This window comes from Castor canadensis, chromosome 6 (assembly GCF_047511655.1).
Source record: "Castor canadensis chromosome 6, mCasCan1.hap1v2, whole genome shotgun sequence".
Classification (NCBI taxonomy): Eukaryota; Metazoa; Chordata; class Mammalia; order Rodentia; family Castoridae; genus Castor; species Castor canadensis.
Genome location: NC_133391.1, coordinates 18,788,546 through 18,932,724, shown reverse-complemented (window position 1 = coordinate 18,932,724; position 144,179 = coordinate 18,788,546). Strand labels below are relative to the sequence as shown.

The window sequence follows — 144,179 nt, the reverse complement described above, 5'->3', positions numbered from 1 at the left end:
CAAAAGATGAGCCCGTTAATCATTTAGGCAAATCAGTTCACAATTGCCCATGGTGACTCCTTTCAAGGACTTTGAAACTGGAGAAAATTGGATTAAATTAAATTCTGATTCTACTATTAATTATGTGACTAGGTAAATTGCCTCCACTCCCCAAGTCTCATCAAAATGGACCTTACCTCAAAAGTTGTCATGAGAATAAAATATTAAATGTTAAGCTGGGAGCTTGGCTTTTTTTAAGTATTAAAAATGACACTATTGTTGTCCTGTTTTTGGTGGATTATTTTACAATGAAAAATGGTCTTTCTCATGGTAGAGATTTAACTGTTACTAATTTGTACCTATTAAATTAGGAAAAACTTCAAAGTCCAATTGACTCATTTGTAATGACTATTTCTGAGCATTTTTACTGGAAGTACATTTTTCCCTTCTGAAGAGCAATTTGGCAAAATATTCCCAAAGTCCTTCCTTACTGTAATTGTTAACACACAACAGTTGTACACATCATTATCTCTACAGATGCTTATTACATCATCCATCAACCGTGGCCATCCACCCTTCCACTCAATCCTCGTCTCTGTTCTTCCCCTTCCCTGCAGCACCTTTCCCAGTCCCCAAAAGTGGCTCTCGATGTCTTGCTCTCATCCCTCCTTTCCCCTTCTTCTAGTGACCATTGCTCTGTTCTGTACAAGGTTGACTTTTTGGTCAAATACTTGTGGTATTTGTCCTTCTGTGCCTGGCATGTTTCACTGAATATAATGTTCTCCAGTTGCATCCATTTTTCTGCAAATGACAGAATTTCACTCCTTTATGGCTGACTAGTATTCCACGGTATAAACACCCTGCATTTTCTTTTTCCACTCACTTGTAGAGGAGCATCTGGGTTGCTTCCATATTTTGGCTCTTGTGATTAGTACAGAAATAAACATGGAGGTTAAAAGTCTTAAATATGTTCTCATACTTAAGGTTAAGGTATTTCCTTTCCTAACAATCCATCTGAGGTCTCACTCACAAAGATGTTGACCAAAGAATTACTATGATAATACCAAAAATCACTTCTATGTTCACTAGCTGTGAACTATGATTCTGAAATAGGCACAGAAGAAATACAATGAAACCAGGCACTGGTGAGTCACACTTTTAATCCTTGCTACTTGGGAGGCAGAGATCAAGAGGATTACAGTTCAAAGCCAGCCTGGGCAAATATTTTGCGAGACCCTATCTTGAAAAAAACTTTACAAAAAAGGGCTGGTGTGTGGCTCAAAGTGTAAGCCCTGAGTTTAAGCCCCAGTACAACAAAAAAAAAAAAAAAAAGAAAGAAAGAAAGAAATACAATGAAAAACTCTAGACACTACCTACAAATAATAAGAAAACATTGGGATGTAGAGAAAAGGAGGTACAGTGGCCCTATGAAGAGACAGGGGAGTGAGGGTCCTGGGCTTGCTTTTTGGCAGAGAAGCAGTAATCTGCAAGTAGAACAGACCATAAAGAAAAAAAAAATACAAAAATCCCCAAGAAGAACCAGTTCCTGCTAACCAAAGAACTAAGACAAAGGAAGCCTAGCGAGACAGGAAATTTTTATACAATAATCATCCAACCAAACTCCACAGAAAATGTGCCCCACCAGTGCCAGCCCTGTCTGTAAGGCTGAGTGGGATGAGTAGGGATCACCCATCTTGTCCACTCCTCTCCACCAGGGGAGCCAGGATTTTCACCCCTGCCTCTTTCCTCAGTGCTGATGGAGATCACAGGGTGGTCTGGACTTGTATCACTTGGGGGCAGTGAGCCATCCCTTCACTCCCCAATGGACAGTGCCAGTGGAGGCCATGTGAACTCCCGCTGTATGTGGTGGTACAATGCAAGCCCTCTCCACGGTGGTGGTGTTGGTGGAGACCAAGTGGGGAGCAGGAACATCTGAGAAAAAGACCTTGCTTAAGGCCAGGGTGATGCTGGGTGGCCCAGTGGGGGCCAAACTCTATCCCTTCCCATCATCTCTGAGAGCCCATCCCCCATGGTGACAACAGAGCCTATGGGGGTCCAACATGGACCAACACGCGTCATTAAGGGAGCCACTTCCTACCCACCTGACCAGTTAGTTGGGCCTCAGATAAAGTCTCCTAAACCAGGACATTTAGATAAGATCCAGGTCTCATGGCGCAATGCTACAAATGTCTAGGATGCAGGCAGAAGTCAGTTGTCATGACAAGAAGCAGGAACTCTCAACTCAATGAGAACAAAGCCATTGGCAAATACCAAAAGAAATGAGAAAAAAATATACAAAAACCCAAATGAGGGGAAACATAATAGCCAAACAGAAGTTCTAGAACACAAAAATATGGTAATCACTAAAGAAGGGAAAAACTCAACAGGCTCAACAGAAGATTGAAGAAGCAGGGCAGGAATAGTATAATTGAAGATGGAGCAACAAAATAACCTGACCTAAGCAAGAGAGAGGACAGACTGGAAAAATGAACTGACCCTCAGGGACCCAGAGCACTACAACAAAACATCTACATTTGTCATGGACTCCCAGAAGGACAAGAAAAAGAGGTCACCATAAAAAGGCAGTTATAGCTGGGCACTGGTGGCTCATACCTATAATCCCAGCTACACAGGAGGCAGAGATCAGGAGGATCATGGTTCAAAGCCAGCCTGGGCAAATAGTTTGCAAGACCCTATCTCAAAAAAAAAAAAAAAATCACCAAAAAAAGTGCTAGTGAAGTGGCTCAAGGTATAACCCTGAGTTCAAACCTCAGTACCAAAAAAAAAAAAAGACAGTTGTAGAAAATGGCCAAAAAATTTCTCCAAATTTGACAAAATACATAATTCAAGAATTGGAGCAAACCCAAACAGAACTACACAACTCCATCCCAGGCATTTCAGTCAAACTTCTGAAAACTAAAGATGAAAAAAAAAAAAAATCTTAGCAGGGTGCCAGTGGCTCATGCCTGTAATCCTAGCTACTCAGGAGGCAGAGATCAGGAGGATCACAGAAAGAGTAAAAACACAAATAAATACAGCAGATATTTCTTCTTTATATTTCTAAATTGTGTTTGTTGAAGCAAAAGTAGTTATATTATTTGTAAAAATATATGCAAAATGTGTGTATATACATATATATAAGAATAAGCAAAACTCACTCTGTGAAGCCAGTGTTTCCCTTATATTAAAACTCTACCAAGATATTATAAATAAAAATAATTAGAACCATTATCTTTATGAATACAGAAATAAAAATTCAGCAAAAATGCTGTATATAACAAAGGATTATATTCCATGACCAGCCAGGAATGTAGAATTATTAGAACATATAACACAAAAAGGATGACCCCAAAAGGATGACTTATCATCTCAATAAACATACAAAAAGCTTTGGACAAAACCTAACACTTTCTCATGATAAAAACAGTCAAAAAATAGGAATCAAACAGAACTTCAAACTAATATAAGAAAAACACAACTAAAATCTTACTTGATGGTGAAACACAAAGTTCCCTTCTAAGATGAGGAAGAAGACGCACAAGTGCAGTCTCGCCACATCTACTCAGTATTGTGCTGGAAATTGCAGACAGCACACTTAGGATTTAGGAACAGGAATTAAAGGAGTCATATTGAAGAGGAAGAAGGAAAATATCTGTAGGTCTACAAACTCAATGCATTTCCACTAAGAGTGCAGCTGGATTTTTGTTTGCCTAGTTGGTTGTTGATCAGGTGGTCAGTTGCTTGATTTACTTTTTTTTTTTTTTTTTTTGAGGCAGATTCTCCCTATGTAGCCCAGGCTGGCCTGGAATTCACAATCCTCACACTTCAGCTTTCTGATGGCAGGATTATAGGCATGTGCCATCATACCTGGGCAGAATTATTTTTAAAGAAATTAAAACACTAACCCTAGAATTCATATAGAAATACAGGGAATCCAAAATTGCCAAATCAGTCCTGAAATGAAGCAAGACAGAGAATTCAGACCTCTGTTCCCGAAACTTACTATCAAGACTGTCGGCCACTGACATAAAGTGGACATCTAGATCAATGGAAAAGAAATGAGAGCCCAGAATAAATTGGAAGGCAATTACTTTTTGGCTAGGGAGCCGAGACAATTCAATGAGGGAAAAAAATGGCCTTTTCAGCCAATGAAACCAAACAATCAGAGGTCTACATGCAAAGGAGGGAAGCTGAAACTTTCCTGTACCACACACAGAGTTAACCAAACTGGATCACAGACTTGAATGTGAGGAGTAACACTAGAAAACTCAGAGTACGTTATATGCATACATGCAAATGTCACAACAAAACCCATTAGTACATGCAACTAACATACACTAACAAAAGTTTTAAACAAGAAAGTATAGGAGTAGCGATTCATAACCTTGTGTTAAGCTTTTTAGACAATACCATGAGGAAAGTTAAAACACAATCTTCAGACTTGGGGAGCATATTAGGCAATCATGCATCTGATAAGCCATTTGTATTCAGAAAACACACACCTTCCAACTTAATAATAAAAAGAGGAATAACCTATTAATAAAAAGATAAATAACCAATTAAAAATAGGCCAAGAATCCAAATAGACATTTCTTCAAAGAAGATACACAAATGACCAATAAGTATTCAGAAAGATGCTTGCCACTATAGCCATTAGAGATGGCAAATCCAAGCCACCATCCTAGGACATCTAAAACGAGATGCCATGTGATCGCCTCCTAATTGGATGCTGTTCATTGAATAGCAAATCAATTTCAAAAACCAGAAAATAGTAAGTGTTGGTGAGGATGAAGAGAGCCGGAACTTTCATACATTGTTGGGGCCAAATAAAAAATGTTGCCAGTCCCTCAAAACACAAGCTATACAGTTATAACAAGACCTAGAAATTCCACTCATAGGTATATACCCAAGAGAAATAAACACACATCCCCCCAAAATTCATATCCAAGTGCTCACTGCAGCAATAGGCATAACATCCATAAAACTGGGGCAATATAAGTGTCCATCAACTAAAGAACAGATAAATGCAGTGCACTGTATCCATACCATGGGATATTATTTGGCCATAAAAAGTATGACGTACTATACAAGCTACACACGGACGAGCACCTTTAAAACAAGGTGCTAAGTGAAAGAAGCCAGTCACAAAAGACCACGTCTGATATGATTTCATGTGTATGAAATGTCCCAAAGAAACAAATCAATAGAGACAGGAAAACAGATTAATGGTTGCACAGGGTGGCCAAGCTGTACAACTCTGTCAATATACTAAAAATAATTGCTGTGTGTATTTTAAGTGGGTCAATTGTATGGGATATGAACAGTTCACCAAAACTGTTGAAAGTGTTAATAAAAATAAGGACAAAAATTTTAAGCTGGGTGCTGGTGGCTCACGCCTATAATCCCACCTACTCAGGAGGCAGAGATCAGGAGGATCATGGTTCGAAGTCAGCCCGGGGACATAGTTTGCAAGACACTATATTGAAAAACCCAATCACAAAAAAGGGCTGGTGGAGTGGCTCAAGGTGAGTTCAAGCCTCAGTACTGCAAAATAAATAAATAAATTTAATAAGTAAATTATTTGTGATGTTAAGCAAAATTGTTTATCTGTACCTGTTTAACTGTATATAAATTTGTAGGTAAATTTGCCAAACTAATTGTAATGATTGCATCTTTTTACACTTGTGTGCTAAAATTTCCACAATGAGTATGAATATTTTAACCGAAAACTAAAAATTTAAAACAAAATAATAACAACACAGTACCTGTTTTGTTTCTTATGATTTTTAGTAGCAAATAGATTTATCTGTTAAGATACTCATTTGCATCTTCTCTGTGTGTTTATCCTCTACCTTCTGACCTTGGGAAGAGGAGGCCATAATGACACTCCATCTTCCATTTCATATTTCTCATACAGCTGAGGTCATCTGTATCTGGTGAATAGTAAAAATGTCCCTCACCCATTGGTCAGCTGACACCAACATACTGAGATTTTGGAGATAAGAATGTTGTTTTCACCTCCATGAACTAGAGTCGAGGAATAATCAGATCCAATGATAGACCACTTAGAAAACATACTTGTTCTGCTATACTGAGTTCAAAGTGTTTTCATTTGCACTATATATTAGATTGGAGGGAAAATTTATTTGGGCATATAGATGACACAGTTGCAGCTAGGTGTCAGAGTAATTTGGGGGAGGGAGAAGTTTCCCTGGAAACAATCATAATGGGAACAACAGTGTGATTTTTAGGCTTACTAAGTTTTGCTGACATCATTTAAATTCATTAAATTAATAAATATTAGAAAAAGCTTCAAACCCAGGTTTGTCTGATTCCACAAACTAAATGTACCACCCCAGAGCTCAATATCACCATTTTGTCAAGAACACAGTCTTTGAAAATTGTACTGTTCAATTGATTCTCTCCTTCTTGAGAAGCTGCTAAAGATTTAGAAAACTGGACAAGGTACAAAACTAGATGTAGCTTCCCTCCCTCTTTTGTGCATGAAAAATGAGATGTTTTGAAGAGACCACTCTTCAGGGAGGCTTTTGCTTGGTGATGACATCAGATGCCAGCACAGAGGAGAATTTGTCCTCTGCACCATGTGCTAATATTCCTGATAAATGAAACCCTATTTGCCCCCTATTCGGGGGTCTATGGACCCCAGCTTCACCAAACCTTTGTCCCTGTCCCAAGAAACACACTCAGCAGTGGAGAAGGCATCTGATAAATTACACGTGCCACACTGATGGTAGTTGGCAACATGTGCTTCCGTGTCACCTTCCAGAACATTCAGCTTCATTTGAGAGCAGTAAGTTTTAAAGGTACTTGAAAGAAGTTGTCCACTTGTGCAGAGGGAGGACAAGGAAGTCATGGAACAATAAGGAGCCTTGAAAACTCCAAACTTCATACTTAGCTGAGAAAAAGACTCCAGGGAAGATTCTTAAATGTCTCTGTTACCATCGTGGACTTCCTAGAGGGAATGAATAGTCGGCAGTTTCAAATCAGTAAAACCAAATGAAGACACCACAGGGAGAAATAGGAAGTGAGGAAATAAAATTTAAGATTTGTAGAGGAGGAGGAAGAAGAGAGGGAGGGAAGAAGGTAAGGAGGTGAGGCTTGGTGAGGAAGAAATGAATTTTTTGTGGAAATTCCATTAAATTCATCACTATTTACACCCAACTGTAAAGCTCTCCCTTTCCCTTTTTTGCTCAGTTATTTTCTTCCCTGTTCTTCAAATCTCACCTCTTTTTCATATGTGGCAGATTATGCTTTCCACCAACTTTACTGTAGAGGAGACTCATTTTAAGGAGGAATGGCAGAGGAAAAGCTACCAAGGGCTGGCTGGAATGTAAAGTGGATCAAGTCAGCAAAAGGAGCCAGATGGAACAGGAAGTAGGCCACACTGGAAGTAGGCCAGAGGGAACACAAAAGTAAAATCCAAGCTCCATAGAGCTGTTCACACCCAAGGGAAATTCAAACCATGATTGGCATGAAAAGGGAGACAAGCAGTCAAAGTAGCCCAGCCTAAAGTATAAAGTCTACCCTCTACCCTGCCTAGCTGCCCGCCATTCTCTATCCTTCTAATGGTGTCCTAATAAATCTTGGCTTTCTTCTCCTCTCCCACCTTGGTAAATCCTTTTATCAGCCTGTGGCTCGAAAATCCATGAAATTTAGAGCTTTTGATTCTTGTTTGCATTTCAGCAATTGCTAGAATTAGATTCCCCTAGGCCCCTGCTCACTCTCCCCCTCCGAGGTGTGCCCTTTTAAGTCTCCTCCTGTGGTAGCCCCACACCACACTGCCCCTGCTACAAACACAGGCCATCCACATCAGCCTAGCAGATAAGGTGTCCACAGGTGACATCCACCACGCATCCAAACAACCTTATTCTCCAGCTCTTCACTTCTTATTAATATCATATAGCACATAAAGCTTAGGTGGCGACATTAGATGCAGAGGCAGGTAAGACTGTCCACAGACCTTTGTCCAAAACCGATAGGGAAGTAGATCTTCCCACACCAGTTCACTCATTGATGACCCTCTTTGATTTTGGTCTGCCAAAGGCTGAACACACTCTGTTCTCAAAGGAGCAGACCTGTAGACAGGGATAGGAGATTCTGACCATGCTGAACTAATTTACTGCTGTTAGGAAGTCAGTCTACAACAGGCTTTCAAAATGATGAAGGGGAGTGAGTGGCCCATCCAGTCAGCATCTGCTGGAGCCAAGAGTGGACTCGCTGCCAAAGGCATTGTTAGCTCAGCTCCCTGACTAGCCAGTCAGGGAATTTACTTTAATGAACACAAATGGACGTTTTTCACAACCACCATTATTCACAGATGCAAATGCTGTGCGAAATATGTGCTTACACTCAGCTGTGATTAACACTACCTATTTCTATAATGAGTGTTCAAAAGGATGAATCAATGAGGCCCCCAGTAGAGCATGTAATCACTTTTAATGATAGAGGGGCTTCTTTAATTGTTTGAACCAAAATCAAAATTGAGGAGTAAAAATTACAGCTTCCTTCTCCACAGGGCTAACAGTACTCCACCAGTGACTGTACTCAGTTTTCATTAGTTTATATAAACAAGACTTCTAACTGATCTGAAAAGCAACAACTAAAGAAAGGAAGTGTGTGGACTTGTTTTCCTTCAAGTGTAGATGTGTGCTTGTAACACAAAGAAACTGATTATTGGTTTGGCTTCTTTCACACTAATAATAAAATCAGAAATGCTATGCCAGCATGGCTCATCCTACCTTATAAATATTCCATTCTCCCATTTTGGAGCTACTCAGGAGGCAGAAGAGATCAGGAGGATAGCAGTTCAAAGCCAGTCCCAGGCAAATATTTCTCAAGACCTTATCTCAAAAATACTCAACACAAAAAAATGGCTGGCAAAATGGCTCAAGGGATAGAGTGCCTGCCTAGCAAATGTGAGGCCCTGAGTTCAAACCCCAGTATCTGTATTTCAGATATAGATAGATAGATAGACAGATAGATAACTGAAAAAAACTCCAAACAGATAGATACAGATATATGTACAATGTTTCACAGTTTTAAATTATTTATTGTCATAGAATTTAAAAAATAGTTGCTTGAGCCTAAGTCATGCCTGCAGACACAATTGTCAACAGTCCATGAGTTCATGCCACCTTTTTTTGAAAGCAGACACTTTCTATTCTTGTAAGAGGAGTCCCTGCAACCCAGTCAGATGACAATAGTGTTAACTGACCGCCCTTCCACCCGAGATTCTTCTGGCAGACGCATGCCATGATCAGTTATATTTATGATCTCCCCTTCCTGGGTCACCATGACCTAAAAGCATGGCTTCATGCTTTTCCAGGAAGTTGCTAAGCTTAATTACTTACAAAGGTGGCAGAGAAAACACACCAATAACATCACTCTGATTTTAGTGGCCGTCTCTTGAGACAATAATCACATTCTGATGGTGTTACTATTATTTTGTTTGAACACAGCAAGTGCCTGGTTCATTTGTCTTCCCCAGAGCCTATCCGTTCATGTCGTAGGTGCTGCCAAAGTATTCATCAAGTGGCTGACCAAACAAATGAATCACTAATGCCTGTAGCCATACTTGGGCTGAGAAAAGCAAAACAAATCCAAGTGTATGTCTTCCCCTGAAAAAATGAAAAAGTAGAAACTAATGGGAATGGTTTAGATTTCACTATGACTCACCAAGGTCTTTCTCAATCAGCTTTTGTCTCACAAATCACACACTGAAAAGAGACAAGACATGAGTGTGCCTCAGAAACTTCTTAGAAGCCTTCCATTATTCTTATGAAGAATGAGTGACTTACAGTTTTCAGATCTGAAGGTTTGGGGAGAGATGTTTTAATAGTAAAGTACTTTCCCTGATCCTTCTTCACACACACACACACACATCAGATGCTATATCTGAAGATGCTTTGGAGGAACCACCTGAGTTAAGCCTACCCCTTAAATGTTGGTGCTCCCCTAGGATTTTGTCTTTGTCCCGCCCCTCTCTTGATTCCCCACCCTCTCATTCAGGGACTTCATTCACTCCATGGCTGTAACTTCCACTGATGTGCTTAGAGCTCTAAGTCATTATCTGGGACACCACCCTTGTTTTGGGCTCCAAAGGTACATATATAGCTGCCTACTGAAGGCTGTCTGGAAAGCCCCTTACTTTCCTAAATTCAAAACCTCCAAAACTCCCTCTTCATTCTCTCATACCAAAATGAAAAAACAACAAAAATACTGTCTGTGTCTCTTCCTCCAACTATTGCCATTCCCGTCTATCAAGTCATACAAGAAGGAAGCAGTACCACTGGGTTTGTTCTAGGCCTGGGGTCAGAAAAGTACAACCCTTGGGTCTGTTTTCATGAGTGAGGTTTGTCAGAGCACACAAACACCCAGTCATTTTCACATTTCAGTGCCAGACTTCAGCACAACAGAGACCTAACCTTCTTCCTGTCTGGCCCTTGACACTAAAAAGGCTTGCTGATCTCTGACTTAGATATACCCATCTCTCTTGGGTGGTGAAACTGCCCCATTGTCCTTCCTAGATATTTCAAGTCCATCCTTACCACCTCTTCAATCTACCCCCTGACCATCTCTCACCAGGACTAGCAACAGACTCTTAATCCCATCCCTCGCCTCCTGAGGAGGTAGGCCTAACGCACAAGGCAGTTACGCTGTTAGTCAATTCTTCAAGTGTCTCTCATTTCTGCCCATCTTGTCAGCAAATGTACCAACATGATGGCCTTTGTTCAGGTTTGTCTTTTCAAGAATATTTGTAGAGCAAACAGCCTTGGAAAATACAGTGTCTCCCTTTTGGACAAGGAGCAGATGTTGGCTGTCCAGTATAATACAGACAATATCTCCCTCCAGAGCAAAAGTTGTGCAGAGTAGTATGCATCTCTCTTATAAAATATTGATGAGACCTAGCTGGACCTGGTGACTCACATCTGTAATCCCAGCTACTCAGGAAGATCAACATTTGAGGCCAACCCAGGCAAAATGTTCACAAGACCCTATCTCCACCAACAAAAAGCTGGACATGGTGGCACCTGTCTCTCATCTCAGCTATGCAGGAAGTATAAATTGAAGGACTGCAGTCCAGAATGCCTGGTATAAATGTGAGACCCTAATGGAAAAATAACCAAAGCAACAATGAGATGGGAGTATGGCTCATGTGGTAGACACTACTGGTGAGTTCTAAACTCAGGGCTTCTTGATCATGATGTAGGCCCACTATGTGCACAGCACCATCCTGGACCTACCTTCCTGTTGCCCCCAAGGAACTCAGAGAGGAAGGTGAGCAAACATGAACTTGAAGCTCATGCTGCCTGCTGATGCAGGAGTCTTTCTGAGGCTTCTGTGTACCTTATCACTCGGCAGCAGGCTAGAACATCCAGCCCTTCATAATTCTCAACATTCACTCCCTTCTTACTTCCTTCCATCATTTTCAGGTTCAAGTACACATTCTTCAAGTACATGAGGTCCTCAGTACCGAATCACCTGCCCTTCTGGTCACATCCTATGTTCTTCATCCTCACAACGAACACTCATGGCTCATAGCTGTCCACAGCTCTCCAATGGGCACAGTGTACTCCGTGTCTCCCACCTTTGCTCACGTCTCACATGCCTTTCCATCTACCAACCACGCTTCATTTCCTCTTCCCCACCCATCTTCCTTGGCCTGCAGCTTCCTTTTCACACATTAAGCTCAGCTCAGGCATTGTCTCCTCCCCAGAGCTTCCCTCCCTGGTCAGCCTCAGTGCCTTTCCTCCTGGTTTGTACAGCGAGAACCTCATCACCATCACTGGTGTGATGTTGGAAGTGGGCATCTGTGTGCCTGTCTTCCATCAGACACCAGCTTCCTGAGTGGAGACAATGCCTTCCTCATCTTGGCAGCCCCAAGCACCTGAGGATGCTCAGGAAGTGTCGAGAGGTCTGAAGTAAAAAAAAACTAAGCTGATGCACTCATCCCTGTGCCTTTAATTCTCACTCTGGAGAATTCATTTTCACTTAGTTTTTAAACTGAGAATATTGCTTTCCTGCTTCCTTTCTAAACCTTTTTTTTTTCCTTTTAAAATGTGATTCACTAAGATCCACAACCTTCAGAGGAACGAAAAATTTAATAACATGTTCTAGAGAAGTTTGATATCTTTCCAAATCTAGTCATATTCTCAAACCATACCGGGTTTGTCAAATGATGGCTGTTGTCAGTAACTGAAAAAGAAAACAGTCCAATTCTTTAACACTAACACTTGAAAAATGTCCTCAAGAATGCTGGAGGATATGGGCCACATGGATAGACGTGGCCTAGCCTGAGGACTCTACTTCTGGGGACACCCCCATCAGGGCAACATCAACTCCATTCAGGACATGTCCTAGGCTTTTAGTGACTTGAGTGGGATCAGGTGTCAGACTCGCAGGCTGAGGAGAACCCTATCAAGGTTTTCCAGGATCTCCTTCTGTCTGGTGAGATGCATTTATGAAAAGCACAGAGAACTCTGCACTAGACCTGCTGTAGCAGCCCCAGCCCCATTGCTGGTAGCACCCAGGAAGTCAGGAAATAGGAGACTGTTTACATTCTCTTGATTGCTCTAGAATTATACCTTTAGAATAAATGAAGAAAGCAGGGCTAGGAGGAAAGGTAGGACAAAAAGAGACAATTGTTCAGTTTCCCAGGTTCTTAAAAGTTCACATAGTTCTCACAGAGTGAAGGAAGTATTTCCAGACAGTGCAGAGACTGCCTTCGCTATGCCGAGCCCTTGGACCATGCCTATGAGCTCAAAGGACCCGTCCACACTGCAGAAGCAGAAGGAGCACCATACCATTCATTCCAAGCAAGGAATGTAACGTCTGGAGAAACGTGGGGAAGCATACCCACACGGAGTGCTTCATTGGGTGCAATATTTATACACACCCTGTAAAAAACCCAGGCTTGTAGTTTTCCATTGACCTTGCCAGATAACAATCTCTGCTCGCTGCAGAGTTGGGATTGGATTAAGAAATTTAACTTGGTAACTCGACTAATCCTAGCACTGCTGTCATCAAAGATGTTAATGATTTTTTTTTCTTTTTCAAAGCATGTGGTGATAGCATTCAGCCTACTTCAGTCTACTTTACAAAACCAAGACTATTTCCCCTCTGTGGCTGAAGCACACAGCTGTAGACCAAACACAAGACAACACTGCACCAGGACAAGTTCACAAATCCATCTTATTCTGAATTTTTGCTTACTACCAGTAGAAAGGAAGTATCGTGCATCAAATTACATGAATGTACTCCATCAGTGTGTTATCAAATTAATGATTTTATAAGAATAATTATTTAAAACCTCATATGAATGACAGTGGTTCCAGATTCAGAAATCTTATTAAAACACTGTCTATAAAAAATACAATACATTATGAGAATATATTCCTCATAATCTCACCAGTGCTTTAGCATTGTATAGAACCTCTTCTGTTTCTTATCAGAATCTTACAGGGGACTGGTGGAGTGGCTCAAATGATAGAGCACCTGCTTCTCCAGCATGAGGCCCTGAGTTCAAACCCCAGTACTACCAAAAAAAAAAAAATCTTATGTTAGCATATCTTTTAAGACAATAGAGAAAATATTCAATAAATTTGTGGCAACAATAGAAGAGTTTAATATGAAGGTGATAATAATAATAGGACATGAATATATGTGGGGACTCGGGGGTCAGCAGGAAAGGAGGGGAAGGAATGAAGGAAGTGAACTTGTTCAAGGTGCACTGTACACATATATGAAATGATCACAATGAAATCTCTTCATATTTTTAATGTATGGTAAATCAAAAAGTAAAATAAAAAATTTAAGAAATAAAAATAAAAGAGGATATGGTCTGCTTCAAAGGGTATCGTTAGTGACACACATGCAACACAACTTCATCTATTGCCTAAGATGGACACTTCATGAAAGAAAGACATTTAAGATCTTAAAAGCTAATCAATGCTTTCATCATCAAAATTCAAAACACAGGTGCCTGGTGGGGAAATGCTCAAGACGGCCAGAAAGTAGCCTTCCAATAATGTTGACAATTCGAGATTTGCAACAAAGAAGACTTGCATATTTCATTCATTAGCTTTCATTTCTCCCCCAAGATCAAGGGGATTGAATTCATTTGCATCAAACTTCAGTGCTAATCCTGAAGGATTTATTAGCTTTTCCCAGCATTGTTTTAGGAGTACTTACTTTCTTTTTAGATGTTCTGAGATTTTAACTCTCAAGTGCCGCTGAGAAGTTCCAGCAAAATTTCAAGGGAAAGTCACCATTGCTCCTGCCTGGGTCTGGGAGACGATTGTAGATTTGTTGTGGGTTGTCCCAGGCACCGGCTGTGCTGGTAACTACAGGGGATATGTCCTCCCAGCCAGGCAGGCTTCCTTGTAGGCAATTTCTTGGGCAAGGCCAACTGCATGAAGTGTGAGTAAATAACAAGCAATGTATAACAGCCACCACCCTATCCAAACATGTATTGTATGAAACTTTGGCTATATGGGCTCAAGTGTGTTACCATAATAGACTCAGAAAAAAATCAGGCATATCTGGTTGCAAAGTTTGTTGGCAATTGAAAGTCTGTATTCTCTCTTTATTTTGCAGCTCACCATCCACCTCCCCAACTATCACTTTCTAGCAGTAAAGATAAAAGTTGTAAGATAAAAGTTCTGGCCCACAGGAGCCTCCTATGAAAGACCATGTGTTTTCATGGTTACCATTTCTACCACTTCAGAGACATAGCTTCCACACTGATTTGCTCACTCACCATAGTTTTTGTTTTTCTCTCTATAAGACTCCTACCATATTGCACATTCTGCTTTCAGTATGTTGCTGGTTTTCACAGTTTAATTTTACAGATTCATTTTACTTTTAAATTCAGTCTTCATTTGCATCCTCTGGCTGCTGGTTTGCATTGCGGTATGTTCCCCACTGCAGATGAAAAGCATTTAGGCTTTATGCTTTCCTCTGAAGTGGATCCCATTTACTCTAAAGAAGAGGTTTGAGTGAATGACAAGAATAATTCCAAAGCAAGGATTCAAGGAAATGCCCACAACCCATAAGAAACTAAAAAAAGAAAAAAAATCCCATTTAGAGCCAGTGCTCTAGAAATAAAAATTCTGTGTTCCTTTCTATATTTTATGACAAAGGAAACACACACACACATATTAGCCTTTTATTTCTTATAGGAAAAAATTATAGACAGGTGGCTGTCTATAATTAAAGACCACATGTTTTGGTGTGAGTCTTAAAAAATCTAAATCTATAATATGTAAGTAAATAAAATAGCAGCTGTGGTTAATTAATTCTTATTCAAAAACATCTTATAACTGGGATGATTTTTTTATTGGCTACTTTCTGTCAAATTTGCTGGAAATATTAAAAAGTTGCAATGATGTTTGCTTTTTTATGGAGGTACTGAGTTTTGAACTCAGAACCTTGGGTTTGCTAGGCAGGTGCTCTGCAATTTGAGCCATGCCCCCAGCCCACATTGGATTTCTTAAGGCAAGGGATCTAGTCTAGGTCTTGTCACCACATCTGTGAGTCTATTTATCCAAATTTATCTGTTCAAATTCTGTCTGTAAATATTTGAACATAAGTCACTGACAGTTTGTGTCTGCATGTTGGATGATTCTGCTGTACTGCTCAGAACTCGACTTCAATGAAACGAGGTAAGGTGATTCTAATCTTTCGTGGGCAAATATTATGTTGTACAATTCTCCGAGGAAACAGATGCCATTTTCTTTCTTAAATCTAATCTTAATTGTTGCTGTGCCTCCCTGTCATGTGTGTGGGAAATGGTGCTTGGTATTTGGATGGAAGACAGCGCAAGTTGTGATGGGTGTGAACAAATTGACAGAAATACTAGCAGTGTTCTGAGAAGCAGAAACTTTCTGCTTTTTGCTGTATTAAGCCAAAAGTGATGTGTACTGATGAAGCAGCAAGTGGAGGTGACATGATTGGAGGCTGAAGATTGAAAAATGAGGAAGATAAGAAATACTTCCAACTAGGCTGCAGAATGATGCAACATCCCCACTTCCAAAAGAAGGTAAACTTGCACCACGGTGCTCATGGGCCATTGTTTGGGAAAGAAGAAAAAGAGGAAGCTGCCAGTAGTCTAAGCAAAACCTAGGCTTCTTGCTGTCATGTACGCAGGAGATGCACTTGATCAAAAGGATGGGGGAGAAAGTCCAAGTTTTCATATATAGTATTAGCTTAAGAAATTTCTAAATGAGAACCACCATTCATATTTACATTCACTTTTTTATTATAAAAATAAATACAGCTAATATACATTCTCAGATGGTAATTTTCTGAGGAGTGACTTTTAGTGAATGGTAGAGGATTTTCACTTTTTAACTTGTATAATTCTGTATTGTTTATTTTTACATGCATGGATTACTTTTAATTATAGTATTTCCTTTGTAATTCAGGGACAGAAGCTGTGATATACCATATAGCTGAAACACACATTATTTCCTGGTCATTCATGCTAGGAATCAATTGATTATTAACTATGCTCTTGTGGCAAGTTTCAGCTATTTGATGGGGTTTTTCCTAGAACAAATTGTAAAGGGAAATTCCACTGTAACATGGACTCTAATAAAAATGCACTCCAGTCCCTGCTTTAATCCCTGCCTGCCAAGGGAAATGTGCTCACGGTATGGGGTTCACCAGTTTCCTCGAGCGCACAGTATGCAAGAGCCTTGGGATCTTCTTCAGCTTCCACGTTTCCCAGTGACACAAGTGACATAAAATACGTAAGTGAGTGCAGAGCCTAAAAGACATAATTTACGATATTCTAGGTACACATTCAGCCAGATAGTTAAGTGGCTGTAAGTAGCCACTTGGTCCTGTCTTGGCACCCCTTCCAAATTCTTTCACCCATCAAAAAAAAAATCTTACTACAGTTCCCATTTTTGTGCCAGGTATGTTGATAGTCTCTTGTACACACCTCATATATGTTGTGTTAAAGTCTAATTCACCGGACTCAGTCATCACCAAACTGTTACAAGCTGACTTCTCCAGAAAGAAGATCCCAGTGTAAGATTTATGCCCTATATGTTATGAGAACTGCTCTTAGATCACAGATTATGCTCCAGATGAGGGGGTTTCCTCAGATTCCCAGTTTCCATGCAAAATCCCAGGTCCTTGAAATCCACACATGAGAAGAATTTCAAAGTGAGAGTCTCATTGTTCTCAGAAGATCTTGGTCCTTGTGCTCCAAATGGAAGAATCCAACCAGAACACGTGGATGGGGTGAGATAGGATGAGGGGGAGTCATCTGGTCTGGCAGGTACGATAGGGAAGAAGAAGAAGGGATGGGGTCTCTTGGTAGGTCATTTTTATATCACTTTGAACTTGGAGGTGGGGAGATACTATGTCATCACCTGGCTCCGATCACCTATGGGCTAGGGGGGAGGAGCCTTTGTGCCAAGAGGGGGAGCAATCCCAGACTACTCCTAACCTAGCCTGCCCCAAACTCCCCCTGAGGAACAATATTCCAAAAATTCTTTTTGGGAGTTACTGAAAGGGGGTGGTTCATCTTCAGTAGCTGCTTTGAGCTGACAAGGGTCTGTAGACCCTACCCATTGGGAATATTGTCCCTTTCTTATTGCTGTCCCTGGGGACTTGAACAGTGATGTTCGTTGTCTGAATCTTTGTCCAGCCTGATCAAGATTGCTCAGGAACATCTCATCCACCTTTAGAAGTTCACAGCCCTGTTGTGTTATAGCTTGGGTTTTAAAGGCTTTTATCCTGGAAGAGAAAAATCTGGTTTAGATTGAACATCAATAATGATAGAAGCATCAGAAGAGGCCCACCAGGTGTGGAAGAAAGGATAAATAATTTTGAGAAATGACAGAGAGTCTTATGGTTACTCTGTTTGCAGGTGTTTATATCTGTAGCTATTTTAACTCTCAGATGGCCCTCTATTTTGGACTGTTATTTTAGTGGGCAATTACACTAGGGGCCAGATGTACCAGGAACAGGTGTTAGTTCAATTAGAGAGTAAACATCAGTGATTCAGTTCTGAACAGAAAGAAGACTGAGATTGTCCCTAAGCAGAAGTTAAACACCACTGAAAGTTACATTGCCTTTGCTCAAACAGAAAAACTTGGCTAAAGACATGACTTTGCCTTTTACCAGAAGCCTAGAAGGCTTAAATATTAGAGCACATGTTAAGAGCCCCTTTTAAAAATCTCCTGGCTTTGGTTACTGTTACAGGTCTGGCATAACTGACTCCATCTGGATCTGGAGAGTTCCCCTCATTTGTGCAGTCCTTTTGAAATGTTTTGGGTGGCTAAAACACCACTGGTTTTTTTAAGAAGTTGGGGGACACTGATCACTTGGGATCACATCCTCTTAAACTGTTTCTCTGAACAGTCATCTCTGAAGATTTTGCCAATTTGGCAGTTTTGTCCCTAGGTTTGGGAGTGGCTTTTCCTGGAAAGTCCAGAAAGTCAGATTTTGTTCCACAGTGGAGGGGGAGTAACACATCAAACAGATCAAAAATCAGAGCCAATGCTACCTTTTTGGCCAAATTAAGCAACAAAGAGACTTATTAAAAAATGGCTCTTAGGCTGGGCCTAATTAAATCTAATTGTTTGTCCCATAGGGGACCTTTTAAATCATAGCAAAGTGTTAGTGGGTAAAGTTATAAAGTTTTTACAAGGAAAATACAAAACAGCCCCAATACTTAAGAATATCTGTCCTGGTTGATAGATAAGCACTTGTCAGAGTCATTTTTCATGGTCTTGCCTGTAAATTGTTTTAAAGAATCAGAACTATGATGATAAAACTTAAAGTAATCATGGTTAATTGCAATTTAAACCTTGAATTTTGGTTAGGTAAATTAACGGTTGTCAATACCGTCAATACAGTACTGACAACAAAAATCCCTAACTTTTCCAATGGTTAGGGAAAAGGCAGTGTTAGTAATTTTAGATAGCCTGTCTTGATATTTAATTATATATCATATATATTATTTAGTCAATGTCAGATGTTTATCTGACATTGTTTATTGGACAATGTTTATCTGACAAACAAACGTCAGGCCTAAATGTTAGAACTTTTAGCATTTGTCATAAAGAGCAGAAATGTCAAAGACCTTATTAGAGAGAATGCACCTTAGATAAAAGAACCTTAGTTGCTTATATGTATACAGTTTTAACTCTGTAAATGATTTTGTAACATTTAGATATAAGGCACCAGCAGTATTAGAACTAGTTAAAAGAATTTTTACTTAGGTTAAACTTACTTTTTTTGTGTGTTATCAGAAAAATACCTCAGGGTTTTGGCAGGATATAAAGAGTAGCAAATAATTTTAAATGGGCTATATAGAGAGCTAGTCATATTATTTTTGGTGAGCAGCATCAAAGCATCTCCCAGCACAGGTGGATATGTTGGTCTCCCCGATGCTGGTTGATGAAAAGAGAGAGAGAGAAGAGAAGGGGGGAATCTCTTCACCCTCCACTCCTGCATGAGTGCTCCTGAATGGAATTCCCTATGCCGGCGGGGGGGGGGACCGTGAGAGAAAGGAAGAAAGTTGCCCTTTCAGAGAGAGAAAAACGAGAACTTCCTAGATCCACGAAGTGTCCTTATTGAGCCTTCTGAAAGCTTCAACACAGGTGCCTCCAACCTGTTTCCGTCACACATCTGCGGATCTAGCAAGTGACAGGGGACTCTGTCTCACAAGTCAACCGTTCTCCTAAGGGCCTGTCTGTTCCACCCCAGCACGAGGGTTCTCAGATGGGAGGTTGATCTGAAATGTTGACCCAACTATTAAAACAGCAGAACTATTATGCTCTGGGCAAAGAGGCTGATGCCAAAACATGTAAAATGAAAAGATAACAATGTGTAGGAAGACAGAGAGCTGGGAGGTGGTGAGAAAGTGAGTCATTCTCCCCGTTTTCTGAAATTCAGTCACATTGTTTTTACAACAAAAGGGATCCCCATCTGTGCTGGGCTCTGCTGGGAGGTCTTCAGAGCACACGATGCATGTGAGTCTGTACTGTGAGAGCCTGGGCATCCCGTCTGCCTAGTGACTTTCTCTGTGCCACTTTGAAAGCCATGTTCTCAGCCTGTGACAGCTCAGCCACCCAACCCATCCTGCTGCCTTTCTTCCTCACACAGCCTTTCACAATGCTTGCTCTGCAGCCCCGCCGGGAGCCCCAGTCCTTCATTTGTTTTGGTCCTAGAATATTTTTCTCCTGCCTTGGCCTCTCCAGATCTTTGACTCACCAATGCTATCCAGAATGACTGATGTGACTTTTTTTTCGTATTTCCCTTTCTAAATTGCAAATCATTGATTATTGTGCCATAGATGCATTATTTTGGGAACTAAGGTAAATTAAGACAGCTCCTCTTCCCCCCATCAAAAGAGGCAACTTTGACCACTACTTGTAGCAAAGATTGGGGCTTGCTTAGCCTTCCTCCTTACTAATTGGTTAAAACTTTTTTCAGTGCAACAATGTACACAGTTGAAGATTACATTTCTCCAACCCCCTTACAAATAGAGGTGACCAAAGAGATATATATGCAGTGGTTATGTGGGCAGGTTTCCCAGAATAGTCTTTAAAGGTAGTTGACTCATCTAGGCCCATTTTGCCCTTTTGCCTTCGTCCCCTCTGTAGCTGAGGTATGATGGCTGGAGCAGCAGCAGCAATTTTATTGCTATGTGGAAACCTTAACTAAGTCTCCAGATGCCAAGAATAGCAAAACAGAAACCTAAAAGGAGCCTGGGGACATTGACGATATTGCATTGCTACTACACAGCCCTGGAATTCCTGCTTGCCAACTTTTTTTTAACGTGGCAGAAAATAAATCTGTATCTTTTAAAAGTCACTGTTACCAGGCAATTGTTACTAACAATTTGTCAGTTCCTAATAAACACAACTTTCTTCACTCATCTGATAAAAAGATTTCGCTGGCTGCCTGTTCTGAGACAGCATATGTTCAGAGATTGAGCGAAAACAGAAGCAGCAGAAGAAGAATTGAGACAACAAGTAAGTCCCATTTTTTTTCTACCTAGGAAAAGATATATTTTTTTAAAAATCATGATGGACTTCACAGAAATCTAGATATTTCTCAGGTTCACTAAAAATTACAGGCAACATGTACTATGAGTTACCTTAGAGGTCAAACATGACAGGTAAGATTGAATGATTGAGGGGAAAAGACCAGGCGTGAGTTGAACCTGAAAGAAATCCTCAGCTCCAGCTCCAAGTTCCTCTCAGACTGGAGGAGGAAAACCAGGAGCATATCAGAGAGGAAAACAGAACCCTGAGGTGCAGGAGGTGCCCCGTCAAGCTGTCCATGTTGCGCTGTAAGACTGGCAGTCTCTCTGGTGTGAGAGCTCCTCTTTCAAAATCATCACATGTGTTTGTAGCTGGCCATGGGGTCATTGGCAGAACCCACACCACTATCAACAGTGCTGAGTTTTGTGTCTGACGTCAGCCCTCCTTGGTTAGGATGCTTCAAGCACAGGAACTTGATATGGGGTTAGTGTTCCCAGCCTCTGTCCCACATCCCAAGCCATCTTCTGGTGCCTACAGCTCACGCTGAATGAAATCACACTTCCCAATGTCCTGGTGGGAAGCTTTGGGCTTCGGCCCTCAGGGAAGGCACTTCACTGTGTTTTTGTCCTATTGTGCTGTGTTGGAAATGTGTTACATCATTACCAGAGGTTTTGTTGTAATATCTTATCAAACAATGCCATACATGGGAGACAGTCATCTTCCCACAGTCACAGTTCAGAAAGGTAGCTGTCACTGCTGTTCCCCACAGGCAGTATTCAATCACCAGTGTGTCACCATCCCTTCTTCCCCAGCACAGATCCTGACATGCCTCTAAGCCTCCCAGTGAGCTGCCCCTTCTCCATGGTGGCTTTTCTCATGACTCAGTTCCCTGCATCTTTGAGTCTTTAATAATATTAAATGGTTTTCTCAGGTTCCTTCTATAGCCATTTCTTATTTCAGCAGAAAGCTAATCTTTCAGTAACTCAATTCCTGGAGTAAAAGCCTTTGCCTGCACAAACACTTTCAGCCTGGTTTGATTTCAATGGCCTGACTAAACTTTCTGAAACCTAGTACTATTTAAGAATAAGACAAAACCCATACAAGATATGCTGGGCATGTCAGATACCAAGTTAGACAGCCTGTAGAAGAAAGGTCTTTGGAGAGACGGGACTGGACACATTTTATTCATTCCTTCTGCAGATAAGGTCACCCTGCCCTTGTACCTATTTGGTTTTGCCCTTCTGTAACTTAAAGGCAGAAAGCCAAACCTGGCCCCGTGAAACACAGTCTCTAGGTAATGGCACCAGTAAAAGAAAAGCACAGGAAATGAAGGAAAAGCAGACAGGATTGCATCAAATTAAAAGTCTGCATGGCAAAGACAGCAACCAAGAGAGCAACCTACAGATCAGAAAAAGGAGCAAAGTACAGCTCCGAAGAAAGGTTCCAATCAGAGCACGTAAAGAACCCCAAAACCTCAGTAACAAAAACCCAGCATGATTGAAAATGAGCAAGAGACCTCAGTAGACATTGCTCAGAAGAAGGTATACAAACGGCCAACACATGTAGGGAAAATCTGCCAGGGAAATGAGGTGTCGTCTCATCCTGGTAAGAATGGCTATTACAAAAATATGAAAGATATCAAGTATTGGGGAAGATGTGGAGAGGAGGGAGCCACTGCACACTGCTGGTGGAAGGTAAGTCAGGATAGTCATTAAAGAAACAGAAAAGTAAAAACAGAACTTCCATATGATCCAGGATTCCCACGCCTGGGTATACATCCTAAGGAAATAAATCAGTGTGTCCTAGGGACATCAGCAGGTCTGTGTTCAGTTACAAATAGCCAGAAAATAGAAACAACCTAAGTACCCATCGCCTGGATGAAGAAAATGTGGTGTGCATACTTTTTCTTCACCCATGCTGTCACTCACAACAGCACAGAAGAAATGGGAGAGCACTGAATAAAATAAGCCAAGCACAGAAAGATGAGTACCACACATGTGGAACCTAAAATAAAATTGATCTGCCGGGCTCACACCTGTAATCTCAGCTACTCAGGAGGCAGAGATCAGAAGGATAGCAGTTCAAAGCCAGCCCTGGCAAATAGTTTGAGAGGCCGTATCTCAAACTAAAAAGGGCTGGTGGAGTGGCTCAAGGTGTAGGCCTTGAGTTCAAGCTCCAGTACTGGAAAAAAATAAAATAAAATTGGACCTCATAGAAGCCAAGAGTGGAATGGAGATTACCAGTGGCTGGGAAGGAAGGGGAGGGGAGACAGGAAAATGTGGATGGATAGGTACCAAGTTACCATCGGATGGAAGCAAGAAGCTCTTGATGCATTGTGGTGGCTATGTAACAACAATTACTGTGCATCTCAAAAAAGGAGAAAGGATGTTGAAAGTTCTAGCATAAACAAACAATCAATGTCTGAGGAAAGCTTTATAATCTGACTTAAATATTATACAGTATATTCATGTATCAAACAATTACACAGTACCCCATTAATGTGTACAATTTTTATGTTTCCATGTGTCAGTAAAAAAAAAGGTATAAAATGAAAAACAAGAGCACAGAAGGGCCTTAAGTCTTTGCATAAGCCTATCAGCTTCCGTTTTAGGTGGGATGGGAAAATCCTGTAAGAAACATTTAAAGAAAAAAAAAAAAGAAACATTTAAAGACAAACTTGCTTGAGTTCACTATGACACCGTGCAGCTGCACACTGTACATTTTTATTCAAGATCCTGTGACAAATGAGAAGTTATCTGTTCTGTTGTAACTGAAGCCCCACCAGCTCTGAGAGTAAAATTCACCTCTCTCCACTGGGAAGATTAGAGGGTGTTTCTAGCAAGGCGAAAGCCTGTCATTAAAGTTTTCTACTTAAATAAAGACTTTTGTGTTACTGTGGATGTATAAGCAATTAGCCACTGACACCATACACAGGATACATAAAACCGATACAAAAGAGTGGGCAGACACATAAGTAAACTCCTATTTATCCACACTTAAACCTGTTTTCCTGTCTTTCAAGACTAACATCTGCCCCAAGGCACTCCAACTCCTTTAGAAAACCAAGCCTTGTATGCACATATGAATAATAAAAGAAAAATGAAAAAAAAGAAAACCTTTTGTGGAAAGTGATTGGATTTGGGATGTGAACAGACAGATCACGTGCTGATCTATCACCAGCTGGAGATCAGGGACAAGTCACCTAGACTCCTGAGCAACAAACTTCTCAGCTGTAAAACAAGATGAATAATACCTATGACATACGGTTGTCAAGACACTTAGCAATAATAGCTACGAAGTATGTGGCATAGAGGAAGCTTTCAAGATATGACTGATACTGCGATAAATGTAAGATCACTGTGTTTCTATACACACACACACACACACACACACACACACACGCCCATGAGGGGCTTAGGAGGAGAGACACACACACACAGAGAAAATGGTGCAATAATTCTGCTGTTGAGTAATCAATGTGGAAAAGTGACTCCATTCCAGGTATAGATCTCACCTGAGCTGTGTTTTTTATATCAGAGTCAGTGCCGGTGAGAGGGATTGAGCACTTTAATTTCCCAGGGAATGGGAGGGAGAGGGGATTGGCCATCAGTCCTGTTCCCCGAGAGGCTGACCAGTCTGAGACTACCTGGTTGAACCACTTACACAGTTATGACAGGGAAGAAGCAGGACATGAGAGGGGATGTACCCTTGCTCCTGCTCACACGTACCCCCAAAACATCATCAGCTTTTCAAGGCCTAGGAACATTGCTGAGAACCAAAGTAGAGTGTTTTAGCTGTTTAAAGTCCATGATTAGTCGACCATTCATTTGGTCTTTAGCAAGAGCAGAGAATGTGGGCACATCATGGCAGGAATGCAGGTATGGGCACCTGATACACATTGACCCACAGCAGAGAGATGATGGGCAGACTCACCCACAGTGACCAAGGACCTCCCTTATGGTCCCCACCCTCCCAGGTCTCCAGCACCTCCTAATACCACCACCCTGGGGACCAAGCCTTCACTATATGGACCCTCAGGGAACACAGTTGAACAAACCATACCCAAACCAGCACTGGGATTTGAACTCAGGGGTCTAGGCAGGTGCTCGGTACCGCTTGAGTCACTCCACCAGCCCCCCCCCGCCTCTTTTTTTGTGACAAGTTTTTTTGAGATAGGGTCTCATGAACTATTTGCCCAGGGCTGGCTTCCAACTGTGATCCTCCTGATCTCTGCCTCCTGAGGAGTTAGAATTGCACGCAAAGGGCCTGTATTTAAGAGCATCTGAGTCATCAGTGCACTTATCCAGTTGTACATTTTTATGTTCATTGTTTACGACAGTAAATTTCTTGGGAGCAAAAATAATAGATTTAGTGATTGCATCTAAGACTGTATTTCTGCAAGGTTGCCTTAGAGAAGCAGAGATTGTAATGACTCTGGATAGAGCAGTTGGGAAGGAAAAGCCCTTCCCCATGCAACTGGTCAGTGATCTACCATCTCCCCTCCAGCTCTGACCTTTGCCTATGTGGCACCTTCCGTCCAGCAACAGGAGAACACTGCTTTAGTCTTGCAGTGCAGTAACTCTAACATGCTACATTCATGAAAGACTTGAAACAGAGACATAGAACTGCTGGGTGCCACAACTGAAGTTCTTTATTATTAAATTTGCACAAAGCACCTGAAGTCAACAAGTTACAGCATGAACATGAGTTAGTTTCTAAAAAATGTTCATTCATTAGAAAATAATCTAATATCCCTATTAGACATAGCATCTCCAGTTGGTAATTTTTTAAGCATCTAGGGGGACAGTACAGTAACACCATAGAACCTGGTGGTGGAGAAGCCCTTAGAAGACATGTAGTTTAAACTCCCACCTTTTATAAATAAGGGAACTGAGACTTAGAAAGATTGAGTTGCTGGAGGTCGGACAGAATTTTTAAATGCTTTATGACGTTCTAAAGATCAAGCAAACACTGGATAAATAAGTTCTTGAATACTTGACTTTTTGTATGTATCTTAAGAGATGCAACTCACCATGGGACCACAAGTTCAAGGGGAAGCTGAGCTTACACTGGTCTGCAGAATGCAAAGAAACCCGGCTCCAGCTTACGACAGAATGAGTGGACACAGGCCAAGAGTTTTGCATTGTGTATTTCTAGACTGTGTGTGCATAAAAAGCAGAGGGGATAAAATACCAGTCATTGTCTACCTCAAACAATTCAGAATCCATCTGTAGGATAGTGAAAAACTGGCTTGTAAGATAACAGTGGCATAAGCCTTATTGTCCAGTACAAGGAACAATGGCAGTAATGAACATCATTAGGGTGTTTTACAGATTCCACTGTATTTTCAAACACAGCCCTTCCCCTCCTTAGGTGGAAAACCATCAGCTGAGCAGACATGTGGTTATTGCTACTACCATCTCAAATGGAGAGACTTAGCTTGGCTAAAGAACTCCTGCAGGTCACACACCTGAAACAGAAAACAGCTCTTCCTCCAACTTGGGGCACATTTCCTTGTGCAAAGATGCTCACTGTCACACTGCATCAGAGCTCTGTGCTGGACTCTTCTTCACAATCGGGTGTGGTGGTAGTAGACAGTGGAGTCAAAGAGATGAGCCCTTTCCTCACATGGATGGATTGTCCCTCACTCAGTAGCAAAGACTTTTCGTGGGTGTGTGTGAGTATGTGAAGGACCAGATCTGAGATTCTTTCTCTAAAGAGGATGTCACCACCTGATTTAAGCCAGTGGTCTGGATAGCATCTAGTGCTTATCTACAGAAATTTTGTGCTCTTATGCTTAACAAATTCAGCTCTTGCTTCCTGTAGGACAGAAATCTCTCTCAGCCTTTCCTTAAGAACTTTCCCGAACCAAGAGGCATGCAGACTTCAGTACGTGAAGGAAGAGGGCTTTGGAGTAGGGGGCAAATGATTAACGACCCCTTAGAATTCTGGGTAGGAAAACAGGAGGTTTCATCAGCTATAATCTCTTTTAAGACTCAATCTCCTTGTGCCCCCCCACCCACCAACTCTTTTCCTGCCTGTCTATAGAGGCAGCCATGGCAGCAATCCCCAGTCATGCTTTTCCACAACACTTAAATGTATCAGGCTGTTGAAAAAAAAAAAAAAAAGCTCAAAGACAATGCACAGCTAAATTGCGTCGAGGTAGAAGAGACTTAAACCAAAGGAAAATTATGGCTGCATATTCCTTGAAGGAAACACTGCTTAAATATTATTTGTTTAATATTCCGCATTGTTTTCGTGACCCTGTAGAGACATTTTCATTTTCCAAACTCTGCAGTACGAAGCCCCTCAAAGAAGATCAAACCTGAATTTGTCAATAGGATGTGCTCAGCTTAGATGTGCCGTATGCATGGATCTCACATTTGTCCCCTGTGATTTGTAGCAGGCTGTCCTCAAGTCTCTACTCACTGGCTTCTGTGATCTCTGGGGTGTCCATTTATGGTGTGCCAGAGGGTAATATTAGGAGCCAATTTTTCTTTGAAAAGTAGGAAATCTGCATGAAGTTTTTAAAGAGGACTGGAATGCAATTCAATCTGGAACACATAATTACTTCGGGCTGGCTGAAATCAAGAAGTCAGTATGTGACTACACTCGCAGATGTGCTTTGCAAATTACAGCCTGCGCCTCTGCACTGCCATCTATGTGAAGACGCTCTGCTGGGCTCTTAAAATGATGACTCCTTACATCTGTAATTTAACAGAACTACCCCCAAAATGTCACTATTGCATTCCCAGGCTATTCACGATGGCCAGTAGCATTAGTGTGTGACCCGATAGTCACACACATAGAGATTTCTTTCTCTTCTTTTTCTATTTACTTCATTTTTCTCTTAAAAACAAGTGGATAAGAATAGCCTCTGATAATTCCTGGATTCTGTCATACCATCTTATAAATATAGCTTGAAGTATTTTTACCTAAATGAATGACAACTGATGTTTGTCAGAAAGCAGTTCATCTGCCATTTGCCTGTCCTTTAACCCAGCCTCTGATTTCCCCCATGTACGTGGTGTCATTCACCTAGAAAACTGTTATGACATCATTTGTGAATTTGAGGAACCTTAAATGAATAGGTTCCGGTTGCTTGTACTTCTTTAGTACTTAGAAAATGCTTTTGCTTTCTTCCTTAGCTTTAGGTCTCTGAGCTAGTCCTTTATCCACAACTGAACCTGTTCTCCAATCCCCTGAAAACATTTTAAAGATCTTCCTATACCTCGTCTTCCTCTGTCAAATGAGTTTCTGTCCTCTGGAGGACCCCCAATGAGTCATGTTTCTTGGCACTCACTGTGTCCCTGACTAATCTTGGTTTCCAGGTACAGCACTTGCTGTGATCTCCCTGGCTCCTCCGTAAGCATTCCAGCGAATGGAGGCTAGAAATCCATCAAGAAGACTCCAGCTTAGCACAGACACTGGAAACCTTTTTCCTTTTCTCCATCATCCATATCCTTCAACAGCCAGATTAAATTTCATCTTCTCTGTGAACTTACTTATGTTTTATCCTGCTCCTATTTGACAATTAACTCATCCTGTTTGAATGAACAAAATCAAATATATTTGACAATTGGGAACACTCTTCTCAGCTTCAAGATGGGTAGAAACAGATGGACAGGCTTACAAGGCATTTTAAGGTGAATCAATAGAAAATTAGAGTGCTGTTGAACAGTCTTCGCCTCCTCAGCACACACTCAGAGTCAGACAAGCCTCGTGTGACCTCAGATGAATGCAGATTTAATCGCCATTAGGTACAGGGCAATTCCTGAGTTGTTTCTTCTTGAGAGAGCTTTGATGGTTTGTGTCTTCTCTGGAATCTGTTAATTTCATATGAGTTTTTCATAATATAACCTTATCACCCTGTAAATTTTGGTGCAAAGGAAAACCAAGAGTAAGGATTGATTCATTGAATAACTAAGAAACATAATCTACTTTCTTGGATCTGTAGTGATGTTTCCTTTTCATTTGTGGTATCGGTCATCAGTATTCCTCCTTGTCTCTCTGTGTCTCTATCTCTCTTACTTCTCGGTAATGTTTTGTCAATTTTATTGTTATTTTCAAAACCAGCTTTTAGTTTCATTGATTCTATCATTTTTGTCTATACTTACAGTGATTTCTACCCTTATTTCTGTTATCTCCCTCTGTTTATTTTGGGTCAAATTTCTTATTTTTCTAGATTTTTAAGATCATTGATGTGACCCTTTTATTCTTTTTGGCATAAATATTTAGTATTATAGGTTTCTCTTTCAACACATGTTTGGCCTCATCCCCCAAAACTGTTTCTACTTCTTGTGATTTCTTTTTTGGTGTGCAGGTGTCTTTATTGTAATCTACTTACATTACTTCAGATATATCCCTAGAAGTGGAATTGCTGGATCATATGGCAGATCTATTTTAAAAGTTTTTTGAGGCACCTCCATATTGTTTTCCATAGTGGTTGTACTAGCTTGCATTCCCACCAGCAGTGTATGAGGGTTCCTTTTTCCCCACATCCTCACTAACATCTGTTGATTTGTTGTTTGTATTCTGTGTGTGTGTGTGTGTGTGTGTGTGTGTGTGTTACTGGGGTTTAACTCATGGCCTACACCTTAAGCCACTCCATCAGCCCTATTTTGTGACAGGATTTTTTGAGATAGGGTCTCATGTACTATTTGCCCAGGCTGGCTTCGAACCTTGATTCTCCTGACCTCTGCCTCCTGAGTAGCTAGGATTACAGGTGTGAGCCACCAGCACCTGGCTTAATGTGGTTTTGATTTGCATTTCCTTTATCCCCAGGGATGGTGAACATTTCTTCATGTGTGGTGTTTTCCGTTTTGGGTTTCTTTCTTTTTCTGTGGCACCAGGGTTTGAACTCAGGGCTTGGTAGGAAGGCACTCTATCACTTGAGTCACACCCCACTAAAAGCAATTTTTTGTGGGTGGACAGAGCTAGGGTTTGAACTCAGGCTCGCTAGGCAGAGCCACACACCTGTTTTTTTGTTTTGTTTTGTTTTGCCTTAGTTATTTTTCAGATAGTCTCTTGCACATTTTCCTGAGCCAGCCTTGAACTGCAGTCCTCTCACCTATGCCTCCCACGTGGTTGGGATCCAGGCATATTCCATTATGTCCTGCTTATTTGTTGAGATGAGGTCTCACTAACTTTTTGCCTCAAATATCAGTTCTCTGATCTCTGCCTCCCAAGTAGCTGGGACTACAGGCACAAATCATCAGGTCTGGATGGACCCTACAATCTCACACTTCTAACATCACCTTCTCAAAGTTTTCCATTTTCTTCTCAGTGTGGGTAGCAAATAATTCATGTGAATTATACACTCTGTGACACCAGTGTCATGACAGAATATTATTGGGTTCAGCAAAGGTATAATGACATTCTTCATCAGTGATTGTAGTCATACCTGTCATTGTCAAATTCTGTAGCATCCATATAATACCTATTATTTAAAATTATACTCAATGCAATGGAACTTACCTCCCAACTTCTCAAAACTTAAATTCATGTTACTAAAGACTTAAGTGTGAGATTTGAAATAAGGAAAGATTTGAGAGTCCTCACCTTTGTAGAGAACGTGTTTTTTAATAAAAATCTACATTTAATTACCTCTTTATTAAAAGAGAATATGCTGACTTTTTTCAATTAATCACAAATGAAGAGCACATGACAGTACTTGTTGATGTCCACACATGTGGGAAAACAGCTCAGGCATGCAGGATCACTATGTCTTCTACCTGTACTCTTCAGACAAGTCATGCAATGATGCATGAAGAAATCAATTCACAGTATTCCTCACAGTTTGAGTAAGGTCATGAGTAATCTTCACAGAAGCCATGTCCCACACTATAAATCCTCTTTATTGGTGTCTAGAGCCCATCACCAATATGCACAGGAGATGCATAAGAAGGCACTTAAAACTCAAGGGTGCAGCTGAGCTGGGGCTGAGCTCAGCGGTAGATCACTTGCCAGGCATGCACAAGGCCCTGGTTCAAAACCCCAAAACAAATCAAACAAAACTCAATGAAGTCACCTAATATGACCACTGGCCATGCAGGGTCCTAAATTAGGTCAGCCCTGTCAGCATTCCTAGCAATAAATCCCTTCTTAAGAGAGCCTGAAATGAGGTGAAAGAGATGAGACCTGACTAATAAAACCAGAGTTGTATTTATGTGGATAAATCAAAAAGGGTAACCTTGAAGCTGAGGTCTCTCTCTCTAGCTCAGAGAGAACATGGTCTTTATGCATTGTGAAATTAATATCTACTTTTCTAATAACATGAATTTATTATTATAAAAGTAGCACTAACTATATGCATATGGTTAAAAGTATCATAGCTAATGTCTGCTGGTACAAAGGTACCAGCCACTTCCATCGATTCTTTTGTGGTAATAGATTTTCAAAATCGGTAAATAAACTTATAATATTGCAGAAAGTGACCGATCTATTTTCCTACCCTATAGATGATTTGTTCTTATGGAAGATTAAAATAATTTTAATGATTTAAAATGGAATGTGTTTTTTGGATTAATGATGCGAAGCTACTCGGTGTCACTAATTGAAAGAAAATTGATTATGTTGTGTTGAGTTTATGGACAGTTGATTAAAATGTTTTGTAATCACACAATATATTCTTGAGGCAAAATCAGATTTCATTTTATAATCAGCATGGCTTTGAAAACTTGGCTGAGCCAGAAAAAAGTAAAAGGGAAAAAGAAGACAAAACTGAAGGCTAGAGGCTGAGATTTAACTCTGAGAAGGAATAAAAGTCCTGTCATCAAAACCTGGGTTGCCTGTTACCAACATGGTGCAGAGAGTGAATTTTACAGAAGCTGTCCTTGCTGCCCATGGGCACCCAGTGCGATGTGAGGCTGCTCCAGGGAGGAAGAGACACATCCTTGCTAGTCCCAGGGATGTGGGATTTACCATGAGTGACATTTTCACAACTGCTTCTTAGCAACAATTCTGCAGTATGAGGACAAGAAGACAGACCCTAGATGTGCTGCAAGATAAGATTGCACAACCCGATCAGGAGCATTTTGGCTTTTTTTGTTGTTGTTTTGTCTTATGTTTGGTCCCTTCTACAACTAGCTGGAATTCCATTTCAGTCTTCATGGGAACTAGAGGATACTGACCCCTATAATGTCTCAGGTTTTAAAATAGAGCCTGAACTAACACTTAGCATGTTAGCAAGGGAAGAAAAGCACAGTGAAGTGCATTTGGCTGGACAGTGACCAACAGTGTCTATAAATACTTCTCGCACCTTGCCTCCTCTCCCTGGAGAATAACCCGTCATGGAAACAGATCAACCATTACCATAGATACTGAACGATTGGGCCCAATGACCTAAAATGTAGCTCATGGGGAAAGCTGTGTGGTACCTGTTGCTGTACCAACCAAGGGCTCCGGTTTCATCATTAGAGACAGCAGCTAGGGGAAGGGACCCACCCCTCCTCCCATCCCCATGTCTATTTCTTCTGCTCTCACCTTTACCTGCCCTGGCTCCCTGGGCTCTCAGGTGCTGCCCACTCACCCCAGAACCCAGTGACACCACCACTGGCTTGGGTTGGGTGTCTCCAGGATAATCGCTCTAACCTCAGGGAATTTATTTCTCTCTTTATCCTGACAGCAAATATGAAAAATCTCTTTGCCTTTCCTTACCTTAAGCAAAATGCTTACAGAAAATGAATGGCAAACAGTGAATTTAAAACCAAAACTTGATTCAAATTCTTATTCTAATTTTAACTCTCTGCGGGCCTCAGGTAAATTACCAACCAACATTTGCAAAGATCTTGCCTATCAAGGGTTCCCAGGCAACAGTGTACAAAGGCAAATGAGAAGCAATCCGGGTTCTCAAGGTGCTCAATGGGACAGAGAAGATGGATATGGACACCTGTGTTCACGGGGTGGGATGGCACTGATCCTAATGGCAGGAGATGAAGATACACATGGAGGATCACCCAGTCAGTGTGGGTTTCTAGCAGGAAGCAAGTCAGACAAGAGGCCTTAGGATGGGCGAGAGGTGAGCAGTGCATGGGGAAGGAAATGACAAGGAACTGGAAAGAAGAAAAGGCTACCCCAGCACCCTGCTTGACCCGACTGAAAATGGTCATGAAGATGTAAATAACACTAGACAGCCTTTACGGTGAAAGTGGAGATTAAAACATTGCTACAAGTTTAAGTACAGAGTACTTAATAACATTTAAATGTTAACAATATTTACCAAATCAAACAAAATAGAATTATTATACCTGCCCTAAGACTTAGTAATTTTGCTCCTGGGTGTTTATGTAGGCAAATGAAAGCACAAATCCATGCAGAACCTATAAAGTAGGTCTTCTTAATAACTTCATTCATAGTAACGCACACTGCAAACAACTCAAATGTCCTTTAACAGGGAAATGGGTGAACAAATTGTGCACACTAATACAGTGTAATATTTCTCAGTGAGAAAATCTTCATCAGATACTAAAACTAACGGGTAAAGTAACCACCACTAGGATGACCTACCTAAACTCCAAGTATTTCCTCATATATTAATCACAAAGGGAAATATTTCTTTGGTTTAGAAGTATAATGTTAAAAGTGTGCAATTAGAAAATTTATCAAAACAAACCCAGAACTAATTATACTACCTTCCAGCTGTGGCATCTTTCAGCATCACTGACAAGGCTCAACTGCACCCCATGCTCCCCGCAATTTAATGAGGGAAAATGAACCTAACCAAAGCTTATTTTGAAAATCACCATCAGTCATGTGAATAATTCTTACAAGCTCTTTATAAGACATACGAGGCAGAAAGCCTTGGCTTCCCAAGGAAATTGGCAGCAATTGGTGTAATTAAAGTATTATTTACAAAACCAATGAACAAACTTGGTCAGAAAGTGAGCAAGAAACACAAGGACAGGAGTCACGCTGTCAGTTTTCACAGTCACACGTCATATGCCATGTTTTCAAATGCTAGACTTTTAAGCAGTGCCAAATAATCTTTTGTAACTAAATAACATATATATTTTAAAAAGCTATAATGCCATTTCCTGCATACACATTTGACGTCAAAATAATTTAAATCAAGTAACAAAAATCAGTAACCAGATGATGTTTTATGCAAAACTTTAAGATTCAACCAAATACCACTCCCTATTCCTCAGTCTCTGGTATGTTTTAATTCTGGAAGCCACAGAATCTTTCAAAGGGAGTCAGTTGGCTTTAGAATGAAACAAGCTGCTTTTAACCTGGGTCCTCCACCTGTAAGGAGAGGACATTGATCAGAGGTTCACGGGGTTCCTTTATCTGTAGACCCCACTGTAACACTGCTGGCCCCTTTACTCCTGTACTACTCTGCCTCACGAAATTGCTCAATGCTAAATTTGGGAGAAGAAAATAGGACCCACTCCCTTTCCTTAAGAACCAGCTACAGCAAAACCATTTCCATGTCATCTGTTCACATCTGACAAGGGAACCCTCACAGCAGGAAGCAAGCGTCTATCTGGCCAGCACTGGTGGATAAGTCTGCCTGTTTGTGATGGGCACAGTCACTCCACTCTTAAGCTACATCATCCTTTTGCTCTTAAATCAGCAGTAGGCATGGTGTTGTAGTCTCCATCTGTCATGTTCCTTGTCTGCCTCTTAAGTAGCTTAGAATTGAGGACCACCGGTTAGCTCTGTTGACCTTGGAAAGGCATTTAACTATAGACATCACTTCTACCCCAGTTTGTCAAGTTTTCGAGCATCTCCTGGCTCCTCTTCTGAATGTTATCATTTTATCAACCCAGAAAGACTGTGAATATAAAATGTTTAGCACAAGGCTTGTCATTCAGTTAAAGTTTGCCTCCTCTTCCTATTATTTTGCCTCACTGTCTTCCCTCCTTCTTTCCTTTAAATCTCCCAGGTAGTTATATCTCCTTGCTGTGTTCAACACTGTTATTAAAACTTCTGCCTCTAAATATTGCTCTAAGTCAGTGGTCCTTCCAGTGCTCCCAGAAACAGCAGTATGGGCAGCTTTGGGAAACATGTTAGAAATGGAAGCTCAGGCCCCACTCTAGATCCACTGAGTCAGGCACTCTGGAGTGCAGCCCAGCAATGTGTGGTTTAACCAGCCCTCCCAGTGACTCTGATGTGCTACCCAAAGACCCAACTCATCCAGGCCAAGCTTGCCTCTGCCCGATACTCTGCCTACCTTCACCTCTAATGTGACTACCAACCAACCATCTTGTTAGGGAACATATTATCGATTGTGTAATGCCAAAGCCCTTCTGCTTCTGGTCTATCCAAAAGGAGTAAATATTTGGCTCTTGAAAGATTTAAAATTAGACTCTATGGGTCTCTTGCAGAGGTTTTTGTCACTTCGTAATTATGATATCTGATTTACTGAAAAATCTAGCAACTTATTTGTATTTAGTTTGCCAGGTACTCTATTTCACAGCCGTGGAATAATACAACCATGCACAAATCTCCAAGTCTTTGTTCTGGGTTTTGTTTTTAATGGGTAAACAGAAAATCTTCTATCACAGGGCACTACAGGTAGCTCTGAAAAAAACCTGATTTTCACAGTGTTTATTGCTGAACAACTTGAAAAGCATCAAGCAATTCAATTACCCCAAAATTGTCATCCAATTTGTTTCTCTGTGGGAACACTAGTATTTCTATGTCACAAAGACCAGGAAATTAGTTGCTTTCTGGAATAGGTGAATTTTTTCAGAGATTTTTGTTGAATCTCTGAAAAAATATTTAGGAGCAGCAGGGATAGGTGGGGGTCAGGGAAAGGAGCAGGGCAGGAGAGAAGGGGAAATTGGATCTGAGAAAGCAAGGATATTTTCATCCCAAACACTCCTAAATATCAGTATTTACTTTGCTCAATGTGCTTCCTCCTGTTTTTAAAACACTTTCAAATTATCCTTTAGTGTTAGCTGACACCTAGGTAGTACAAATAATTGAATAGTTCAGGTATTTATTAACTTCCCTCCCACGGGTCTCTAAATATTTATGCAAATTAAATTTCCATCAACAGAGCGTGTAGACATGCATGGCTGTACTGTGAGCTAATGCTAACATGGGATATTTGGGGGGATGTCATTCTTTCTCATGCCATTCATTACAAGGCACTTTGGGGGAGTGAGTTACTCTCTTGAACTGTAATGAAAAGCATTTAGTTTTTATTAGTGCATAGGTTTGTCCCCAAGGGAGTACTGCACAGCTATTATTCATTCAGTCTCAGTTTCCCTGGGAAGGAGGGAGGGAGGCAGGGAGGGCAAAGAGCCAAGCGAGCCAACATCAATGAGTTGAGTCATTGTTCATGGAACCCTCAGGTTCAATATAAGATTCCTTGTAAATGCTGTCTTTGTGATCTGTTCTGACCCAGCACAGCCCACATGTCAGTTGTCTGTTCTCTGATCACCTATGGGACCTTTGTGGCATCTGTGGGACCGGGAATCTTCCTGAGGAACGGGAGCCTGCCATGCCAAGCCAACCTTCCTAGAGCTGTGACCTCTGCTACTCCTCAGACCCCCTGGGTCCCCAGCAAAATGATCTTGTTCCTTGTGTCAGTATTTCCAATCTTGAAATTTGGCAAAGGATGGGGGTGACAGAAGTCCTCCTTCCTAATGGAATTTGCTTAGATTGCTAACTCTTCCATTTCCTGAAGAAATGGTACTTTGTTCTCACTTCACTTCAGTTTTTTCCTAGTCACTTTTTTTTTTTTTTTTTTTTTTTCATTTCCTTAGCTCCACCAAGTCTGGCTCCGGGAGAGGTTATTTCAATTCTGTCTTCTTAAACCTATATCCTTCCCCAACTCCTCTTTAATCTTCTCCATTAATTCCAGCCCCTGATTTTCTCAAATTCCCATCTCCACACAAAGCTACCAAATTTGGAGAGAGGTTATGAAACTATTTCAAATACTCTTCTTCAATGGACCTTTTAGGCACCATCCAGCCACACACAGGATGGTCACTGGAAGGCCCTCCCAACGTGTCCCATCCCACGCGCAGCTCCCTTATTCTATGCAGGTGACTTTGGCACTGCTTTCTCTGTATTTTCATCCTTTTTCTTCCTCCTTTTCACTTACCAGAGAGCAGTGGGGTTATTCAGCCACCCATCACCCTCTCCTCACCCCTTTCCCAGCATCTGCTCTACTGCTTCATCTTCCGTCTCCATCCCTGGAGGGTCTTTGTTAAGCCTTCACACATACTCAATACTCTTCTATGAAGAAAAACAGAAGAACAAGCAAACTCAGCGACTTCCTTTGCTTCTGCAACCCCTTTGGATAGGTCAAACCTGCTCACACTGGCCCCTTGAGAACTGGCTGATGTCCCATTGTGTCACAGAAACTTCTTTCTCAGTGGCCACAGTAGCCTCTGATCACCACAAAGAATCTCACTTTTTATTATTCCATCTACCTGATCTCTCTGAGATGTCAGCCTCTACTCTGAGCTCATCTTGAACCCACATTTTCTTGACTTTAGGGTCACACAGTTTTGTGCTGTGCCTCCCCTGCTCCTTCAAATGACTGTGGTCCTCTCCTGACTCCACAGAAGTCACTTTCTACCTGTTGCTTTCCCCAGATTTCTTTTCTCCCTCCTTTGACTTCATCAACTCCCACATTTCAAAACTATTACTTCTTTTTTTAAAAAAATCATCTTATCAGTTTGTAACCTACATGCTGACTAAAGTTAGTTAATATAATAGATACTGTATCATTTATCCCTCTAACGATACTGTGATTTCTCATGTATACTGAGTCATTTCTTCTTTTTTTAAAAAAATTATTAGCTTATATTAATTTTACAAAACACTGTGCTTCCTTATGGCATTGCATACATGTATATAATGTTCTTTGGTCATATTCATTCCATTATCTCTCTTGTCCCCCCTCCCACTGGTCCCCTTCCCTCTTCCCAAATAGCCCCCCCTTCTACTTGCCATGTCTTTTCTAAAAAATCTAGACTCGGCATAGATAGAAAACATGGTATTTGTCTTTTTGAGTCTGCCTTATTCCCCTTAATATAATGACTTACAATTCCATCTGGTTTTCTGCAAACGACATGCTTTCATTCTTCTTTATGACTAATACTCCATTCTGTATCTGCACCACATTTTCTCTATCCATTCATCAATTGATGGACACTTAGGCTGATTCCATAACTTGGTTATGATGAATTGTGCCACCACAAACATGAGCATGCAGTTTCTTTTGGGTATCGATCCAGGAGTGACACATCTGGATCATATGGCAGGTCTATTTTTAGTTTTTGGAGGAAACTCCATACTGATTTCCACCAGTGGAAATTAGTACAGTGGCTGTACTAATTTACATTCCCACCAACAGTGTGTGAGAACTCCCCTCCCCTCATTCTTTGCTGCTTTTGTTCTCTTTGTCAGCCATTCTGTGATAAGACGGAATCTCAATGCAGCTTAAACTACTTCTTCTTATGGATGTTAGACTGAAAGAGGCTCAAATGCCAGTACACAGTTTATTTGGAAAGAAGCTCTGTGGAAGGAAGGATGTAACCAAGACCAGAACCCCACAGCCACTTACAGACTTGGAGTAGATATAAGGGAGGGGTCTGGAGGGGAAGTTTTGCTGGGCAGGAAAGTTCTACGAGGGTTAACAGTTGCTAGGGGCAGCTAGAGGAGGTAAGTGGTAATTAGGTAGATTGGTTGCTCTGGACCCCAGGCCAGGCTTGTCATTCCCTTGTGGCTAGGTGTGGTCCCTCCTGTAATGGTGGGGTGTTTCCAGTAAGCTGTCTGCAAGGGTGGGGGTCTGATCCTAACATGGCTTCCCTTTGTTCACCCTAGCCGTGGATAACTCCAAAATCTAAATTCTAACTGCCCATTAAACATTTTTACCTTGGGTATTCTAGAGAAAGGGCTGGCAAACTTTTTCTGTGAAGGACAGACAGTAAATATTTTAGGTCCACAGGCCATATGGTCTCTGTCACAACTGCTAAACTTTGTTACAGTGTGAAAGAACCCACAGAAAATGTTTAAATGAATGCATGTGGCTGCATTCCCAAAAGACTCTATTTATGGACACCGATAATTTGAATTTCATGCAGTTTTCATGTATCACAAAATACTCTTCTTTAATTTTTTTCAAATTAAAAAATGTAGAAGTCATTCTTAGCTCTTGGAAAATACTGGCAGTGGCTGGCTTTGGCCTCAGGCCATTTGCCACCCAGGACATGTGTTCCTCAGCCATTAATTCCTCCCTCCCCACTGGGATTTTGTTTCTTCCTTAGGACTGTCTTTATTTTTATTTTAAAATGAGGAGTTGTGTTTTGTGTAAGGTCCTACAGTTACAGATTCTGTTTAGAGTGGGATTCTGTTTAGGTAGGGAAGTGAAGGCCCAGCTTGGGATGACAGGAGGTTAAACAGAGCTGAAGCCAGGATTCAACTGTTGGATTTTTCACAAAACAATACACTGCAGTCCATTGCCTGTAGTGTGGCTTATGCATAGGTGGCTCTGCCGGAATGGTACCTAGTCCAGACTCTACAAAGAAGCTTGGTCCCCTTGAGTCGGGATCCAGGCTTGGGACTGTGGCTCTGGCACTGGGGACGGAAGAGGGTGTCCTGAGAAGGACAGCAAGGCTCAGCTGGCTCTGTGCCAGCATGGTTCTTTCCACCCTCCTGAGCTGGGTCTCACACTACTCGCAGGCCTGGACAAGCAAAGCCCCATTACTGCTCTTGGCAACAAACCCCTGACTGCTGTGCATTTCCCAGACCCAGAGATCCAGGCACCCCATCTCCAGGATGAGAGAGGTAGAGAGGCCAGATCCCCAGGTCTGAGGCAGGGAAAGAAATAATAATAAAGTGTGGTTTTATGTCTTCTGACATGTTAGAAAAGGACTAGTTGGAGAACTTATGAAGGGTCTTTCCAGATCTAGGTTCTTATCATGTCATGTTTTATGGTATCTCACCCGCTGTCATCTGGTGCCTGGTTATGATGCTGCGTCTTAGCTGATTTGAGCAGCGAGGACAGCGGGGTCAGCAAAACATCGTTTCATAGGCCCAAAGCCCCACAGATGTCAGCTTTAAACTGAGGTAGAAATCTTCCCATGGACAATGAAAATCTAGATAACTATTGCAGTAACTTCGGTACAGGAAGAGAGAATTACAGTCCATTATTCATTAAAAACTGAGATGCGTTTGCTTTTCATGAGACAGGCTAAGGAAAAGTCCAGTACTCTTAGACCTTGTATGACTTCATACTGTATTTCAGGTTGAACATTCTTCTCTGTCCCTGAGCTGTCTTTTCCATTGCAAATATGGGTAGGTTAGTCACCCTTGCCTGGGGACAAAGGGACCACCTATGCCCCTCCCCACTCCTGGATAATTGGTGATTAGCATAGGTTTTAAAAGTACCAGTAAAGAGGAAGACCCTCTCTTTGCTTCTGGCTCCCACCTGTCCCACCATGGCCTCTTATAACTCCTTTCTTTATGTTTAATAAACTCCATCGCCTTTCTTACTGCACCCACGTGCCCTGCCTGGCTGCTTCCACATGGGATACAAGGAATTTGGGGATCTTCTGATCACATGCTGCACCAGCTGACAGCATTGGTTCCAGTATATCAAAAGAAAACGGGTTAATTTCCTCTAGCAAGCGCTCATTTTATCACTGAAATGTACTTCCTTAGGACACATTCAGAATTCAGGGTTCCATTAAGAAGACTGTAATACTCACTTAGTTTTTATGAGGTTGAGGCAGGCTAAAACTAGGAAAGTTTGGAACTCAGAAAAACGTTACAACTCAGATTAACCACGCTCTGGCTCAGGGACCGTCCTCATGCCTCCCCACTCGCTGATTATGGGATGCGAATCACCTGGTTCTGCCCTCACCTAGGTCAGCATAAGTTTTAAAAGCACTTAGAGAAGAGAAGCACACTCGATCTGCCTCCAGATTCCACCTGCACCCACCATGCTCCCTTTTGTATTTCCCTTCCCTAATTTTAATAAACTCCCTTTACACCCACGTGTCCTGCCATGGATTCTTCCTGGTGGGACACAAAGCATTCAGAGGTCTTCTGATCACAGACTCCACCACGACAGCAACAAGGCTATTAAAGTCATAGATTCTTTTGTAAACCCTTAAATTTTAGAACTGTGAGAAATAAATTCATCCTTATTCTTTTTGGAGCTTACATGTTTGTTTTAAGTCATGGACCTGTGGCACCATGTATTTTAACTTTCATAATTTTATTTAATATCTATTTTGGTTAAAGAACTTCACAAAAAACTAAACTGTAAATGTTACTTTGTATTGTGAGAAAAGCAAAGCAAGTCAACAAATGTTCAAATAAAGATACTCAGCTATTTGTAGGAAACACCGATGGGCAAGTCACTAATTGTGAAATTCAATGCATATCATGAACATGAGTGAGTCTACCCTCATTCCAAATTACACTTTGATTTTTGAACTCAATGATTTAATCTTGCTTTATGTTTCTTTTGTTATTGGATTAACAAATGACCCTTGAAGTTTTGTTTCTTTTTCTTTCTTTTCATTTCTTTTCTTTTCAGCAGTACTGGGCATTGAACACAGGGCCTCAAGCTCACTAGGCAGAAATTCTACACCTGAGCCATACCCTCTAACCTTTTTGGCTTTAGTTATTTTTATTTATTTAGTTATTATTTTGCAGTACTGGGGTTTGAACTCAGGGCCTACACCTTGAGCCACTCCACCAGTTCTTTTTTGTGATGGGTTTTGCAAACTGTTTGCCTGGGCTGACTTTGAACCTTGATTTTCCAGACCTCTGCCTCCCGAGTAGCTAGGATTACAGGCATGAGCCACTGGTGCCTGGCCTGCTTTAATTATTTTTGATGTAGGGTCTTCATTTATGCCCAGGCCAGCCTGAACCACAATCCACCTATTTGTGCTTCCCTGTGTAGCTGGGATGATAGGCACATGCCGCCATGCTCAGCCATTGGCTGAGATGGGGTGTCCCAAATGTTTTGCATGTGCTGGCCTCAAACTGCCATCCTCTGAATCTCTGCCTCCCAAATAGCTGGAATGACAGGCATGAGCCCCACACCTGGCAAGAGTTTTGATTCTCAAGGGTGCATGTCATCATAAGCAGAATTTGGTCCTAATTAAAATAGCATCATCATGGGGTAGTGTATCTGAGAAATGCACTTCTGAGGTGGGTGTTCTGTTACTTATTTTTCTTTAATAAGCATAATGGAGACTAGAACAAATTACCCCTTTCAAATAACGACTCTGAAAAATATGTCTGGTTTTGGTACATGGATTTTTATATTTGAATGCAAGATTAAATTAGCCTTCTATATTTCTGAATATTTACAGAAAATCACTAGCAGAACCAAACTAAAAACACTGAATATATCTAGAGTTTGACTTCCTGAGGAAAATTACTTTCTGCTCATATAGTTTGACTATTCAGTATATTGATATAAAATACAACAGGATACCTTGTAAAGTACTTTACAGTAAGCTAAGCTGCTGTAAAAACAAGAGTCCCAGCTGGGCACCAATGGCTCATGTCTATAATCCTAGCTACTTGGAAGGCTGAAATCAGGAGGGTCAAGGTTTGAGGCTAGCATGGGCAAAAAGTTAGTGCAACCTCATCTCAACCAATAGCTGGGTATGGTGCATGCCCATCACCCCATGCTATGCGAGAGGCTGAGATCGGGAGGACTGAGGTCCAGGCTGACTTGGGCAAAAAGCAAGACCCTATCTCCAAAGTAGCCAGAGCAGAAAGGGCTGGAATCATGGCTCAAGCAGTAGAGTGCCTGCCTCACCCTGAGTTCAGTATCACCAAAAAAGAGACAGAGAGCAAGAGCCCCAAAATTCAGAGACTCAAAGAACAACAAAGTTAGAGAAATACCATATGACCTCACTCATATGTGGGAACTAAAAATGCTGATCTCATAGAAGTAAACAATAAAACAGGGCTCACCAAAGGCTGGGAAGAACAGGGGAGGAGTTAGGGGAGAGGTTGGTTGACTGGCAGGTGGATGGTGGGAATAAGTTCCAGTGTTGCACAGCACAGTAAGCTGACTTCAGTCAATAGTCATTTATTTCATATTTCAAAGTATCTAGAATAGAAGAATATTCTCCCCACAAAAGAAAATGATGAATGCCAGAGATGATGGAGATCTAATTACCCCATGTGATCGTTACATGTTTTATAAGGTATCAAAATGTCACACTGTACCCTGTAAACGTGCACTTATTATATGTCCTTTGTAAAGGATGCAGGTTGCTTGTCTCCCAGGCAACTGTCCCACATCAGTGTCCCCTCTTGGCAGGTGGCTTTACTTCAGTTCTTGGAGATCCAGGTGGGTGAAGCCACCACTAATTGGCTTCAAGGGTTGTTCTGGTGGGCGCCATACCAGCTTGCTGAATAGGAAAGGGGAAGAGTCTCTGGCCAGGAATTACCCCTTACATAGACAAGGCTTAGGTTCCTCAGTTCCCTGTACTCACAGCCCATTGGCAAACAGCCAGTCACATGGCCACCCCAAGCCTCAGAAGATGGTCTCTCTGTGTGCCCAGGAGGAGGGAGCAGAAAGAGTGACAAGCTACAGACACCACATGCTCTTGGATGGTGAGAAACTATAAATAACCAGCAGCGTGCATCACAGTCTCCAAATGTTATATAAGAATGGTAAAATATAAGAAGTAAACAGTTTAATTTGTTTCTATCATGAAAATATTCATCAAGGTAAAAACTGAGGCAGTTCTCTCTGATTTTGTGCCATCAGATCAAAAAGATTTTTGTTATCAAACACACAGAGGAAACAGCCAACTTAAAATAAGTCATGTTCTGAAAGCTGGCATTTTCTCACAGAAACAATGTGGTTCTGAAAGTGGCCAAGTTCCAGAATTATTTCAAAAGGACTCATTTACCTCCTGTGGTGTATCTGCAATAAAAAATAGTAGACTAGTACCATACTAATATGGTAATAATACTGTAGCACATACTCAAAAATACTGTAACACTGTAGCATGTACTCAAAATAGAGAAGCCATTAGCTAGAAATAGTTTTAAAGTGTTAGCTTTTGTTTTGTTTGTTTGTTTTTGTGGTACTGGGGTTTGAACTCAGGGCTTCAGGCTTGCTAGGCAGGAGCTCTAGCACTTGAGCTATGTCTCTGGTAATTTTTGAGATAGGGTCTTGCTTTTTGCCCATGCTATCCTGGACTGTGATCCTCTTATTTTAAGCTTCCCATTGCTGGGATGATCCTCCTTATCTCAGCTTCCCTAGTAGCTAGGATTATAGGCACGAGTCACAGGTGGCCAGCTCTTAATAAAGTATATTTTCATCATCAAGTGAAGTTTTACAAAGAGAAGGACATGGTGGTGTGGGGGCAGGGAGTAAATGCTTTACTGTAGAGGTGAGTGGAGAGAACCCTTCATTCAAACACGCATTGAGGAATGCTTCTTCCTCCTTCAAGGTCAATCACCAGCCAGACTGAATCCTTCATGTACTGCAGGTGGATTTGAGGAACAAGATGGGAGGGAGAAAATGATGACCAGAAGTTCAGGAGGGGCAAAAAGGTGGAAAAAACCTCTCATGTACCAGTATCTATATCTTCATGTCCTTGTGAAGAAAGAGTTGGGGGAGGGGGGCATAGAGGTTGAGTGTCCCTGGCACATGCATGATCTCTTCACAATATGGAATTGAGCTTTTTCCTGGTCATGTCACCAGGAATGAAGGCCTCACACTGCGGGGGTGGGGGAGACAATGACCAAGTGCAAAGAAAGACTGGTCCCGAGCCTAGAGGAATGCAGAGAGACTGACCTGTTTCATTTTTCTTTTGTTGAAAAGTAGACAGTTCATAGTCAACAGTAAGAAAAGCAGGCTGGGCACCAGTGGCTCACACCTGTAATCCCAGCTACTCAGGAGGCAGAGATCTGGAGGATTGTGGTTTGAAGCCAGCCCTATCGCAATAAAACCCATCACTAAAATGGGGCTGGTGGAGTGGTGCAAGTTGTAGGCCCTGAAAGGGAAACATCTTAAAATGCACAGCAGAAGAATTTCCACTGCAGAGTTTCTTAAATTAGTCTAAGAGAAATGAAGATCTCTCCACACGGGCCCATGAGTGTGCCGTGAGTGCTCTTCTTCTCCCTGTTCTGCTTCAGTCCCACTTGGTGTTTTCCCTGCTGCGTACAGCATAACTTCTGAATTTGCTTGATCCTGGGTCAAGGCAATTGATCTGGGCTCAAGTCACAGCTTAAGTGCCATGGTGGCTGCTCTCTGCGAGCCTGTCTGGCTGCTCCGAGTTCACTGTGGAATTGCCAAGGGACACTGGCTCTCTCCCTTGACAACTGCAAGTTCTGTAACACAGAGAAGTGACAATTGGGCTCCACTAAAGTGGCCTCGAATTGCTTTCAAAACCACACTGGTGTAACAGCATTACAGGCCACCACCATGAGTCTAGAGAGCCCGGTCTCTGAAGCCTGAACATGGAACAAAGATTTCTTTAGCTTCTGGAAAAGAAAGCCCCTGGGAAAATAAACACAAGCTCTCATGTTGGCTGCAAACTATTTAATCAAATGCTTTTTGTGGTTTCAAAGAACATTAAGACAACCTAAAATATGTTTGCATAATGTCCCTCACCAATGTCTCTTATTCCAGCTTACTGTAACATCAATTATTTTGCAAAGAAATACAAGTTGGTGAGAAAAAGGGCAGGACTGGTGCAGAGTTTAATAAACATAAGCTGGTCGTTGTGTTATATAAGTCCATTATCTCACCTACACAGGAGGCACAGGTAAGAGAAGATAAGTTCAAGGCCAGCGAGGCCAGAAGCAAGACCTACTTACATGAAAAATAGCCAAAGCAGAAAGGACTGCAGGCTCCAGGGGTAGAGTGCCTGCCTACCAAGCATGAAGCCCTTCCTTCAAACCCCAATACCACAAAAATAAAATAACAGTCTTTACTGTTATTTTCCAGTTTTTTTCCAATCTCAATTTAATTCTGACCATAATTAGCTGTATTATCTTGAGCAAGTCACTACAAGTCATAGCTTTGATTGCTTGACCAGAAGAGGAAGGGACTGGGTGTCATGAGCTTGGACTCTAGTCATAAGCCTGCCTGGTGCGTGACCAGAACCTTGAGTGCAGCCTCTGGTCACTCAGGGTTGCTGCCTACAAACACTCTCCGGACAGGACAGGCATCTCCCAGAGGCTCTGGTGTTGCCAGATGAGGTGAGGCCCTGAAATTCTTTACCTCACTCTGAAGAGCTTTGGAAAAGCTGCCATGTGACTTTAAGATGGTTTTACTATTACAATCCAGCCACCCTAAGACAACTGGCAAATTGACAAACAGGCATGCCCAGTTGACACCAAGAAACCCTTCAAATACTCCTTGCTCAGAGCCTAACCGCCACACAAAACTCCCAAGAACAACAATGCCAAGTCTAGTCTAGGCTCAGATTCTGAATCATTCACTCTTTTTTTCTTTTTTCAAGTACAGGGTTTAAACTCAGGACCTTGCACACTCTACCTCTTGAGCCACACCCCAGCCCCTTTGGGTTTTTTTGGTGGCACTGGGTTTGAATTCAGGGCCTCATACTTGCTAGGCAGGTGCTCTTACAGGCTGAGCCACTCCACCAGCCCTTTTTTTGTAATGAGGTTTTTCAAGATAGGGTCTTGAGAACAATTTGCCCCAGGGCTGGCTTCAAACCCTCTTGAGTAGCTAGGATTACAGGTATAACCCAGCCCCTTTTTGATGTAATTTTTCAGATAGGATCTTACAGTTTTGCCCTGACTAGCCTAGACTGTGATCCTATGTGCCTCCACATAGCTGGGATGATGGGTGCAAGCCATCCAGCCCTTTTTGCTTTGGTTACTTTAGAGATAGGGTCTTCCTTTAAGATGGCTTGGACTGCAGTCCTCTTATTTATGCTTCCTGCATAGCTGGGATGCTAGACATGAACCACTGCACCCAGCCATTGCTTGAGATGGGGTCTCAGGAGCTTTTTGTTGGGGCCATGACTCCCGCCACCTCTGTCTCCTGAGTAGCTGGGATTACAGGCTTAAGCCACTACTCCCAGATTCTTTCTTCTTCTTTTTTTAAATGATACCAGAAGAGGGCTACTTTAGCAGTATTTTCACTTGTATTATAAACTGTAGACAGGAACACTTATCAGTACAATGAACAAAAACAAAAATAAAAACAAAACCAAGTTTGTACAGGAGTGAAACACCTTTATCTACTATTTGGCACCTAAGGACAGTCACCTCTGCCATGGGGTGCGGAGGGGCTCACCTCCCAATCATCAGTAGGGCATGGTGGCTTTTCTTTGCCTGGTCCTAACTGAGAGGCTATGTCCCTGCCCTCACATCCAACTCCTTGTTCCCACATAGCCACCACATAAGAGAAAGCATCTCACTAAAGATGGGGCCACCAACCTGGAGCACTTGACGCCAACGTGAAAAGGTGGACACCGTGTCAGACACAGGCCACCACACCCTTTGCACAGGCAGAAGCTGGACCCAAGCAGATTAAATTGCCTGGAGTCAGCACCAGCACCACCGCTCTGGACAGGCAGTGGCACCAGGGACGTGCACTGCCCAGCCCAGCTGGAGCTATACATGCTGCTCTTTTCTCTCACTTGCAAGGATGGGGCTAGCATGGCCAGAGGATAAAGGAGGATCACTAAGTGACCAAGGCGTGTTCTCATTTCAGCAGTCTTCATTCTCAAGTGTTCTGTCCTTTGGACAATGGTCTTGCTCAGGCTCAGACTCCTGAAGAGAGGTCAGCAGAGCATTAAGTTGCTGTTCGTTTGTTTAACACAAGGTTCGCTCTCATGCCTAGCACCTTGCTGGCTGTTGGAGAGCAGGTTTCCAAGATATTAGACATGCCCTGGGAGGATTCTAACCCAGCACCTACAATCTCTCAAACTTCTTCCAATCCCATTTTACTTCCTATACTGTCTTCTGCCTACAAAACCGACTGCTTATGTTAGCAAATTAGAGGATCACCTGTAGTCTATTTTCTCTCAAATCTAGGTTTATATTACTCATATTAATCATACACTACATCTAAAATATGTCCTAAAGCCAGGTGCTGATGACTCTCGCCTGTCATCCTAGCTATGTGGGAGGTTGAAATCAGGAGGATCGTAGTTCCAGACCAGAGCAGGCAAGAAAGTTCATGAGACCCCATCTCAACTGAGAAAAAGTTAGGCATGGTGGTGCATATACCTGTCCTCTCAGCAAGGGAGGGGAGAGAGCTTAAATAGGAGGACCAAGATCCAGGCTAACCTGGGCAAAACATGAGACCTAATCTCCAAAATAACCAAAGCAAAAAGGGCTGGAGGTGTGACTAAAGCCCAGCAAGTATGAGGTCTTGAATTCAAAAGTCCAGTACCACCAAAAAATTAATAATAATAAATTAAATATATCTTAGCCATGTACTTGAGGTCTTGGAGTAAAATACTGATGTACAAAGCAGTTCTTCTTACAGTCACCACTTTGTCTGTTTTCCAATGCCCATGGACCAGAAACACAATAACTAAACTGTCTGCCTTGACTAATGCTGACACTGGTCTCCACTGCTTTTCTTGTTCTGTACAGCATTAGGTTTGGATGCTGATTACCAACACTGAAGCCTGAAATTTTAGCTCCCATATTTCATTTTATCTGGATTTTTTTACTTAGAATTTTTCAAAAGATTTCTTTTTATCTCCTTTATTTGTCCTGCATAACATGGCCAGATATTAGACTCCTTACCACAAGGACTTCTTAGTCCAGTCATCATTGCTCTTATATTGCAAGAGAAGAAGGCAGACTGACAAGCTGCTCTTTCTTTGATGCATTTCTACTTTGTCTTTTTTGGCAGCACTGGGGTTTGAACACCAGGAGTTCACTCACACTTGCTAGGCAGGCACTCTACCACTTGAGCCATTCTACCAGCCCTATTTTGTGTTGGGTTTTTTGAAGATAAGTTCTGGTGATATTTGCCTCAGGGCTGGCTTCGAACCCCAGTCCTCCTGATCTCTGCATCCTGAGTAGTTAGGATTACAGAGCATGAGGCTCAGGTGCCTGATTCTTTGATGAATTTCTGACACTTGGATTCTAATAAATAGAGTTTTTGCTTTAACCAACACTTCCCTAAGGAATATCAAGTGATGAAAATCTAAAAAGCAAAAGCAAAACACATTCCTGCCTTGAGGAGAAGAAAAAGATTTCCTTTGCTTGCTCTCTGAGTCTACCTGGGTGACATTGCTTACTCCTTCCTTTCAGAATCACTAGTGTTGCATTTTTCTTAAGTTTCATACACTGTCATGACTCCTATTAATGTATGGACTTCCTAGTTTTGAGTATGACAAGGGCTTCAAGGAGCATGAGGCTATCTTGTCTTAGGGAGTCAACTTTGTTAGTCTATTACAAAGCTTTAGTGACTAACAGAACTCACAGAATAATCATATTTATGGAAAACAATGCTCAGAAATGACTATAAGTTGAGCACCCCAGTCCAAGAATCTTAAATCCAAAGGGTCCCCAATTCAAAATTACATGATATGAGTGATGTTTTCTGATGGTTCATTTACACAAATTTTGTTCCATGCACAGTTATTAAAAATATTGTATAAAATTACCTTCAGCCTGTGTGTATAGTGTACATGAAGTGTGACTGTATTTCATGTGTAGACATGGGTGTCTTCTTTAAGATATCTTATTACCTATGTGCGAGTATTCCCAAATCCAAAACATGTGAATCACTCTGATCCTAAACATTTCAGATAGGGGGAATTCATTTATATAAATGCAATGATAGGAGAGAAATCACAGAGTAAGTACAAAATGTATAATGGAATTGTATTTAGTGAGTATAATAACCTATCTTCTTTCTTTCTTCTCTGGATTCTTTTAATTTTTGTTTGAACTGTTATTCAGTCATTATTAGAAGCTTGGCTGTGTCTCTTCCAATGACACTCAACCAGGTAAACAGTCGGTGATGAAGAATGGATGCTGCCACACTTGTTCTGTCCTTACTTCCCACCCCTCACCTCAGTACATTCTGGGCACCAGGTGAAGGGAACCCACTCTGACCTTTGCATCTTTGATCCATACCAACATTTTACTCTGTCCTCTCTGCCATCTTGAATTCCTGCTCCAGTATTTATTACATTGGGAGAGTAGAGATTTTGAAGCTAGACTTGTGCATCCCAGCTCTGCCACTTTCTAATGGAATCTTGGACAAATTAACTAATCTTTATGCCTTTGCTTTCTAATCTATAGCATGAATTTAATTATAGGACCTACCTCATAGGGCTTTGTAAGGATTAAAAAAGTTAATATATAAGCATTTAGGACACTACCTGGCTCAGAGTGTACTGAGTAGAAAACTGTAATTATTTGCTTTGATAAAAGTATCTTCTCACCAAAGAGCCTGCAGATAATGATTTTATTATAAGAATACTAAGTACCAGGTACTGTGCTTTGCACATGTTATTCCAGCTAGTTTTCTCAGCTGGAATAATACTCCTAATATTATCCTTCCCTTCTCCCCTGCTTTTTTTTTTTTTTAACAGATAGGAGAATTAGGGTCAGAGAACAAAACTTGTTTCTGGTCATCCACACAGTAAAAACCATAGCCAGGATTTGAACCAAGATCTGTCATTGTGTCTCTCAAATCTTTTCCAGAAAGGGGCCTTAGAGTTGTTTAAAAGTTTGTTTTTCTTTAATTAGTTGACTTACCTCCCACACAGGCCAGGAAGGCTGAGCTCAGGAAAGGAAGGCTCTTGGAGTGCAGAGATACCACTGTCAGTATCTGCCTGGGTCGCCCCTGCCTTCCACTGGGCCACACTGGTGCCACATGTCACACTGCTATACTGAACTGTGAGGACACACCCAGACCCTGCTTAGCTGAGCACAGCATCAGGAGAGGTGGTTCTAATTCCAGACAGTGTGGCATCATTTATAAGTTCCATGTCAGCAGTTCCTGGAGGTTATTTCTACCCCAGCCTTAGGGGAAAGGGACTTTCTCTCCATTCCAGAGTAAAACAAAAATATAGATATAAATGCATGTTTAATAACTCCAGCCCATTCTTCCTAGTGTACATTGCAGTATCTTGCTGCACTTGCCCCTCACCCCACTTCGTACCTGCTCCTGGACACCCTGCCTTGTCCCTGCTCCTGGACAGGCATCTTTTCCCTGCTCCTAGACAGGCACCTTGTTCCTGGACCCATCTCTGGTGCTGTCTACCTGCCTCTTTCACTCTGGCATGGCATCCATGGCACCATCTCCCCCCACTCCCCCCCAAATGCAGGCCAATGGATCACATGACTGTTCTTCCCAAGGACCCAGCAGGACCACCCTTGCTAGGTGGTAGTCATCCTCTTCCTCTTCCTCCCTGTACTCACACCACACTTTGCTGTAAAACTATTAGGAAATGCCAGAGAAGCTGAAGGTGAGTGCTTGCAAGGTGGAGAGTAGTGGGAGAGCTGTTCTAAGACAGGGAAGTAGGACTGCAGAGGCAGCCAGGGGAGATGGAAATCTGGGAGGCAGAAGGGTGTTTGTTGGCAGAGGGAAAACAGACAGGTGAGTTCATTTCTAGGGTTAGTGGGTGACAAGCAGTGGGGAGAGACTGACATGTATGCCTGAAAGGTAAGCCTTTACCCAGGATCCACTAGTCCTACAGCAGACTCTCAATCTACCCTCAATTTTCCTAGCATCCCTAGTTCCTTTCCTGCTGGGCACTTTGCCTCAGTCCCAGAAGCCACCTCCAGCTGTCACTATGTGACACAAAAGATAGGTGAAGGGACATGGGGCTCCCAAACCTTCCACTAGAAGAGGGTCATGTTCCTTGGATCCCTAGTTGTACTCAAACCTATTTTCATTTACACTTTCTCTTTTTTATTAGTGTATAGTTGTACAAAGGTGTTTCATTGTGACATTTCCATACATGCATATAATGTACTTGATCAAATTCACTCCTCTATTATGCTCTTATCACTCTCCCTTTGTAAATAATTTTTTGGGGGTGGAACTGGAGTTTTGAACTCAACCTCATGCTAGCTTGGCAGATGTTCTACCACTTAAGATATGCCCCCTAACTCTCCTTTAAAAAAAAATTTTTTTTTCAGACTCAGGGTCTACAAGTTGAACCACTCCACCAGTCCTTTTGTGATTTTTTTTTTTTTCTGAGATAGGGTCTCTCAAACTATTTGCCCAAGCTGACTTCAAACCTTGTGCCTCCTGATCTCTGCCTCCTGAGTAACTAGGACCTGGCCAAAAAAAAAATTACTGGGCTTCATTGTTGTGTTTGCACAGATGTGTTTAAATGTTCTTTAAACATTTCATCAGCCCTTTATCACACTTTCTTTTAGAAAGAAGGTCATGCCAGTTGCTGGGCCTCTGTAGTACTTGAGGTTGATACTTCAGTTGTTACAAGATTACTCAGGGAATGTCTGGGGCTCTAATATGCAACAGTGTTTCCAGGTGAGGTGGATACAGTTGGTACTCTGGCCAAATTATTTTCCTGGGTTGGTGCACACATCATCAGCTGCTGTAAATCTTGGCTGCTCTTGGAGATTTATCCTTGCTCTTAGGGGAACTGCAACTCTTCACCTGGGGTATTACCACCAATTCAGTGCCTCCGAAGGGGACCAACTCCAAGTATGATTCCTGCTGTAGAGCTTCCCATAGGATTAGGCCACAGCTGGTCTCTAGCTGGTTTATCTTTATTCTTCTGCCATTTTCTTTCTCTGACTCCCTGCTCTGGGGAGTCAATGAGTCACTTGCACAGGAATCCCCGTCTGAGGCTCTGCTTCCAGGAATCTGATCAACATACATCTTTACTTCATAGTGTATTAGAGGACCCTTTTGTCACCAGAGCCATCAAATGGTGACTTGAGAGTGGCTTAACAGGACCCTCAATCCACACTGGAACATACAACCCAACTCAATTCATAATGTGCCTAGGCTATGCTGCATCTGTTGTCATACCAACAGTACAAACTACATTCTGCCAAGTCCCAAGTAAAAATTCAGTTAATCATACTGTAAGCTAATTTTTTTACTACCAAATAGGAAATATTATACTTATTAAAAGAATTAGCCTCATGCATTTACTATTAACCAATGCATTTGTTACAGTTCTTAAAATTGTAGCTGGGTGACTCAGAGTAAATGATTTCATAGTAATCTTTCTTTTTTTTTTTCTGCAGTACTGGGGTTTGAACTCAGGGGCTACACCTTGAGCCACTCCACCAGTCATTTTTTGTGTTGGGTTTTTTTCAAGATAAGGTCTCTCAAACAATTTGCCTGGGCTGGCTTGGAACTGCTACCCTCCTGATTTCTGCCTCCTGAGTAGCTAGGATTATAGGCATGAGCCATGGGCACCAGGATCATAGTAATTATTCTTGCCATGATAATATAAATGTCATAGTTTAGAAACAGTTGTTATGTGTTTTTTGCTTTTTGCCTTTTCCTCCATAGACTGTAAGTTTTGCTACTGAGGACGGGAAGGTCCATGGTATGGGGGCTCGGGTTAATTCTAACACAGGTGTGTTCTAAAACAGTGCTATAAAACACATCAGATTTTCTAGTTTGCAACTCATAAAATATAATTAAATACACGAAGGCAAAGCAAAACACAGTTTGATCTTTCTGCTATGATTCAGAAGTCACATCAAGGTCATTGCAGTAGCTCTCAATTATAATATTGTGGAAATGTAGGGAGATTATTGAGTGGCAGTCAGGTTGCGAGGATGCTAAGACAGACCAGATTTTACTGCATGTACTTACAACTTCATCACATCCCCCCATATTCTTAACCTAGAATAGGCTTCCGCAGGCCGGTGTCATGAGCAAATGGCGGATGAATATAACATAGTCTTTGGCTCTAAGAATGAGTAGGGCTGAGGCCGGGAGAGAATAGTCAGGGCTCTGCAAATAAACAACAAGCAACTTCAGAGAAATGATGTAGGAGACCTGAACCACTGTGCCAGAGGGCAGGAAGCTGTAAGTTTATTATGGGTGAAACGGAGGGTGGGGGAGGGGGGCCAGGAGGAAAGACAAGTGATGCCGGATAATAAAGAATCCTAAAAGTCCATCCCTGCCTTTACCACAGACCTATTAAACATGGCAAAAGTGCTTATCCCCTCCCCCACCCCAGGTTCCTCACAAAGGGATTTCCCAATACCTTCCCCTGATGGTGTCTGACCCTTCTTCCTGGTGTGAGGATCTTGCCTGGGCTGGAATATAGCACAGCTGAAGGGCTATCCTTCACCATTCTCTCTTTGAGATGGTGTTTCCTGATGGAAACCCAGTTTGAGAAATGGTGGTTGAGGTACTTATTTCCTAAACTTGGCAAAGTGACTCCACTGTACATGGAAATGTTGCCAGGGATTTCTAGAGAAAAGGTATTTTATCCCCAAGAACTGCATATGTAAAGTAGGTTTTCTAAGCATGTGAAGACACCCTAGCTTCAGTTTGATGGGCATGGGATGAACAGAGATTTAGTTGAGGTAATGAGTCACTGCTTCTGCAATCTTTCAGTCAACCAGTAACCCAACACTGATCTGGCAAGCAAAGGTGCCACTTGTAATCTCTGCCTATAAGAAACTCAATTCAGTCTCTAACATATCTGGCTAGAAGTCTATCTACATTGATTTCTAGACTCAGAAAGAGATGTCTCACTCACTATGAAGTACGAGGGGGAGAGAGAGAGAGAGAGAGAGAGAGAGAGAGAGAGAGAGAGAGAGAGAGAGGTGTTCTGCCACTGGCTTTGAAGACAAGGTATGGAGCCAAAGCCAAGGGAAAGCAGGTCCTCACATTTGTACCCTCACGGTATCCAAAAGGAAGAAAAAGCAAGGCCATGAATTCTCCCCTCCAACCACCAGGAGAACAAGTCCACACCTTGACTTTGGATTTCTGGTCTTTAGGACTGTAAGACAATACAATGTTGTTGTTTTGAGCCACTAAGTGTATGTTAGCTTGTGACAGTAGCAAGAGGAAGCCTGCACACTTGCTGATGTGTCTCCAGATGCACCAGCCCTGTCCCCTCCACTGATCTCCACATCCAGTCTCTCTTCCCTTAGATTCTCCTATCTGAATGCTTCCTCTCAAGTTGTTTTCTTAACACTCAAATCTGATTTATTTGCTAGGGTGTTGGATTATTCACTCTAGTTAGATGTCTTTCAAGGACTATAATTAGAAACTGGAAGTACAGGTTGTTTACCAGCCCATCAAGGACATTAGGTGTGATCTCTGAGAAGGTACATGATTACAGCTAAAAGGCTTAAAACAAATTGTACTATACGTAGAAGAAAAAAAATGTATTAACTAAATGGGACTAAGGTAGGGAAGGTTTTTTCTCTTTATCCAGCACTGATGATGGCAGGTTCACTGACTTTGGCAGCCACAGGTAGGAGGGCATGCTCTGGTTTGCAGATGAAGATATCTCACCAGGTACCAGGGACTTTGGAAGGGCTTCTCCTAGTTAGTGGATGTGGTCATTCAATCAAAGCAAGTTGAATCCTATTAAATGCTGGTCAAATGAGAGTTGGTTGTCATGACTCAGCTAACCTCTGGATGCATGATAAAACTGAGGGGGTGGCAACCTTCTGGTGACCAACAGAAACTAGATCAAGGTCTGACTACCAGGTAAGATCTTGACTCTAGGTCCAGCAATAGCCACAGTCCTGCCAGCTAGGACTCACCTGCTTTAAGACTTCCACAAAGACACATTAACTATAACAGCAAAGGCAGGAGGCAAAGTTCTGAGAAGGAAGGAGCCGTCTACAGGGGCAAGGCGCACATGATGGGTATTAAATTTTCCCATTAGATTTGGCAATGAGACCTGGGACTGATGTTGCTTGACGGGGTGGAAAGATGGCAAGGGAATGAGAAGTCAGGACACACTTACCTTAAGGCTACACAACTCCCTCGACAGGCTCCTGGTAGGGTTAAGCAAGGGTCCCCTCCCTATAGATTCACCTAAGAATCCTGTTTCCTTAGGTTCTGCATTTCCGTTACAGAAAAGTCTTCCCCCAAGCCTTCAAATGTCAACTTGCCAAATTTAAACCTTACGAGCTAAGCTCTGGTTCCTTAGTTCACCTGGGAGGCGTAGGAACTAATAGGGTGTAGAGTAACTAAGGGTCAAAAAACAGGAAGAAACAAAGGGTCAAAAACACAACTCAGGACAAACCAGGTCCCAAGTCAGATGACCGTGCTTCACAGTTAATACCCGTGTTTTGGCCACAAAAGAGTGGCTGGAGTAAAAGGAGGAGGGTCTCATGGTTAGAGAGCTTTCACCCTCGTCTGCACCCCTCTCCCTTCACACAGCTGAGTTATGGGATGTGTGGCCGCTGCCTGGACCCAAGACTGAGTCCTGTCCAGCGGCTGGAGCGACTGCACGACTTGAAAAACCAGGGAAGAGTGAAAACAACATTTCTGCGTGCGCGTCCAGATGAAAGCAGAGATCCCTCCTGGACTCCGTGCTATTTTTAAAAGTGGGGGAGGTGCGTTTTCTGAATCTGAGCCCAGCTCTTTCCAAACTTTTGTTACTCACATCTGATTCATTCGCTGCTTTTTTTTTTTTTTAATCTTTTTCGTCCAGTGCCTCTGTCGCTGCCTGCTGCCAAGGGGACGTGAACCACAGCCACTCCAAACTTAAAAAGCCATGCAAACGCGTCGGTGGGGGCGAGGGCCCAGGCGGCTGTTGCAGGCAGGCCGCGGGCGCTGCGGGACTTGCAGGGCGCGCTCCCGGCCCGGCGGCCCCACAATGCAGCGCGGCGCGATCCGTTACAATGTGTCTGCGGGCGCGGGGGCGGGGCGGCTGCAACCCGAGCCGCCGAGGGGGCGCGCGGCCCCGCTGCTCTCGCGCGCGCTCGGTCCGCGACCCGGCGAAGGGGCGGAGCCGCCGGCCGCCCGGCCCGGCCCGGCCCGGCCCGACCCCCAGCCCGGCCCCCAGCCAGAGGCCCGGGTCGCGGAGCGAGCGACCGCGACTTCGCCGCCGCGCCCGCCCTGCGCCCCGCGCTCGCCGGTCCCTGTGTCTGTCCGTCCTTCAGTCCGCAGCGCGACGGCTCCGCTCCCGCCCCGCCCCGCCCGGCGGCCGCCCTCCAGCGCCGGCCCGCGAGCTGCGTGCGACCAGGGCGCCCCGGAGCCCGGGCCTCGCCGCTGCGGGACGCGCCCGGGAGCGCAGGGGACGCGGCGGCCTGCGGGGCTCCGCGCAGCAACTGAGTAAGTCAACTTCGCCCGCGCTTCGCCCGCACCCGAGAGTCCCTTCCTGCGCCGCCACCTCTCCTGCGCCTGAGACCCAAGGGTCCCCTCCTGCGCCGCCACCTCTCCTGCACCCTACACCCCGGGTCCCCTCTGCGCCCCACCTCTTCCGCGCCCCGCCGGTGCTGGACTGCACCGCGGAGCAGTGCAGTGGTGCGGGGCTCTGCCTCCCCCCAGCGTCCTTGGCAGGGGACTTGGAGGCCACTTTCGTGGGGAAGGGAAATGTGTGTCTGGCTTCTTTAACACTTTTTCCTCCAGATGGAAATCGGATGCTCGCCTGCCGGTGGCGTTGAGTGAACGTTGTTTTCCTCCTCTGGAAAAAAGTGATTGCTTTATAGGTTTTAAAATTTTGTTAGCGTGGTGACTGTCTTGCGGGTCTGTCCTCCCATGTCGCCAACCCCACTGGGGAGAGCAGTCCGGAAGAGGGGACTTCCAAAGTAATTCAGTTCTGCAAACTAGAAACTTTGAGAGGACCAATCAGAGGAAGTCTGAGTAGATGACTTCCAGGGGCGTGAGCTTTGAATGCGGGTCCCGCACAGCCCGGGTTTTATCGGTGGTTGCCGGGTGGGTAGCGCGGCGTTGCGTGGCGGCTGGAGCTTGGAGGAGCCGCCTGGTGTGGCCCACCGTCTGCCTGCCCGCACCGAACGTAGCTGAGCATTGCCGGTGAGCTTGGGGTCTACTTGCAGGTCAGTGCTGCCCTGGTCCTTAGGGACTTAGAAGGGACGTCATGGGGGGACTTTTCCTAGCGGGCTTAAGCCTGTTCAGTTAGCCCAGCCAATACATCAAAGCGTTACATATTTTTTAAAAAAAATTCTTCCAACCGGTGACAGCAGAGACGGACATTTATAGATTTCGTGGTACATCGTGGCGCAGCAATCCTTCATTGGTTCTGTTTCGTCCCCAGGAAGCAGCTCTTTAAATATACTCCATCTCTGCTTTTCTGTCCACTCTTTCTAGTAGGGGGATCCATATAGTTTTTCTTTCTCTCTTTTTCAAGTCTTGTGGTTGCCAGGAGTTGCGGTGTCCTTAGGAAGGAAGAAACGGAAACCGCGACGCTTTTATGATGGTCTTTCGGCATCCTGCTCTTGTGCGGGTGGCAGGAGTGAGTGCCGGCCAGCCCTCTGCAGGAAGAGGAGCAGGTGGACACCAGGATCAGGACACAGGGCACATGCAGCAGTTTGGGAAGTGGCTTATGTTTTATCATTTAGTGAGTTTATAATGGTGCTTTTGATTTTACTTATTTCCACAGAGAACTGCTCAAACCATCAAAATTACACACAACTCTCCCCTAGTTTAGGAAGACTGAACATACTTTGATGATTATTCCATTGAAGGATCAGATACAACAAAATGCAATTTGTAATGTAGGTGATTAGACCTTTCAAAAAGCTACCCCCCCCCAAGCGTCTCCACATGGTACTTTCCATAATAGACACTATAGGCAGTAGTGCATTGAGTTCTTTAGGTTCATTGATCAAGTCTTCTTTCTGGGCTTCATCAGCCCAGGGGGCGTCAGAGAGCCCCGTGAGGGAGCAGATCCTGGGCTGTGCGCAGAGGAAAGGCATGTCAGTGTGCAGACATGTCAGAGCACTGGTGGGGGGATGGGGGGAGGAGAGACAGTTACCAAGAAGGGAGGATGTGTGAGTCATGTTAGGATGCTCGTTTCCTCCATTTGGCATTTGGTTGAGCTTCTTGGGAATTGCAGATTTTAAATCCTGCATGATTGTGGTTTCGTTTGTCTTTGCCTTCTTTAAAAAAAAATAAACCTTGGCACTTTCTCATCTGAAGCCTCAGTGCTTGTCAACTGCAGCCTTCTGAACTGGGTGGCTTGTGTCAGACTTTGACTTGAACCCCTTGCATTTTGAGAAATGTTCTCATTATTTGATCTGTTTTACTTTGATGTTAAGACTTGGGAATAAAACCATTGTTTGCTGCTGAAAGTTGTCACTGTTTCATTGTGGTTAGTTCCTGGCATAATGGCTTTGCTAATTTATTATAAAATGTTAAGGTCCTAGATATCTTACTAGTATTGCAAAACTCTTTGAAGGAGAGGATATAAGGAAAGGGTGTAGGAGGGCGAATGTGGTGGAAATACTATGTACTCATGTATGAAAATGGAAAACTGAGACTGTTGAAACTATTCCAGGAATGGGAGGAAGGGAATAAAGGAGAACGATGGAAGGGTGAATTCAAGTATGATTTATTGTAAATTTCACAGTGTACCTCTGGTATAACAACAATATGATAAAAACAATTTATAAACTCTGTAGGTAGCAGTAGAGTGGGGGTGGGATTTGGATAGGAAAACTGCATCACAAATGTGAGGATTGGGGTTTTTAAAATAACGTACCTTCTGTTTACTCTCCGTGGATGCTAGTTTGTTCAAATTGTAAATAGGCTTCAAAATTCAAAATGTAGGGGTAGTTTCCAAGTATTCTGTGTGGTGGAAAGAATGTTTATCCTATATGGCCAGTGGCCTGACTTGGGTGGCAGGTCTGACTGTCATTTCCAGGGTGAGTTCAGCCAGGCCATGCTACTCATCTCTGTGACACACAATTTGCTCTCTGTCAAATGAGGACACTACTCCTAAAGGGGTGCTGTGACAACCTGGGCACCTAATGTAGTGCCTGACACATCTGAGATGGCCAGTAACAGGGACATCTCAGACTCCTCCAGAATGGAACCCTGACCATGCAGACTTTCCCACACTCCTGTTTCTCAACCCCCTAGAGAAGTCACTCACCCTGCTCTCTTTCTGTTCTGTGAGCCACTCCAAAGCAGTTCATCACAAAGACCTGCACGTGTTTCCTGCAAAATCTCTCTCAAACCTGTCTGATTGTCAGCCTCTGCTCTGCTGCCATGCAGGTCATGGTACCTCCACCAGGTCCAGCGCCCACAGGCTGCACCCCTCCCATTATGTTTTTCCCTCCAGAAGCCTGCAAAAGAAAAAGTCACTGCTGTGTTTAAGAATTCCAGGCTCCCAGAAAACACATTTGTTGTTGGGTAAGATAGGAAGCCCTCAAGGCTTCTGAAGCCCTGCCTGGCCTAACCTGCCTTCACCTGCATCTCCAGCTCCTTCTCGGCCAGCTCTGCAGCAGAGTCACCTCAGGGCCTTGCACCTGCCATTGGGCCCTCTCTTAGGACCTTCTTGAGTAACTTCTTGTCTCTCAAGTGCCCTTTCTTATAAAGGTTGCCCCTAAGAAGGACGCTCTTATCAACGTGAAAGTTAGAGCCTCTTTATTTTTCCTCAAATACAAACGTCTTTTCCTTTTCGATAGTTATCATAGTTTGTGCCATTTTATCGTATTGTTTAATTTTCTCTCTTGCCTTTAAGGGCAGTGATAATGCATACTTTATCCACCAGTGCCGTGTATGTATGTTGATATTGATGCATATAGATACTGATATTGAGATATATATATATATATATAATATATATATATACACTGATATATATATACCGATATATATGTATATATATAAAAGTTGATGTAATGAGTAAAATAATAGTATCAGTTTTGTGTTTGTATCTTGACTACCTTTTTTAATCACTGTTAAATTAGCTGTTGCTATGCCAACCCTTTCCAGTGTTCTGCCTTCTCTGGTTATGTGAATAATACGAGGCAGCCTTTTCAGATATCAGGAAACATGATGCATTCGGGCTCTGTGGAAAGTTCATAGCTTACAATAAACCCAGTCACCTTCTAATGAGTGTTAGCCTTGTGGTTCTCTGTTGTAGATAATCCTTTTTCTAAGTACATCATTAAAATAATTATGCTTTTTTCATCAGCACAGGATTACTGAAAGGAAAAAAATCTTACTATGCCATACTATTTTACACAGTGTCACATGGTAGCATGCCAGTTGGCTGTGCCAGACCTCAAAGGAAGACTGGGGAAACTGCAGTGAAAAACAAAGAGTTAGCGGCGAGGGGTGCTCAGCGTTGTCCCGTTGCTGGCCTGACACACATCACCAAACTCCCTAAGAAAGAGGAGCCAACAGAAGTGGGGAGTTCTTTTTCCCTCTCCCTAAAGCATACCTTGTTCTAGCCAAAAAGTCTCATGACCTTCCAAGGCCAAGGAAGGCTTAAAGCTGCTTTTACAAATACTAGTTTGAGTGCTATAATGCAGTATTTATGTCTTTGTCACTGATGCTCAGAGCTCCATCTTACATGGTCACTTGCTTTGCCTCTTGTTTTCAAGGCCTGCGGGTTTTTCTTCAGTGTTTTCTCATCATACCTTTAGTGTCTATGTAATTTCAGTTCATTTCTAGCTGTGGACTTTGCCGGTCATTAAGTATATAGGGTCTGTCCAAGTTGATTCTGGGGTCTTCACCTCGACACCACTGAGTGGACGCCCAGCTTCACCCAGCCTGCATGCTCTTGGGTTGGAGAACAGGGAGGGTGACAGCAGCGTGTGGAGCCCTTGTGACAGGCCGAGCCCTGGCTGGCCACTGTCAGAGGAGTGCAAGTGCTACTCACCTGGTCACAGCCATAGAAGGAAGCCTACACTCTCATATGCTTGCCCCACTCAGGAAATTGTCCCCACCCCCTTCTCCTGCTTTTCAAGTTAGGACACAGACCCCCGTATCCCCTCTTGCTGCTCTTCAGACCCACCTTTACCTATATGAAAAGGTCACGACTGGCTGGAGAGGGCCACAGTCACCATGTGACTTGCTTTCTGGCCCCCAGGACATTTGCACCACTGTGGAGGGAGTTATGGTTGGGAGCCCTTGGTATTTTCTGTCCCTCATGTGTCTGTGCCTGCTGGTTACCAGGGTGACCTTGAACAAATTGCCTGGTGTTTCTTAGCACTAATAATATTTATTACCTACTTATTTCATAGTCTCACTACAGGATTAAGAAATCAGTTCTTTTTTTATTTTATTTTTAACACATTCAGCTGTATCACAAGCTCATTAATTTTAACTCCAGGGCTGTCCAAGTTTTATGCATTAAAATGTTTTCTTATAGCAGTGTATGTTTTGCTCTCATTTTGAAAATAAGTCAGATGTAAGTGTAGGTTGTACACTTATGATTTGCAATTATTTTCCATCAGGTTTTATTCACATTGTGAATATTTTGTCATTCTTGTTAGCTGTTATCGGCTTCTGTTTGCTAAATCATATTTATCCTTAGTTATAGAAGTTTTATTATTAAAAGCCAGGTAAAATTATCCTTCCAAATATAAGTATATATGTCAAAATACTGGAGTTCTTTTAATGGATAGACGTCCATCTATTCTTAGTTTTGTTTAAAATATTTGAACAGGTTTATAATCTGTGCAGCTCTGCTGTAGAACTTTCATTGGGAAACAGGTTGAGGATATTTCATCACACCAGGTAAGCTCTGGCATTTCTCTGAGAGCTTCTGTTGCCTTGAAAACCTTAAAGTACCTTATTTGTGCCTTACCTTTTCTTTCTAAAGTGGCTTCATTGCGACAAAATTGATACCCAATAGACCATGCACACTTACCTGTACAGTTTTACAAGCTTTGACATTTATATCTAAATATATCTGTGAAATCATCGCCACAATCAAAATAATGAACATAGTCACCCCCATTCCCTCCTTTAATTTCTCCCCTTCCCTTATCCCTTCTTCAAAACCAGTGCTCTGGGGCTGCACCTAGAGTGGCTTGAGAGTCTGTACCCGGAGGTCAATGGATTGTGCGATGTGCTGCTTTCACTCGAGTCCTTATGGGTGGTTCATTCATGTCGACAGATTGACAGTACTGTATCCCTCTTTGCTGTTAGGTGCTCCATTGTATAACTATGGAGCCACTTGTTTATCTATTCTGTTTATCTATTGATGGACACTCTTGTTGCTCCCCGCAGTCAGTGGCATGCTTAGCTTTGTAACAGAGTGGCAAATGTCTTTCAGAGGATTGTCCCATTTTCATTCCTAACCAGCAGTGTGAGCAGTATGTGTGTACCTTGTACTTACTTCCTCCCCTGGTGTAATCAAGTCTTTTAGTTTGCATTTCTCTGATGGCCACCGGTGCTGAGGCTTTTTTTTTTTGCTCCCTTTGTATCTTCTTTAGTGAAGTTTCTCTTCAAGTCTTTGCCTTGATTTTATTAGGTTGTTTTCTTATGATTGAATCTTGAGATGTTTTATATATTTAGGATGCAAGTCATTCTTGAAATGTGTTTTGCTAAGAGCTTTTCCACATTTGTAGCTTGTCTTTTCACTCTCTTCGTGGTGACTTGAAATCCAGCTTATAAATTTGTTCTTTTACATGGATTGTGCGTCTGAGGTAGTATTTATAAAATCTCTGCCCACCCAAGGTCACAAAGATTTTGTCCTATGTCTTTTAGAAGTTTTATTACAGTGTTAGGTTTCAGATTTAGAACTATGGCTATTTGTGTTCATTTCTAGGTGAATAATGTGAGTTATGGATCAGAGCTCATTTTCTGCATATAGAAATCCAATTGTTTCAACATTATTTGTTAAGAAGAGTATTTTTTTTCTCCACTTAGTTGCCTTTGCCTTTTCCCTACAATCGGTTGTCTGTCATGTTCCTTTTTGCTGTATTAATTGGCATTCTCAGCCAGATAACGCAGCCTAAATGAAAAGCCACTGATCCCAGCTCTTGATACTGTGCTTTTGTCACTTTCTATAAAATCTCTCATTTCCTTACTGTAGCATTATGGAAACCCTACTGGTTCTTTTTCTTTTTTTTTTTTATTATTTCCTGCTATTACAATAATAAAGTTACACTTCCCCTTTTTGAATTTCAAATACCTTTTGTTCCTTCTTGCTAATGACAGTTATTTGACTGGTTTCCCTTTTGGAAAATCTTCAGCCCTAGATCTGTCCTTCCTTGTACTTTTCCTAGCCCTGCCTGTCTGTCCCCTTTGCTGTTGTATTTGAGAGCAAGGGCACAAGATGTGTGTTGGAAAGATGCCTACTTAAGAACCTGATTGTTCCTGGTGGCCTTGGAGAAGTTAGGAGCTGTGGTGACCCTTCATGATCCCAGTCTTTAAGTCAGGCTGTGAGTTTCCCACTCAGTGTTGTTTTGAAACAGGGAGGTGTCGCTGTATGTTCATACATGGCAGTGATGCATGTCAGGGGCCTCCTCACTGGCTCCAGGGGCTCCTTGTACTTGTGCTGTCTGAACTGGAATCCTGCCAGGCCCCAGTGCTCTGGGGAAGCCAGTTGCTGACTCCTCCACAGCCTGGCCAGTCCAGGCAGGGACAGCAGGGAAGTGTTCTCCACTCCCATCATTCACTGCTGAATTTATCAGCCTTCTTAACTGCTGTCTGCACCTGGGACCCCTGCTCCACCCATCCTCCCTGTGTCCCTGAAGACCTCTTGGACACACCGATGTCACTGTGTCACTGACCTGCCTGCAGGGTTGAAATCAGGCAGGACCTCTGACCTCTGGCTGTGACCTGCTTGGGCCTGCCAGGTGGCTGTCCTGGCTGGTTACTTATCTGCCCTTCTACCCCTTGGCCACAATCACATTCCCTGCTCTAGCAGGAGTAAGTTAATAAATTGTCTTATGGGTGACGAAACGTCTGGATGTGCTGTTTGATCCCATGGTAAAAAAGGTCCCACCCCTCCAAATACTCAGTGCCCCAAGTTGCCCTCGAGGAGGAACACATGTACTTAGAGCTCATCTTGTCCTCTAGCGTGTGCACACCTACTTGTCTTTTTGCTTTCACCGGGACCCTACCTCACTGAGGGACTCCACGTAAGCTCATTTGTTTGCATGTTCAAAGTGCTGAGCGGCTTTAAGTGTGCCATCCCTGGTGGTGTTCCAGGAGTGAGTATAAGTTGGTTCTCTGAAGTTTTATAACCATAACCACTTGCCCCCTTGCTGCTGGATGGAGCCTTTTTTTTTTTTTTAATAGTGAAACAGCTTTGTCTATACTAAAGTTCTCTTGTGGCTAGTGGCTCCCTTCTTTCTTTGGGGTACTGGGGGCCCCAGCAGCCCTTGATGTCCAAATGCCCCTCACCTCTTATACTGCAGGAGTCTTGGTGGGCTGTCTGAGGCTGTGCTCATCCTCCATCCTCAGCCTTCTGAGGACCAAGTCAGGGCCAAGTTCGCACCCTTGCCCTGATCTTCCTGTTGCACATTGAAGTGAAAACTCCTGCCTGTGGCTCTGCTGTGTTCTCACTTATCATTGGCTTCTAATCATCCCTGGCTCTTCAGAGGTCATCTGTATCTTCATCCCTATGCGAAAAAAAAAATGGGGGGGAGGGGGAGAAAAATAAAAAAAGCACAAAGAAAAAAAAATTAGCTCGGCACCAGTGGCTCAAGACATAGGTCCTGAGTTCAAACTCCAATACTGGGGGAAAAAATTCACACTCTGCTGTTTTTATTAACTCTCTTGTTTGTGTTGTGATTGTGTATGTCTTTTTTTAAGCACTTGAGAAACTACACCATCAGATCTGATGGGGTTAATAATGTTTGTAAAACCTTTTAAAACATTTTAAACACAACAGACCCCCATATCACAGGCCAGCAGATGAGAAGGCAGACACCCAGGTCAGTTTTCAGTTTGTCCAGGACCTCGAGTCTGTGCATTTGCAATGTGGACACTCAGGAGAGAAGGCTCCAGATTTGTGTCATGTTTCCTCACTGCTGGACGGGGTCTTCCTGAGAGCAGCGCCCTGTTTAGCTCTCCACCCACTGTTAGCTCTGAGTCTCAGGACTCTTGGGCCTTGGTAATTGCTTGTTGAATGCATTTGCTGTGTTGTTCAGAATTTCCATCCCCAAGCAGGGCCCACTGAACTGCCTGCAATAGTTTAACTGTGCTGACAACATGGAGAGCGTGGGACATAGCTGAGGATAGCATTCGTGCCCAGCACTGGCAGGAGTGGGTTTCCCCTGGCTTCTGAAACTGCCTCAGTGTCAGACCTGATGGCTTCAGGGGAGTCACCAAGCTCCTGAGGGGTGTGAGGGGAGTGATGCCCTGTGCCAGGGAAGCGGTATTGAACAATGAGGAGTGGCCAGTGCATAAGTAATTACATAAGGCTACAATATATGATGTAAATGCAAAAGACAGAGTAAGGACGAGTGACCAGAAGACTTCAGGGTACTGCTATGGCAGTTTCTATGGCAAACATTGGAAACACTTAATGGTTGCTACCAGTGCACCATTAGGCAAATTGTGGTTAGGCACTGTTATAGTCACTAAAGTATTTCTGAAGAATTGACAGTAATTTGACTAAATGATGCTTTTTTGTTAGGTGACACTGGGCTTTGTGTTTGCTAGGCAGAGCCATGTCTGTAGCCCTTTTTGCTTTAGTTATTTTTCAGATAGGGTTTTTGCCCAGGGTCAGCCTTGGACCACAATCCTCCTAACTTTGCTTTCTGCATTGCTGGGATGACAGGTGCACATCACTATACCTGGCTGTTGATTGAGATGGGGTCTTGAGAACTTTTTGCTGAGGTGGACCTCAAACCACAATCGTCCCAGTTTCAGACTCCCAGATAGCTAGGATTACAGGTGTGAGCCACTGGCACCAGGTTATAATGTTGATGATGATGTTGGTGTTTTTTTCCTCCCCAAAGGAAAAAAAGCGCAAGAATGAAACACACCAAAATATTTACATTCCTTTGACTCCACCTTGTGTGTTGTATGTGTTTTATGTGTGTGCTCTGTAGAAATATGTGTGCGTAAACACATACATAAACAGTTAATTGAGTTTTACACACCGAGCATAACCAGGCAGCAAGTGCCAGATCAAGACATAGGTTGCCATCGGCACACCCACAGGTCCCCACACCAGCAACTTGTAGTGGCATCCTATCGTAGTGACTGCCTTTGTTCCGGGCATAGTGAGGTCTTACACATACCTGCCCTCGCACACTCAGGTTGGGGCAATTCACCTGTACTGTGTGGATGGAGTCCTAGGATCTTCATTCTGACTCATTATGGATGACTTTTAATCTCAGTCTTCTTGTTTTTATTTTTATGATCTCCAATTTGGAGCATGCATTTTGTAAACATAAAAAGATAACATCGTGTTTGTTTTGTGCGTAGTGCTAGCAATGAACTCAGGACCTCAGGAACTCTGGTTGTGTACTCCACCGCTGAGCTACACCCTCAGCCCAGTGTGTGGGTTTTCAAAGAGGCAACGGCAAGCTTATTTATGAAAGTGCCTGGGTGGGTTCAGTTGGTCAATTTGGTGACAACGTGGGACACATGAAGGGGAGTGAGAAAACAAGTCGGGGTTGTACTGATGACACAGGTGTGGAGCATGTGACATGCCTGGAGTCAAGAGACCCAGACTTTGTTGCTCTGTCAGTTGGTGTCAGAAAGGCTCTGGGGCTGCCCCGCCCCCCATCACTCTCTGTGCTCAGTGAGCGCAGAGACCCAGGGGAAGGAAGGAAAGAGGCTCCACAGCCTGCATGGGCTGAGGTTGGACACAAATGTAAGCATGGGGTGTGGTTTTCACCTCACAAGATTCATTTGTTATGCTTTATTATTAAGGTGTTCTTTCCTGATCATACAAGTGAGGGAGGTAGGAACAGAGAGAAAAGGGGAGGAGGTGGACAGCCCAGCTGAGAGGTGAGAAATGCCACTGCGGCTGTGCAGAAAACACCTTGGTTTCATGGGAGCCCTTGGAAGCCTACATTGGTTCGACATGTCTCCTTCCAAAGCCATTTACTCTAAAAGGAAAAGCTAAGGTTTAATCTAGCCCATGAAATGTACAAAGCAGGGAATGGCTACTATGTACTGTTTTAATGCTGTGTTTTCTAAACACAGTACAGTCCTGGAAGGCACTGAGCCCAGTTAATGGCGAAGCAACCCCAGATTTCGTAATGTAAAATCTGAGTAAGTTGAAATCTTGTCTTTCAGCCTGAGAAGGGCTGGATGGGCCAGGTTGGAATCCTGTCTGTGGATGGTGCTGTCTTTTGGGGTGGGGGGTGCTCAATGCTGTATACATTGCTGGGGTGCTTTCAGCCTGGCTGCATGATGGCAGGTGAGCTGTCTGTAGATGATTGATGTTCGTGGGGTGGGTGGGGCCTTTTCTCCCCCATTGACTCACTCAGGCAGTGTCTGTGGTGCTGGTGAGATGGATATGCAAAAAGAACCAACCTTATCTTCCAGATATTCTGCTAGAATGAGGGACCAGGCATTTAAACAAATAGTGTGATAGTGGGTAGAATGGAGTTGCCTTTTGGTGGATGGGGTGGAGGTGAATACTTCTGGAAAGTTTTTCCTAAATCTGCCTGAGGAAGTCAAAGGCATGGACATGCAAGTACCTTGGGGAGGCAGCCCAGTGTCTGGAGGCACTCAGTGTGAGAAGAGGGACTGGTCACATGGCTTTAGTCCAAGGCGTGATGCTTTTATGAACAAGCCTTCTTTCTGCTGGTCTTCCACTCCTGGACCAGGCTGCCTCTGTCTTCAGTTTCCCACCTGCTGAGTTCAGAATGAGCCAGGTATGTTACACCTAATCCTGATACATGTGACTGGGACTCTCCTGCTTCTGCACTGATTACTGACAAAGTTGTAATTTGGGCTTAGAATTTTAGGACATTTCCTCAGCAGACAAGTTCATTCCCTTGGTATTGACTCTCCTCACTCAGTTTTTCAGAGCATTAGTTTTTTTGTTTTTTGGTTTTTTTCTTGTTTTTGTTGTGGTACTCAGAGCCTATACCTTGAGCCACTCTGCTAGCCCTCTTTTTGTGATTTTTTTTTTTTTTTTTTTCCTGAGATAGGGGCTCGAGAACTATTTGCCTGGGGCTGGCTTCAAGCTGCTCTTCTCCTGATCTCTGCCTCCTGAGTAGCTAGGATTACAGGCATGAACCACTGGCACCCGGTCAGAGCATTAGTTTTTCAGCCCTTTTGTGCCTGTATCTTCTTTGATTCTTAGCAATAATTGGAAGTAGTCAGGTCCAGCCATTTATAGTTAGGGCAATCAGGTCAGAAAGTAGAAGTGGACACCCCAGGATCATTCAGCAGTAAGTGTTCCATCTAAGAGCAGAGGCATCCTCCTTATGAGCCTGTTCTGTCCGGGTCTATCCATCCATCCTTCCACAGCACCTTCCCTGAGTGACTCTGACTTAGTACCCAAAATGCATGCTGGCTGTGCCCTTCCATCAGCGAGATACTCGCACGGATTCATTCACGGGGCTGTGACTTAAGTGTTTTGAAATGGCTGAGATGATAGCTCCATTTGTAACTTTAGCACAGAGAGGAACCACCTGGTCATAGGGGTCTCTGCCTATGACCATCTGGTTATTTGTCTGCCCTCCATGTGACATCGCCCAGCTTCTTAGTGAGTCTCTTCCACTCAGCTGACCATTTGGTTTTATTTTCTGCAAAAATGAGCCAAATCATTGCAGTTTGTGTTCTTGATCTTATGATTAGCAGGATAACTATTTCCCATCTTTCAGTTATAAAACAAGCTGACAGTTAACTGTGTACTGTCTTAGTGAACTTGGGTGGTAATGTGACTTGCCAACTTAAGTCCACAAAAACATCAGACTCTTGCTTTGCAAGTATATGCTTTGCTTTTGCCCAAAGTAGCAAGTTAGCTTTTTAAAGTCCTCACTGAGAACAGCAAGGTTGTGAGGCAGCCATGGGGCAGAGGTGCAGTCTTCACAGAGAAGTGGCACTGACACCTGGTCAGCTCCCAGACATAGGTGGTATTGGCACCAGGGGACTCCGAGGCCACTGCACCATGTTCTTCTTTAGAACAGTCACTGAGGAGTAGAACTGGAAGCTGGAAATGGCTCGTGCCTGTCATCCAGCTACTTGGGAGGTGGAGGCAGGTGGATTTGGTGTTCAAGGCCAGCCTGGGTAAAGTTAAAAAGATCCTGTCTCAAAAACAAAAACAAACAAACAAAAAGGCTGGGGGCATGGTTCACGTGGTAGAGCTCTTGCCTAGCCTGCAGGAGACCCTGGGCTCAATCTCTAGTACAACAAGAAACCAGAATGGCACCAGAAGGTGATGTGGTTAGTGGTACAGCAGGGCAGCAGTGCTGATGCTCACCTGTTCAGCTCCTCAGCTGCCCCATGCTGCAGGGCTTGGCTTGGCCCTCTGCAATGTTCATGTCTGCTGGGCCTTTCGTGGGAGTGCAGACACTGCTCCGCTAACACTATCAAAAGTACAGTAGGATCTGTGAGTGGTTCTGCTCTTGTGATGGGAAGAGCCAGCATGGAGCTCTGTTCCATGCTAAGGTAAAATCATGTTGTGTTCCAGCTCCTAATAACCAGGACTTGGCCTGTGTGAATACCCTTTGTATTCTGTGGTCAGGTGGCCCACCTCCACCTGTCTAGGAAGTAGAGTGCCCTCATTCCTCTCTTTATTAATTCTCACTTAATGTTATGCATATGATTACAGTAATGCAGGCATTAATTACTGTAACTGTTATAATAGTAAGAATTGTCCAGCGTGTTTTAGGTTTTGGACTGAAGCATGTATTTGTGCATATATATGTGGGGAGGGATTTCAGAAACCACAGAATGGAGGCCTTAGAAAGACATCAGAAGGCCAGCACCCTTTCATCTCTCACCATGAGTCACAGGGCTGTAATAGTAATGCAGGTGGCTGGGGGGGCTCATGGCTCAAGGTCAGTTTCCCACCCATTCCGTGCCTTGATTGGCACAGCAGCCTGTAAGAATGGGAGGCCATGCATTGAGCCTCCCATTCTCCATGCAGAGTTAAGTCACAGAAGAATGACACACCGTGTCATACAACAGGGAGCCAGGCAGTCTCCCCACAGTGCAGTTAGCGCCAGCTCCTCCGTGTCTTTTCTTGATTGGGAGGTGGATAATGGTCTCCACCCAGGAGACCTACATGTTAACTATCTCTCCACAGCCTCTTTAACAGGTAGCTGTATTTCTGGCTCAAGCTCCTTGGACTTCTATCTTTATTTCTAGTGACTACCTGCACACAGATGTAACTTTCAGATAAGCATCACTAGCAAGTGGTACGAAACCATTGGCCCACCTGGCAAGGATATGCAATGCTGGCTCTGGTCTCTCTTTTTAGGTGTTCAGAGTCATCTTTCAGATGTGGCAGCATGGTGGCAGGATGGATTCTTGCACTTCTCATTACTGTCAGGGTGCTGGTCACTGGGGTAGTGGAAGTCAGTGTGCTGATCACTGTGTGGCTTTATTTTTGATGCCCTTAATTTTTCTGCTTCCAGTCTGGGTCACCAGAAAATAGGAGGTCCAGAATGAAAAAAGCACAGAAAACTCAATGGAAGGGTTTCGTTGGTGATGGGGCGGATGCTTCTGCCAGCTCTTGATGGGGTTTGAGAGCTAACAGGACACTGGGTCTAGGGGAGGAAGAAGTCAGTTACACCTGTTCTGTTAACCACTGCATGTTTGAGAGTGGAAAAGGGACAGTATATGTTCTGGTCTAGGTGGAGTTATCTTGAATGCCACTAGAAATAAAGATAGAAGCCCAAGGAGCCTGAGCCAGAAATACAGCACAGGCCATCATTCTCTCACCATGATTGCTTGACAGATGACACGGGCAGTGGTCTGATGAGCAATAAGTGGATAAATGTGTCCTGCAGAGGGAAGGGTCAAGTGGTAGAGCACTTGCTTAGCATTCAAGAGGCCCTGGGTTTAGTCTCCAGTACCATGAAAGGTCTTTTTACTTTTTTCTTTTCTTTTCTCTTCTCTTCTCTTCTCGTCTTTCTTTTTTGATGCCCCATTTTGCCTCTGCAGAAGTAGGCACAGAATACTGACAGGCGTAGGTGGGATGGAGGCAGGACTCTGCACAAGAGCAGTTCCCTACTGCAGTATCACTGGCACTCCATGCCCAGCATGTCGCCATTCTCTGTTTTCCAGGAGAATGGACCCATGGCTGCGGGTGTCTCTGTACACTGTGGAAAGGGAGGTGACACTTAAACCCAGGTTCATAGGGCAAAGGTTGGCAGTGGGTAAAAGTTTGGATCTGAGCAACTGGATTTCATCCTCAGGTCACTTCTTTCTGCTGTCATCATGTTTCAAAACCAATTGAAGCAAACATGATGTGTAGTCAGCTGTCTTCAGGAGATTTATTCTAGCAAGATCCTCAGCCCACAAACAAGACCTTCTCTGCTGTTTGGCTCAGTGGGTATTTTGCCGTAACACTCATGATTACACATTTTCCTCCCCAAAGGAAGCCAGAGCACCTCACATAGTCTATTTTGGGAAAAAAGTACACGCATACACACAGCAGAATGCTCATTATCTTCAGTGTAAAGAACATCTAACTTCAAAAGTAAATGCCTTCTGCTGGGGGGTGGAGATCCTGCTCTGTGTCACTCCTGTGCATTCCGCGAGCCTGGGGCTGAGGCAGGGGGCCTCTCCCTCCCCTGCCTTGGTCGTTTGGCATAGCTGAGTTACATGAGGACAATTATGTAAAGAAGAATTTTTATATGATATTGTCCTGTTCTTAAACAAACCAGTCATAACTTTTACAATTCAATATAAATTCCATAAACAAAGCCATGTGTGTCATGCTGGCTCACTTGTTTTCGTTTGCAGGTTTGTTGACTTAAATCACAGTAAGAATGTAGAACTGAGTGACTAGTAGAGGTGTGGGTCTGTGCTAAATCCCATGCCCGAATTTCTGTTTAATTTTCACAACTCAGCCTAGTACACTTACTTATTTTACAAGTAACAGGCTTGGAGAGATTTTTTAAAACTACAAAAACCTGCCTAGCAAGTACAAGGCCCTGAGTTCAAAACCCAATACCGCAGCCCCCACAGGCTGCAGAAGTGAGGTTTGAGGGTTCTCATTACCTTGGCTTGTGGCAGGTGGCTCTCCAGATCTCTGCACCCTGCAGCATAGCCTGGGCTCAGTCTTGAAGTGGAGAGATTATTACTCCCATCTTAGTTTCCCACTGCCCCATGTTGGGTTCTCCCACCCAGAAGACAGGCCTGCACTTGATTCACCTTCCTCAGACCCTCCTCCTGCAGGCCCCACATCTCCCAGGGCTACAGTACACACCAGGTGCATTTGCCCCTGAGGCCTTGCTCTGCAGATGTGCAGTGACACTCAGGGGTTCGTGTTCCCTGATCTGTGTCACACAGAATGAGCAGAGGTTTGGGCCAGTTTTCTCTGTGGAACCTTGATTCTGTGCATTGTGATGACCTCACGTTTCTTGGGTCTGCTGGCCATCAGGCCACGGGCTCCTTGTGCCCTTTGGGCCTGTTAAGTGCAGACTGCTGCAGCTCCCAAGCCACTCTGGCCTATCTGTGGCCACTGCACTCGCCCAGGTCCTCTGGATGCAGCACTGGACGTCCGTACTCTTCCTCTGCTCCCACCTGGTGTTGCTGTGCCATTGGCTTCTCCTCACCCCAACACAGTTCCTGCTTCGCCCCCTCTTTTGCCACCTCTCCTGTTTACTTTAGTCATTTTTCTTCCTTCACCCCTTCCCTCCCCTCCTGCATTTATTCTTATATGTGGGCCCTGTGTGCTTCTACCATCTTCCTATGTCTGAAACAGGATGGGACTCAAGTTTTCAGTGTGAGGTGTTGATCATTTGTGACTGGTTTGACCAGTTGAACTCCACAGTCTTCTGCTTTTGAATAGCCTGGAGCCAACCTGAACCTGTTAACGCAGTATTGCAGTCAGCAACATGTGCTTCCAACAATGAGAGAAGACTGCGGGATGCTACAATTCCAGAAATGACCTAAGACTTCCATTCATTCGGGCATGTGGGAAGGAAATGATAAGGTTTCAGAAACAGCCAACTCCCCTACTTAAAGGGTATTCAAACCTAAAAGTTCTCATTCCTTCAGCTTAGCGTAAAGGCATAAGCTTTATCACTTATGCTTTTACGCTTCTCTTTGAACCAAAATGAGACATTTATTTATTTATTTATTTATTTATTTATTTATTGTGCAGCCTTTCGATTTAGGAAATTAGGTAGTTGTTTGAAACATACTTGAACATTCCAACGTAATTTTCTGTTCACCAGTGGAATGCCCTTCACCTTCTGTGTATTTAGGTTTATCTTTTTAAGTGTATGTTAACATTTTCTATCAACCATTTTTTCAGGAAGAATGAAAGTCATCTGATACTTGAAGTTAATCACTATTTAAAAAAATGTAACCCTTCTGCCCAGTGCCTGTGGCTCATGTCTGTAATCCTTGCTACTAAGGAGGCAGAGATCAGGAGCATCACGGTTTAAAGCTAGCCCAGGCAAATAGTTTTCAAGACCCTATCTTGAAAAAACCCATCACAAAACAAACAAACAAACAAAAAGGCTGGTAGAGTGGTTCAAGATATAGGCCCTGACTTCAAACCCCGGAACTACCAAAAAAAAAAAAAAAAGTATCCCATCTTAACATTTAATCTAACTCTTTGTAGATTTTAAAATTAGTTTTCTGAGACTATTAGAAAAGAAATTAAATGGAAAACATTTAAAACCTCCATGCGGACTTTAAGTAGAAGCTGCCAGGACTTTGTCAGCAATAGTGGGTTTTTTCTTTGTGTCTGGGCGCACTCTTACTGACCAGATGGTCAGTTCACACAGTGAAGCTGGATCATCAGTTCCAATGAGCTGAGAAGGGTTAACCAGAGCAATCTGGGGGTGTTTACAAGTTTTCCAGGATGACTGGGGAGTGGCTACAGCAGTCCATAATTGGGTCTTCATTTGTGTACATAAAGCTACAAGCGTGTTTGTTTGCATTAAAATGTTTTCCTTCATTCATAAAATACTGACCCATCCTACTAACCCACCCTCAAACTATCCTTCCTGGTAGGAGTAGAAGGACAGGGACTTGTGTTGCCTGATCCTTCCTCTCGTTCGTCTTCGTCTTCCTGACCTTCCCTGGCCTTGTCATCAGTGTGCCAGGCTCGATGCTAGGTGCTGGCCCATGAAAAAGTGAGACAGGGTCCCTTGGTATTGTGGGAAATGGGGAAGAGAATGGGATCATGGTGTGGAAATCTCCATGTTCAGAGATGTGCCTCTGGGAGGAAGAGGAGGCTTCATGCCCTTGTCTGTAGTTTACTTCACTTAAGTTAAAAACCTGCTGCCATCGTTGGCTTTCCCTGGTCTGAGCAGCTCTTTGAGGGCTGTGCCATTTGTTGAGTCCCTCTGCAGAGTCACTGTGACCCCATCAGAGCTTCATGTGTGGTGGTAGTCAGCTTCGTGAGGGCTCAGGGCTCTTTGTCTCCAACAAAGAACAGCTGGTCACACCCCAGTTTCAATCTGTGCTCTCAAAACTGCGGCCCCACCATGTGCATTTTCCTATAAGCACTGGACCACACCAGTGACCATACAATGCTTTTCCCAGAGTTGGCGTAATGTAACCCTTTAATACCTCCTACTGTCACATGTGTCTGATGTGCGCTCTGTAGCCAAAACTTTCTTCTCATTGTTCTTCTAATCTATATCACTTACCAGCATGTGTGCTTTTTTCTTCCTTCCTTCCTTCCTTCCTTCCTTCCTTCCTTCCTTCTTTCCTCTCTCCCTCCTTCTTTCCTCTCTCCCTCCTTTCTTTGTCCCTCCCTCTCTCCCTCCTTTCTTCCTTTGTCCCTGCCTCCCTCTCTTCCTTCCTCAGATAGGAGTAATGGACAGTCAATGAAAAATACCCAGACAATTTGATGAATTCTGCTGGTCTTGTGAAAATGTGCTACGTGGGATGTTTATTAGCTAATTGAAGAAGATCCTTCCACATAACAATCCTATAGCTTACGTAGTAAAGTTTAGGAAATGTCGTTCAGATTGGTGTAAACAAGAACAGTTGCTCAGCTGGTTAAAAAACAGCTGGCTATATCCCTGTCTTTTCTTATCTCTTCCTCTCTGCTGCTCTGCTGATTTCTTATATGACATTTGATAATAGTTCATAATATCAACAGGACGCATTGCAGTTCAGTGTATACAGGTGTGGTGGGGGGTGGTAGAATGTGAACACTTCCTCAGAGAAGCATGGGCAGGCCAGGTGTCCTGGGATGAGTCAGAGTTCAGTCAGATCAGGCCCTGTCGTTGATGAGCTGCAGGAACCTGGAAAGGCACCAAACCTTGGAATCCAAGTTTCCTCACCCTCCACATGGATGGTGGATCTACCTTCATGGCATTGTGGGAGGTGATGCCCAGCACTTACCTACTGCACCCCACTCGTCATCTGATCCTTCTGACCTTAGACTTTGCCATCTGTATAATGGGACTATTAATATGTTAAAATGAAAAATAGGAAAAATTTTCAGCTATATGCAAATCAGAGGGGTTATTTGGTGAGGGCTTCCTGGAAAGCCAGAGAGATAAGTGATTTCTCTGTCTGTGGACTGTGTCAGAGCTTTTTTCAAGTCTCTTTGGTTCTCACCAAGCATTTATTTGAGTTATGGTGACTAGATGCTAGTTCTGTCTCACAGATTTTGCACAGGTAGTAGAAAGAAGTCCATGACTTCATCTTTGGAATCCCTAGTCTGCTGTAAGTGTGCCAGGTGCCTAGTAAATGTTTATTATATGATTAATTTTTATTCTCATTTCTCTCTGCATCATAATGGACTTACTCCACAGAAAGCCTGCCTTATTTTTCCTATAATCATTTTATTGTTTTAGCATTTCATAGGGAATGTGTAAAGCCTAAGATACTTTTCTTGCTAACACGACATATTGCTTTTAGCAGAGTTGAATTATATTTGAAAATGTGTGTCTGTGAGCTTGTCTCAAAGGAGAACCACAACTTGAGTCTTTCATCCTTTCCTTATTAGAAAAACTTAGGAACATTTCAAATTTGTATGATATTTATGGCTTTAGTTTATTTTGTGGAGACAGGGCTGTCATCTGTGAGAACAAGCTGCCACATTTTATCTGTAGCTGAATATTTAGAATTTCAGATGAGCTTCCCTCTTAAGTAGGGAGAAATGTGCTTTTTGTTTGTTTGTTTTTAAACTTTTCAGGTATCTTGGAGTCTTGGAGTTGAACAGAGTTGGTTTTCTCCAAAGCTTTGTGGACTTCTGTTTGTCCTGTTGATACTTAAACAACCAAAAGTTTTTCTCTCATTTCTGGAGTAATAGAAAGGCCCCCAGCAGTCTTTGGGAGATGTCTACAAGGAAATGAAGGGCTGTGTCCTTACCTCTTGTGTAAAAACATGGGAGGACCAGGCAGAACTGCTGGGAAACCGGGATTTATTTTGCTCTCAACTTATTCTTGCACTCTGTTTTGCTTCTGTCCAGACCTTAGGAGTCATAATAACCTAGTTTTGTGTTAATCAACACCAGGGACTTCTCTTTGCATTCTTCTACAGGGTTTACCTTAATTGAAGCTGTGTGAGTGGAACAGGTATACTGGTTATCTATCACTGCATAACAAGTTGCCCCCCGCAAACTTAGTTTTAAAATAGCAGTTTTTAAAATCTCACCTAGTTCTTTGAGTCAGGAACCCAGGGATGACAGTATGGCCATGGTGAATCCTTTGTGAGGTTTCACAAAGGTGCCCAGGTGCCCGTCTGTCTGTAATTTTGACTGGAGTGGGAAGACCCACCTCCATGGAGCCTGCCTGCGTGCCTGGCAGATGTGTGTGCATTGTTGTAGGAGGCACCCATTCCTCACCGCGTGAACCTCTCTGTAGTGCTGTTGGAACATCTATACAGGTGGGAGTGTGTGGTGGCACACACCTGTAATCCCAACACTAGGGAGGTTGAGGCAGGAGCATCATGAGTCTGAGGCCAGGCTGGGCATAGGATGAGACCTTTGAGGTAGAGAAGCTTAACAAACAATGAAAGTCAGAAGCTAACATGTCTGTTTTCACACCATTTCCACCATATTCTCCTTGTGTGCAGTTCACTCTGCTCATTGTGGGAGGAGAATGCACACGGCACAAACACCATGAGGTGAGGCTCTGTGGGAGCCATCCTGGAGCCGTCCAGCCCCTGCAGCAGGAGAGTGCCCAATGAATGCTTAAATACCCTTAATTTTTACTGAAAAACAGTTTAACTGTTGGCATGAAAATGTGTACAATTTTTATTTTCTTCATTTCTCTAAAATTGCTCGTCGATTATTGGTCTATTTCAACTACTACATGTCTGACACATACCTGGTTTCAGTGTGTGTTTGCAGGAGAATTACACTTAGGGAAGTGATCATTTAGCCAGACGGGGCTAAATCACTGCTGTTCTATGGGTCCCCCCAGCCTTCCGCAAATGTGTGTTGAACTGACTCAGTGTCAGTGCAAATGGCTGTGCCCTCAAGGAGAGGCAGCCGTTTCTGAATTATCAAGCGCAGAGTTGAAGAGCACTGCTCAGATGTCACAACATGTGACTCAGTTCCTGGTCCCTCTTTTATCAGTTGTATGTCCTCTCTGTTCCTTAGTTACAGCTTACGAAGCTCAGAGGTTCCTGGGAGGATTCAGTGAACAGGGAAAGCCATGATTGACTGACAGGGGTGAGGACACTTTTAAGGGGTTTGGGGGACATGCCTCCTGGAACATGGGTTGGAGTTTGGGCTGGGATGGCATACAAGCACAATTTAGAGCTGGAGGCAAGAAGGGTGACTGATGGGAACATGCAGATGGAGTGCACTTAGGCCTGAGGGGCTCAGGCACAACCCAGTACAACAAAAGTTGTCAGAGGTCCTCCCCTCTTAAATTCCTTGTTGCCTCATTAAGGATTCTCACAATTGCCAGTCTTTTGATCATGCTTGTGGTAAGGAAAGTCTTGCCACTACACCTGTAAGAGAAGCTTGAGATACTTTTTGGGGCTCTCAAAAGCAGTAAAGGACTGGCCTGTATGGTGTGTTTCTGTGAAGCAATCTGGCTGAGGGAACCGTGGGCAGGGGAATGAGCATGGTCGTAGTCAGTCAGGGGGAGACAACCTGTGCCTCGAGGGATTGCACAGAGCAGCTGCATCCAGTCTCCTCTTCTTCTCACCAGCTGTGCCACTTCCCATGCACGCCCAGGGCACCAATACCCAGGACCCCCACCCCAAGCAAACAGACTTGACTTCTTCAGAGTTTTGCAGTTATAAAAATCTGAAAAGGAGAGACATGGGTCTCAGGGATTGCATGAATCAGCACAGTTAGATTATCTGTTAGGGCAAAAGCACCACAATCTGGTTGTTAATGTGTGGCTCCAGTGGTAATCTCCAAGTGACACCCCTTCTCAACTGCTCACTCCAACTCTTGAAAGTTTCTTGAAAACCAAACTAAACAGAGAGACAAGGAGAACCAGTAGGCCGGAAGGGACTTTGACTTAGAAGTAAGGACCTCTGCCAACCAGGCTGCTTTGCAGGTGGCTCTGGCCGAGGTGGGAGTTAGGGCGGTGGTGTTTCCTCAGCCCCTCTGACTTGGGTCTCAGTTGGACATCCAGGCGCCTTTCCTAGTATGGATGGCCTCTTTTGCTGTTTGTGTGACACTATCATGGACAGGCACTTTGTACTCAGGTGTGTGAAGATCACTTGGCTTCTTTAGGAGGGTCAGCAGGTCTAGTGGAAGGCAGAGGCTCCCAGCATCTGGTACCATAGCATGCATGAGACAGGCATCCTATGCTGTGTAGTTGGAAGCTGGCACTAACACGCCTTTGCTTTGAAGCTCTAACGCTGTTTAAAAGTAACCAGGAGGCTGATTGCATTTTGTAACAACTGTTAAGGTTTGTGAAGTGTTAGCCAAGTAACCAGATTTGGAGACAATGTCTCCATTCAGGGTGGGCCCCCATTCCTCTCCTGTTTCAAACATTTGTATTTTCTTCTGTTTTGAGGCAGATTTGGAGCCCGCCAGTTCTTTCTCCTTAGGCTGTTTCTAGTTCAATATTTCATGTAATGTCATGATTAAGAATTTAAGAATTAAAACATCTTGGGGTGTTTTCTATTCGTAAGAAAAGTAGTTCAGTGTCTAGGTATATTTTTGAAAGTGGTAAATGTGGTTGGTTGAAGCTGGTCTTATTACTAAAGAAACCTTTTCTATAAATAAATACAGAAACGTCTGTGAAGGGCAGTGTGAAGGCATCAATTCACATTTGGGACCACGATTTCTCGCTTAGGCTTCTTTGTGCACAATGTCAGGCAGAGCCTTGCCGTCACAGCTTTGGCCATCCCATGGTCAGAGGTAAAAGACCAGGTTAGCCAGCAGTGGTTATCTGTGCTCACCAAGGAAAAGTGTGGTCTGATTTCAGTTTTACTTTGTAGGTCTGAAAACCTGAGATCCTCTTCACCTTCATTTTTAGTCCTGGCTTCAGACAGTTTTCCAAATGTCTGACTGCTAGCTACTTTCCAAAGTCATCGTGGTGTTGCAGGGAGCTTGGTCAGTGAGAAAGGGGAGAAACCGTTCTATGACACGATAGGTCCATCATGTGACCTTTCCTTTTTTTCTTTTTTTAACAAACAACTGAAAGTCCTTTCACAAAAGCACAAAAATGTTAATTGAAGCAAAACAAAACAAAACCACCCCCAAGAGCTGCAACTCAAATGACAGATGGCCTCCTGAGAGTGGAGAGGACATTGTTTGAAGCTGCAAGCTTGTGTGTTGTGCTCTTTGATGATTGTAAGTTAAAATGGGATGATTTAGCATTTTTAGGACAAAAATTAGCCAGGAATATAAGCACACTCTTGCCTTTCCAGGTGCCTGTGTCAATTCTTCCAGAATACCTGTGCGGGTGGCACCCCCCCCCCCCCCCCGCCGCCCCACACACACACACATACTCAAGTCCATCTCATCCTGGAGATCCAGAGTTGCTCGGTGAGTTAGAAAACCCTTAACTCCTCACCCGTGGCCCACAAGTCACGTTAGTGACTGTGAAACCTTTCAGTTTGAGCCATCAATGGGTGTGTTCACTTCACATGTGAGAAGTGGATTTAGGGAACTGCCACGTGAGGTAATTGGCTGTTGTCACTGTAACAGAAGTCCTAGGAGCAAATTTTGTGAACACTAAAAGCATCTTAAAACAAGCCTCAGGTTTGAGATTCAGAGTTGAATTCAGCAAGTGTTTTCAAAGTGTTGGGTATGGGCTTTGGGTTGGCAGGGTCTGCAACAGACAAGTGCTTCCAGCAGGGGAAGGCTGGGAAGTCTGGATGGTGACAGGGTCCTGATGACTCCCCATGACAGTCTTGGCATGTCTGAAGTGTCCGATGGCTCCAGTTGTTGTTTCTTGAGGAGGGGTGGTTCACTGCTCTTCCTAGGCTGGCCAAAAAATCACATCTTCTTCCTCAGTCTCCCAAGTGCTGGGATTACAAATGGGCACCACAGTGTCCAGCTGTCTCTTGAATATTTAAGTGATTTATTGGTCCCAGAAAGAAAAATTATTTGACCTTGTTTGTAGTAAATGAGTTACTTATGAATAAACTGTTCACATTTCACAGGTGAATGAACCCTTTAAGGACACCAACCATGCTGTCTCATAAATTCTTTAGTCCCTCATTTGCAAAAGTTATGTGCTTGCATTCTTTAACTAGATGGTGGTTCTCTGAGGTTTCACATAAGTAACATGCCCTTGAAATAAAAAGGCATAGCCTCGGGCCTTCTGGTGGTTGCTAAGTATGTGGGAGGACTGGAGTCCTACAACCACAACTCTGCCGGCTCACAGTTCAGTTCTCCCTGCTCCCAGCCTGTGGCACTAGAAACGCAGTAATTTCAAGGCCACACAGATCGAACAAGAGAGACTGATTCTAGGAGGCATTCTTGTTATACCTCTGTCAGAGGTCCTGCTCAGGCCCTGTTTGCAACGTCCTGCTGTTTGTTACGTGGTTTGAAAAGAAAAGGAAATGGAAAAGTCCATCGCAGCTCAGAGTTCTGTGATTGGACAAGCAGTAACTAGTTTCTGCCGCTGGTGGAGCTGTGTCCGCAGCTTGCTTTTATGTACTGGTTAATCCCCTGGGAGACTCATGTGTCATGCACCAGGAGGCCTGGTGGTCTAGGCTTGTGGGGGGATTGTGCAGCTCCTGTGTTTCAATTACTTGGCCTCTTGGGGTCCCTGCGGTTATGCACATAGGGACCATAGGAGCTGCTGGGAGTTTGTGCCAAGGCATGTGTGGCTTTCTGTTTCTTCTCAAGTTCTTAAACTGGTAGCCTTTGATTCTGATGATTCACTTCCTGCTCTCTTTCTCTGTTTTGAATAAAATCTGTTTTAAGTAAATGATAGGCCTGCCCAGGGCTGGTGTCACTGCTCACGGGATGTGAAAACCTCCTGGCTTGCACTGGCCACAAGCTTTTGACCGGCTCCCAGCTTTTCCCATGGGGCCCTGAGTTTGTCATGTTAACCTCAGTGACAACTAACCCGGCTTTCAGTCTCATCACAGCTGCCTGCTTGTTTTTTCATAGAGCTCCTTTAAATTTTTAATGTCTTACAGTCAGAATGTCTTTATTAAATCACATTTTCTCTTGAGGCACTTCCTTCTCAGAGAATGATGGTAGATGATTCATACTTGAAACTGTGAGAACAAACTTTGAAGCTTATATTTTTTGTAAAAAGATGATTTGTTTAAACAAAATAAATAAATTTTCCCTCAGCTCCCCCAGTACTGTTCATTGAGAACAGTGAGAACCAGGACTAGCTCAGAACCCATGCAAATGTCACCATGTCTGGAACGTGTGCAGTGTGATAGGAGCCCAGATCATGCCTGGAATTGTGTGCTCAGAGTAGTTTTCTGTTCCATGTTGATTTAGTGGAAATTGCTTTATGTGTGTATGCTTGGTTTTAAAGGTTTAGATGAAGGTATTTCTGAATAAAACTTGTAAAGTTAGGTGTTTATTGTTACTACAGGTAATTTGTGCACACAGATTTAGAAGGCTAGAAATGACCTTCCAGAGAAAATGGGGGGGGGGGGCTTTTTCTGTAATTTCAGTTGCCATGGTAACTTGTGTCAGAACTTGGAGTCCTGGCCTGAGGAATTTCAGTGACACACACATTCCAATTGCATTCATCATCCTTTTTCTTTTTTGCCAAGAAAGGGGCTGTCCGTCATGACCTATCATTTTCTTTGTGCTTTTAGAAGACCGTGTACCATTTGCCTGTTTTGAACTTTGAAACTTACCTGTTGAGTAAAATCGTGAAGCTTAGCTGTTTACGTTGACATTGACATTGTCTGATCATGTGTCACAAACCATTTGCAATTTCAAGATAGGTTCAGTCTGATTGCTGCCTACTGAAATATGAAAGAAACAGGATTTGATGAGAGTTGGAAGAATTTGCTTATGTATTTGTTAACAAATTTAACACTAAGAGTCTTTGAATCTGTTTCCATGGAGACTGGTTTGGGGATGTTATTTTCTTAATGTCAGCTCCAATACTTTTGTACTGTAGGCTGAACAGGAGCAAATGTGTTCTATAAAATGGGTGAGGGATGGTCTTACTAGAGAAGTGAGGCTGACTCAAGAAATTGTATTCAGATGTTATTTTTAGATATCTTTACAATGCAGGATGTTTCCACAGAGAAAGCTTTTTAAGGATTTGCTTCACTCTTGTGTTCCACAAGATATTAACTGCTAACCAAGGTTATTTTGAGCTAAAAGTATTTTCCTTAAGCAGGGAACATTAGGAGAAATAAGGAGATGAAAGAGAGAGAGAGAGAGAGAGAGAGAGAGAGGGAGTGTGTGTGTGTGTGTGTGCATGTGTGTGTGTATGTATGTGTTATGCATGCATGTGTACACGTGCATATGTGTGTACAAGCATGCGCACATGCATATGTGTACAGTCATTCATTTTAGGATCTGGAAAATAAGTTGGAAGAGTCCCTGGACAGACTGTTTACAGTAGACGAGCTGTGGAATCAGCCTAGGTACCCATCAGCAGAGGAATGGAGCAAAAAATGTGGTGTATAAAACAATGGTGTTTCACTTGACCATAAAGAAGAATGAAATTATGTCATTTGCACAAAAATGGATGGCACAGAAAACAAACCAGACTCAGAAACACAAGTATCACATGCTTTTTCTGATACATGGAATCTGGGGGGATGGAAAAGGACGTGAAAGGAAGGAGGACTGTGAGGGGAGATGAAGGGGAGGTGACAAAGGGTGCTGTGTGGTGTGAGTACAGTCATGCATGTCAGAAATGCCATAATGAAACCCACTACTTTGTATGATTAATAACATTAGTAAAAATTCTTAAATGAGTCCATGACCAAGAAAATTCATTAAAAATAAATACAGAAACCCATTTACTGGCAAAATGTGAAGGAAAATAAAATCACCTATTATCTAACTGTTAGAGATATCCACTGTTTGTATTTTATGGGAAATATCTATAGTTTTATAGTCAAAGTTGGAATTAAGCTGTCAACAACTAACATACCAACAGTAGTGAAATACATCAGAGTTGGAGTTACCTACATCTCTCACCACCAAATAACACTGTGACATCTGGATGCTCAGTGCACCAAGAGAAGTTGGGGGAGCAAGCTGTTTCCAGACAAAGTGTTTCCACCAGTATTGTAGGACGTGATCTTTTGTAAATAGTGATAGTAACCAATTCAAAAACAAGAAAAAAAACTCATTCATGATAACAACAAAATAAGATGAGAATTGAGCTGCATACCAAACCACTCCAAGGATGGAGGAACCCAGTGTTTCTGGGTAGGAAAACAATTCTTTAATTATTTTACATTTCTTTACATTGATCTGTAAGTTTAATGTAATTCTAATCAAAGTCTCACTAGGGGTTTTTCACAAACCAGCAACTCTGAATTTCATTTTTATCGAATAAATAAGAGCCAAATGTTTATAAAGAATACTAAGATGAAGGCGAAGTTGTAATGCTGGATATTAATTTAAAAACAGGGGTCCAGCTGCAGAGACTCACATCTGTAACCCCAGTTACTTGGAAGGTGAAGGTCATGTGGATCCCCATCTCAATCAACAAGCCAGGTACAACCAAACAGTACTTACCTGTCATCCCAACTACTGGCAGGTAGATAAGAGATTGTGGTCCAGCCTGGCTGGGGGCAAAAAAACGAGGCTCTGCCTGAAAAATAAGTAAATCCAAAAGGGCTGGGTGCTTGGTTTGAGTGATAGAGTGCTTGCCTAATAAGCAGGAGGCCCTGAGTTAAAGCTCCATTACCAACAAACAAATTTAAAATAAAAATAGGCAGTTGGAGGTGTGACTCTGTAGTGGCGTGCCTGCTGGGTCTGTGCATGGCCCAGTATCTGCAAAAATACGTAACAGTGGCACAATGCTGATAAAATACAGACTTAGAGCAGTGTAGAAAGCTTAGAAGAATGCTGGCTTGCTCGCAGGAACAGCTATATTCACATCAGATAAAACAGAGTGTAAGTCAACAACCATACAAAGAGATGAAGACTACTTCATAACCATGAAGGGATCAGTTCACTAAGAGAAAATGATAAGTACACATGCACCCAACACTGGAACACCCAAGCACATAAAGCACACAGCATGAGATCTAATGCGGGTGAGGTTCCTAACACAGTAAAAGTGTCTCACTTTCATCTGTGCACAGACTGTCCAGACAAACATCAGCAAAGGAACAGCAGAATTAAACTATGCTCTCCAAGAAGTGGAGCCAGCAGACATCTAGGGAACACCTCACCACACCTCCCTCACACTGCAGAATACACATGCTCCTCATCTGCACATGGAATGTTCCCTAGATAGACTGTATGGCAGGCTGCAAAACAAAGCTCAGCAAACCCACAAAAGTGACCACTTGGAATAAAACTGGAAATCAACAAGAACAGCTTTACAAATTATACACACACAAAAATTGACAGCATTCACAACTCAAAGGCCAATGAAGAAATCAAGCAGTTTAAAATTTTCCTGAATCAAATGAAAACAAAAATACAAACTATCAACCTACTAGATATAGCAAAAGCAGTGTTAAGAAGGATGCTTATAGCTCTGCATGTGAGCTGAGGGTGTGGTTCAAGTGGTAGAGTGTTTGCCTAGCAAGCATGAGGCCCTGGGTCCAATCCCAGGTACCACTAAAAGAGAGAGAGAGAGAGAGAGAGAGAAAGGAAAAGAACCTAATGATGCAATCCAAGGGACAAGAAAAACAAGAACAAACCAAAGTCAAAGTTAATAGATGGGAAGAAATTTTTTTAAAAGACAGAGCAGAATAAATTAAAAGGTCAGGGAAATGAGGAGCTGGTCTTTTGAAAAGATAAACAACACTGGCAAGTCTTTAGCTAGGCAAGCCAAGAGAAAAAGGAGAAGATCCAAATAAATAAAGTAACAAGAGGAGAAAACAACCAGCAAATGTCCCCAGTACATGCAGAGATTCTCCACAGAATCCCAGCAACTCAAGCCTCGTAGCACTTAAAACCCGTCATGCTCCAGGACCAGGTAGGGTTTATCCCAGAACCAAGGATAGCTCAACACATGCAGATCAACAGTAGCACATCACACGGAAAGACCGAAGCCCGAAACCCAACAATCCTCTCAACAGATGTAGAGAAAACATTCAGTAAAATTCAATATCCTGGACTGGAATTCTGGCTTAAGTGGTGGAGCACTTGCCTCCCAAGTGTGAGGCCCTGAGTTCAATTCCCAGTATGTATAAATAAATAAATGTCCCTTGATGTTAAGTATGTGAAAATAAACAAATATTCCTTGATGTTAAAGATCTCCATGTATCTCCACAAAATCGAGACTATGACAAACTGAGCCTACATCTCACTGTGTAGAGAAAAGCTGAAATCATTTCCTATGAGATCAGGAAAATTTGTGGAAGTCCATTTTCATCCCTCTTAGTCTATACCTTATTGGAAGTCAGCCTGAGCAATAAGGCAGAGGAAAAGATAGACTGTCCCTGCTTGCAGATGACTTGGTTGTATGTATAAGCCTGAAGACTCCCAAAACATCCCCAGCACTGACAGACAAGGTCAGTAAGGTTGCAGGATACAGAGTCCACACAGAGATCAGTAGCATCTTCACACACCAAGAATGAAATTTCAGAGAAAGAAATTAGGAGAACAAACCTATTCACAGGAGCCACCAAAATAAATAAAACACCTAGGAATAAGTGTAAGCAAGGAAAGTGCATGATCTCTACAACGAATATCATAAAACCTGATGAAGTAAGTTGAGGAGGACACAAAAAATGGAAATGTATCCCCTGTGTTTACAGACTGGAAGAATAAATGTTAAAAATGTCCATATTCATCGATCTACCATTTGATCCAGCAATACCACTCTTGGGGATATACCCAAAAGACTGTTACTCCAGAGGCACCTGCACATCCATGTTTATTGCGGCACTATTCACAATAGCCAAGTTATGGAAACAGCCAAGATGCCCCACCACTGACGAATGGATTAAGAAAATGTGGTATCTATACACAATGGAATTTTATGCAGCCATGAAGAAGAACGAAATGTTATCATTCGCTGGTAAATGGATGGAATTGGAGAACATCATTCTGAGTGAGGTTAGCCTGGCTCAAAAAACCAAAAATCGTATGTTCTCCCTCATATGTGGACATTAGATCAAGGGCAAACACAACAATGGGATTGGACTATGAGCACATGATAAAAGCAAGAGCACACAAGGGAGGGGTGAGGATAGGTAAGACACCTAAAAAACTAGCTAGCATTTGTTGCCCTTAATGCAGAGAAACTAAAGCAGATACCTCAAAGCAACTGAGGCCAATAGGAAAAGGGGACCAGGTACTAGAGAAAAGGTTAGATCAAAAAGAATTAACCTAGAAGGTAACACCCACGCACAGGAAATCAATGTGAGTCAATGCCCTGTATAGCTATCTTTATCTCAACCAGCAAAACCCCTTGTTCCTTCCTATTATTGCTTATACTCTCTCTACAACAAAATTAGAGATAAGGGCAAAATAGTTTCTGCTGGGTATTGAGGGGGGGAGCGGGAGGGGGTGGAGTGGGTGGTAAGGGAGGGGGTGGGGGCAGGGGGGAGAAATAAACCAAGCCTTGTATGCACATATGAATAATAAAAGAAAAATGAAAAAAAAAATGTCCATATTACCCAAAGTGATCTACAGATCAACTCAATGCAACTCCTATCAAATTACCAATCACATGCTTCACAGAAATAGAGGAAAAATACTCCTGAACTTGGAACCATAGATGACTCTTAATAGGCAAAATAATGTAGTATATTCCAAACATACTACAGAGCTCTGGTAACGAAAACAGCATGGTACTAGCATAAAAACAGATGCACAGACCTTGGAACAGAGTAGAGAACCAGGCATAAATTCACACATGTGCAGCTGATTGACTTTCAACAAAGATAGCAAGCCCATTCATTGGAGAAAGAACAGTCTCTTCAATAAATGATGCTGGGAAAACCAGATATCCATATGCAAAAGAAAAAAATTAGTCCCTTATCCCTCACCATGTACAAAAATAAACTCCAGTGGATCAAAGTAATACATGTAAGACCCCAAACTGAAGCTTCCAGGAGGAAACAAAGGGAAATATTGTAAGACATTATTTGGGATAAAGATGTTTTAGATATGGCTCTGAATGTACAGACAACAAAAGCAAAAGGAGGCAAAGGTGATGGCAGCAAACTGAAAAACTTCTGTGCAGTTAAGAAAACAATCCATGGAATGGAGGGGCAGCCTGCAGAATGAAAGGAAATATTTGAAACTATTCCTTTAACAAAGGACTAAATTCCATAGTATAACAAGCAACTCAAACACCTCAACAGTTAAAAAAAAATCCAATTAAAAATGGCCAAATGTCCTGAATAGACACTTTCCACAAAAGGGTGTAGAGATTGACAACAATTGTGAGGAGATGCTTTCCATCACAGTCACCTGGGAAAAGCAAATCAGAACCAGTTAGGTGTCAGACTCCAGCTAGAGTGACTGTCATCGAAAAGACAGTAGCAAGTGCTGGTGAGGATGTGGGGAAGGGGTCTCCCATACACTGTTGGTGGGAATGTGAATTAGTCTAGCCACCATGAAAACAGAATGGAGATTCCTCAAAACACCAGAAACAGGACCATGCTGTGACCCTGCTCTCCCAAAAGAGTGGAAAGCAGTGTGTCCAAGAGACTCCTGCTCGCCATGGCTTGTCACAGCACCCGAGATGTGAACTCAGCCTAGGTGTCCACTGGTGGAGGAATGAGTGTATATGCACCATGAAATGTCATCTGGCATAAAATGGAAATTTTTCATTTGCAGCCACATGCATGGAGCTGGAGGATATCGTGTTACTTAAAATATGTCAGGCAGAGAACTGCAGTGCTGTGTGTTCTGACTTACATGTGGAAGCTGAGAATTGAGTAGTTGGTACCAGGACCCGGCAGGGCGTGGAGGAGGAGGGGCAGGGAAAGGATGGCTAATAGGGTACAGGCAGAAGGAATAACTTAATAGCCCATAGCACAGATGGATAACTGTGGTTGACAGTAAGTAAGTGAGCAGATGGGGAGTGGAGAATGTTCCCCAACACAAAGAAATGGCAGGTGTCTGAGGTGATGGGTATACCACTTATCCTGACCTGATCATCAGCGTGAACAAATGTGCTGGAATGTTGTGTGCTGTAAGAAAGCACTTTTTTAAAGAACACAAAAATAAGAGGTTGACCAAATGTCCAAGATTTCATTATATGCCTTTTTTGGAAAAATCTGTATCTGTCATAAAGTTATATGCATTGAATGGAATTAAACAGTAGGCAGGTCACTGGAGGCATTGGGTGTACATGGAACTCCCATCCATTGTTGATGTGATGTGAGTTACATTGTTGATGTGATGTGCGGGTGGATGAACTCCTGGGCAGCTGTTCAAAAACAGAATGCAAACTGCTGTTTAATGTTTGTTCAGACTCAGTCTTGTGAATGCCTGTGAAACCTGAATGGTGCTTCTGCAGGTATGGGACCCAGTGTCCCTGTAATAATGAAAGACAGCGGCCCCTGCACAGTCTGTTAAAACAGAATGCTTGGGCCTGGGTCATCTATCATGAGCAGAAATTTGTTGGCTCTCAGTTCTGGAGACTGGAAGTTCAATTTCAAGGTGCCAACATCCGGGAAGGACCTTTGTTCTTGAAAGTACATGTACAGAAGGTGAAAGGGACAGGAGAGAGTGAGAAGGGGGATCTACCTTATCCTTTTATAAGGAACAGGCTCCTGTGTGAAGTAATGGTGCCAGTCATTCCCGATTAATTATGTTGTTTATGTTTGCAGTGTTTGTTCTGCACATGGCTGTTTTTCCAGCAGTGTTTATGGATTTGCTGATACCTCTAACCCCTTTGTCACTAGGAATAGCTTTGGTCTCTGTGCTGTGCAGGACGCTGGGAAGGCCGGGCAGTGCTGCCCCTCATTGCAGGGTGGAAATAACAGAAGGGAATGAGATCAGCTGACTCCAGCAAGGAGTGTTCATTGCAAGTCACCCTCTTGTGATTTTAAATAGAATTTGATTTTATACTTCTTGAAACAGTTTTCAGGCTTGTTTAATTTCCTCCTCAGAAGGCAAAGATTGATAACCGAAGAAAATTTTTGTTCCAACATCTATTTTCTTGAAAGTCTAGAAAATAAGTTTTAAGCAAAAGCAAAGTATCAGTCATTGTCTATTTAAAGCAGTCACTCATTTAAAAACAACACAGTAGGTTTAAAGTGTACAAAAAGACACTATCTCCTTAGTTGTCATTTCTTCCACCTAAATGTAACAATTATTAGAAGTTGCTTGGTTATCTCCAGAAAAAGAAACATGTACAGACAATGTGTATTTATGCTTCACATTTACACTTAGAGAACTGTGTGTGTGCATGCATGTGCGTTACACCAGATTCTTTACAAGGTGATTTCTTTAACCACTGCAATCATCTTAAGGAGGTAGGTTGGGTCAGTGAGGTCTCGTCAACATTTACTGCTGGTTTGCATTCTTCTGTTCGACTGGAAATGAGGTCTCTGCAGTGATCTGATAGATGTGGGACCACAACCATCTCCTGGATTGGGCGAGGACCATCATTCTCTATGGCCTGGTTTCCATCTCTGGCCACTTAGAGTGTGTGTAACTGAATGTAGACAGGAAGACATGCAAGTAAGAGGATCAAAGTGCGGCATCACTTTTGTAACCTCTGACAAGGCAATCTTGCAAAGAGGTTTGTTTTTTTTTGGTAGTGTTGGGCCCTTACATACATAGTTTAAAATGCTGTAGCACTGAGCTGTATCCTAGCCCAAAGATGGTGTCTTTCATCTAAAGTGGAGCTGTGAAAACTCCACTTTTTAATTCTTACTAAAAAAAAAAAAAATAGAATAGGGCAGAATCCAGCATTTCTGCATTTGAGAAAAATGTATAAACTCACCATGTCAAGGAAGTTCACAACCCATAGGAAGAAGATAGCTTTTATTGTCATATAATGCTATGTTGTATCAACTGTATCCATCTCTCTCTCCCTACCCTCCCCCCCCCCACAAATATTTGGTTCCCCTCTCCCAGCTATCTACTAGGATGTCCCAAGGGACAGTGTCTATAGTGTGAGAAATCGTCTTGCATCACTGGAATCAGAGTTGAGTGTATGTCAGCATCTCCTGTTAATTGATGGTGTGACATTGGTTGCTAAGGTTTTCCTTAGTGTCTAAGACCTCCAGTCTTCTCACTTAAAATATCGGACATAAAAATATCTGTTCCATTGGTTGCTTGGGCACTAAGTTATGTCTGTAAATGGCTTAGCACTTAAACAGCTCAATGAATGGCAGCTACCAACCTTTTTATTAACGTAGTACTGGTTTTCCCCAAAACTGCAATCTTGCTTCTGATGTGGCTGTATGTACTTTATGTAAGAAAACCTTTGCTGTCTTCTACTTGGAGGCAGTTGTTCAAGCAGACACTGGGGAGTGGCATATGGTGCTGTTGATAATTGCACTGGGGTGGCAGTGTAAGCCACTTCTGTCGCAGGTAACCAGGCTCATGTCACGAGCATCTGGCTCGTAGTGCTCCTGGGCTTGAGGTTAATGATACCTGTTTCCATGGTGGTTGTAAAGATTAAATGAAGTTCAGTTTGTGGAAGTGACACACCTGTTTCCCCCCACTCCACCTCTGGACTGATGGGTATGTTTTACATACGGATGTTTCTGCCAGGTTATGCTCTTCTCATGCTGTCTCAGTCTGTCTCTAGCCCATCTTTTTGGACAGAATAGAAACTGTGACAGAAGCTATGATAGCTGCATACACAGCTCCTCAGTGCACAGCGAGGGCCACACAGCTGAGCACTGTCAGCGTCGGGGCAGTGGCGCTCAGTGTGCCCACATCCCGTTCCCCTACAAGCTCTCCTTGTTACCTGTTACCTTGCAAACTCTTCTTTTGGAAATGCTTTCTTCTGTATTTTTCTATTTGGATAAGATGTCTAAATGGGTGAAATATTGTTTTGGGTGTAATGCTGTCTTGTAAATATTTCAAGTATGAATTTCCATATGTATTCAATAAAAAGATGCTGTGAATCACAGCTGTCCAGATGGGTTTCTTCCTTGGGTAGAAAGTCTCTCTGAATCTTGAAAAATGGTAGAGTAATTACTGATATACCAAATGTAGTTTTCTTATACAAATCATTTCTAATAATACCAACTGGAGGGATATATGATGCCTCAAGGTTTGGACCTTTGTAGAAGAACCAAACTTTCATTCTTACCTCCTGTGGTTCCCCCCTTAGCAAATCAGTAGGCAGACCTGGTGATTCCTCAAGTCCCTCAGGGTGGGAACGACAGGTAGGAAGTGGCTTTGGTGGCATCAGAATGAAGAAGGTGGGTGGAGCTCGTGGTGTTTCTTAAGTGAGCAGAGGTGAAGAGAGGCTTGGAGCCACGTTTTTAAAGAGAGTCCGTGGGGGTTACCAGAAGGCTCCAGTGCATGGAGAGGCCCTGGGGGCAGCAAGTGCAGCATGAGGTTGGGCGGCCAGAGATGGATGATCCAGAATAATCTTTTCCTTAGGAGACACTGGGTGGGCCATAGGGTAATGGAAGGGTTCAGGATTATTTATAAGTAAGCAAGGTTCTAGCTGGAAGATAAAGAGAAGTTATTGCCAGTTTGGGAAAATGAAACTGTGTATCTCTGTGAGCACAAAGATTGTTCATGCTTTTTATTCTTAATGATATCTTTATAATCTCAAGAAATTAAATATTTAACATATTCTTATTCCTCAAAAGGATATTGCCACTTTAAAATATTCTACGTGTAGATAAACAGGACTAAAAGCTACACTGGCCGACCAGTTTATTTAATGTATTTCTTCACTCAGCATGTTCTAGATTAGACGTTTTCATATGCAAACTCAAGATAAAGTGATTAGAGATGGCCTGTTTTTTGTTGTTGTGGCATAATGATTAATGGTTTTCAGAAAAACAAGATAAACATTACCATTTCCATCCCATTCTGCTCAAAGGTCATGTGAATGTGTAGTCCCGATCTTTATTTTTGAAGTAGAAGTAAAGCAATCTTAGTGTTCCTGGAGCAGTAAGCTAATATAGTACTACTTATGTTCTTTTCTGTTTTGCTGTACTGAGGTTTGAATTTAGGGCCTCAGGCTAGCTAGGCAGACGCGCTATGGCTTGAGCCACTCCTCCTCTCTTTTTGCTTTAGTTTATTTTTCAGATAAGGTCTCACACTTTTGCCTGGGCCTGGTCTTGGATTGTAAACCCCCATGTCTATCTCCCAAGTAGTTGGGATTACAGATGTGCACCACCACACCCAGCTTGCCATTTGAGATAGAGTCTTACTAACTTTTTGGACTGGAATTGGCCTGGAATTGCAGCCCTTTCACTTCCACTTCCCTGTTTAGATGAGATCACAGGTGTATACCACCATAGTCAGCCTAACACTAGTAATAATCTTATTTGAAGACGAACATGTTATCCGAGTGACTTTACCCTCTAGTGTGCCATCGCGCCTGCCTCTGCTTGTATCTTGTCACCAGGGCAGGTTGCAGACAGCACCTAGGATGTGAGCTCTTTTCTGCCTGGGAGGGTCTCTGGAGCTGAGGCTGAAGAAACTACAATGCAGCAGGAGCCTGATGCGCTCACCTGGACTGCTGTCTGGATCAAAACAGTGTCGTTGTTCTTCTCGGTGTTTATAGTGCGTGCCCAGTGCCACATGAAGGTCGGTGGAGTGGATACCTGCTGCTGTTTCCTCACAGACCTTTTGATTCTCACCCAGTCCAGAGCTCTGGTAGGTGCCATCCTTCTTACTGCACAGTGGGTTTGCACAGTAGCAGTCCCAAGGCTACAAGCTATGTAACCTGCTTAGCTTGGGAAGAGTAGTTTTGGTGGAGTAGTTGGGGAGAGCCTGGCCAGAAGGAGAGATGGGACCATAGTATAAATGATTCTTTTGTGTTTTCCTGCAAAGTGGGATGAGAGGTACAGCCTGTGTGGGAAGTGGGATCAGAAAAAGGCTGTTTAGTTCAGTTTCATTTCTGGTGGGTAAAATAGGCACGTATGTATTCCTGCACCCAACAGGAAAGGCAATCAAGAGGGTGGTGCAGCAAGTGTGGGGGGCTTCATCCTGGCCCCCTCACACATGTGCTGCAGCCCCTGTGTGCCAGGACCTGGGAAAGCAAACTGATTCCGAATGGATGCTAAGACTCTTGGCCAGAGGCCTCTTCCCGTCCCAGTTTTTTTTTTTTTTTTTTTTTTTTTTTTTCAGTACTGGGGCTTGAAGTCCTCTCCAGCTCAGTACTGTAGTTGTTCCTCAGTAAGAAGCCTGGTATTTACCATTTTGTCTTTCCTTCCTTGGAAACCATAGGTGATAGTTGTCACTCACCTTGTTAATCCTGTGATTCTGCCCAGTGCAGAGCTCAGAAAGCTCCCTTGAGGACATCTGAAGAACCAAAGGAAACTTTGTGTTAAAATCTGTGGAGCCTAGGACAGAATGCTCAGGGAAGAAGTAGTATTGCAGTTTCTTGGGTGGGGATGAGGCTGATGTGTGTGGGTTTGTGTTAGTCCTGCTGAATCTAAGGACTGAGTCAGCCATGTGCTCATGGAAACAGATCCCCACTGGAAGTAACAGGCATGGGCTTAGGTAGTACTGCTTATGAGGCCCTTAAAAATTTCCTCAGAGTCTATTTCCCAGAGAGCTTTTCCTCTTCCTGGTGAGTATTGTTTGTTGTTGTTGTTGTTGTTTTGTTTTTGACAGCAGTGGATTCCTCTTCCAGGCCCTGCTTCCTCTTTGCCCACAGCCCCACAAATCCCTGAGTCACAGGAATCCATGATTAAGTCATATGAGGGGTCACGAGAAAGATCCATGCCACAGAGAGAAACCTGGCCCCTTCTATCATATGAGGATGAACAAGAGGCTCCAGTCTCACCAGAAGCCAAACCTGATGGCTCCTTGTTCCCCAGCCTCCAGAATGTGGGAAGTAAACTGTTGTTTGCGCATGACCCACCCTATGGTATTAGGTGAGCTAAGACACTGACCCAGGAACTTCCGTTTAAGTCTTAAGCCTTTAAAGAGTTTATCGTGTGCAAAGTGCATAGTTGGCCTCTAGTGTGTGCATTTCTAAGCACGTAGGTCCTGTGTGTATTCTGCTTAATTATTTGCTTCCTTGGCAGTGTAGCTCTGGCCCCTTTCCTCTCATGAGGGCCTGTTCATGGGCACCGCTCTGTGCTGTAGCCTTTTCTGAAGAGACCTCATAAGATCACTATGGGAGTTGGATAAGTAGACCCATTTCAAGCACTTAGCACAGGGCCTTGCCACATGGCAAGTGCTTCACAAGTGACTGAAACAAAGGCTGTAGGGCCTATGATGTTTAAGAAGCAAGAAATCAAATCTCTGTGTTCTGCTAATAGCTCTGAGGCTGGCAATGAGGACTGGAGCTCTGTGTGAGCCTGGGTTCAACCTCTGGGCCGTGCATGGAGGAACAGTCACGGTCTTCCTGTGCGGCCTTGTTTGCATGCATCAGGCTTGACACCAAACATGACCGTGTGTCATGCAAGAGAGCTGTCTTTTTTAACATACCCGAGGGCTGATTAGCACCGGCTCCTGTTTTTTTGGCCATGATGCATCCTTGAGGTTTTCTTCCTTGTGAGTTCTGAGAGAGGGGCTGTATGCTCCATCTGCTTACTCTGTCCCTAGGTCCAGATTTAAAGAACCAAAGTGAAGGAGGGTGTGTCTCCTGGAGAAGCCCAGCAGCATGGCTTCCACAGTGCTCTTCATCACCACAGGCCATGGCCTCACAGATGTGGCACCCACAGGACCGTCCCACCGGCTCCTCTCCTTTTTCTTAAGCCATTGAGAAATGTGCGTCTCCGCTCATAGTCACCTGGAGGGATGGCACAGGATAGCTCATAGGATACTTGTAAACAGCTGGCTCTGGTTTGATGTCCAGCAGACTAAGAAGAAAACTGTTCTGTTTTCTCATGTGTGCACAGCCCAAGCGCAGTTCAGCCAGGGCTTGTGACTCTAAATCCTGTGTCCTCCGGGTTTTACTGCTTGCTCACCATTGCTTCACTCAGTAAAGTCACAGTAGTAGGGCCTGTTAATCAGAACCCCGGCCTGGAGTGAGAATTCCAGACTGTGTCACGGATTTGACATCTGTGAGCTCTTGAGACTTTCCCTTTTACATCACAAGGACAGGGTTTCCTGTCATCGTGTTGCTCCTTCTTATTGGTTATGCATCCCAAGCATTTTCATAAGTGCTTTCTGAGTATCTTTAAGTTTTAAAGGTGTTTTTCCCAGTATGCCCATACTTTGTCACTAAGATGAATAGAAGTCTCTCTTTTTTAAAAAATGTTTTTATTAGGATATATTTGTTGTACAGGGAGATTCATAGTGACAATTCCAAATAGGCTTAAATTATACATTGGCTAATCCCCTCTCCCCATTGACCCCCTCCCCACCCCACTTAAAACAATTCCAAGAGGTTTCTTGGTTCTATTTTGTATAAATGTATGAAGTCCATCAACCATATGCCCTCACCTTAACCTCCTTCATTCACCCTCACCCTCCCACAAGTACCCCATGCACACACTGTACCTATTTCTTTTCTATCTTTCAATGTGGCTAGTGTTGAATTGGCTCTTTCTGAATTCCTAGAAAAGCATAAATACACGTTTTTGTGCTGTACTTGGTACACAGGTGAGTAGCACAGAAGAAGAAAGTGATTCTGTTTTGTAACTATTACTTTCTGACCTCAGACTGAGTACACATTTCCTGGACACAGCTTGGACCTGTTGTGGTAAGGGGATGTGTGCAGTGAAGGGGTTGTGGGCGAGTAGACCTTTGCTGTGTTGTGAAGTCACTGTGCTCCTGCCCCCGCCTCTGCTCTGCTCACAACCCACAGCTGGCTGCCGAATGCCCAGGGTGGATGCATGTTGCTCACCCTTGGCAGATCTGCTGGTCAAGGCAGTCAGAAGGCAGCTCTGAAAAGGCAAACCCCATAGTGATCCTAACTAGAGCTATGACCTGCTCGTGCCAGGTGCTGCCATGAAGGGTCATGTGCATTGCTATTTAGTCCTTACAAATTCAAGGGTTATTATTTCCCATTTTAGAGCCAAACAAACTAGTAATTTGTCCAAAGTCAATGGCCAATAAAGAGTAGGCTAGGACTTGAACCCAGGCCACCTGATGAGGAGTGTGTTCGCCAACAACTTCCACAGTTGGGATGGGGCAATGTGGTGTGTGTTACCTGTGTTCTAGGGAATGCTCTTCTAAAGTCTGAGACACAAAACTGAGAAACAGAAAATGATTTACCTCAAAATGTCTTCCCGTTGGTAGACAACCTGACCAGCATACACTGAGGTGTGATCCAGATTACTGTGCGAGGCCACAAGAAACTGTTCATCCCTTATGGTGATTTTCAGGTCTAAATGGGATTGTACTTTAAGTTAACTTTGCAAAGAAATAGAAAGTTTCCCTGCTTATTTTTGAAATGTTGTTGCTTGGGGGAAAAAAAAAAGTTATGTCTCAAGTTAGACTGTATGTAGTTGTCTTGTAAGAAATGCTAATTCAAAAAATAAATTATTTTACTAGAATATGCCTTAAAAAATAAGTGAAATTAAGGGAAATGTCTCACTGGTAGTGTTTCTTCAGCTTCACTCTGTGGGTTAGAGGTAATATCACTCTCTTCTTCACTGATAAGACCCCAGTTCTGAGCTCTCCTTAATTGACCACAAAACCCACTCACTCAGAGTGATGGCCACAGATGGGGCTCTGTGGCCAGGTGGAGTTTATGATTGGTCACTAAGTCACTATTTATCTTTCTTTTTGTTTTGTACTTTGGCTATCAAGCAGTCAGATTCTCCAAAATTGAAGTCAGAACTTAAGAGTTTGTTTAACTAAAGGCAAGGAGAGCCTCTATTCCCTTGAGATGCAAGGAAAATCCATTCATTTTTCTGTTAAATTTTTACGAATCTGGATGATGATTCAGGGCGAGCTGGGATTTGTGTTGTTTTGCACCACTGACCTCCTGGGTTCTAAGTGTAACCAGTGACCCCTGCCCGTCTGCGATAGTGGTGGGGCATCCAGGTCGGGATGAGCTTCTCCCCAGCCTGGGGTTCAGGATCTGCAGGGACCCTGTGTCCACATGTCCACACTGTGGCCTTGCAGCACGACCTTAATTAATCCATACAGCTTTGCTGTCTGTTCTAAAAAGTCCCAGTTTGAGCACAGGAGAGGGAGGAATCTTGTTAGTTATCACATATAAAGACCTTTGGGAAAGAGCTTTTTGAACTGCAGTTCTGTGAGGCCGTCCAGTGAGTGCATACTGGTGCAGGTGCTTATGAATACAAAAGTTCTAAATTAACAAAGACTTCTGTTAGCTTTTACGTTGTTGTCAGGCAGTTGTCTATATCAGTCCACGTAGTAAGGTGTGAAAATGTTTTCTTCTCCCTGCTCCTTGCATCACAGTATTTAACTTGTTTCCATCCTGTGGGATAGATGACCCGTTACGTAATTTTCCTGATGTTAACCAGATGGGGTAGATAAGAAAATAATGTTATCTGAAGGTCACCCACCAATTGAAACCTTTTCTTTCTGTCTTTACTTCAAATTTGTAAGCTTAAGCTGATTCTTTTATTTTTCTGCCATGCAAAAACAAGGCAAATCCTTTTTTTCATGAGTGTCTTTGTCTCATTCTTACTGTTTCATTGGAAACTTTTCCCCTATAGATAAATAATACTAAATAAGGAGATAGTTTTACTTGTTTATTTTCAGTTTTTCATATGGGAGCAAAACCCTTGACAGCCATAGGTAAATAAAATATTTTTAACAATAACAACAAAAGTTTGGGGCTGGACCAGGTAGTACACATCTGTAATCCCAGCCATGCAGGAAGTGGAGGTAGGAGGATCGCAATCTGAGGCCGATCCTGACAAAAAAGTACAGGACAACCTGAAAAATAAACTAGACCAAAAAGGGTTGGGAATGTGACTGAAGTGGTGGGCACTTCACTGTAAGTGCAAGGCCCTGAGTTCAAACCCCAGTACCATCAAAAAAAAAAAAAAAAGTTTTGGTTATTTTTTCTTTATACTAAGTCAGTACTGTTTATCCTTTGCCGCACAAAGAATTATAAAAGCACACTTTCTGTTGCACATTCATTGGCTAGACCTGTGTAAAAACCAGTCTAAAGCTACATGGTAGTTTGAATGGGGAAACTTTAACATAAAGGGCTGTAAATAAAGCAGGGCATCGGAAGTGAGAAGTTTACACAGGCCAGTCAGGCACCAGGGCTCATGCCTGTGAGCTGTGTGAGAGGCCAAAATAGGAGGAGGATGGTTTGAGACCAGCCCAGGCCAAACAAAAACAAAACAGACAAGCAAACAAAGGTTAGCAAGACCCTATCTTAAAGACTGTGTTGGCTGTTGTGGGCACTCCTGTAACCCCAGCTGTGCTGGAGGAATAGATAGGAGGATTGTGGTCTGAGACTGTACTGCACAAAAGTTTGAGACCCTACTTGAAAAATGCCTAACACAAAAAAGGCTAGAGGCACGTGCAAGGCCCTGAGTTTAAACCCCCAGTACTGCCAAAAAGAAAAAAATTATACAAGGTTAAAACACACACAAAAACCTCTAGAGGCTACAGGAGTCACAGATCGAATATTATACAAAGTGGTCCTCACAGCCACTACCACCAAGGCTGAGACCTGCATCCTTGGAGGCTGTGGCTCACCGGGTGACAGAGAAGACCTGTGACTTCAGAGCTGGAACCAGCCATGCACCTGGAGAGAGGGGGGTCCTCCATTGTACTGCGTGCTTTCAAAACAATCTCAGTGACAGCAAAAACACATCACATGAGGCAAAAAGCCAGCTTTTTTTAAAACAAGAAGTCACACAAGTACAGTACTTGTAGCAAGGCCCTGGGTTTGATTCCCAGCACCACAGACAAAGTAACTAGCTGGAGTTTAGCTGTTGCTTGCCAGTGAGAGAGAGAGAAACCACTAAAAATACAAGTTTTAGTGGGCATCATCAATTAATGAAGACGTTTCTAAAATGCTTCAAATGCATTTTGAGAAATAGCAGAATGAGAACAAGTGTATACTTCCCTGTGCAAGAGAGGCCATGAGCCAAGGAAAGCCGAGGGCTCCAGATAGTTGAGGAGGCTGGGGAAGGAGATCCCCCCAGAACCAGTGCAGGGAGCCTGGCTCAGCCAACACTGACTGATTTTAGGTCTCTGGCCCTCAAGACCAGAGAGGAAACATTTGTTAGGACAGGTCCAGAGAAACAAATGTAACAGAATGTTAATATAAAACAAGGCAGCTGTAAGACAAAGTATCCCTCAGAGTGAAACAAATGTAAAACAGAATGTCACTATACAACAAGCCAGCAGTGAGGGAAACTTGTGCAGAGGTGGAGACACAGCTGTGGCCCTGGGACTGAGGTTTGGCAATGGGGAACAGCATCAGGCATCAGAAACTATTTCCAAACCACAAGGAAAAAAGTATACGACTACCATGTAATGTTAAGGAAGAGTGGGCTTAAAATTTATTTATCATTTACTTATTTTTTGGTGGGACTGGGGTATGAACTCAGGGCTGCATACTTGCAAAGTAGATGCACCCTACCACTTGAGCCACACTCCAGTCCATTTTGGTCTGGTTATTTTTGGGGTGGGGTCTTGAGAACTATTTGCCCAGTCTGGCCTTGAACCTCAATCCTCCCAATTTCAGCCTCTCAAGTAGCTAGGATTATAGTCATGAGACACCAGTGCCCTGCTAAGATTTCCTTAGCTCATGAACCATATTTTATATTTATATGTATCTAGGGAAAATAGGAAATAAAAAATGCCTACCATTGTTTACATTTTTCCACTTAACTGTGTGACCTGTGCAAAGTTTCAATCGTTTCTGGGCCTCTGCTCTTTTCTCAATGTTAGTAGAAATATGTACTGAATATGTCAACATTTTCTAAACATTCAGAACACTGCCTATCACATTCTAGCTGTGCAATATATATTATTTATTTATTGTTTATAATAAATGTTGGAATTAAAATTTTAAAGTCTAGGAAGATTTTTTACTTCAGTTGGTTCAGAAAGCTTTTGCTTCTTTCTACACTTAAAATATGCAAACTGGAGTTCCATTTTGAGAATGACGGCACAAAGCATTCCACAGCCCTGCCCCGCAGCAGAGCACCATGACCTGGAGGACTCTTTTAAAGCCACCAGGAATTGTGCTGCGGGCATACAACAAATGACAAGGCCAATGCGTGTTTGAGAAAATCTAAGACTTGGACTTCAGCAGCTGCCATGGAGTCACCTGCTGTGTCTTGGATGTTTATCCCTGCAAGACTCAGGCTGAGGTTTAGCTGGCATTATAGCAGTACCAAAATGAGACCTTTTTAAGAGGCAGTTAGACCGTTAGTTCTCTGCCTTTGTGGGTGGGATCAGTGCTGTTATCAGAATAAAAATCTACTCACAAAGAAAAGCCAATGTCCAGATGGCTTCATTGGCAAATTTTATTGAAATTTAAGGAAGAATTAATGCTAATTTCTCATGAAGTCCTCTTTAAAATGGAGTAGGGAAGACCACTCTCAGGTTATTTTGTGAGATCAGAACTTTACTGACACCAGATCCAGACAAAGACATCACAAGAAAACTACACAGCAGTATTTGTATAGATGCAAAAATGCTCAGCCAAACACTTGTGACCAAATTCAGTGCTATATAAAAAATAATTATACATCGAGACCAAGTGGGATTTATCCTAGGAATACAAGGTTAGGTCAACATACAAAATAAGTCAATCTAATACACCACATTAGTAAAACAATAGTAATTAGTAGATGAGGAAGGGCATTTGAAAAAAGTAAAAAAATACTCAATAGATTAGCAGTACAACTAGGAAACACTTTTAAACCGATAAATGACATCTAAGATAAACCCACAATAATTTATACATAATAAAAGAAAGATGCTTTCCCCCACCCTTAAATCAGAAAAATACAAGGATCTCTACCCTTCCTACTTCTCTTCGACGTTGAACTGAAATTTCAAGCCAGGAGAATTAAGCATGGAAAAGAGATGAAGTGTTCAGATTGGAAAGGAAGGTTTAGAACCATCTCTGCATATGACACATGTTTAGGAACTTCTGAAGAGTCCTCTAAAACCTACTGAAACTATTCAGCAAGGTTGGTGGGTACAAGAGCAATATACAAAGATCAACTGTATTTCTATACACTAACAATAAACAGCCAAAAGCTGACAGTAAAAAATTTCCACTTACAAAAGTCTGAAAAAGAGTAAAATATTTAGGACTATATTTCACAAAAGAATTAACAAAACTACAGAGCATTGTTGTTGAAAGAAATTAAAGAAGACTTGAATAGAGACATCCCCTGTTTGTGGAGCCACTGGGCAAAAACACACCAAGGGTGCTGGTCCCCCATTTCACATCAGATGTGAAAACTAAATAGACCACAGATGTCAAGCTATAAAAACCCTTGGAGGTAAACTTAGATTTGCTTCATGAACCTGAGTAAAACAGTGGTTCCTTAGATATGACGACAAAAGCATAAATAGCAAAATAAAAATAATCCAAATTAAAAACTCAGGTCTCAAACAACACCATGGAAACATTAAGAGAAACTGTTCTGTAATGGGAGAAAGTAACTGCAAATGATTTAGTTTATAAGGGCGTGTTCGTAGACAACACCAGGGCTCTAAGGTCCAGTACATCTTAGTAATAGAAAGACCAGCAGACCAGCCAGAAAACAAAGGATTTGAAGAGCATCTCTAAAAAGGAGACATGCAAATGGCAGTGAGTGATGGCAAGGTTCCTAACGTTGTTGCTAGGGAAACATAAATCAAAACCATTGAGGGAAGCTGTCTATAATCAGAGAGTTAGCTATAATCTGTTGGTGAGGTGGCAGAGGTGGGGACTGTCACACACTCCTGAGAGGAGTGTAGAAGGGCTGTTGTGAAAGGCAGCTGGCATCTCCTTGGAGTATCACACATGGAGTCACCGTGTGCCCCATACAGTTAAGTCCTGTCCATGTAAAAAGTGGTTCATGAACACTCTTAAGCAGCATTCTTAAAAATACCGAAAATAGGAAGAGCCGAAGTCCTGAACAAAATGTGGACTGTCCGTGCAATGAGAGGAAATGAAAAGCCTACAACAAGGTGAAGCTTGAAAGCATAGAAGTAGTCACAAGGGACCACGCGTTGTGGCTTTGTTGACGAGATATCCAGAGGGGGAAGATCCTTAGGGACAGAAGAGAGATCAGTGGCTGCCAGGGCCAGGACCTCCATGGGAAATGGAAGGCCTAATGGTTCTGAGGATTCTTTCTGGGTCCAAGGATGCTCAGGAGCAACTGCACACAGTGTGCTGAATAAGGCCTACCTGCAAGGTGTGCTTGAGACTTGTACAGCATGTTGTGACGTCTCAGAAAAGCTCTTCATCAGATGAGAAAGTGGACAGCGCAGTAAGTCACCTGGCTGTGACTTGAGCAAGACAAGCACTGAGGGCTCAGCCAACCCTTATTTAAAGAGAAGACTTTGATGTTAAAAGTATCAGCAAGTTTAAGTGCAATGCCTGAAACACTTGTTGTATTTTTATGATTCACTGTTTTCACACACTTTTATGATTAACCAGCCAGTCACCAGTCCCAGCTGTGGTAGGTAAGACACTTCTGTGTGCTTCTGTCTGGCCTTGGCTAAGAACTTCCTGGAGATTAGACTTGAAAGTTACTGATTCTTAAGCCACTAACAAAGTGAAGCATTTGTTAGGTGTGTAGTGTATGTCATGCATGTCAGCCATGTAGTTCAAAGCTGACACCATGGCAGCAAGTTTAGTTGCCAGGAGGACAGGAGTAGAGGATGGAACCAGCGTTTCAGTAATTATTGTGACCCTGAGAACGAGCAGCCTGACAGTCAGCAGACATGGGGAATGACCAGAGAGGCAGGGGAAGCCTTGGGAAGTAGGGTGTGAGAAGTCAGGGCTGCTGACATCAGACAAGAAAGGGGAGGGTGACACGTGACCATGCCTGTGACACAGCGTGGAGGAGGAAGGATTTACTTTGTGCACATTTCAGAGACATGTGGCTGAGGACAGCTACTCACCTCATGGCAGACAGGAAGCAAGAGAGAGGAAGGGGCCGGCCACAGGATGTCTTAGTGACTGCCCCCGTGACCTGCTTTTTCCAGCTGTGTCCTGCTCTCAAAACAGCACTGCCAGCTGGGGACCATGCCTACGGCACGGGAGCCTGTGAGGATTTTCCACATTCAGCCATAGCTGTGGCACCAGCATCAGGTTCCTGGTGAATTTGGCAGAGCTGTTTCACTGGCAAAGGAGGGACTGAGTATAGTTGATTTGGGGATGAAAGCAGATGAATTATAAAGAATTTAGCTGTGTATAAATTTACTTGTGTGTTCTTCGTTCTCTTTCCCCTACCCTGGGGCTTTAGGGGATTTTATCTTCTCAGAGCTTTTTCCACTTTCGGAATATTTTGTAATAAGCACATCTGGCCTTGGTAGCAAGGATATCATGGTATGTGGTAACCTCATTTGCCAGCAGTTCAGCTTATATTCTGAATAAATATTTCATGGAGACATGATAAAGAATTCTGCATTACAAAATACCTTTCTTTGGAATTTCCTGTGGTACTATGTAGAACAAGAAACACTGTTTTAGAAGGGGTTAGCCCCTTGGTGTCCATATGAATCTAAGCTAAATTGTCCCTTGGTGACATACCTGAATTTATTAAACACCACTGTGGCTGGGTGGCTCATGCCTGCATCCTAGTTGGGAGGCTGAGATCCAGAAGATCACAGTTCAAGGCCAGCCCTGGCAAATAGTTCTTGAAACCCCATCTCCAAAATAACCAGAGCAAAATGGACTGGAGATGTGTCTTGAGAGGTAGAGTGCCTGCTTTGCAAGTGTGAAGCCCTGGGTTCAAACCCAACTCCCACCAACAACAAACAAAAAGTTACTATTCTAATCCTTGGGTTTTACTTCTGCCTGTGGCTGTAGTGCACGGCAGTAAATGCTACAGAAAATTGGGCTCTCTCCTGACTAATGGGACTGAATCTTTTGGCTCTCAGCCCCTTGTTGTGTTACCTGTATGGTGGAGTTTGTCAGGAAGAATGCTTCCCGAGTATGTTTTGTGTAAGGCCCTGTGAGGGGCTGCGGGCCCCTTTCTCGCCTACCTCATTGTAAATATAAATGCTAAACCCTGGAGGAGCCCTAGCTAATTCAGTTTTCCTTAAAGCCAATTTGGCACACAAAATTTATGTTTGACATGTAAAGCTAATTGGAAAAAAAAAAACAACACAGGGCCAGGCAAGGTGACTCACATCTGTAATCCTGGCTACTCAGGAGGCAGAGATCATGAGGATCATAATTTGAGGCCAGCCTGGGCAAAAAGTTAATGAGACCTCATATTAACTAATAAGTGGGGCATAGTGACATGTCTGTAATCCCAGCAATGAGGGAGGCATAGGTAGGCCAGATCCAGGTAAAAATGTAAGACTTGATTAAAAAAAAATAACTAAAGCAGGAAGGGCTGGAGTGTGGCTCAAGTGGTAGAGTGCTTCCTTAGCAAGGGCAAGACCAAGTTCAAATCCCAGTAGTGCCAAAAAAACCAGAACCAAAATGTTACTGTAGTCTTTAGCTGAAGAGTTCCAGGAGTGGTTATGGAGTGACGGTGCTGGACACGTCCATCCTCCTTGCCTCTCACTGCTCCACAAACTCTCCTCTCTGCCCCTTGGTGATCTGCCTTAATTTCAGTGCATACAGCACTTCAGCCTCTTGAGTGGCTTTCAGTCCCCTGGTTCTCTGACGTCTGTCCCGGGAAGAGAAGGCGTTCCTCAACTTGGTTTGGATGTAGTATCTTATGTGTCCCTGGGGAAGGGTGACCTCTGGTGACCTCTGGTGGCTGAAACCATGGGCTCCAAGTCCCTGTGTCCACATTTTCACGTCACTTCACAGGACACCTGGTTCTCATTCCAGTACATCAGTCTTTTCCTCCACACCTTTTGTCACCCATCACCTGTGCACTGCACTTGGGGTTGGCCTTAATTTCAGGTTCAAAATATTTTCTTAATACACTAACAAAACCATCTCCCCGGCACTCTTTTATGATATTAAAACCTAAATTTTTCCTTTTAGTTTAAATTTTTGCCATTCTGATCAGAGAAACATTTTTTGCCCCTGGTTAAAGAAGCTGTCAGTCTCAGACAATGCTGCCTGATTTAAACTTGTGTTGCTTGTCTTTGAATCAGTTATCTGACCAGTGTTTACTAGTTTTTGTTCTTAACTAACTTACTCTGCCTGACTGCCATTTGTTTTTGTGGCCATGTTTGGAAACTTGGTCATTTGTACTACACTTGGTTGGAAAAAGATTTAAGGCTAGTGTCTGGGCCATCCCAGCACCACAAAAAAAAAAAGAAAGAAAGAAAGAAAAGAAAGAAAATCCACAGGGTTTAGGGCAATTTACAGAGAGGTCTATACTATTGGGAAAAGAGTCAAAAAAAAAAAAAAAACCGAGGTAAAGGGCTCCATGTCCTTTGTTTGTCATGGGTTGTAGATGACACAATAACATGTATAATTATCTCCCAGTTGATTGTAACTCATCCATTTTCCAAGGCGTGGGTGACTTAGCTGTTACAGTCACACTTGATGATAAGATAATTGTTAGTAGTTTCCCCCATGATCCAAAGAATTTGAAGAGTCACCTTGTGCTAGATTTCTGGATTGCTTTGATTTTACCAACTGCTGAATCCTTAAGGGTTCAACACCCCAAGATGCTCGATGGTTTAGGTTTTTCACCTGTGTTGCTTGCTGGGGTTCTCAGGCATCCTGTGGCTGAATGCTGCACAGGTCCGTCCTCCTCACCATGGTGGTGCGAGGCTGGGAAGAGTCCTCTATCTGCATCCACAGCCCTCGGAACCTCGGTCACACCAACGGCAGAAGCACAAAGGGGATGCGAACCCAGCCAAGCTAAGGGCAGTGTGTCACCTGGATGGCAGAGAGGCAGAGGTGGCTGTAAAGTTAGGAACACCTGAGATAATAAAGGTTTGCACCATTGTTAAACAGTAAGAATGGCAAGCTATGGATAGTCTGAAAATACCTGGCTGCATCTGGAGATGCTTGTGAAGTGGAGGGATAGAGGCTTAGGAAAAAATGGCTTGATAGCAACTGCAGCCACAAGTGTAAAACTACAGACATTTCTGTCATCATTGAAAGTGGCTTTGTCTGACTTGCATTTTACTGATAAGTGTTTTCCAAGTAAATTTATCGAACTCTCTTGAGTTTTCAGTATCACATGCTAGTTACTTTAGTGACATACATGTTCCCGAGTTTAGTTTTAGTTGAATTTCACTGGACAATGCCAGTATGTATAACACAGTGAATGGCAAACCTCCCGGATCCCGGGGAAGCAGTACCTCACACATAGTTTTGGGAAACATGGCAATTTTACATCGGGGAGGTGTCTGAATTTGGAATTTCTCCACTGAGCTTGCTGTGCTGAAAAGGTCCTTCTCCAGGGGGCCCGTGGCACTTTCTTAGCCCCAGTCCTCCTCCCCTGAGTGACCTCATTTAACAGAGAAAAGTCCCCAGTGTCTTTTAGACAGTTTATCAGAATATTGTGTACCTGGGTGCTTCTTTTCTCCTAAAAGAAGCAAGAGAAGCTTGAACCGCTAATGTAAATCAGAGTTATATGTCTTTGTGATTTTGTGTTCATAAAAGGTGTTCAAAGTCACCAAGGCAAGGAACTTTGGAGTGCTTGTTCCAAAAAACTGCAGAGAAGGGCGTCCCAGAGGCTCTGTCAGATGCTCCCTGGGAACACGTGTTTTCAGAAGAAGGAGAAGAATTTGCAAATTGTTGTACTGTGCTCAGCAGAGAATTCTGAGGAAAATGTTTCCTGGCACTTTTTGCTGTGTATTTCCCTGCATTTCATAATCCAGAAAACCTCCAAACCCAGTAAAAGAGAGCTAGGGAGATTTTGTGAGCCTGTACAACACCCAGCTTCCTGGCCACTCTGCAGTTACTGAAAGCAGGCAGGAGGCACACAAGAGCATCAGCTGGTGAGGTTGCAGTGCTGCAGTGCCAGCATAACTAAGCATGGAGGAGGCACCTTGACTCTGCCCAGAATAGTGACTGTCCACAAACGCTGTCAGGGTAAACACCTGGACTCCTTAACAACAAAGCTAAGACATCACGTAATGAGTCGAAAGAAAAGCATCTTATCAGCTCAAATGCTCCACAGAGAGCAGTTTGTATGCAATCTTGCTTTAAAGCTAGTCTGTCTGCAGCTCAATTTGTGAGACACTGTCCTTCAATTGTGACTTTTCCTCTAAGGTAAAAATTCAGGATGGTTTAAATGTTACCAAAGAGTTCACTTGGCCCATCGTGTTAGTCAGCTCCCCTTCTCTGTGACAAAATACCTGACACAGACATCTTAAAAAGTGGAAAGGTTGACTTTGGCTCATGGTTTCAAAGATTTCAGCCCATGGTCAGCTGGCTCCGTGGCATGGGCTATGGTGAGGTGGAGCATCATGGCAGCAGGAGCAGAGACAGCAGAGAGTGAGCTGGCCAGCTTCCTCTTCCTCCTGCTTCTGAACCATCTGGACCTCTGCCTATTGGATGGTGCCACCCATATGCAAAGAAGACTCCCCCCAATTCCTGCCCCACAAGCCAGTCATCTCTGGACATGCCCTCACAATACATGCAGAAGTGTGCTTTAAGGACCTCGAGATGTTTCCCCATCTGGTCAAGTTGACAGCCAGGAATGATGGCCAGTCAGTCGCTGTCCCACCTGAATGCCCCAACCTGGAGTCCAGGGCATTCTGGAATATGAGAATATGGTGGAGCTATCTGTCTCTTCTTTTCTTTTCTTTGTGCTTGTACTTGAACCCAGGACCACACATAGGCTAAGCGTGTGCTCTACTACTGAGTTACCCCCCAACCCCAGTGGAATTGCTTTGGTGAAAAAAATTTGATATTTGCTTAAATACATATTAAAGCAGTAAGGAAAAATAGTTATTTTTAGGTCATTTCAGAAAATCACATTGTTTATAGCATTTTTTGTTTTCACAATTTAAAGATGACAGAAATAGTGAGGTCTTTCGTGTCCTTTTATATTTTCCCAGGATATCATTTGTTCAAAACAAATAAGGCATTATTATTGCTCTTACATCTTAAAGCCTGGCCAAGTTTTCTGCAATGTAAGTGGTTCTAGGGACGTAGCATTAATGTGATTATCCAGGATATTATTTTAGAGGGAAAAAGAAAGTTCTAAGTTGAAGTGGGTAGTACTCATCTCCACAAAGAGAGAGAAAGCTAAGGAGCTACGTATTCGTTTCTAGTGTGTTTTTGTGGGTGGGGACCATTTTGTGCGTTCAGTATGCAGACTCCCCATTCCCTCAGGAAGGTTGCAGCTAGAACTCCAGAGTCAGATTCTGTGCAGCACGACTGTGTTGCACCCGTCACTTAACCCTCTCACAGCCTCCAGGCCGTCCATTGTCATGGGGACGATAATGGTGTTACTTCTGGGGGATCAGAGCTCAGTGTGCCCATGTAAATTTGGAAAATAATTCAAAATGCTTTGCTCTTTGAAAGGGTCTTGTTTTTAAAAGAAAGTTTAAAAGGGAGTTATTTAATCTGTGTGGTGTCCGGCCTGCAGCATGCACAGGCCAGAGCACTGCTTGTTCTCTTGCTGGTTTCATCTGACTTGACTTCAGCATCTTCATGTCTGTCATGTTGCCTGATAAAAGGCTCCTGTGTTTTCGGAGACAAATCCTTTCTTTTGAGGGTCTGCGTTGCTGTTTTCTAACTTAGAGTTTGGGGGACATTCATAGACATTTATACTTTCTACATAACTATAGGATCTGTTTCCTGATTTTTCTGGAAAGTGTTCATATTTCTAAATTCTGCTTCTGAACAGTGTTTTTTACAAACCTGGCTTAATGGTGCTCCCTCACCAAGTGAGGCATTAGATTCTCAGCATCTTGACCAACATCACGGCACCTGCAGCTGGGTTGGGAACAGGACCCTTGGCCGAGTCTCCTCTGTTCCCATGAAATTTGGCATAATGCTCCTGTCAGGCTCAGAAGGCAAATTTTTAAAGTGACTTTCATGGGGTGAGCCCTGCTAAGTAGACAGCAGGTCCATTCTTCAGTTTTTTCTTAGGTAACTGGGCCCTGGTTTCCACTCGCCCACTGCTTTCAAGGTCTGAGAGTGAGGACCCAATGGCAGCATGCTGATGTCAACCGTAGACTCAGACCCGAGCTCTGGCTGCTACTGTGCCTCGACTCTTGAGTAGGTCAGTTAACCTCTACTACCAGATGTTTGAGGGGGATTATTGTGGGGGGTGTGGTAGGAGTTACAAAATGGTAGAGATAAATGGATGACCAAAACACCCGTCAACACTATTTGAATTTTCCACCATCAAAATCAGAAGGCATTATCTCAGATTGTGGTCATTCTCATGCTGTAACTGTCGCCTGCTGTGTGACACTTGGTAGTTCACAGCACGGTGGTTGGTGACCTCCAGGTCCTCTTCCATGGCGTCTCTGGCAGTATGAATTTGTTGTCAATGTTTTTGCCCAGTTACTCTTGAAGGAATCACTAGGCAATCTGAGAGTTGAAGACATTCATTTTGTTTTTACTTCTAATTCACTGCTTGAGTAGGTTTACTTAAAACTTGTAACTAATGTCTCAGTTGAGAGAAATCAAGTGATCTGCCTTTTATTAAGAAATAACTTGTGGTTTTGCTCATGTTACAGAGCGTCGGACCCTGCTGGAGCTGTAGTTAGCATAGGGCTTGTGAATCACATCGTGTGTGAAAGTCAAATGGTAGCTTGGTTCGAATGTCATTGCCCTTTCAGTGTGTGTGAGTACTGGGCTCACTGAGGGCCGTTTATTTCTGGAACTGTTCCCATCTTTTGGTTTCTGTTTTTGCTGCAGTGTAGGTGCCCAGTGTCTCCCCAAGGGCCATTTTTAAAGGCTCGATCCCCAGGGGTACGTTGGGAAGTGGGGCGTAGTGGGGGGTGGTCCTTAGCTCATTGGGGTTGTGCCCGCAAGAGGACTGAGACCCCAGCTTCTTCCTCTGGCTTCTGGCTGAGGTGAGCAGTTCATCCGTGACAGCCCCTCCCTCGCCATCTGGCATCCACATTGGACGCTGATAAGCCATAAGTCCACCTAGTTACGGACTGGAACCTCTAAAACTGTGAGCCCATGAGCCTTTCCTCTTTATAAGTCAGTTAGCTACTGTATTTTGTTATTGTGTTAGAAAGCTGATTGACACAGCTGTTATATCATAACTATACTAGTAGTCTTTGTTTTTAAAAAAAGAAATTAGAAAATTGTGTCCTTCATGTAAGATTTTTGAGTTCAGTGGCTAGATCTGAGTGAAAAATTAGCAGTTCCATTCTCTTAGACATTCAGCTGCTATTATATAAATTTTGAGTGATAAAGCTTGCAAAGAGGGTAATGTCAGTGAGTTGGTAGAAGGTGATTGGGGGTGGGGTGGTGAGAGGGAGTGGTGAAGTGATGTCTTCTGCAGGAGGAAAAGTGTTGGCCCCAAGTTTGAAAGGAATAGCAAAGGCTAGGGCACAGTCTTGTGCCTGGACTTGTGCCACAGGGTTTGAGAAGCAGAGCAGACCTACAGGTAGGAGGGGACCTCAGACTGCAGTGTTGACACCTGCCCAAATGCCCCCTGCACCCCTATACTCCTCCACAGTGTCACTTATGCCTTCAATCCTATTCCCTTTGTATTAGTAAGGTATCTGCTGATGTTTTACTAGACTGTGCCTTTTTATTGTTTTCTGAGCACCAAATATATTTGTATAGAACTCACATGAACATTTTATTAGACCATGATTTGCATAGCTTTGCTCCATGTGATGTTTGTGTAGTCTAAAATTTAATGGTTTCAGCCTGGAATGGTGGTGCATACTTGTAATCCCAGCTACTCAGGAGCTGAAGGCAGGAGGATTGTGATCTGAGGCTGGCCTGGGAAAAATTTAGCAAGACCCCCACCTGAAAAACAAACTGAAAACAAAAGAACGAGGGGCACAGCTCAAGGGGTAGAGTTCTTGTGTGGCAAGTGCAGGGCTCTGGGTTCAGTCATCAGTAACACACACACACACACACACACACACACGCACGCAAAGAGATTTGATAATTTATTCAATCTATGTCTTTTCCCTTGAACATCTGTCACATTGAAACACAAGCAATGTGTTTCTGACAGCTTCTCTCTGTTTTCCTATGTGCAACTTTCAGAGCTTTGCACTGTTTACTTTGTTTCTTAATTTATGCTGTTTGTTGGGATCTCAGTCAACTGTTAGCTTTGTGAACATGTGAAGATTTAGGTGTTCGGAAACTCAGTGTCTCTTTGACATCAGATGACCGCATAAACTTCAACTGTTTACTGATAATTCAGTTGATTTAGTGAGTGGGCACTGTATTTTCGAGTTCCCCAGAGGGAGAGAAAGCCTTGATAATCTAGTTTAAATGACAGATGAAAGCAGAGTCTTTGTGTGTACACGTGTATATACATCTCCACATGTGTGTGTATGTGTGTGTGTGTGGATGTATGCACTCGTACATGTCTACACACATTATGTTTAGCTAAATACTAACTTTGAAATCTACCATCTGAATGAATTTGTATAGCAGCCTGAGGACCTGTTACTTAAGATGCAGAGGAGTGACCTGGTAGCTCTATGTCACTCAATTGACACTGCTGTTCCGGGTCTGTCCTCTTGGTTCTCATTTCGCTGTATAGCACTACGGAAAGAGTATTGCCCCTCAAATGCAAAATATCCCAACTTAATTAACTGCTTTAATTAACGCAGAGTCATACTGAGAGAATGATTTTCTAAATGTTTTGCAATTTTTAGTCTGGTCTTAAAAACAAAATGAGTATTTGTTACCTCTTTATTCCTGATTTCCTTTATTCTTGTTTTACAGAACTAACATGAATGTTTGAGTTTGTTTTGTTAGACCATGATTTGAGCAGGTTTACCATATGTGATTTTTTTTAGTGTAACATTTAATAATTTTTAATTAACTTTCCCTTCTGAATGTTTGGGCATTTCCTTCCACTGAGTTTGTTTATTGAAGTTCTTTTCTGAAATACTACAGTTATAAATCAAAAAATATTTGTCTTTTCTCCAGTTAAAGGTGAAACAGCGACATGAGAATTTGTCAACTGAGAAAGCAAGCAACGTGTTTGAGGGACGCAGGTGGGCGTGGTGTCACCCTCAGTGTCCCAAGCTAGGAAGGGCAAGGATGTGAGCCGCAGGCCTGGCCTGCCTGTGGCTCTGTTCTCTGTATCATCCCATACAGCCAGTTTATAAACCAGAATCAGGAAATGGTTTAGGAGGTCTGTGCCATTTACTTTGGTGATTCCTTTCCTTTTATTTCATTAATTCCTTGCATTTTTTATTTAATCCCTCTGAGTGTGGGATGGAAACTGCCTTTCTTCTTGACTGGGGACATTTCGTCTATTTTGATTAATTGTTTTTAGGGAGGAAAAAGCTTTGTTTAAGTGATAAGGTACTTAAAAACAGCTGTGTTAGGACAATTTTATACTGTGGTTTTTTCCATTTTTAAGGTACATTGGACATTGTTTTTATAATTATTTTTCTTTCTCCTCCTTCATAAATATGTTTTGCTTGAGCATTTCATTTCACTGAGTATTTTAAAAATAATATCCATAAAATGGTTTCAATTAACTGTTCATTTAAGATCCTGTGGAAACCACGGGTATAGGCCAGAACAAGGCATGCAGTGTTTAGGTGCTGCCCGGGCATCAGAGCTCTGCCAGTGGTGTGCATTCTCACTGTGGTATTGAGTGAAGGTAAGAGCTCAGCTTTCCTCCAAGAATTCAAGTCACCCTGCAGGACTCTGCTGGCCTTAGCATGCCTGAGTGCGGTTCTTCACCTCTCAGTCACACCCTCATTCTCAGTGGTCTGCCCTGGTCCTCAGTTAAGGGTGAACCTTGTTGGTGTCTATCCTGCACAGCCAGTACCTGTGAGATTAGACAGACACATGTGCCACTACCACTCTCTTTCAGCTGTTGTGCTAAGAGGCTCAAAAATTAGTATGTGCAAATATCAGAGGGCATTCAGAGGGTGTGGTGGCTCGTGCCTGTAATCCCGGCTGCAAGGGAGGAAGAGGTAAAATAGTTGCTGTCATAAGCTAGCTCTTATGATGTGAGGCCTTATTAAAAATAACCAAAGCAAAAAGCACTGCAGTGTGGCTTGAGTGTAGAGCACCCTCCCAGCAAGTGTGAGGCCCTGAGTTCAAACCCCGGTGCTGCCAAAAAAATTTCCCTTGAAAGAGAGCAGGGTATAGAGCTCAGAGATACTAGAGGGGCCACATATCCAGAAAGCCAAAATATCTTTGCATTTGGGTCTTTGCCTGAGGCTGCTGACATGTTCTGTGGTGTGTCATACTTAATTAAAGTGCTTATTCAGAGTCCAGTGTCAGCTGCTGGGCACGTACACTGTTCTGACACTAGTCCCAGCCTTCCACGCTCAGCATGGCTTGTTGCTGTCCTGTGCTGTGGCCCCCACCTTGCAGTTTGCTGAATTGGATGGAGTCTTTAGTGGCCACCTTACCCTTGGCCACCTTACCAGTTCATACCACTGGGGACATTTCTCCCCAGGTCACTGCTTCAGTAGTACCTGAGCCTTGCTCTCTAGTATGAAACGAGGAACTAGAAGCATGCTGTGGATAGACTATTGAAATGAAAACGTTCTTTTTTAGACATAGGAAAATGACATCTCCCGCTTTCTGCAAGCAGCAGTGGGGTCCTAAACAGTCAGCTGACTCAGTTGCTTCGCCCACATGAGCATCCTGTATTACTTGCAGCCGAAGGTTGATTCCTGTGACTGCACATGCGGTCATGCGGACTCACCCAGCACTGTGGCTTTGGTAGGAGCAGGAGCGAGGCTGAACCAGGTCCTCAGCCCACATCTCCAGTGGAGCACCTGCTCCACTGCTGAAAGCCCATCACCCTAGGTTCCTGAATTCCAGATGCTCCCACTAGGACAGTGAGGAGTAAGCTGTGGCTTCGTGACAGTGTGATCGTCCCTTACACTATCCACCTGCTCTGTTTGCAGTGGCCTTCGCTCTTACACTAACCAGCCTGCGTGTCATTTTCCCACAATGGAAAATGCCTGTTACCTTAGGTCACCAGCCCAGGACAGACCTAACATGTCACCCAGAGATTTAATTATTTAATTGACTTAGATTTTCTTCAGGAAACAAGCAGGATAAAAAATTACTCTTGACTCTTCAAGATTATGGGGAACTCACTGTCTTTCAAATTGTTCCAGTGGATGCCGTTACAATTCTCAGTGAACTGAGAGTAATTGCTCCAATTTAACCAGGCCCTCAGGGACCCGGCATGGCTAGCCTTGCCAAATGTGATCTCTGGCTCCTGTGCTCCTGATGCATTTGGTACCTTATCAGTGAGTAAATCCAACAATGAAAATTTAAGAAGCATTTAAACTGTTCTACTTTTTACTTTGTGTTAATTAAGTCTTAAAATGAAGTCTAGTATGCTAGGCTTAATGGTTCATGCCTATAATCTCAACACTTGGGGGATTCAGGCAGGAGGACAATGAGTTCAAGGCCAGCCTGGGTCACATAAATAAACCCTGTCTCAAATAGGAAAAGTCTAGAAGTTTTTTATAGTCAGATAACAATTTTGACCCAGGTGAGTCAGGGGATCCAATTTTCTTCAGTTATGTTTCTCTGTTTGATTGCTAGTTCTTCACATAATTATTTTATTTTGCTTTTGAAATAGTTGCATATTAGTTTAGCTTATAAATACAAAGCCCCAAGGAAACACGTCCGGCATGTGACATTGGCTGTTTGAAGTCAGTGTCTGGCCATAAGGACAGAGAGCACTGCTGGTTTCTCATTCCTCCATCATGACCAAAACAGGCTTATTCATCAGAATTGATGCACTTTGCGCTTATGATCTTGCAAATCCCATGGTCATCCTACTTTGAGAATGAAAATAAATACCTTTTTATCTCCTTTTAAGTGGCAGGTTTCATTGACACGTTAGGTAATTTGCATTAAATGGTAAATGAGGAATTAGATTTCCGCATCCAAGTAGGACTCGGATACTGAACACAATCTGCCCTCCCTAGTGAGTGGTCTGTACCTAATCAGGTGTGGAGGAGAAAGCCAGTCTGCCCTCAGTGGGCACCTGCAGTGCAAGAGCAGAGACAGTGGGATTCCAGGCCATGGGATTCAGGGCCCAGCCTTTTCTCTGCTTTGCTGAAAGAAGAGATACTCGGGGAACCTCCCAAGTCTCATTCCTCTCCAAGTCAGATCTGGTTGCTGATTTGAACTCTGTGCTTCCCTTGGTTTGGAGGCAATGACTGGTCCAAGTCTGTCTTCAGCTTAGTAGTGGTGGTGTTTCTATGTACAGAAATAACTTTTGAATTCATAGTTCATTGTTTTGGGGAGCAGTAGTGGGATTTGAACTCAGGGCTTCGGGATTGCTAGGCAGGCTAGCCATACCTGCAGTCTTTGAATTTATGGTTCAAAAGTTACTCAAGCATTCTCTGTTTGGCAGTGGCAAATCATTGTGTGTGTTTGGATGTGTAAGTATGTATGAGGATGATGCACAGTAAGAAAGGAGAACGGGTTCATTCAGTTCTGTAGTCAACACAATTGTGGACTTTCAGAAACATGCACCAAGGGACCAGTCCTGGTGGGCATACCTGTAATCCCAGTGACACTCACAAGCAAAATGTTAGTGAGACTCCATCTCAGCTAACAAGACTGGCACCTACCTATAATCCCACCAATGTGGGAGGCGCAGGTAGGAGGATCGCACTTTGAGGCCAGCCTGGGTGAATAGTGAGACCCATGAGAAGGTGAACTGAAGTAGAAAGGGCTGGGGGCGTGGCTCACATGGTAGGGAATCTGCCTAGCTAGCGCAAGAACCTGAGTCCAAACCCCAGCACCAAAAACAAAATGAAAAGTACCATCAGAGAAGAACCCTAGGACTAGAACATCTCTGAAGGAAACGCAGAACCCTTGTCTAGCGGAGGCTGGGTAATGGGGCACCTAACTTGGATTTTCCCCATCAGTCTGTGTTCTTTCTGCCTCAGAAGTACTGCCCAGGACTTCATGCTATGATGTGCTTGGGGGCCATTTTAAAAGTGAAATCCAAAGTCCTGAGTTCAAACTTTGGTCCCACTTAAAAAAAAAAGAAAACCACGAATCAGGTTCCTGCCATCCAGGAAAAATTCATGGGGTAGAGGGATGCAATAGATGATGATAGATAGACAGACAGACAGACAATAAACAATGAAATCACAAACAAAAAGCACCCAAAACAAAATGAACCCTGAGCATAGCAGCAAGCAGACAGGCAAGCACGCTCACTGCAGTGTGAGAGCCCTGTGTGACTTGGCGGGGACAGACACCAGGCCGTCCAGATGTTTTCTACTCTGCCCATCTCCGGAACAAGGAGGAGGCACCAGTAGTGTTTTCTGGGGCTACATATTCTCTGGTGTGTAGCCTGCGAGTGCCGAGGGCCGCCCGTGACTGCCTCACAGAGCACCCTGCTCTCCTGGCTGTGCCTCTGAACTATACATTACACACTTGGCCCAGGAGGCTTTGTGACAACAGGTGGCTGTTCCTGGTAGCACGACACTGAACAAAGTTTAATAGTTAGCGATGTGGGTGTGGAAACCCACACTGAGATGAATCAGTGAGAACACTGTGTGGACACTGTGCCACAGAGCCCTGCTTCCGTCTATGACACTGTTTCCCTGGAAAGCTGATTCCAGATTCCGCTGGAATCCTCATGTCCTTTGCTCCCGGTTCCAGAGATGACCGGTCTGCTACCACGCACCCCAACAGAGTAGGACTTCGGTTTTCCCTCTGGCCAAGTGCGGGGCTGGGCACTGACCCGAGGAGCAGGGTGGTGGGGGCTGCAGCTTGGGGCAGTGCCTGGCCTCCCAAATGACCCTTAGGAATGACACCAGTTCCGAGGGCTGATTGCCAGCATGGCCCAGACCCCTGCGGAAGCCTTGTTGTAAGACACCAGGACAGGCGGGCACTGGCCTGGTCCACTAAGACACTTCTCACCCCTCTGTCAGCCGGTGGGGAGTCTGCAGTCAGGACTGTAGTCCCTGTGCCTCTGTGTTACCTGTCACTCTGTGTTACCTGTCAGGGCTGACATGTACATTGCCTTGTGTTCATGTGTTCTCATTTAATGACAAAAGTTAAAGTATGCTGTATAATTCAGATCGGAAACAGCCTCAATAGGAACCGAGAGCCTAAAGGAGGCCTCTAGAAGAGTCAAAGTCATAGCAATAGAGATGAAATGGTAGTGGTGGGAGGTGGGCAATTGCTTGTGGGCATAACGATTCATTTACACAAGAACAATGGGTTCTTGGGAATCCTCATACAGCCTTGGGCACTTAAAATGTGTCAAGAAGGTAGAACTCATGTGCTTCTGCTGATAAAAAGAAGAAGTCCCATGGAGACCTTTACTTTGTTTTTTTGTGAGACTGAGATTTGAGGATTGAACTCAGGGCCTCATGCTTGCAAAGCAGATGCTCTGCTACTTGAGTCCCACCTCCAGCGCTGAAACATTGTGTTGTTATAACCCTTAAAGCAAATCCAGGAGTTCTGTTCATTAAATCAGTGCTTAGTACAGCTCATAAATCTTAACATTCTTTTTAAACCAACAAAGAAATGGGAAGGCCCCAAAACAATGGACAAGCAGGTTGTGGGTCTGCCCAGGAAGAGAAGAGTGTCAAATGCACAGGCCAGTAACATTCACGTCTGCAGACGGGATCAGGCACTTGGTTTGACCACATGTGAATGTAAATCTCTCTTTTTGGCAAATAGTGCAGCAAATTAAAAAACCAAGCACTGTGCCCGATGCAGTGACTCACACCTATAATCCTAGCTACTTAGGCTAAAATCTGGAGGATCATGGTTCCAGGCCTACCTGAGCAAAAAGCAGGGTGGGAGGTATGGCTCAGTGGTAGAGTGCCTGCCTAGCAAGCTCGAAACCGAGTTCAGATCCCTTTGCCACCAGGATGCTTATCAAGCCCTGAGTGAGCACACATGGCAAGTATGGCCAAGGACAATAGTTATGGGTTATTTGTTTGAGTAACTGTTCCAGTGCAATAAAACTCAAACCCAGCTAAGGGTGAAGAACACAGGGCATTTGCATGCAGAAAGGTGATCTCCTCCCTCAAAGAGGCTTTGTGTCCACCTGCTCGCACAGTGCCTGGGCCTGTGGACAGCAGGGGACACCAAAGATGCCCCCTGAGCTAGCAGGATACCATGGCAACAGTGGCTAAAAATTGCTAATGTTCTGTGGCTAAGGGAAGTGATTCAATTATTTATGATTCCTGCAATGACAGGAATTTTTTTCTCTCCTTAACCTCAGACTCTCCTAATGACAGAATTCAGAAAAGGGGTAGAAAAACAGCATTACATTGAGCAAGAGGGCTTGATGAGGAAAATGAGAATTTTAGACCAATGGAGGGTAACTTAATTAAAATTATTACTATGAAATAAGTAGAAATAATACGAGCAATGTCAGGAGTAGTTGTAGTTGTAAACTGCTAAATTCAGTTCTGTGAAATAAGTAGGCCTCTGGGCTTTAACAGAGTCAGTGTTGTGATATATTTAAATTTGTTTTGTTTTGTATAACGTTTTACATAATATGGTGTAAGAACTGTTAAGATTTACTTTATTAAAAATGATATTTTCCCTTTTTCTAGCTAACTACAGACTCTGCCTTCTCCGTGTTCCCAAAGCTAGAGACATGACCTGACTCCCTGATGACCACTCCCTGGGCCCTTGGGTGACTGGCCCGTGCACCATGGAACTTAAAGTCTGGGTAGATGGTGTTCAGAGGATTGTCTGTGGGGTCACTGAAGTCACAACTTGCCAGGAGGTTGTAATAGCCTTGGCTCAAGCTATAGGTAAGTCACTGTGAATATCTGAGATGCAATGGTTTGAGCCTTCTTTGGGGGTGTTGGTGTGGGTATTTCTGCAGGTGGGCCCGTGGCAGCTTAAATGTCAGTCTCCAGTGGCCTTAGTTTATTTTATTATTTCATCACACTCCCGGTGCTCTTCTACTTACCATCTGTCTGCATGTAGGAAATCTGTGGTGATGCTTATTCTCTGAACCCCCCAACATTACTGACCTTGAATCTAGACACTGCACTGCCCTCTCTCCATTTTTCATCCTAAACCCAGACTTCTGGAGCTCATGGTGTTTGCTTAAGCCAAAACATAGATTCCTAGTTCACAGAGTCCCTAATCAAAAAAAGAAAAATCCAATTTTTTGTCAGTTTCTGAATTTTTAACAGGAAAAGAACCTGACTCTTCATTAGACAGAAAACATGCACTTCTTCCTGTCACTGTGCAAGAGGACACAGCGTCCCATGCCTGTGTTCTAGCCACATCTCTGACTCCTCCTCAGCCTCCTGTCTCAACTTCCCATTTATGTTGTTTTTCTTTATCAGAGTTTCTGCATGGTTCTTAGTTGCCATAAATCCTTTGGGAACATGATGAGGGCATTACCACCTGCCTCCGTGACACAAGTAATGTGAGGTGAAGTTTCTTTGCATCTGAAATTCCTTGTTTAGTAAGCACATCCAGTGCTATGCTGGGTCCCCTGCTCCTCCTGGTCTTTAAGCTGTTTGTCAGAAGCGTATTTATGTCACCAGTTTATATGGGAGCATGTCTGTCAGATTGACCTCAACAGGAGTCTGCTGCCAACACACCTCACACGATGGCAGTGACCATCCACCAGCGTCATGACAGATGCGCTGTCAGGAGGGACAGACTTTCTTTTAATAGTGACGTCTTCTTCTCTTTCCTTAAATACTGTAGCACTCTGACACACTGCCACAGCGCTGGAAAGACAGCTCAGACAGCCAGTGGAATCTCCCTGCATTTCGGATTTACATTCGTAGATTTCAGCTTAATTATTAAAGAGAGGGAAATTGATGCACTGATTTTATTTCCTGTTGCTTTCTATCAACTTATTTAGTAATTTCCCCATTTAAGAGCCTCACGTAATTAATTTGAATCAAGATAAATTGCTTCTTTTCTTAGTAAAGACTAGGATTGTCAATTACAAATTTGTAAATTTGTAATTTTCTGTGTTATATTTGGGAATTGGGAGAGCGCTTTTTACAAAAGTCGAAGCAGTTGAGTCGTGCTGCCAGCACCATCTGCCCCTGCGGTGACCATGTTTCCACATGGGATTCAAGGGGAATATGTGCCCACACGAACTAGGTCTGTGTTCACCCATTGGGACTGAGGGCATGCTTACTCCTGGACAAGTTAGAAGGCTTTAGCTGAGTCCGGTGCCCATACCTGCTTTCTCCGTGACTCAGTCCAAGACCTGTTTTGAGAAGGTGACAACTCAAGTACAGATATTTCATGATGTTCCTCCAAATTTGCCTGCATACAAATGCTTCGCTGAACATGGCTGAGGAGCGACTAAGAATCCAGCTGAGAGGTGACTCGGCTGGGACAGGCTGCAAGCGTCTGCCCTACTGCTGCAGTCAGTATGCTTCTGATACACGCTTGCATGTTCCCTGTCTCCTTACGACAGCCACTGATTTTCAGCATCTAAATGCTAAATGAGGAGTTCGTGGTGTTTGACTTATTTCTGTCTTAAGACATAATAGAGCAATAATGAATGGGAGAGATTGCTTCGGTCATGAGCAGTCCCAGGCTTCCCAGGGCTTCTTGCCGTAATTTGGAGTGAAGCATCTTGTCTACTGTCGCTGGGGCTTCAGTCCATGCGTGCCTCTCAAGGACAGCTGTACACAGCCAATGCCCAAACCACAAGTGCCACATCCCCAGCTCAAACAGGTAGATCGAAGTTTCAATGACTACATCTTATACTGAACGGAGAGACTTTCTTGTCATCATTCTCTAAATGATACAACATACTTACTAATATAGCATTCACATTGTCATACAGAGTTGTAGACCACAGGAGGATGTGAACAGGTCGTGTGCACACACATCCTATTCTATGTGAGGAACTTGAGCCTCCACAGGTGGGTGTCCACAGGGTCCTGAACAGCCAGTCCTCACAGATACCGGCAGGTTCATAGTCAAAATTGTTTTAAGAAGCCACAGAAAGTGTCAGAATGATTTAAAAAATATGTACACATATTGCCAACAAAGTTGGCAATCTGTAAATATAAATGACAGCTGACATCTGCCTTAGTGCTACTAATCAATCAACTTAAATCAGAAAAGAACTGAAAGTAGAGCACAGTTTAATAACAGATGTTGAGTGTAGGGATAGTTGAGATACTGTAGGAAAAGCTCCTTCCATTGCTAAGCTTTGGCTCCCTTGACGGGTTGTGTTTCAGTGATGGATGTAGAACACATTCTCAAATTATGACAGGCAAAATAACTAAAGGTAAAACCGGGACTGAATTAGTTTGTTGTGTGAAGAACCAGGAAGAGTGCATTATGGGTCTGGTCACTATAGTCCTAGGCTTTCTGAAACATTCTCAATTTAAATATTCCACCTTGTGTCCCTTGTGAACAATTCTTCACAATGTAATTAGTTCAGAGTTCAGATGTTTCTTAAATGTATAAGTGAATAGAAAGCCGTTAACAGAGCACCTCTGTCAGGTTATGGCCAACAAAGTGCATTTGCTTACACAACAGCCTAACCAAGAATAAGAAAAGGATGTATTTCTGCCCTTAAGCAGCTTAGAGCTTAACATAGGAAAAAGTTCAGCTAGCAAAAAATAGAAAGGAAAGGAGAGCGTGAGGTGACCCAGAGAAAGGGCTCTGGCCATCAGACTTTGAAACCTGGCGTCATTGAAGGCGCAGTGATTCAGAATGGTCCCCTGCCCACTTCTCCTGATCATTTTCCTAATCTCCTCTGAGTGGGGCCAGAGAAGCATTGAATAGAGAAATCAAAGGGGTGGGGCCAAAGCAGTGTGGGCTCTTCCCACAAAGCCTCATGTCATGTGTTCACCCAGCATGCATTTTATGCTGAACTCTGGCTTTGGTATCTGCCCACCTGGCTTCTCTTCTCTAGAGATCCTCTAATGTCTGGGTCTTGCTTGCTGGCTTATGTTCCTTGCACCGTTGCCTTGCCTGATGTAGTGCTCCATTGACCCAAGGTGCTTAGCAAGGACACACACCACCAGGCCTGGAAATATGCTGCTGTAACTGAGGAAATGAATGTTTAATTTTGACTACAATTTTAGTGAGCCCAGAAGCTAATGGCTGTTGTGGTTCATTGCTGGAGGATGACATCACATGTCAAACCCAAGCTCTGAGCCCCAGACCTCCCCCCCCTTCCTCCTCCTCCCCCCACTTTCTCCTCCCGTCTCAGCAAATGAGGATTCTCGTGTTTTAACTCATTCACTCCACACCTTCATGTTGTCTGTTTTCCTTTCTTGCTCTATGATCTTAAAACTTAATCTATCAACAAATCCTCTGTCCTAGAATTTTTATTGTTGTTGTATTGGGGGTACATTGTGACATTTACAAAAGTTCTTACAATATACCATACTTGAATTTACCCCCTCCATCATTCTCCTTTATCCTCCCTCCCCTCCACCCCTGGAATAGTTTCAATGTGTCTCATTTTTCCATTTACGTACATGAGTGTATAATATTCTACCATATTCACCCTCCTGCACCCTTTCCTTATGTCCCCTCCACACATTGTTACCTGCCCCCCAGACAGGACCTGTTCCATTCTCCTCTGTTCCATTCTCCTCTGTTTTTGTAAAAAAGACATTTTTGTTTGTTTAAGATAGCTATACAGGGAGTTTCATTGTGACTTTTCCACGTATAGATGTATTATAACCCAAATTGGTTCATCTCCTCTATTTTTCTCCTTTCTACCTTAGTCTCCTTCTTATGGTGATTTCAACACATTTAGAAATTCTGTATTCATTCCTGCACAGGAAGTACAGCAACCATACTCACCTTCTTAACTTCCTTCTTTTACCCTCCCTCTCTCATATGTGACCTCCCCTTGGCATGACCTGTTTTTCATAATATTGCTGCATTTGTATTGGGCCTATATACCACATATGAGAGAAACGTGGCCTTTGGCCTTCTGAGTCTGGCTAACTTTGCTTAAGATGGTATTTCTCCAGTTCCATCCATTTACCTGCAAATGACAAAATTTCATTCTTCTTTATGGCTGAATAAAATTCCATTCACATATACCATGTGGTGTATATAAACACATTTTTTTAATCCATTCATCAGTTGTGAGCATCTTGGCTGTTTCCATAGCTTAGATATTGTAAATAATTCTGCAATAAACATGGGTGTGCAGGTGCCTTTGTTACAACCTGACTTTCAGGTATATCCCTAAGAGTGTTATTGCTGGATCGTATGGCAGATCTATTTTTAGTTTTTTGAGGAGCCTCCATACTGTTTTCGTTAGTAGTTGTACTAATTTACATTCCCACCAGCAGTGTATGAGGGTTCCTTTTTTCCCACAACCTCACCAATATTTGTTGTTGGTGTTTTTGATGATAGCCATTCTAACAGGAGTGTGGTAGAATCTTAATGTGGTTTTGGTTTGCATTTCCTTTATGGCCAGGGATGTGTTTTTTTGGCCATTTGGACTTCATCCTTTGGAAAGGCTCTGTTCAGTTCATTTGCCCATTTCTTCATTGGGTGAAAGTATATCCAGAGTCTTGTTTCCTCCCCCTGTACCCACTGAGGCCATGATAGATGCATGATCTCCTCTCACTTAGATATGTGCAGTGCCTTCCAACTCATCTCTTTGCTTGTTAGTCAGCTTTCCATTACTGTGACAAAATACCTGAGTCCCTGGGATGACCGCCTGGAGGAAGGAAAGGTTTCTTTGGCTCATGGTCCAGAGGTGTCGGTCCATGTTTGCTGAGCCTGCTGTATGGACCTGTGGTGGAACAAAACATCATGGTGGGAGCACATGGCAGAGGAGGCAGCCAAGAAGCCAAAGGGACAGGAAGGGCCAGGGTCCCAATTTCTTCTTCCAGGGCACATCTCCCCCCCACTGCCAATGACCTACCTCCTTCCAAGGCTCATCTCTTAAAGATTCCACCCATCCCAGCAGGCTGGAGAATACCTTGAACAAGGAAGGGCCTTTGGGGGCATTTAGGATCCAAGCCATAGCACCACTTCCACCTGTCCCTCTCCACCCTATTCTGAAAACATTTCTTTTTAAGTAAACCTCTTAAGGTGTGTCCCATCATTTCACTCTACTGAGTCCCTTAGAAAAAAAAACTCCAAAGTCCTTACGTGATCTTCAGGACCCTAAGTGAGTTCCCACTTGGTCCCTCACCAACCTGACCTCATTTCATTCCGCTCACTTCGTTGTCCCCACTCCAACACACGAAGCACATTGCCACCGCAGTCTGCGTCTGCTTCTGTCTCTTGATTCACTCCCTCAGGTCTCTGCTGAAACTCATCCCGTCACACCCCCACCCACACTGAGTTCACACACATGTGCACACACTCGCACACTTGCTGTCCCAAGTGCTCTTTTCTTAAAGCATTTAGTCCTCCGGACAGATCATGTGTAGGTCACCATCCATTACCCACATTGTAAAATCTAAAACAATGTGAAATCCTGAAGTTTATTATGCCTTGTTTGTCTGCATGGCTTGAACTCGCTGATCTGCTGTGACGTGAGGCTGCTCTCAGTCTGTTTATTCATTCAGTCTCAACCCTGCTACATTTTACTTTTGATTACAAAGCCTGTAGGGCAGTATTCATGCCACCTTTTAAAATCGAAAGAATTCTGCGTTTTCAGCTCTATGACTTCAAAGCTGTTTGATGATGGACAGTAGAGCTACATTTTGTTCATTTGTGTTTGTCTGTCACCTGCCTCTATATCCTTACAGCCTGTAGCTTGGGACCATATTTTGAGTGTAGTGAGCACTCAAGCGGTCTTTGTTCACAACATTTCAATACAGTTCTGAAACTGTCCACTTGGCATTTGCAGCAGGCGAGTTAGAGGACTCAGTCCCCCAAGACTGTGCCCACTGCAAACACCATCCCAGTCATCTGCTCTCTGACAGCCCAGCTGTGACTTGAACTTTCCCACAACCCTTCCTCAGGTTCAGCGATTCACTGGAATGACTCACAGACCCTAGGAAAGGCTTTTACTTAGCACTACGGCAGCAGTAGCAAAGAGTACAACTTAGGAAGAGCCAAATATAAGTGAGGCATCGCACAGGGTTGGCACAGGAGGGACGGAGACATGATCCCAGCACCTCCACGTGCTCACCAGCCAAGAAGCTCCAGCACCCCATCATTTAGGGTTCTTTCGATGCTCCATTGTCAGTCACTGGCCAGTGGTGATTAGTTCAATGTCCAGCCTGTCTCCCATCACTGGAGGTTAGGAGGGGGCCAGGAAGTTCACCTCTGATCGCACGGTCAGCTCCTCTGGCAGTCAACCCCCATCCTAAAGCTGCCCAGGGGTTAGGAGTCTTCCAGAAACTACCTAACTGACATAAACACAGATGAGACTGAGGGAGCTTTCATCTCCCTGTTACTCAGGGAATTCCAAGGGTTTTTAAAGTTCATTGTCAGAAACTGAGGATACAGACCAAATATATCTCTCAGTATATCACAATACTTACTACGAATCTATGAATAAACACATTTTCATAAATTTTTATAAGTCATAGGCTCTCCTGTCTGTCTCTAAGATTATATGACTCTTTAGAATGTAAGAGAAAGAATACATTTTATATTGTCACATTTAACTCCTAATTTCACATGGAAGTTATCAGTATTAGAAATTTACAAACGGACCCATTTTTATGTGTTTATGAAGCAGTATTAGTCATTGTAAGCTGTTAATTTCCATGTCATTATGGCTTTACCCTTCATAGCAATCTCCTGAGGAAAATACCACTGTTATCCTACTTTACAGATGGTCAAACCGAGGCACAGGGACACAAAAAACTCTTAGAGCCAGTGTTCTGCACACAGCTCTGCTCTTAACCACTGTTTACTGCCTTGAAATCCCAATGGACAGTTGGTGGAAATCATAGTTTCTCATTAAATTATATTGAAACAGTGAGAGTCTTAGTGGTAAGACACACTGCCTTTTCATAGCCATCATGATCATTTGCAGTGTTAGTACTTGTAATAGTGGTTCAGTTGTCTTTAACTCTAAGTAGTGATACCAAGTGGCAGAGCATACCCTGAGTTCAAACCCCAGTGCTGCCAAAAAAAAAACTAAATTTCTTCAGTGTTTCCATGTCTATAAAAGATTTATTCATAGCATAGTGAGTCGGGATGGAGCAGATCATTGCATTAATAAGCAGCCCCTAAAGGTCGGTGATGCATGAAGACAAGTGTGATCTCATATGCTTACGTTACTTTGTGTGATATTATTTATGTAAAGTAACCACACAGCGCCTACCAAATCACAGGTGTTCAGGAACTGTTTTCATTTTTAGTAGCAGTTAAGATTATCATATGGTCCTAAGTAGGCAGTAATTTTGATATTATGTAATATTCTTAACATCCTGGGAAAACGTACTGCCAGTGATCTAACTGGGTTGAATGTACAACTAGTTGATATATTCTTAGATATAGCCTTTATTACATCATTGTCAAGATAAATACTTTGTAGTCAGAGTTACTTTAATAGTTTCACTAAGGACTTGAATGATATAGTGGAAATTCACTCAAACTTGCATAATGTCTATATGTTATCAGGAAATTGCTTAAAAATGTTTAAGCTTTGATTTCTTCACTGATAAAATAGGACCATAATATCCATCCTGCTCAACTCTCAATTAAGACGAAAGCAACAAGACCATCTACGGGCTCTGTAGTGGTCAGTGTAAGTTCTGTTATGAGATGATAGATAGATAGATAGATAGATAGATAGATAGATAGATAGATAGAGTAGGTGGGTAGATAGATAGGCAGATTGGTAGGTAGGTAGATAAACAGACAAGTAGGTGGGTAGATAGGTAGGTAGGTGGGTAGGCAGACAGACAAGTAGAAAGGTAGATAGGTAGGTAGACAGACAGACAGGTAGATAGGTAGGAAGATAAGTAGGTGGGTAGGTAGACAGGTAGGTGGGTAGGTAGACAGACAAGTAGAAAGGTAGCTAGGTAGGTAGACAGACAGACAGGTAGATAGGTAGGAAGATAAGTAGGTGGGTAGGTAGACAGGTAGGTAGGTGGGTAGATAGGTAGACAGACAGACAGATAGACAGTTAGATAGGTAGGTAGTTGGACAGGTAAGTGGGTAAACAGATGGATATTCCTCTTCTTTAGTCTCAAGGCTACATAGAAATAGTGAGCAAGGTACAAGTGACTGGATCCATTTAATGACATGCACTGTAAGGAGCTGTGCAGGAGGAATCTGTATCTGCCTAATGAAAGGATGGATCTGTGGGGCCTTGACACACGTGTGTGTTAAAAACAAATGGTCATGGGGTTAAATGCTTAGTCGGGCACAAAGCATTCTGAGTGGTGATTCCAGAACTCAGAAGACTGAGGAAAGATGATTTGAGAGTTCCAAGCCAACTCTGGGCTATGAGTCCCCCCTCCACCCCCGCCCCCCAAAAAGAAAACTCTTATATAAAACATTTTGAAGCTGAATTCCTACAATAGAGTCAAATCCATTCATTCACCATTTTTTATAAAAAAGTTTATATGTGTTACTGGATGGAATTTTTGTTTTTGCCTAATAGCAACAAATGAGCATATGTAACCAAAAGGAATCACGAACAGTAAAAGCAATTCCAGGTAGTTTTTATAAGACATTCTCAGAAGATTGCGTTAAGCACCAGAACAATCAGTTTTATATGTAATTGTGACTAAATCGGGGTCTTGAGGATTTTTAATTAGCTTGTGTAATATGATGATTTGGTGACATTGGAGAGGGCTCTCCTGGTCTGGCCTACCTTCATGTTACTGATGGGGACATGGAGGTCAATGAGGAAGAGAGATGCCTGGAGCAGTTGATGGTGGTGCCACCAGGGACACTGCAAACACAGTGTACAGGGTAGCTTTGCAGGTGTGTCACAATCATGGCGTTTTTCAACCTGAAAGTCACTAGAAACTCTTTGTATTTAAAGAAGCCAGTGCAGTGTGCTTAGGCTTTCTTTTGTGTTCTCCTTGTTTGCCTGGGCATGTCGATGATGATAACTAGTTTTCGTACAGCACTTTTCAATCTTCCAAGACTTTTTGTACTTTACATCCTCACTCGACTCTCAGAACAACCCTGACAGGTGGAAAAATGCAGCTCTCACCCCTGTGTGAGGCTGAGGATGTTTAATGATTTGTCTGTGTTGTGTAAGTACACAGCAGAGGCAGATGTGAATATAGCCAGAATTGTGACCCCGAAGCTTCGACCTTTCTGCTGTGTCCAATTTTACACCTGGTTCGTAAATGCTTAAGGATTTTCCTAAAGGCAGATTGTTTTCAGGACACATGGTTATTTGAGGGCAGTCCGTGGCCATCCTTTTTGTCTGCTGTGGGCCAGTGTGGTAGGGCCCTGAGGCACTCCAGGAGTGTAGTTTTGCTATTTATCCAGTGATAAATTCCACCAGGATTCAAACCCAGTCATTTGTCTCCAATGCCCAACTTCCAAGTGCACCTGGAGTTGGGTCTCCTTAAAGAAGAACATACTGCGTGGTTGGAGCAAAACCACTCTTCATGTGCTGCTTGGGGACTGCACATGAGTGTGTGCATTTATATAAACAGATACCCAGCTGTCTACATGGAAATTGAGAACACACTAGCTGGTGATGTTTGAAAGCAAAGGCAGGTAAGGTAAGTCAGTAGCTGCCGGTGCCGGTGCAGTCACCAGGTGGCTGGTGATTTCTGCTTTGTAGTGATATTAACCACCGATGTGCGCTCTGCACAGACCACGTGCCACTTGCCTTCAGGGAAAATCTTTAGGGAGTGTGCTCAAAAGCTCGTGTATACAACAGGCTCCTGAAGCTTCCTCCTAACTCCATAGTTAATTAGGTGCAGTGTATTTTTTTTTGTTTAAATGTGACTTTATTCTGTTTTGTGTTTAATAATAAAAACAGAATTTAAATTTTGCTTTGAGGATTTCTTTAGGAGAATCTTTGAAACAACTCTGAAGACGGCACAGACATCTCTTAAGACTCCTCTTTTCATAGGAGGCTACTTGGAGGAGTGGTTGTGTCTGAAGCGAGTTTTTCTCCACCGCAGGTGTATGGCAAGAGCCTCGCCATGAGAGCTGTGGGCTGAAGGAGCACTCGGGGGAGACTGAGTGAGCAGGTTCCCCACTGGCTGGGCATCTGCCCAGGGCCCGGTGTGCAAGAGACTTGCACAAAAAGTTTACTCAAGGTTGGAAGTTGTGTCTAGCCCTGGGACCAACCCCTCATGGCCCTGAAGGGGGCATCCTGCCATCTCCCCTTTAACTAGAAAACATGCCGCTCTGTCCTGCCCGAAATGGGAAGTTGTAGGCATTAGTGAGAGTCCCCTGCAGGCTAAAAGTGTAAAGTTGAATTGCAGGTCCGAGGGGTCCCTACAGTCCCCATCCTGTCGCCTTCACTGTTGCGCCTCTTAGAAGTTTGGCATCTTCCAGTAAAGGTGTCAAAGGCAACATGGGCTGGCCTCTAAAACTTGACCTGCTGCTGCTGACCAGGACACACAGATGGCATTTCATTACTCAGCGTGACCTTGACAATTTTCTCTGATGTCTTTGCCTAGGTCGAACTGGAAGATACACCCTTATAGAAAAATGGAGAGACACTGAAAGACACCTAGCACCTCACGAGAACCCTGTCATCTCCTTGAACAAGTGGGGGCAGTATGCGAGCGATGTGCAGCTCATCCTGCGGCGGACGGGGCCTTCCCTCAGCGAGCGGCCCACCTCAGACAGCGTGGCGCGCATCCCCGAAAGAACCTTGTACAGGCAGAGCCTGCCCCCCTTGGCCAAACTGCGGACTCAGGTGGATAAGTCAATCAAGAGGCGGGAGCCAAAAAGGAAGTCACTGACGTTTACAGGAGGTGCCAAAGGGTTAGTGGACATTTTTGGAAAAGGTAAAGAAACAGAATTTAAGCAAAAGGTGCTGAGCAACTGCAGGACAACGGCAGGCGAGCTGAGGAAACTGGTCCGCCTGCAGACAGAGCGGCTTCAGGCCATTGAGAAGCAGCTGGAATCAAATGACATCGAAATACGGTTTTGGGAGCAAAAGTATAATTCTAACCTCGAAGAAGAAATTGTCCGCCTAGAACAAAAGATCAAAAGGAATGACGTAGAAATTGAGGAGGAAGAATTCTGGGAAAACGAGCTGCAGATCGAACAGGAAAACGAAAGGCAGTTGCTGGATCAGCTCGGAGAGATCAGGCAGAAGGTCTCCGAGTGTGAGCACAAACTGAAGGACTATGTGACCCAGATCCACGCGATGGAGAGCGGCCTCGAAGCAGAGAAGCTGGAGCAAGAGGTTCGGGTCAACGAGGAGGAGGTACAAGGCAAGATCGGCAAGGTCAGAGGGGAGCTCGACCTCCAGGGCCAGCAGAGCCTAAGGCTGGAAAACGGCATCAAAGCAGTGGAGCGGTCCCTCGGCCAGGCCACCAAGCGACTGCAGGTGAGAGTGCCTTCCAAACAGGTGCCCCCAGAACCTTCCTCTGCGGTCAGCCCCTTGTGTTTTAGGAGCCTCGTTCTGTACATTTAGAGTTGGAAGCCAAGCTTTGTTTAAATGCCTAATGGAATTCTGGTGACAAAGCTTAAATTGAGGGTGGAACAAGTGACAGCGAGCACCACACTAACCCTGCCACATGGAGAAGGCCTGTTGATTGTGCGGCGTGGCGTTGGGTGATTGGACACAGGGCCAGGGCCTCAGAGCTGGTGTGAGACTAATGATGGGGTAATGTGTCTGACTTTCTCTTCTTAAAGACAGAGTCTTACCTGTCACCTCTCCACTGTGGCCAACCCTCCTCCCCTCCCCTCCCCTCCCCTCCGCTCTCCTTTTCTCTCCTCTTCCCTCCCCTCCTCACTTTTCTCAGGAGAGGGGCACAAGGGGTCCTCTCCAGTTTCCCCTCTAGTACAGATGAAAGCACACTCTCCTTCTGTTTCGTGGGTACCTGTTATTTCTCCTGCTACAAGATAAATCTTAGTAATGGATCCTATGAAAACTTGCACAGCTTATAAAACCAGCAGCAGCTCCAAATCTCACAGGCCAGATTGCTGACAGTTTTCGGTCAGTTATGAAGTGATCAATAGGAAAGTTGGTGATTAGCCCAGCAAGCCTACTGTACCCCTGCGATACCTGAAAGTTGACAGGCATGCATGTGTTTCCTGCGAGTGTGCAGTGCTGCTCAAAGGCAGACGTCCCACTAAGAACAGAGCTGTTGTCTCCCTGTACTTGTTTTCTGGCCCACACCACCATTACACCAGGCTTGCTAGACGTCCCCTTGTGAAAGCAGGTGTTCCACATCCCACTTGTGCAATAGAGACTGTCACAGGACATCCTGCACTATCCAGTGTCAGTCCTCAGTCAAAAAGTGACAGTGGTGATTTCTGTCCCTCCAGGACAAGGAACAAGAATTGGAGCAGTTGACCAAAGAGTTACGGCAAGTCAACCTCCAGCAGTTCATCCAGCAAACAGGCACCAAAGTGACCGTCCTGCCTGCCGAACCCACGGAGATAGAGGCCTCCCAGGCAGACATCGAGAGAGGTAAGGCATTGCGGGCATGCTCCCTCCCGTTCCCCCGCCGCTAGCTGTGAGCAGACCACATGCATCCACTGCAGCGTGCCTTACAGCCCCAGCTTGCTTAGGTGGGCCACTTAAAATCAGCATGCTCCCGTTGCTGGGGAAACAGTAAACACGGAGGTTATTTATTTACTTAGTGACCTCGCAGTCGTTTTGAACTGCTTTCCTGAAGAGTACGTGAATAATACTGTATCAACTGGAATTTTAGCTTCCCTCAGTTCCTAAGTCTTTAATACTGACATTTAAAAATCCCAAATCTGCGCATGCCTGTCATCTGAACAACCAAGAAAAAGAAGCAAAAAGAAAAAAGAAGTTCACCTTCTGAAACGACCTGACTGTTCTTAGGAGCAAACATTAGCCTAGCAAGTAGACACCGTGAGAGCTCAGCAGCCTCCCCTGACGGTGCCAGTTGCTGTGTGCGGTTCTCTTTTGCGTTCTTTTTTGGTTTTTTTTGCAGTACTAGGGTTTGAACTCAGGGCCTACACCTTGAGCCGCTCCACCAGCCCTTTTTTGGGATGACTTTTTTCAAGATAGGGTCTTGACAGCTATTTCCTCGGGCTTCAAACAGTGATCCTCCTGATCTCTGCCTTCTGAGTAGGTGGGATTACAGACGTGACCACCAACGCCTGGCTCTTTCGGGTTCTTTGGGGAGGGGGAGGCTCCAGCCAGTCACCCTGCTTGCTAAGTATCCTGTGACAGGCACCCTGGTGACCTCTCTGTTTCCTGTCTAGAGGCAGCGTTCCAGTCGGGGTCCCTGAAGCGGCCCAGCTCCTCTCGGCAGCTCCCCAGTAACCTTCGTATTCTGCAGAGCCCCATCTCGTCTGGCTTTAATCCTGAGGGCATATATGTATAGCACCGTCCGTCTTTCAAGGTACCAAGGACAATAAAATAAATTCCTTCTTCATTTTGTGCCAATGATGAGCAGAGGGTCTACTTCATGAGCCACCGCATCTGTCTCCCTCCTGACCTGGACCCTCGTGGAGCCGTGCCGTGCACTGTTGCTAAGGAACACTGTCCTTGTGACAGTGTCGCCGTCTGTCCAGCAGCTGTAAAGCAAAGCCTTCGAGAGCGTTAGGAAAGCTACATGATGTGGACACATAAATAAATCATGAATCACGAGGAGTGAAAGACATGACCGGCTTAGTTTCATTTATTCCATACGATTGACTAGAGTGTTTTTGTTACTTATCCTGTGACTCAGTTGAGTTCACTTGTGTGATTCAGGCTCTGTGTGCATGTCACCAGATCCCACCCACATGCTGCCACTGACAGCCACATGAGTGTCATGTCGTGTGTCACTGTGGTGTGCTCTGCCATCAGACCAACTCCAGCCACTGCTTTCTTGGGTGAAGTCATTCAGGTTTCCTTTCCATCTGGAGTTTAATGTTTCCTCATCAGTATTTCCCAGTATACAAATAACTACATAACATCCTGGAGATATTTTTCATGAGGTAAACTACACGGAGAGGGTTGGTGCCTGTTCATGTACCGTCCAACGTCCATCCAAGCAAGCCGGGGTCCCACACATAGTGACATGTCTGCCCACCCTGCCATTTTCTCACGATCCTCAGAATTAGCACAGGAGTGGAGTTCCCAGTGTCTGAGGTCAGTGTGGCACACTTTGGGAATCTTGCTTGGAGTGACGTATTTTAAAATGCCACCTCCTGAGTGTGGTCTTCAGGTGTACACCCACAGCGAGTGGGTGTGGGCCACCATTCTCTCCAGTCACTTAGACAAGGGGACAGGACAGGAGTTAGGTATTTTTTACCAGGGAAATAAAGTGAAATTCACAGTATATTCTTAAGTTTGACTTTTTTAGGGTATTAATCCCCATCTATGCACATATCATTTATAAAACCAAAAATAGTCAGCATCTCCCCCATGAATAGTGAGTGACTTAGCTGAGACTCGTAAGTGATATTTAGACACAAAATACTGCCAAGCACCTCCGATCAATTTTGGAACAATATAATAGAGACTTTAGAATCATTTTTTTTTAATTCTCTGCATGATTTACATGCAACAAAATAAAAGTGGATTCCCATAGTAACTCCATAGTAACACTGTAGTGACAGTAACGAAATGCCATATGCATGAAGGCAGCTCGAGTGTTTGAGCACGTTTGACTTGCTTTGGGTTTGACGGATGCTGAGATGCTGCTGTATGTAGGTTTGCTATGAAAATGTCAAGAGTGGCTGTGAAGACGCATAGAACCCTGGGAGTAGAATCATGCCAGGCCTCACCTTGCTGGACGTGCTGCTTTTTTGGGAGTTCTTGAGCTGATCTTGCCATTTTTCACTATTTTGCAAATGACTTGAGAAACACATGGTTTTCCCTAAAAAAAGCTCACCTTTCACACCTGCTCTCAGTTCACAAACTACTTCCTATCTGTGTGTGTTGAAAAATCCAAACTAGTTGTATGTTTTGTGACAGTGATGATTTATGAGGGCCAGCATCTGCCTTGTGTAGAGTCCCATCCCTGTATTCAGTCATTCTGTTGTTCAGAGAAACTGAGACCTTATTCACAAAGAGAAACATTTTATAAATTGATGGTATTCTATTTAAATCAAACATTACACTTCTGGTGTGTTAAGCCTCACAATTAGACATTGCGAAGATGCCACGGTGTGTTGTCGTATCTCACAGTCAACGACCAACTTTAAACAGTGACAGGTAACAGCCACCACCTGGCATGGCCCTGTTCTCCAGCTCAGTGTCACCATTCACCTCTGTGACTTTAGCAGACTTTTCGGTAGAAATTCCGTCTCCTAGATGGGCAGAGGGCACATGAGCAGCTGTACTTTTTAATCAGCTCTATTACTTCAGAAAGCACACACCTAAAGGATATTTCTAAATCTCCTTTTAAATAGAGAAAAACTAATTTCTGTAGTAACATCTTAAAATAGTTAAGCTCTTTGTGATCGTTTTTACCTATTATGACCTATTTTAGGTCAAGTGCCATGCTTGACCTCTCAGAGGGGCACAAACTATCAAATGCAAAATTTTGCATCTAGGGGAATATTCATGTTCTAAATAAATTAGATCACAAATTTTTGTGTTTTTTGTTTCATACTGCAGGTTGTTGCATTGTGGTTTTTTTTTTTTTTAACCAGTGTTAAATATACTAAAAATAGTGTTTTCTTACCAAGGAACAATTTGAAATAACATTGGTCCATTTGACCTCTGCAGTCCTCCTCCTCAGAGAATGATCACAGGGGTTCCCTCACTTCCGTTCACTTTCTCTCTACAGTATTTTCATCAGTTGTTTGCCTTAACGCCCAGGGCGTTGCTAACGTGACACTTCATTGGTACGAACAGAAGTTGACCTCTTAATTGCCAGCCCTCGTGAGCAGATCATTCCTGTAGTTGAAATTAGTTAAAAACGAGCTGAAACGACCGAGAGTGAGATTTATAAAAATACAGTAAATCCTGCGACAGAAAGTGTGGTATGACATGTGACATCTAGGAGCAAATGAGCCCTTGCTTCCGCAGTGGGAATAAAACGATTCCTGCCTTCAGACAGCTTTCTTTGTGAATACAAGCCGACAGTCATTAGAGGGCAGTGTTCCTCACTCAGAGCCATTTCTGTGAACACCTCCTGAAAGAACCGTGATGGACCGAGGAAGGACCCAAGAAAGGCAGAAGCTTGAGTTAAGGCACGCCAGGCCAGGCCAGGCCAGGCCGGGTAGGTAGGCAATCAGTCACCTGTATTCAAGGAACGATGCCAGGCCCAGTCCTCCTCCACCAAGGTGGTGACACTTAAGTCTGTGTCATGCTAATGTGCGGCTCCTAGGTATCTCTTTTATATGATGTCCGTTCTAAGCTGCATGTCTGTCCTGCTTGCACGGCACTCTGCAGTTGAGTGAAGGCTGTCAGCTGCATCAGAAACTGCGATCCCCATTTACTCAGTGCTGCTTCACGTTCCCAGCGCGCTTTCCACGCCACGCACGATGTGACAGCTGCAGGAGCTCTTTCCAGTGCAGTTTACATATTTTTAGAAACCAAATAAACACAGATAACTATTTAGTATACTAATTGTATTAAACCAGCAGAGATATAAGGGCAATAAAGTCTGAGCATATATATGGGGGGAGGGGAAGAGGAAAAGGAGAAGTTTACAGTCAGCCAGACAGGCGACCACCTGAGTGTGATTCTCAGTGTGTCCTCTGACTCACAGGCCCTGGGAGGACCTGAGCTGCAACTTCTCACAGAAAATTGCCACGTTCACTGTTGGTGGGCCATAAACGTGCTTTAGTACTGCTTTGCTATGTACAAACAAAAATCTGTAATATGTATTATATGTAATTATTTTATTCTGACTTTCATTTCAAAATGTATATTTTCTGATTATTACCATGAGCTGTAAATCAAAGACTCAATGTCTGATATTCTCCCACACAATAAATTTCCAGTGTTCATCGGGGCACGAGTTGTTGCTTTCTTTCTCATGTACTTAGTATTTTAAAGTCTTATTTTATTTCCTTTAAAAGACACAGAAGAGAACAGGTCTACATGTCAAGGTCATAAAATCACGTTTTTCTAAGTGTATTTTTGACAGTTGTGCCTAAAGAGTCATGGGTGTCTCAAGGGCTAGAGACCTGGCTCAGGCGGTGGAGCGCCTGGCTAGCATCGATCCAGAATTACCTATTGCTCCATAGGTAGCCGGTTCTTACCAAACTGACCGCTTCCTAAAATCCTGACTTTGACACATTCTGTGTGCTCGTACAAATGTCTCCTGAAGATTTCTGAATGTAATTTGAATTTCAGCATGCATGTTTATCAAAACACTTATTTCCAAATCTTTGCAAATAATAAAGCCCAGAAGGAAGAGGTGGACTTCATGTTGGGGCAGAGCTTAGTGGTGGGCAGCCAATCACGTGGTCCCCCTAGGTTGGGGGCATGGCTCAGGTGGCTGAGCGCCCATCCAGCTAGCCTGAGACACTGACTTCAAACCCCAGTACCGCCAACAAAAATAATGCAGGAGCCATCACCCCCTTGTATTTGTTGAGTCCTGCCCTGTGGTAGACATTAAAGACACAGCAGTGAATACAACCCCAAATTCCCTGTGCACACTGAGTTTGTATTCTAGAAAGCAAGACAAGGATGAAGGAGGGAACAAGGTACACGGCATCCACATCACACAACAGTCAAGGAGAAAACGGCAATAGAAGTAGGAAGTATCAGGGGGGAAGGAGTGCCAGTCTACACAGGTGGCTTGAAGACACCTCTCTGAGGAGATGACAGTGGCACAGAGACTGGATGACATGTGGGCCAGGGAGCAGAGAGCAAGGTGATGTGGCCACTGCCTGGTCATCTGCAGGGTCTGTAGGGAGCTTCAGAGCCTGCAGAGGTAGCTTTGTGTTGCTAAGCAACGACTCCAAAGCTGGTCCTCCCAGCCTTCCACCTCAAGCCAGGTGGGGGGTAAGGAGCAATTATTTTAGTCCTAAATAAATGTTTTCAAATCCAAAATGCATTATGCATAATCCTCCCCAAGTCAAGTACACAGGCAAAATGTCCTTCTGTTTCCCAAAATACTGGTGAAAGGAATGACCTTCAGATCTAAAAATGTTTCATGTCACTTGGCAGCCCCTGCAAATGTAAGGCAGCTTTGTAATCTGTGGGCACACACTGTGAAGTTCAAGACCATAAACAAAAACAAGCATTGTCAATGTTCTTTGGTAAAATTAAAGGAAGCACTTTAAAAGAAGAAGAAAAGAAAGAAAAAGGTTCAAAACAGAAGGAAAGGTCCCAAACTGTAGATAGTACAGGAGGTGATCAGGCTTCTCTGTTTTATCATTGATGAAATCACAGCAAGCACTCAGATGACAAAGGGAACGATAAGGTGGACTGTTAGCAGCACAGCAGTGGAGATACAGGCTTAGTTAGCCTCAGCGTTCATGAATGGATGAAAAGAAAGAAATTGTGATGTGTGTATGTATATATAATGGAGTATTATTCACCTTTAAAAAGGAGATGCTGCCATTTGCATAAACTTGATGCTAGAGAACTCTGTGCTCACCTGTGTGGAATATAAATGTCAAATACACAGAAGCACAAGAGTGGCAGCCCGTGGGAAGTGGGAGAAGTACGTCTAAGTCACACGGCAGGAACGTCCTGCAGGAGGGCTGTGGTTAATAGTATTGACATTGAAAACAGGCTGAGGAGTTTTAGGGGCTCCCACCACACACAGAGGGAGGAGGTAAGCATAGGAGGTGATGGGTCTGTTAATTCCTCACCGGTAAGTCATTTCACTATGAATGTGACAAAAGTAAATTAGAAAGCAAAGCTGTCAAGGCAGGACACCACTAAGGAGAATTAGGACCGTGAGACATGGACACCTGGATCCCAGATCCCGTGCAGCAGGTGCTGGGGGACTTTCCAGACTTCCCCATGGTGGAGGAGTGCCCCATCTGCACATCTGCCTGAAGAGCACCCTTGCAGTCAGCCCACCATGTTCCCCGAGTCTGTTGTAGTTGGTGACAGGGCTCTTGTCAAATAGCAATGACAACGACACACTGGGACACTGGAGAATAGGACTCAGGGCTTTGTGCTTGCAAAGCAGGCGCTCTACTGCTTCAGCCACACCTCCAGTCCATTTCCCTCTGGTATTTGCCTGAGCTGGCCTCAAACCACCATCCTCCTCACATGATGGGAGGCAGAAGGAGCTCCCTTTGCCTCTTTTATAATGGCACCAATGTCACTTGTGAGGGCTTCATCTGCACAATGGAAAGGCCCCCCTCCTGACCCTCACTTTGAGGGGAGGATTTCAACGTGTGAGCAACACAAGAACCTTCAGATCACAGCAGTCCCTATGGGCAGGACACTTGCCTAAAACAGAACTGTCAGTAGGTAGTAGGGTGACGTGAAGACAACTTTACCCAGTATCTTATTTTAATTCTCAGTTTCTTCCTTTTGTAGCAGCTCCAGATTTTCGAGGGAATTTTGTAGGCATCGCCTCTCTTCTCTGGCCCCCATTCTTGAAAAAGAACATGATGAAGGCAGCAGACGCGGGCTTTTCTTTCCTCTTGGGTTGGTGCGTGGTTTTTATTCTTGGGTGATTTAGAGTAAGGGAAGAGAATTTTGAGACACAGTAGATACTTAGGTTTTAAAGATACAAAGTCAACAAAATGAGTAAGCTGAATGCTTCTGAAGTGTGAGGTTAAAGCCGGAAGGGGCAACACCTGGAGATGGGCCAGCTGGAGACGGAGGGAGGGAAGCGGACTGTAGATCCGCTGCAGTGCTGCTGGCACGAAGGCAGCCTGGAGGCGCCTCTCACAGCCAGTGTGGCTGGGGTGTGCTGGGCGCACGTGTGAGTGTGTGCACATGTGGGAGTGTGCACGTGTCTGTGCACATATTGTGTGTGAGCGCATGTGTGTACATGTGTTTACAAGTATGCACATGTGTGCACATGTGGGTCTGCCCTGTGTGTGTGTGCCATGTGTGTAGGTGTGCACTGTGTGCTGTGCATGTGTGTACACATGTTTGTGTGTGTGTGGCATGCTCTGTGTGCATCTATGTGTGCATGCACACACAGGTGGAGGGAGGGAGCAGAGCTGCTGGCTCAGTCTGCTGCCTCCGAGTGCTTCTCCCCAATGGAGGCTGGAACCAGGCCTTCCTTCTCTTGATTACTGTACAAGACCCAGGATTTTTTTTGTGGCAGTAGTGGGATTTGAACTCAGGACTTCACGCTTGTGAGGTGGGTTCTCTACCACTTCAGCCACATCCCCACCCAGCCCATCCAAAGATGGGGAAATTGGGGTGGTGCATAAAATGCCAAAAATTCACTGATTGCAATTTTGATTAGAAAGAGAGCAGATGTGATATTTACTGACTTGGAATTGAGGAGAAAAGCTTTCGTTTAATTTCACTAGCATTGGTTTACCATCTACCGTCATTTCTGACAGGTTTTTATTAGAAATGGTTTCTAATAGTTTAATTTTATGTTTGTTTGAACTCATTTCCTGACTCTGATACTTTTCAGAGCAAAGAAACAGTGCGGTGAAAAGTATAAACGAGTCTGGAGACTCAGTCCCCCATGCCTGTCAAATGAAGAGTCGATTTCAAGGTCCTTCCCAGCACCAGCACCCCACAGTCCTACAGTTTGTAATAGAGACAGTAAGTGTAGGAAGGCCTGAAAATCATGAAGATGAAGAACAGAAACCTGAAATATAGCAGCTCCGAAGTGTGTCAGTCAACACACTCTCCTCAACATTTTCTCTGAATATTGTCCACGTTACAGGCATCGAGGGAGACAGAACAACCGAGAAGCGATCCAACTACAGACACGTTCACAGCTACTCAGCATCTGCCCAGGAAAGGGGTCCTGTGTCCCCACTTGTTGTGGCACACAACACAGGGCCTCTTCAGGCTTGGGGCCCTCACATCAGCAGGTGTACATCATGCTATCTGTTGTTCATAAGGGCAAAGAGCAGCCTCCATGCCACCCATCCACACACTGCACTATTGGCTTTAGCAAAAACAAAAATAGCATGTCCCTCACCCAAATTATTGTCACCTACCTGTTAGACATCAGCAGACACTTTATTTTCTTTCAACAGCTATCATAACAATAGCTTACCATCTATCTCCTGTACTCTTTCACTAGGACCACGTCCGCCTTGCTCACCAGTTCTCCAGGCCCAGAGTCTAAACATGAACTGACGAGGACGGGACTCCTGCCGGGTGCGACCACAGAGCACGAGGCCCGGCTCTGTCCTGCGCCCCAGGCAGTGTCTCCTCCTCCCCGAGACTTCAGGCCCCTGGCGCTAGAGGAGGCAGTAAGAGAGACACTGACCCAGACTCAGGGACGTCCTACTGTGACCTGGTTCCTTCCAAGCTGCTCTTCTGCCACCATTTGCCATGCTTGCTACACGTCATGACCACACATTCAGCACCAACTGCAGAGTCTTCCTATTTGCACCTGTCAACAGGTGGCCATGGCCACCCGCAGGGAGGACAAGGTGCCCAAGTCTGCCAAGGTCTGATCTCTGCTCTCATCCAGCATCACGTACATCATGGGCTCTGGACATGATCTCTGGAGTTGGATGAGGTGTTTGTATTTCTCACTTCCAAGGTGGCGACCACCGTCGCTGGCCCAGATGGGCGGACACTGTAATCTGAGATTGGCCTCAGCCCCGAGGCCAAGATCCAGGTCTGGTTCCCTTTCTGTTGCCTGGAGCTGTCCCTTACCGTGTCTGCTCCATCTGCTCAGCCCCCCCCAACCCTCAGGTCCTGCCCCTCTTCTTCACTTACATCCTCAAAAGCCCATTAGGCCTAATGTCTCTGGTGGAAGGAAAGCAGGATAAATGCATTCTTGGCTGATGAAATTAGTGGAGCAACCTTGACCTTGTAAAAAATCGTCAAAGCCGGTCTCAGCCTGAATGCTCACAGTACTTTTCAATAGTCATTTTATTTGTTCTGTTTATCACAGCTCAGAGAAAACGCATTCCTTGTGGGCTTCCTCTGTCAATCAACTGTGTATTCCAACCAGTTTCCAAGCAGGGTTGCAGCCCAGAGCCATGCGTGGAAAGAGCTGGGGACTCACCTGTGCAGAGCCACATTCTCCAACAGGGCCTGGCATGAGGGGCTCCCACACAGGGCCTCAAGCACCTGGCAGCACCATCATGCCTGGTCATCTGATGCCCTCTGCAGGACAACTGTATCTGTCCTGTGTTGTGACAATGTAACTGTTACCTGTAATTAGTCCACAAATTCCCATGTGCTTGAAATTTAAGATTTGGCTCATTACAGTAGTGTAATCCCAGCTGTGAGAGAAGTGTAGATGGAGAATGATGGCCCCAGGCCAGCCACAGGCAAGAACTCAAGACCCTATCTGAAAAAGAACTAAAGCATCCCAGAATGTGGCTCAAGTGATAGAGCACCTGCCTCACAAGTGTGAGGCCCTGGGTTCAAATCCCAGTACCACCAAAAGGAGGAGGAAAAAATTGAAGGAGGAGGAGGAGGAGAAATAACTGAAGCAAAAAAGGGCAAGGGGTATAACTCCAGGGTACAGTGCCAAAACAAGTTTAGGGTTTGTATTCATGCTACAAAATTTGCACTGGCACTCGGGAATTGGGAAACGCTCAGATTCAGAGGAAAGCTCTGACATGGACGTTAAAGTCCTGATTTTAATGGATCTTAAGAAACACTGGCATGTACATAGCCACCTTCTGAGGGGCTAGAGCATAAACTGCTGTGGTGAAAATCACCCAGGTTCTAGACTGACTTTCCGCTGTCACTGTGAGCTTCAGCGTAATCTCCTGTGAAACAGAGGGGTGACAACGGTGATAACTAAAACTTCTTCCACCTCTGAAAATTCTTCTCTACCTGTTCGTACTCATGGGCCACTCTTCCCTGCTAACATCGTGCTTTTCCTTGGTCTTACACATTACTTCTACTTCCTGTGTCTTCTGATGTCAGTTTGGCTCTGTGGTGTCACCATGTTCTCTCAAGCAGAGATCAGTGACTTGACATATAGGTCTTTCAGGAAAGACAATGACATAGTCATTATGGTCATATTTTTTAATTAAAAAAAAAATAGAGCCAGGAATAGCTGCTCACATCTGTAATCCAACCACTCGGAAGGCAGAGATGGCAGTTGTAGGCCAGACCCAGGAAAAAGGTATAAAGACCCCATCTCAAATAAAACTCAGTGTGGTGGCACATGCCTGTCATCCCAACTAGGCAGGAAGGTAAACAGGATAGTGGTCCAGGCCAGCCCATGCATAAATGCAAGATCCTATCTTTAAAAAGCCAATGCAAAAAGGGCTGGGGGCCTGGCTCAGGTGCCCAGCAAACACAAGACCCTGAGTTCAAACCCCAGTATCACCACTCCCCTCCCCCAACCCGCCCCACAATCTTAGGTTTGTTTCTCTGTCTTCTTCCCAAATTACTCCTTTGTACTTCTGCTCTGTCCCCAGACTACCGAATCTGCACTCCCTGATAGGGACAAACAGCGTAAAAAGACGTTCTTGTTTGTTTAAGAGAGCTACACAGGGAGTTTCATTGTGACATTCCATATATAGATGTACTATAACCCAAAATGGTTCATCTCCTCTACTTTTCTCCTTTCTGCCGTGGTCCCCTTCTTATGGTGATTTCAACACATTTGAAAATTC

At 43.6% G+C, this 144,179-nt stretch overlaps 1 protein-coding gene across 3 annotated transcripts; it reads left to right on the top strand.

Moving 5' to 3' along the window:
* The first annotated feature begins 57,033 nt into the window (after window positions 1–57,033).
* Window positions 57,034–134,197, top strand: Rassf8 (Ras association domain family member 8). 3 transcript variants are annotated; one of them, XM_020164721.2, is made up of 5 exons: window positions 57,034–57,159; window positions 120,116–120,319; window positions 131,057–131,937; window positions 132,882–133,026; window positions 133,794–134,197. In XM_020164721.2, exons 2-5 carry the CDS (start codon window positions 120,217–120,219, stop codon window positions 133,913–133,915), a joined length of 1,251 nt encoding a protein of 416 aa, XP_020020310.1. In that variant the 5' UTR covers window positions 57,034–57,159; window positions 120,116–120,216; the 3' UTR covers window positions 133,916–134,197. The 3 variants fall into 3 exon arrangements, with proteins under 3 accessions (XP_020020310.1, XP_073931928.1, XP_020020311.1); XM_074075827.1 differs by lacking the exon at window positions 57,034–57,159 and adding an exon at window positions 57,239–57,884; XM_020164722.2 differs by lacking the exon at window positions 57,034–57,159 and adding an exon at window positions 94,035–94,126.
* Window positions 134,198–144,179: the final 9,982 nt, after the last annotated feature.

What these genes read in the sequence shown, in the direction of transcription:
- Rassf8 (XM_020164721.2), top strand. Translation starts at nt 120,217, where the DNA reads ATGGAACTTAAAGTCTGGGTAGATGGTGTTCAGAGGATTGTCTGTGGG. An exon ending in AGCCTTGGCTCAAGCTATAG is followed by an intron (nt 120,320 to 131,056) that starts GTAAGTCACTGT and finishes GTCTTTGCCTAG; the next exon opens with GTCGAACTGGAAGATACACC. An exon ending in AGGCCACCAAGCGACTGCAG is followed by an intron (nt 131,938 to 132,881) that starts GTGAGAGTGCCT and finishes CTGTCCCTCCAG; the next exon opens with GACAAGGAACAAGAATTGGA.